Raw genomic sequence first — 144,179 nt, 5'->3', positions numbered from 1 at the left:
ACCTCCAACTGAGAAAATGTCTCCATAAGCTCTGCCTGCAGACAATCCTGTAAGGCATTTTCTTAGTTATTAATGAGGGAGGGCCCAGCCTGTTGTGGGTGGTTCTAACCATGGACTGGTGACCCTGAGATCTAGAAGAAAGCAGGCTGAACAAGTCATGGGAAGTAAGCCAATAAGTAGCACCCCTCCATGTTCCATGGCCTCTGCATCAGATCCTGACTCAAGTTCCTGCTCTGTTTGAGTTTCTATCCTGACTTCTTTGATGATAAACAGCAACATGGAAGTGTAAGCTAAATAAATCCTTTTCTCCCCAACTATCTTTTTGGTTATGATGTCTTGTCACAGCAATAGAAACCCTAAAACACCAGAGAAGCAATTGCTAAAAATGTTAGTTGAGTAGTGGAGCCATGAATTCATCCTTGGATGTAATAAAGAAGAGTTTCTCTGCTATAGGCCTGGCAGCAGAGGGGAAGAATGGAAGGATTCTATAGTGGTTTATCTCTGTTATTTAAATTTGAAAAAGACTGTAGTTAACTGAAGTGTTGCTAATGAGTTTTCTATTAGTGTTTGAGTGCTGTAAATAGAAAGCAATGATCATCATGTTCTTTTAAAGATTAAAAATGTCATTTGAAAAGATTCAGAAATTTATTTGAATTTTTTAAATATTCAAATCAAATTATACAAACCTAAGAAAAACTGAAATCAGTCTACATAGTAGTAAATTTTAAATCCATCTTATACACCTAATCCAGTGATTCTTACGTATTTGAAAGTAATTACTATGTTCTATATAATTTAATTTTTCATTCTTATGAATTATGTCATGCTTATGAAACAGACTCATAAAATTTTATTTAACTGAAATTAGTAATTTCTGCCAAACAAATTTGTCATTAAGTAATTGGGCTTGTTTGTGGATTAAATCTGTCATTATGGTCTATACAGAAGTATAAATTTTTTTTGCTTAAATGCAGTATAAAATATATAAATACCAAAAGGGTATATAAGAGAGAACAATTAGTGATTTATGTTCTGTGCATGAACTCAAAAGGCTGAATAATATTAAAAGATAAAAATAGTAGTGGGAAGCAATTAAGTGTATGTGACATTGTAAGTTATGCCTCATAAGCTAGATGAGAGATTCTCAGGAAGACCAGTGTAAAGGAGGACAGTCCGCATAAAGGGGATATCATGAACAAGGTGTGAGATAACATGAGCATTCAAGGAATGTGATATAACAAACACACTGTGAAATAAATCGAACACTTGAAGAGGTAATTCATGGAACATGCATGGAATTCAGATATATCTAGAAAATAAGATATGTGGAAAGAATAGTAAGTTCATGAGAAGGGAATCTGGGAAGTTAGGAACTATTCTGGTTGTAAAAACTCTTGCACCATGTAAGACATTTTAATTTGAATAGGCAAGTGAGAAAGTATAGTTGAAGACAGAGTATGAGAAATATGTGAAGTGGGGTTAACAGGTCACTAGATATGGTGTCATCTCATAAAGATAGTTTATATGTCATGTTATTTAGCTAATATGATCGAAAGGCCTATGTTTAATCTCTTTAATAAGAATGATTATCATTTGCTGTCTCATAATTTTTAAGTAAGAAATCGATCTTCCATTCTTTCTTTCCATGTATATGTTGATTCTACATATAGATAAATAGTGGTAGAAAAATACAAAGGCAACATATTGGTTGGAAATAACAACAATTGCTTCTGCTGTTGTCATAATAAAAATATTAAGAGAAACAAGACTTCTAAATAATGTTTACCTTCAGTCTTTTCAAGCCTAGAGTAAGGAAGTGTTAAATAGGGCTTGAGAAAGTTCAGGATATGTCCATCTTTCTGATAACAATGGATTCACCAATATTATCCCTGGATAAAGTACCTCTAGTGTTTTGTCAAATGATTCAAAGCTAACTAAAAGAAAATGGCTATTAGAAGAGCAATACAGCTTATAGACTCAGCAATGATCTACTCCACCATTTCTCAGAAATGTCAACAAAGAAAAGATTGAATATCTTCTAAAAGTGGGAGGATGCTAAGGGCTCATCTTGTAAATATATCTCAACCACTGAATTGAAGTTTTTAAATTTACTTTCGATAATTCCCGGCTTGTATACATACTGTATGCTGTGATCATAGTCAACCCTCAGTACTTTTTCTCATCCCCCTTCCACTTCTGCCACCGCCCCCATTTGTCCTAAATAGTCTTCACTCCACACTCATGTCCCTCCTTCCCCTCCTGCTCCTTCTTATATGTATATAGGTCGTCTCAGTTGTGCTGTCGAGAAGACAACATTTCACTCCTCTCTAGTTTCTCAGGCCCATACCCTTTCACCTTCTTTATGCAATGTTACTTGGAATGTGGGAATGATGAAGGTGTTCACTTGTGGGCCAACCACTCAGTTGTCACTGATTTGCAGAACTGTGGCCAGTTATGAGTCTTCAATTTTACCATTTTCTGATGTCTGAGACTTCTGTGATCAGGTGACAACTACACTTATCTATTTATATAAAAATAAATATTTGCAAGCTATTGAGATGGTTCATCATGTAAAGACACTTGTTGTCCAGCTAGATGATATAAATTAAATACCAAAAATCCACATGGTAGACATAGGGAACCATGTCCTGCAAGTTGCCCTTCTGACCATTACATGGGTGCTGAGGCATGTTCATGCGTGTACATGTGTGTGCATGCACAGTCATTCACTCACACACACACACACACACACAGAGAGAGAGAGAGAGAGAGAGAGAGAGAGAGAGAACATAAATAAATGGAAAAAGAAGTAAATACAATATAAATAAAACAAGTATTTTAAAGATTGTTTAATTGCAATGATTATCTAGCAAAACATTGGTAGTAGATTTCTCCATAAGATATGAAACCAGTTTCTTCTTCTAGAAAACAACAAATAGCTGTTGACACCGGTGTAGTGGGAGGGCCCAGAGTACCCAGGGGCCCAGGATTAGGAGGCCTTGGTGGCTTCCGTGGAGGATTCGGCAGCGGTCTTAGGGGCCATGGCCGAGGGGGGAGGTAAAGCTGAAGACAAGGAGTGGATTCCGTCACCAAGCTGGGCTGCCTGGTTAAGGACATGAAAATCAAGTCCCTAGAGGAGATCTACCTGTTCTCCCTGCCCATTAAGGAATCCAAGATTACTTATTTTTTTTCCTGGGAGCATCCCTAAAGGATCAGGTTCTGAAGATCATGCCAGTGCAGAAGCAGACTAGGGCAGGCCAGCAGACCAGGTTCAAGGCTTTCATCGCTATTGGGGACTACAATGGTCACGTAGGTCTCATTGTTAAGTTCTCCAAGGAGGTAACCACTCCCAACTGAGGGGCCATCATCTTGGTCAAGCTTTTCATTGTCTCTCTGTGGAGAGGCTACTAGGGGAACAAGATTGGCAAGCCCCACACTGTTCCATGCAAAGTGACAGGCCGCTGTGGTTCTATGTTGGTGCATCTCATCCCTGCCCCCAGAGGCACTGGCATAGTCTCTGCTCCTGTGCCCAAGAAGCTACTGATGATGGCTGGTATTGATGACTGCTACACAGCCACCCTGGGAAACTTTGCCAAGGCCACCTTTGATGTCATCTCTAAGACCTATAACTACCTGACCCCCGACCTCTGGAAAGAGACTGTGTTCACCAAGTCTCCTTACCAGGAATTCACTGACCATCTTGTAAAAACCCACACCAGAGTCTCTGTTCAGAGAACTCTGGCTCCAGCTGTGGCCACCACATAAGGGTTTTTATACAAGAAAAATAAAAGTGAATTAAGTCTGTTTAAAAAAAAGATATGAAACCAAACATAACTAAAAGAGTGTGGGGTGTACTTAGGGAAATATCATTTTCGTGGGATAAAAGAGCAAGTACAAAAGGCCCTATTTGAGAAAAGGCATAACAATGCAGTCAGGGACTTAAATTGAAGCCTTCTAGATGAACCATAGACAAGAAGAGAAAGCATAAGAGCTGGGAATGGAAATCCAGGTGGAAACAACCATATCTCATTATGTTTAGATTGTTCTCGGGACTTAGGCTGAACCACAGCAGCATTCACAAATCACTAGAGAAGTTTAAATCAGGGACACAACTGAACAATGTTGTCTTTCCAAAATGCCACCCTGTGCAAAGACATGAGGAATGGATGCTCTGTGACAGATTTGGGAAGGCCAACCTGCACTATCTCCACTTTACAGATGAGGAAAACAGAGGCTATATTTTGTGACAGTGTAACAAGAAAAATTTTATGGGCTCATTTAATATAATTCCTTGCTCATGTATTCATTCAATATCATTAAACACTATTTGAAAGAATAAAACTCCTATGGTTACTTTCATTATGAAACTTAGGTGCTAATAAAAGACAATGACATTAAACTAAAGCTTGTAATTACTTCCTCACAAGTGCAGCTACTGTGGACTAAAAGAACAGAGTTTTATTAGACTTGGTAACTGAGGAAGCAAGGAATGCACTTCTTGGAGGAGGAGACAATGAAGTTGAGACATTAAAGATAAAATGTAATGAATTTTAGAAGATATTTCCAAACAAAAGGAACACCATGTGCAAAGTCCTTGAGAAGGGAAAGGATCCAGTGATTCTGTAGCTGAAGCATGGTTAGTGTGGCCAGATGTAGTGGAGGGGAGGTGTTTAGCACAGCACAGCACTTGACTCGCTGTGGGTTACTCAAATATATTTATCTAATGTACAACTAAGAAAGGCATTGTGAAGTAAAGAGGCACATTGGAGAAGAATGAAATCTCAAAGCACAGGAGTAGCACAGATGTATTTGTAGTCAAAGATAAAAAACCACCAGAAAGGAAAAAGCTAATGGCATAAGAGGGAATACTTAGAAGCAATGCATCTTGAAAGAAGCAGGAGGATAGTGGGAGATAGATAGGCTTGGAAACAAAGAACACTTCCTTCATTGAAAGAACACCTTGAACAAAGATACATTGAAGACAGAGATATGCTAGAGTGAGCCCCCCCATTTGTGAGTGCACATTGTTTTTTCATAACCTCAAATTCAGTATCAATTTGGTTTTTTTAAAATTGATAGTGTTGGAAGTATTCACATGGCAGATCACCATGCATACTATATAAATAAGGCATTTAAAATTACTATTAATTATTAAATGTTTATTGTGCAGACTTCATAAAAGTTATTCAATAATCTCATTTATACCTGTTTTATAGATGAGGAAAGTGAGCTAATATGCTTCTAAGTCACAGAATGTGGAATTAATACTAGTTTGAGTCAAAGCCACTCCTCTTTTAATCCCATCAGTCTCTATAGTAGCATCACAGATGATAATTTGCTAAAGGAGAACTCTGTGAAGGATGCAACTAGGGCAGCAAAGGGGATTTGTAAGAGAAATGGGATGGAAAGAAACAGAAGTATCTGTGGAGCGCCAGGAGTTTTGAAATCACAGTGAATTACTAGAGAAAGTTTCCTGGCAGAGGTGCTATGGAGACTGAATCAGTATGCAAGAACTCATCAAAGTAAAGGAAACAGGAGGGAATTTGAGGCAAAGAAAGAGGGAAATTGGGCAGGAGCCCCCAAAGAGTTTAAGATCATTGGAGTATAAGGCTGAGGAGGGAGGAAGGGACTCGGTTATAAAAGCCTATAAGCAACATGAAACAGTTCCTATTTTATTACAGTCATTCAAAAATTTCTGAACAATTATGTCCAGTGACTAAATTTGAGGGTCACATCAAAATGTATGACACTGATTGCTGTGTTAAGTCAAATGGATCCTACTCCATTTGTATTTAGACTAAAGCTCTATATTCATTTAATAAGTACTAAGTGCCTAATTTCTGGGGACCCAAGAAGAGTGAAACTACTGTGGTGCATGTCTTCATGGAACTGATGGTAAGGTAAGAGGAAACTTAGAAGATCAAATAGGTTTATAATTTTAAGTGTTAGTACTAGCACATGGTTCCCATAGATTTAACAAAGGCTGCTGCCTGATTTTTTTCTCTTTACTGTGTAGGCATATCAAAGAGTTCCACGATAGCCCAGAATGATGTATAACAAAGGTTTATTTATTTGGGGATCACAGTCAGGGTAGCAATCCACAGTCCTCTGTGTGCACTGGAAACTGGGAACTGAATTCAGCAGAAAAGGGGGATGCACCTGAGACCATACCCAAACTGGACTGGTATCTAAAAGGCTATTGGCTGAAGGAGTTCCCACTACATTGCCATGACAGAGTAGCTGTTAAAGGCAATTTAAATATGGGAAAATTTTATTTTGGCTTACGGTTCTACATAATGTTCCATCAAGATGGGAAAACAATGGCAACAGGAGTATAAAGACAGACGAATGCTGGTGCTCAGCTCTTTCTCCTTTTCACTCAGTGTACAACTCCAGCCCATGGGATGGAGTCATAAACAGTTAAGGTGTGTCTTTTCACCTTAAATTAATCTAGAAAATTCTTCACATGTAAGCACAGAGTTCCATATTTGTAGTGATTCTAAATCCCATCAAGTTGACAAATGAGATTTGTCATCAATGCTACAGATTCTGAAGTCTGGGAAGACAAACTCAAGGGAAAAAAAGTGATATTAAATAATTATATGTTGACCGTAGACAGAAAGAAAACCATATGTGAAAGCTTTGGGGCAAAGCAAATCATCATCCATTTGTTATAGTTTGGGGCCAGAGGGTTCCCCTATGGTTTACTTGGTTCCAGCCTATGGCATTACTGAAAGGTAACAGTTGAACCATTAAGACTTGGAGTTTTAGGGAGAGGCAGGTGGATCTCTGTGAGTTCGAGACCAGCCTGGTCTACAGCTCCAGGTCAGGCTCTAAAGCTGCAGAGAAACCCTGTCTCGAAAAACCAAAAAAAAAAAAAAAAAAAAAAAAAAAAAACTTGGAGTTTTGAAGTAAATTTTCAGGACAATGAGAGTGTGCTCTTGAACTACATAGTAGGGCCTAGCCCCCTCTTCCTCTTTTTACTTTCTGAACATGAAACAAATGACTTTTTCTGCTTTATGTCTTTTTCCAGAGTAGGTCAACTCACCACAAGTGAAATAGCCAAAGAAACAACCAATCATAGATTGAAACCTTGAAAGTCATGAGCCAAATAAATCTTTACCTGGAAGGTAAAGGTGATTGGGTAGTTCTTAGGAAGTTAACAGGTATTTGGTAAAGTTATGAACATAAAAAAAAAACTTGATGGTAAGACCATATTCCTGAAGATGCTACTTATTTGAGTCATAGAACATAAAGAAATGAACCTGGTATCCACCCAAAGGCTTCATACACAATGATTAGATTTTGTAATGCTGAAAATTGCTATATAGGCAGCTGGTAGACAAAAATCATCAATTGCCTTTCACAGTTATCAACCTAATGACTTACAAGATACAAGAAGGTCAGGCCTTGGCAAGATGTACCCATTGCTGCAACAATGTAATGAATGCTATGGGGGTAACCAGTTGCTTTCTGGTTGTATATAATGCCCACCCCATAAGAAAGAACTCATGGCTATCATTAGAAACCTGCCTGTAAACCTGCCTGGGGAGCTTACAGAAGGCCCTCATGCAGAAAATGAACACACTACCAAACTGAGTTGTAAACACTTATTTTTACTGAAGCTCCCATTCCTCATCAGAGAAGCTCATTTTGCAAGGGATGACAGTACAGTCAGAACATTGGTTCATAACTGATCAAAGTGGAAAAAAAGTGATAGTGAAATGTTTGACCCTGATCATCTATATCGTATCACCTTCTTACATGGCTCAGGAATGTTGGGGAAGGGGTAAAAAGATTGTAAGAGCTATAGGTTAGGGAGAGTGGGTTTGGAACTGTCTTCTGTGTATGACAAGGCCAATGCATTCATGAATTCATAAAAGCTGTGATTAGCTGCACAAAGCTGGCACAAAGTCAAGTGAGCTAACATTTCAGTATGGATGGGGGAGGGCATGTGAAGTTCTACCACCAGGTCAGGAACTGTTGGGAGTTGACATAGTTGGTGGAGAGTCAGACTTAGCATCCTTGTATACCTGTTCCTACCCCTTGAGGGCCTTACAGAGTGTGTCACCCCTGTGTCACGCCTGAGTGCAGGGCAGGCAGTATCCTGTCCCTTTAAAAGGTAAAACTGCTAACTTCTACCTCTTCTTCCTCTCCCCTCTTCTCTTCTGCCACTCCTGTCCCCAGAGATCTGTCTCTCCCCCTCCGCGTTTTCATTTCTTTGCTCTTTTTTCATTGTTTTTATTGAGCTGTTTATTTTTCTTTGCTCCCATCCTTTCCTCCCCCTCCACTTCTATCCTTTCCCATGATCCCCATGCTCCCATTTTACTCAGGAGATCTTGTCTTTTTCCACTTCCCATGTAGATTAGATCCATGTATGTCTCTCTTAGTGTCATCTTTGTTGTCCAAGTTCTACGGGATTGTGAATTGTAGCCTGGTTATTCTTTGCTTTATGTCTAGAATTTACTTATGAATGAGTACATATTATATTTGTCTTTCTGGGTCTGGGTCATATCACTCAATATAAAACTTCCCATGTAAGCTCTATCTTCCTGGCATGTCTTCTCTTACCCACTGTGTGGGCTCTTACCTGACAAAGTTTCTCATGCACAGAACCAAATCAGTTTGTTGCAGGGATACGGCCCCTAATAGGTTTACCATGCTCCAGTGGATGGCCCTGTACTCGTGGGCATACAGCCAATACTAATGGGCACAGTAGGTTAAAAAAGGATAAAAAGAAGTATGATAATGGCACAAAAACTTTGATTTGAATACTAATGATATAAAACACCCACACACGATCACACATAACTACAGATATTTCATATTTAACAAAGATACCAGAAATAGACAATAGAAAAATACAGACAGCATCTTCAACAAATGGTGCTATGAAAACTGTATGTTCATATGTAGAAGAATGAAATTATACTCTTATATGTCATTTTGCACAAATATTACCTCAAAATGGATAAAAGACTTTAATGTGAAACCTGAAAAACTTTAACTGCCTGAAGAAAAAAGGCACCACCCTACAGTAGATATATTAGGCATACATGTTCTAAATAATAGGATCCTTTTGCTCAAGAATTAGACCAACAACTGAAAAGTGGGACCTCAAAAAAATGAGCTATGGATCTGAACAAAGTTTTTTCAAAAGGAAAAATAAAAGTGACTAAAAAATCTAAAAATGGCTTCCTTAATTAAGATATCTTCTTCCTTGCTCCCATATCTGCCCGCCCTCCATCTCAACCATCCCATTCCCCAAGCTCTCCCCAATCCTCCCCTTCTCTCTTCTCTCTCCCCCTATCCCCTTCCCCCCACCCCATCCCCACCCCCATGCTCCCAAATTTGCCTGGAAATTTTGTCTGCTTCCAATTTCCAGGAGGATCTATATATGTTTTTCTTTGGGTTCACCTTCTGTTTAGTTAAGGATTAGGAAGTGTGCCCTTGTTGGAGGTATGTCACTAGGATGGGAAGTGAGGTTTCAAAAGCCCATGCTAAGTCCAGAGTCTCTGTCTGCCAATAGCTATGGATCATATGTAAGCTCTCAGCTAGTGCTCCATACCTGAACTGGCCTTATCCCATAGCCACACTGATGAATATCTTGAATATCACCTTAGAAACTTCATCCGGTGATGGATGGAGATAGAGATAGAGACCCATATTGGAGCACTGGACTGAGCTACCAAGGTCCAGTTGAAGAGCAGAAAGAGGGAGAAGATGAGCAAGGAAGTCAGGACTGCAAGGGGTGCGTCCACCCACTGAGATGATGTGACTGATCTAAGGGGAGCTCATTAAGGCAAGCTGGACTGGGACTGAATGAGCATGTGATCAAACCGGACTCTCTGAATGTGACAGATAATGGGGGCTGACTGAGAAGCCAATGATAATGGCACTGGGATTTGATTCTACTGCATGTACTGGCTTTTTGGGATCCTAGTCTGTTTGGATATACACCTTCCTAGGCCTGGATGGAGGGGAGAGGGTCTTAGACTTCCCACAGGTCAGGGTACCCTGCCTTCTCTTAGGAGTGGAGGGGAAGGGGAAGGGGGAGGGAGAGGGAAATGGGAGGAGGGAAAGAGGTTAAAATTTTGAATGGTATTATTTATAAAGCAAAAAGTTAAATAAAATGTTTGAAAAAAGAAATATCTAAAAATTTAATCATCCTAAACAATTAGGGAAATGCAAATCAAAGCATTTTGAGATTTTTTTATCTTACTCCAGACAGAATAGCTAAAATTAATAAACAATGAAAAAATATTTTGAAATTGTAGGGAAAGTGAGGGGTGAGGGGACATTATTCACTGATGGTGGGATTACAAACTGGTCCAGCCACTCTGGAAGTAAGTGTGGAGAACTCTCAAAGAGATAAAAATAAATCTTACCATATGAATCATCTATACAGCTCCTTGGCATATGCCCAAAGTACTTGACCTCCTAGTTCACACATACTTGCTCAGCTATGGTCATTGCTGTTTTATTCACAATAACAAAGAAATAGAAGCATTGTACATGTTTTTCAACTGAGAAATGAATAATGGGGTGTGGTACATATGCATTATAGAATTCTATTCATTTATAAAGAAAAAGTGAAATTATGAAATTTGCAGGTAAATGAAAGAAACTAGGTAATATTATATTGTGAGGTAACCCAGACCCATAAAGATAAACACTGCATGCTTTCTATCATCTGTGGTTTCTATCTCTAAATCTTCTGTTGCGAATGTGTTACCTGGAGCAATTGTAGAAACCAGGAAAGTAAAAACGTACCATGGATGAAGTACTAGAAAGAGGACTAGTGGGATACAAGCTATGTGGAGGATGAAATGGGAAAATCAGGGGAGATTTTAACTAGGGATAAAGAAGAAGGTCAAGAAAGAAGTACAGGGAAAGAAAAAATGAAAATAGCACTAACAATTTTTTAAAGCCATAAGTCATGCAATAGCAATTTAAAAAGAGGCCTGAAATTGAAAAAGAGTAAGAAGAGGTATTTGGGAAGGTTTGAAAAGATGAAAGGGAAGGGAGAAATGTAATTGTGATCTCAAAATAAAAAAGTAATAAAAAGTTATAAGTAATCCAATTATTTTTTATTTGCCAAAAGTGATGATTATATATATATATATATATATACATATATATATATACTACATATATATATATTATCATCACTTTTATATATGTGTGTGTGTGTATTCATACATAAACATATAGTTGAAATGAAATTATGTCAATTGTGCTCCCAGTGCTTCCCCCAAGAATTATAGATTATCTCAAAAAATGCCCATATTAGCCATGAAAAATTCCCATTTGAATTGTTGGTTAGGGGAGTCCAAAAGACTCAAAAATTAATATAAGCTATTGCTGTTACCCTTGGATGCTTCCCAGAAGTTGAAGGGAAGTTAAGCCCCTATTGCCCCTATTGCTGAAGACAATATACATTTTAGACACAAACTTGGAGGACCTGAGCTGGAACTGACCAGAAAGTCTCCTTCCTGAGGCCTAGCTTTCACAATCACCATTCAATCTTGCAAAAAAAGAAAAACAAAAATCCTACCCAGTAATGATGCCTATTAACTGCAACAGTTACCAGAATGTCATAATAACTTATGATATAATGGTGGCATTCACTTCCTGGTGGTAACCAACAGCTGTCTAATTGGACCCACACAACAGGGGGGATATTATGTCTTGTACTGGAAACCTAGCCAACTATACAGGGTTACTAAGATCCTAGCTCTTAGAGAAGAGCCTGTTACCTAGCATAATTCCTAACTGTATACTACTAAACAGTTATCCTTATATCTACAGATGCAGATAGTTCTCACTCCTCATCAAAGAAAGTATTTCTTGAAATAGACAGATGTCATTACACAAAGTTGTTACAGTTGCTAAAAGTAGAATATCTGACCATGTGCTATCCAGTTCCAGTGAATATATCTCCAACACCTATGACCCAGCGGTGTAGGAGGTCTGTCTGTTTGTGTTGCTTTCAATGGTTAATCAATAAAAGAACTGCTTGGCCTGATAGGGCAGACTTAGGTAGGCGGAGAAGAAAGAACTGAATGCTGGGAAGAAGGTCAGGGTGGGATCTCCTGCCTGAGACAGACGGTGGTTAGAATCTTGCCGGTAAGCCACAGTCACATGGCGATACACAGATTAACAGAAATGGGTTAAATTAAGATGTAAGAATTAGCCAAAACGAAGTTAGAGCTAATGGCCAAGCAGTGTTTTAATTAATATACTTTCTGTGTAGTTATTTCAGGTGTAAGCTAGCCAGATGGCTGGGACAAAGAAAGGTTCCCTTTCCTTGCAACACTTGGCAGCCCAAAGTGGCCAACTAACTCCACATAAAACCTAAGAGAGGCCGGGCAGTGGTGGCGCACTCCTTTAATCCCAGCACTCGGGAGGCAGAGGCAGGCAGATCTCTGAGTTCGAGGCCAGCCTGGTCTACAAGAGCTAGTTCCAGGACAGGCTCTAGAAACTACAGGGAAACCCTGTCTCAAAAAACCAAAAAAAAAAAAAAAAAAAACCTAAGAGGGCTTAAAAAGAAATTCAAAAAAAAAAAAAAAAAAGAAAAAGTTTAGCATAGCTTTTTGCTGTATGCTGGTGGCGTACTACAAAGAAATTTTCCTGACTCAGCAGCCACAGCAGGAAAAAATGTGGCAGTTTTGAAATGCCAGATTTCTGGGCTATGCTGCCATGCAACCTCTGGCTCTTTCGGGAGACCAAGCTCTTGGATGGGGGTTGTGAGCATTGTGCTGCATGCGGCTTGCTTGATGGCAACTTGGACCAGCTGTGTGCCTGGAAGTTGGTCAGTGTGAGAGGCTCAGAGACACAAGCAGCTCCAAGATGCTGGACTGTGCATAGCTAGCAAGAATTACCATATTTACCATAATAACAGCACAGCTTAAGTTTTAGGCTAGACAATAAACAGGTTACCATAATACCCCTACTAATGGTGCCACTAAAGATTTTAAGAAGCACTTAGCATTTTAAAAAGTGCTCCTGGACAATAAAGAATTACAGATACACAATAGGACAGATTCAGACATAAAAGACCTCTAAATGGGTCAAAGTGTTGGATAAATGTACATAGGCTTGGGAGAGAGAAGAAAAAGTATAGATAGTCATAAAATAAAGTTAATGCTTTAAAAAGGGGGGGTAAAGTCTTTAAAGAGACAGAGTACAAACAGTCATAGGTTAAAAGATGTAAAGAAAAATAAGCCACGTAAAAATGAAAAATTCACAGAGAGTCTGGATTCTGTATATTATTGTGTTTTCTCTAGCATGGATGCAAACACTATTTTCTGACCCAGAAAATATTTCCCTCTAGTGTGGAATTTCAAGCTGTCTCAACCTTGATGACATTTTACAGCCAAAGGCACATCTGGACGCTGTCATCTGGCAACTGGGGAAGAAAAAATTCTTTCTTAGAAATAGGATAAGACACCGTTTTGGAGGAAGAGAACAAGCAAGTACATGTGATTGACTTGTTGGTGTTAAAATGAAGATTATGGAGGGGGGAATGCACACTTAATCCATTTTACCATCCAAGCATCAACTGCTGGGTGTAGATGCCTACATCTGTACCTCTAAATCTCATTTGGTAGAAATTCACAATGTCAGAAATCTAAAGCGCACTGAAAATGCTTTATTCTGTTGATTTACCCTGAAATGCCTATTTGTATTGATTCTGCTAAGAGTTTAAAAGTATGGAATATAAGACACAGCTGTGCTAAAGTTTTCAGGACATAAACAGAAGACACTGCTTCGTGGCATTGAGAGAGATGTCATTGCTCAGGCACTGGGGATACTAATTGCGGAGTGTTCCAATTTTAACAGAGAACACAGGGCTTTATGCTCAATGAGTACTTTCAGGAAAATGTCGCAGTGGGTCAAAAGGAATTTGAGGCACCAACTGGGAACCTAATCTATTCAGAGATTTTAATTACTTGAATGCTTGAAAAAGCTGAGGGTTTTTTCTTCTCACCATTCCTAGAAAGGTTTACTTATTCACATAGTACTTTGGAGGTGTTATGATAAAAGAAAAAGAGGCAACTTCTCTCTTGAGAAGTTCTGTTCCCATCTATATATTCACTCAGGAGATTCTCTTACTGAAATGAATCCTCTAAATTGTCAGAAATACAAGTGGTAAGGAGAAAGCCTAAAGAAGGACTAACAATCATAATACAACTCCACTCCTATGTTATTGCTAAGAACTCATTATTGAATCCAGCCTGTAAAAAGCATCATGTGTGTTTATACATTAGTATTCAGGTCTCAGTATCACTTTTAGAACTCAAAAGCACAGAAATCCTGCTGTGGAACTGACAAGTCACAGGCCCTGTGCTTTAGAATGCTTCCCTTTAAATTATTAAAATGCTTTCTCATTTTTAGCTTCTGTAACATATTATCATAAAGTGAGTAGCTTAAACAACAAATACTAATTTCTCATTATTATGGATCCTGGGAAGTCCAAATTCAAGGTGTTAGAAGACATCATGTCCGACGAGGGCTTACCTTTAGGTTTTCAAATAATGTCTTGTCTTGGTATCATTACAGTGAAGAAAGAGGCAGGAGGTAGTATCCCCATCTTGTGAAAGCATTATTCCTGTATGAGACGACTGCTGTCATGAATCAATTACTTACGAAAGAATTGATCTCCAAACACCACCACATTGGGCATTTGTTTTGTTTTTTTCCCCTCTTTTCTTATGAAGATTAACTTACATAACCAATTTTCAACTATAAATTATTTTTATTATAAGCACTAGGATGTATCAATTGGTGGGATCATAAACCGTCTAATGGCAAATACCTAGGCATCAAGGAAGCAGTAATGTCATCAAAAAGAGTGTCCAAAAGTCAGGCTGATCATACACACACACACACACACACACACACACACACACACACACACACCCTAGGACCTAAGAATACTATCTTGAAAATTTTCTAATCCATTTCTAATGGCTGAGTGAAAGCAGATAGATTGCTGTTGTCATTGAGGCAGTCATCCAAAGCTAGATCAAGACTTTCAGACCCTGATCATCTTTTCAAAATACTCTGTGATACCATGCTGCTCCACACATGGCATTGTACAGGTACTCAAAAGGTTCCCAGAATTCTGGTCCTGAGATGTGTACTTATGGGGTTCCTTGATCCCAGGATTACTCCAAAGTTCAGAGTGAATGTCTGGTGAGTTCACACTCTAGCAAGGACAGTATTTCTTTTATGGGATCCAGTAACATTAGGACAACATAAAGGCAATAACGCTGATTCTGAGATGGTTACTCATATCAGAAATAAGACAAACTTTAACCAGATGTAAGAATATTACATTATTCTGTGTTGCTCCCAAATTTCAGCAGTCTGAATAGTTACTTCAGCCCCTCTCTATGTCCTATATCATATGGTAGGGGATGTTCCAAGACTATTTGCTCCTAAACAAGAATAAGGTTTGCCTGCTGCTATCCCACTATTAAGTGAGGGATAGACATTTCTTGTACAAATAACACTGCTTTCCTTGTTTTGCTTATGCAATCCTTGCTAATTCTTCCTACTAGCGGCCATGTGTGGCAGGTAGCATTGTGGGCCAACAAACAAAAAGTCTCATTTTAGAAATATGATATCTGAAGCAGTCAAGAAATTACAGTTAGTAAACATGATGTTCTACATCTGTATCATAAAATTTCAAATTTTAGCATTTGTTGAGACTACAGTAACAAATGATCAGTATATGAAAATATTATTACAGTTATTTAGAAAAGTGATAAACAAAACTGACTAAGCAAACAAAAGATTAATGTAGTCGGAAGTTCGTGTCCTGCCTGGTCCCACAGCCGTTCAGTCCCGACAAAACACACAGAGGCTTATATTAATTATAAACTGGTTGGCTTATTAGCTCAGGCTTATTATTAAGTGGCTCTTACAACTTAAATTTACCCATAATTCTTATCTATGTTTAGCCACCTGGCTTGGTATCTTTAACATTTTCATCTTGCTTCCTCTGCATCTGGGTAGCGACTGTAGACTGAGCTGTTCCTCTTCCCAGAATTCTTCTAGTCTGGTTGCCCCATCTATAGTTACTTCCTGGCTACTGGCTAAACAGTATTTTATTAGACCATTATGAATGACAAATTGTTACAGGATACAAGAGCTTTATCCCACAGCTGATTAATATTTATATGCTAAAATATTATGCATTATGGAAATAGCTTAAATGATGCTTTAAATACTTAAACGTAATTTTAATAAAAGGAAGAGAATCAAAAAATAAAGTATTAACTCAATATAAATGAGATATACTGAGAAAAGGGACTAAAATAATTATCTAAGGGGTTAATACATATGGCTTGTGGAATTATTATTGAAATTTACATTCTTTTAAATTCTGTATATTTTATGTTTTAGTAATACAAACTGTATTCTCTTGAGAAAAATTATAAGACTGACCTTGCTCCTTCTAAAACTATAAAATTTCATCAAATCCTTGCAATTAAAATTTGCGAAGGAACGTTGGTTTATTCTATATTCCTACACTTATTACCTGTTTAGGCTTGAACAAACTATGTACCCGTACTATTAGGGACCTTAGTTTCTTTGGTGATTAATGAGTTCTGAATTGTTATCCATTGGTGTACTAACCTGAAATGTGAAAGAGAAGTCATTTGGAGAGAGAACATAATTAAATAAAATCTAAATGAGGTCCTTAACTTTGGCCCTTGAGACATCTGTACACAGACAGAAGTGCTTGTTTTCGTTTTCTCCCTCCATCATGTAAGAGCATAAGAGGGAGGCAGCAGTTTAGAAGTCATAAAAAGGCTATCACCAGAATCCTGGTGTTGGCAGCCTGGCCACAGACTTTCAACCTTCAGAACTATGAGAAATACATGTCTGTTGTTTAAGTCAGTCTGTGATATTTTGCTATGGCAATTTGTAAAAGTGTAAATATTAGCCTTGTAAGATAGTTATATGATTAACATTTATAAACCGCCTATGATAAATTTGGTATATACATATATATATATATATATATATAGTGTGTCATGGAAAGGTATCAAAATGAGAAATATGAAAAATAAATTAAATAAACATGAGAGAGTAAAGTGTCTACCATAAGGCTGATAGATGCTGAATTGAAAGTGAAATTGGCAGGCAATATTCAATTAGTTAGTGGTTATTAATGTGCATTGCTAAAGGCAGCCAAAAAGTCTCTCATTCTAGAATTGTAATTTCTAATAGTAATAGATGAAATAAAATAGAATATGGGATCATAATAATGAAGTTACAGATTTCCAATGGCAAAAGGCAAACATAAGCAATCAAATGATAAAAATGATTGTAAAGGTGCAGAAAGAATAAGACAGATACTTCATTTAAAATAAAATCTGTATATTAATCTTTCCATCTGCCCAGAAGTTGAACTAAAATCCCTGTACAATATACATAAAACACCTCTTAAGACTTAGTTGATGGGTAAAACATATTGGGAAGAACTTGAAACTCGAAGACAAACTTGGTGCTAACTTTCATATTCTGGTTTGGTTTTCCTCCATTATTTCCCAGTTTAGAATTAAAGTAGCTTAAATCCTGAAAATGTTGTCACATATGTACAAATTATATGGCCAAAGCCATAGAATGTCCTATATAGCTTTAATGATTTACAATTATTGATTTGAACCTTAAAGTATTATTCTTGTTTTATTCTGGAGTGCTGGAAACAGAAGCCAAGGTCTTGGGTAACCTAGGCAATCCTCTCTTCCACCTACTGCTAAAGGTAGCTAAAAGATCTATTTTTTCATGAAATTTGTTTTTACTGATTTTTTAAAACTAAATCAGTTTATTTATCATTGGATTTCAGTGTTTAAGTTTAAGTATAACATTGCTTTCTTTTCGCCTTGCTATTTTTATGGTTTCTTTCTCTCCATGGCTAAAGGAATTCACTTTTATGTTTGGGATAGTAATAACTGCGTTTTCTAAATATACTTTTAAAACATTAAAGAAATCTTTGTTCCATGTTGATTGAGTCCTCAAAGTCTGAAGATTAATCAGTTAGTATCAAAATATTTTTCATGGATTTTAAAGTAAAAAATGCATGAATTACATGCAAACGAGGCAGCTGGAAACTGGCTTTCCAACGTTTATCTCCATATCCCACCTCTATCGTATACAATAGTTGGTCAAGAGAGATCGATGAATAATTTCTTTGAACAAAGTTGTGCCTATGGGATTTTTTGATCATCGTTTCATCTTTCAAAGTAGGCCTCATAACAGTACATTAAGAAAATTATTCTAAGCATTTGATGTATGTTCCCTTGGGCATGGAGGAAACAGAAACTAGTGCTGATTAACACTTGGAAATTCAATAGAGTGAAAAGCTCCCCCAAGAAACCAGTGTCATTGATGTAAGAGCCTATAAAGGTAGTCAAATATTTTGTTGCATGTAATCAGAAAAAATAAGAGTTTTGATTATTTTTTAGCATATATATAGACCCTAAAAATGAGGGTTGATCTGAGTTATTTTGGAAAGCAGTCCATAAAGTAGTACTTCAAGGGGCATCACTAACATACCAGTGAAAGCACTTGATCTCTGACATCTATACATGCATGTACACATGAACATGTATACAAACACATGAAAACTAAAAATTAAAGCATTTCTCTAGAGACTGGGGTAGATGTCATAGTTTCTTTTCCTATGGCTGTGCTAAGATACCCTGACAAAAGCAACTTCAGGGAGAAAGGGTTGATTCTGGCTGCCAGTTTCAGAGGGATCCAGTCCATCATGACAAAGAACTCAAGGCAGCAGGAGCTTGAAGTGCCTGCTCATAGGACATCCACAACCAGGAAGTGGAGACGGATTAATAATTGTACTCAGTTTATGTCTTACCCCCTTTTCTTCAGTCCAGGACCCAACCCAGAAAAAGGTACTATTCACAGAAGAGAGAGCTTTACAGTTTAATTAATCAAGGTAATCCCCCACAGACCTCCTAGAAGTTAATCTTTATCTAGAGAATGTCACAGGCATGCCCAGATGGAGGCCTGTTCCAAAGGTGATTTTAAATACCATCAGGAATTAACACCAACAATCACAACAGATTTAAATTCCGTACAATCCCAGAAAAAAATACCAAATGCCACAATTCAATATTCTAATAATCAAGCTTCAATTCTGACATAGTTTAAAATTTGTATGAAAAAAAATATATAGTTTAAACTATTCCAAAGACTGGAGTATTTAAAAGACTAAAATGATGAAGATTACAAATATGATTTTCAGTTAGACACATGTATTTTTTTAGTTATCTATGGATAACTGAAAAAGTTCTAGTTAAAATTTCATCCAGAGAACCATCTCTCACTCCCAGGGCTGGCAAAGTGGAGTCAGCTCTTTTTTTTCTCCTTTAAATCAAATCAAACATATTTCCAGCAAATGAAATTTAGGAAGAGCACAAAGGAAGTGAAGACTTGTGAAGGATCCCATGCATGTGCACACAGAGGATAAACTCCTAAGGCTCCCCACATATAGCAAGAGTGTAGGTGAACAGTATGAACGACGCAGAATTGGTTTGTTCTTGCTTCTGACCCAGGCAATAAATAAATAATACATAAATGCAAAAAAATCATCCAGAGTCAAAAAAAGGTGAACCATAGAGGAGATTTCAAGGAATAGTAGAAGATTAAAAATAATACTGTTCCTTCAGCAGATACTATATAATTTCCTATTATTTCTTTTTGTTTCAGATATTTTTCATAATAAATTACATTTTCCCTTTTATTGAAAATAGTTATCATACAGTATTTCCTAATTACAGTTCTTCCTCCCTCTCAGTTCCTCCTCACTTCTCTTTCCCTCCGAATCCACTGTCTTTCTTTCTTTCATTAGGAAAGAACAGGCTTCTAAGAGATAACAACCAAATGTGACAAAATACAATACAGTAAGATAAAACAAAATCTGTCACTTTCCTGCTGCCTAACTCAAAAGCACAGATTTTATTTTCCATTCCTCCCTCAAGCTTACAGTACATATTCAGGAACTGTCTCCAGTAACAGGCTTCGTATTCATATTTTTGAGTGAAAATTTTGTGAACAAAAATTTGAAAAAAATATAAATTATAGAAAAATCTCATTTCTCGATGATAGTAAATTTCTTTGGGAAACAACTGCTTGAAGAGTTAACCAGGGGTTTTTCCTATCTTTCCTTTTGTTTGGAAACAGCTGAAGCCTGACTTCCCACATCATTTGATGCATAAGCAAACTGGTATTGGCAGCAACATTTGAACAGAGGCATTTTTTTTGAAAAAAAAAAAAAAAAACCTCCTTTACAGCAATAGTAACTAGCATAAAATAGTATCTACTGGGAATGGGTATTCATCTAAACAAAAAATGACTCTGATCTTTCTGTCTTCAATTCATAATATTATAAAAATGAAGAGTTGTGGACTCTATTCAGTATAAAATGTGATACAATTAATAGGAACAATTGTTCATTTACATAAGTAGTTGAACCTTATTCAACACTATAATAGAAAAATCAATTTTACCTAGTTCCTGGAAAGTAGAAATAGGCAACATGAGAGATCAATCAACCTTTGATTTATCTATGCTGATAAAAGTTTAAATCAGATTGTAGACGGCTCTGACATCTATAGAAAAACTTAAGGTTTACAAAGGAATTTATAAATAAATACTCTCTATCATATAGCATGATGATTTGTAGGCAACTTCATTTTGAATTAGACATTCTTTAACCAAGTTTATTTTCTTCTTACAGGGTGACAAAATGTTACTGCTGATTTGAGTCATGCAGCTAAAATGTTCTTTGCTATTGTCTATAGAGGGAAAACTGAAGTGGGAGATGTATGCTGTGAGGATATCTCTGGAGTTCCTTCTAATGGAATAATGTTAAGAAACTTGCCACTTCTCAGACAATTGCATTTTAACAAATATGCTTCTTGTTGCTAACAGTAGGAAGTTCCCCTTTATCCCAACATCATCCAATCTCAGACACTTCCTGAAGAGTAAGATGCAGACTGAAAGAATGAGGGAAAAATCCTATGCTCAATAGGAATGCCAGTGCAACTTCCATTGGAAACTAGACATTGTCCTACTAGCTTTACAGGACAATTTTGCCCTGTGAGTGAACAAGGGAACTTTTGTGCTGCTGCTTTCTTAGCCAACCTGAAATCCTAACACCTCTTCTTAGGTACCAGGTGTCTAGCACCCTTTTATTTCCAACTAAATGAAGCACACTGGCCCTGAATCCAAGGGGCTTCGCCAAACTGCCTTACCTTTCATCTTCGCCTTTTAACTGTAAATAGGACATGAGTTATTTATGTTCCTTTCTTACAAAATAATTTATTGTGATGTAATTGGTATAAAAATTACACATACTCAATGTGTACAACTTGTTGTGTACAAGGGAAGTTCCCATGAGATAATCACCACAATCAAGGTAATAATCACATCTAACATATACTCATAGGTTCCTTTTGTGTCTCTTTTCATTATTGTGGGGCTTTTGTTAATTTAAGTAACATTTAATATGATAACCAATTTTAACTGCTCATAATACTATATTTCTAACAACAAACATTGTTATATAGCAAATCTCAAGATTTCATTTATATATTTAAAGTTTTGTAATTACTAAATAAGTATTCCTTTTCCCATCTACCAGTCTCTGGCAGTCATTCTGTTCTCAGTTTTTGTATAAGTATGACAATTATATTGTTTTTATTGAGCTATATATTTTTCTCCACTCTCCCTTCCTCTCCCCTCCCCTTCTACCCTCTCCCATAGTCTCCATTTTCCCAATTTACTCAGAAGATTCTGTCTTTTTCTGCTTTCTATGTAGATTAGATCCATGTATGTCTCTCTTAGGGTCCTCTTTGTTGTCTAAGCTCTCTGGGATTGTGAATTGTAGGCTGGTTTTCTTTGCTTTATGTCTAAAAGCCACTTATAAGTGAGTACATGTGATAATTGTCTTTCTGGAGACAGTTCATAGAAGTAGGAGCACATCAGATTTGTTTATGAGCAGATTATTTAACTTTGCACCATCTTCTCAAGGTGCATCAACTCATAAATGAGAGGAATTTCTTCATAAAGCTAAGTAACATACCATCACATTTCTATACATAATGTATTTATGAATTTGTTGATAGCCATGTACATGGTGGTATAGCTTGCCTATTATAGATAATGCTACAGTAGACATGGCAGTGTACATAACTCTTCGAGACCTTCATGTCAGCTGGTTTAAATATGTAGTGAATGTGCTCTGATGAGTCGCAGGAAAGCTCTAGTTTTCAGTTTTTGCTAACTGCATTCTCTTTTTCCATAGCTGTTGTTCTCTTTTACATTCCCCACCAACACTGCTCAAGTGGTTCACTCACTATATATCATTGCCAAGACTTTTTTTTTAAATTTCGTTTGCTTTGAAACATTATCAGCACTAGTTAGCCTGAAACTCACTAAGTAGAACAGGCTGGCTTTACAATTTAAGATCTTGTCTTAGCCTTTTGAGTCCTGGGGTTACAGGTATTTGCCACCATGACTAATATTTGCTTAATTTTTAATATTTGCCTTGATAGTAAGGAAGTCCTTATGTTTTTTTTAAAATTGACCCCTTATTTGGATGTGTGGCCCTGATAGGTATTATTCCATTACATGGGGTACCTTTTTTTTTGGTTGTTTTGCTGTGTGAAAACCCTGTTTTTAAATTTTTATGTAACACACTAACACAACATTTGTTGTCAGCACTTCATGAGTCACACTCAAGCAGCCACTGCTGAAGCCAATAACAAGTAAATTCTCCCCCCCCTTTTTTTCCTTACAGGTGTTTTGCTGTTTCAAGTTTTATGATCAAGTTTTTAAACCATTTTGAGTTAATTTCCACAGATGTTATAAGGTAAGAATAATTTTTTCTTCCTTTTATTTTTTCCCCTTGTGGAGGTATGTGCAAGTTTTACTAACACTACAAGTCCATGTTGTCCTGGTAATGATAATTAATTGACAGCAAGAAAAAAAACCAAGGGCTGTTGGGATGGCTTTGTGTAAAGGTGCTTTCTGCCACACTTGACTATCTCAGCTGGATTCTGGGACCCACTCAGAGGAGAGAACTGATTCCCATAAGTTGTACTATGCTATTCAGCCCCTCCTCTCCACACGTACACACACTAAAAAATAGGTAAATAAATGCAACAAACATTTTGAAAGAAAGAAAATCTGTACCATTGCTAGAGAGAATACAGTGTGGGGCACTAATCCTGTGTCACTAATTGTAAGATTGCAACAGGCCATTCACTATAAAAATCAGCTTGAAGATTTTTTTTTTTGGTTTTTCGAGACAGGGTTTCCCTGTAGTTTCTAGAGCCTGTCCTGCAACTAGCTCTTGTAGACCAGGCTGGCCTCGAACTCAGAGATCCGCCTGCCTCTGCCTCCTGAGTGCTGGGATTAAAGGCGTGTGCCACAACCGCCCGGCTAGCTTGAAGATTCTTTACGAAAGGAAGGAAGGAAGGAAGGAAGGAAGGGAGGGAGGGAGGGAGGGAGGGAGAGAGGGAAGGAGGGAGGGAGGGAGGGAGGGAGGGAAGAAAAAAGAAAGGGAAGAAAGAAGGAAGGAAGGATATGCAGATGGCTTAGGCCTGTCCTATGCAGGCTCCCTAGCCATCAGTCCATAGTCTGAGTGCCTATGAGATGAGCAGGCCAGTTGCTTCTGTGGATCCCCTTGTGATGAACCTGACTCCCTATCTTCAGCAGGATTCCCTAAAATCGGCCTAATGTTTGGCTGTGGGTTTCTGCACATTTCAATCAGTTATTGAATGAAGGCTGTCTCTCTGATGACAATTGGGGTAGTCACCAATCTGATTACAGTAGATGGCAAGTTCAGGCCACTATTGCTAGGAGTCTTAGCTGGGGTCATCTTTGTAAATTCGTGGGAGTTTCCCTTGCATCAGGTTTCTGCCTGACCTTGAAATGTCCCTTTTACCAAGACATCTCATTCAGCACTCTCCTACTCCATCCACCCTTCAACCATATCCTTCATGTTCTCATCCCCACCTGCCCCCAGGCTACCAAGGCAATTTCTTGGATAACCATGCTACAGTCCACATCCACACATCCACAGAGAGAGTATGTAATAAGGAGGTCCCAAAAGGGGATACATGGATTTCTCTGGGAAGAGAAAATAGAAGAAAAAGCACTCTTATCAACTGTATGGAAAGTATTCTTAAAGATCAATAACATAGAAACAATTAAATTTTTTAAGTAAATAAAAGAGGTGATAAGATGCCTCACCAAACAAGATGTACACATGAACAATGAGCATATTAAAAGATACTCAAGTTCATAAAGCACTAGGGAATTTTAAGTTAAATGAAAAAGAATATCACTATGTTATATACACCCATTAGAATTGCAAAAATCCACATACAATAATCAACTACAGGGGATGTAAAGCAAAAAGAACTCACAATTCATTGCTAGTGGAAATAAAAAAATTCAGCTACTTTTGTTATTGTAAATTCCTTTAGAAATAAACAAATACTTACCATACTGCCTAGAAATCATATTTTTAGTATTTCCTCAAATGAATAGGAAATGCATGTCCCACAAAAAACTCTATGGGGATGTTTAGAGCAGTTTTATTCAAAACTGTCCAAATTTGGATGAAATCATGATGACCTATTGGTGAGGAAATAGATAATCTGTAGTACATTCAGTCAAAGAAATATTCTTCACTGAAAAACAATTAGTTTTACCAAGTTATGAAAAATCATGGAAGAAACAACAAATTACTCATTGAAAGAAGCCAAACTGAAAAGCTGTGTAATGAATTATTCCCACTACATGAAATTCTGGAAAAGAAAAACTATGGAGATAGTAAAATAATAATTGCCAGAGGTTAGAAGGGAAACAGGAATGAATAGGTAGGTTTCCCTTCCCCCAGGGTATTTGGAGTTTTCTGCATTATATTATAATGATGGATACATACCATTTTACATTTGTCAAAATCCATAAATTACACAGTAAGAACCCAATATGATCTATGGACTTCAAGTAGCAATGAGTTGCCAATGTAGACTTATTGAATCTGAACAAACTGATTATTCTGGTGTGTCATACTGATAGGGGATACTGAACGTAGGAATATATAAGAAATCTGTGCTTTCTTCCTGAATTTGCTGTAATCTAAAATGTCTGTGAAAAATGAAGCCTTATTCTAGAAGTGTCACACAGTTGGCTCTTCTTACTAATAACCGTTTTTCTCCTAACAATGTTTGAGAGTTTTGAAGTCATTAATTCTAATTATGTACACAGTCCCCCGTTGCCAGTTATTCCAATAATTTACTTTTTGAAACCCCTTACTTCACCATATTCACTGACTTGACTTTGGCTATTTCACAGGATCTCTGGTTAATATTTTGATATAATGATACAATACAAACCGAGAGATGAGAAATCACATCAAATTGTCAAACACAATCTTCTGAGTTAACAGAGCAATAGAGTCAACATTTTCCCTGTGGGCTTTTCCCAACAGGTTTGCTTAAAGTTATTTCATGTAGACACTAAAGGCTTTGATAGAAACCACTTCTCTAGAAATAATAACCTTGGGGTGATTGTTCAAAGAATGTATCTTTCCAGAGCAAGAGTTGTTCAGGCGAGTTTCAGATAACCTTCAAAATGTACCCAGATATGAGAGCTCTGTAAGTTACCCTCCCATAAAACCACAAATTTCCCTCATTTTCTTTTAAATTTTCTATAATGCTAATTAAAATTGTCAGTTCGGCCACTGTTAGCTCTATCATAGTGTCCAGAAAAGTGGTTTTATTAAAACATTTTGACTTTAAGATAAGTCATTTTTCAAATATTTATCTGTATTCAGTCTTTGAAATTGGAAAAATGATTTTCTCCATGAATGTACTTATTATACCTGCCATATTTATGTATCCTTAGAAGAGCTGATGTGGGAGTAATACGTTAATACCACAGAGCTGAAAGAAGTGTGGGATCCATTTTACTGATATATGTATAATCTAAAGGAAATTAGGCTTTCCATTTTGTTCATGTCATTGAAATTATAAATTTGGTGTTTTACTGTTTCTATAGAAATTAATTAAGAGTTCAGAGATGAAGATTGTATAATGATACAGGTTAAAGAGCTATAATAAAGCAACCAGAAAGGCATACATGTATGTTTAACGGTATCTAATGTTTGGAATGATTAGAAATATTGCACTAACTCTGAATAATTTTATGTCTTTACATATAACTTTACTGGTAAAAATTTAAAATGTCTGAAATCTATTTAAATTTTAACATAAAACAAAAGGTAACCTTCAATCATATACTAGATAATTTTACATAATCTTGCTAAGAACCCAATTTACTTGGTGAGGTATGACAATGTATCTGAATATGTACATGTATGTTTACAAATGCACATATGTATATATACATGTATATATTACATAATATACATGTGTGTGCTTTTATTTAAATGTTGTAAATAATGTAGAAAGAATCCAAGAATAGCAGTTATTTAGTATAATGAGAAATTAGATTTTATGTAAATAATTTAATGGCACCATTGTCAGGTTTCATAAGTTGATGAATCTGACTTCTATTAATGCTAAATAATGAAACAGTGACACTATGTTTGATGAAATATATAAGTATGATGCATTTTTATATACCAGGCATAACTTAACTAGAAGGTCATCAGCAAAATATTATAGAACAAATATATTAGGAATATATTAGAATTTATTACTAAATTTAAAGAGGTCTATTTTTGTAAGTATGGAAACTAGGATTCTTGCGTAATTTTAAGGATTACGTAAGCCAGAACTTATCCTTGTTTATTAAAAGATTTAAAAGTGAGTCATTTTGCCTTTTTCTTTCAATCATTTATTGATTTGAAAACTTAGTCACCTAGTAATTTACATTATGAAGAGAAAACACTCTATTTTCATTAAAGTTACTTACTGCTTCTTTTTAGCCATAATTTAAATCCCTAGAAAGTGGCTAAACAGTTGCTGTGCCTACTTAAACCTCAAGCAAACTACAATGAGTGCCTTTTTTTCTTTATTAAGTTTTTGTTTATTTTACATACCAAACACAGTTCTCCCCTTCCCATTCCCTCCTGCCCACCTCCATTTTACACCCCAATCCACTCATCCTTTGTCTCCATTCAGAAAGGGGCAGGCCTCTCATGGGAGTCAACACAGTAGGGCACATCAGGTTGAGGCAGGACAAAGTTCCTCCCCCTGCATCACGGTTGGGCAAGGCAACCCAGCTTGGGGATTGAGTTCCCAAAAGTCAGCTCAAGTGCCAGGGACAGGTCCTGATCCCACTGCTAGAAGCTCCACAAAGAGACCAAGCTACATAACTGTCACATATGCAGAGGGCCTAAGTCAACCCCATGCAGGCTCCCTAGCTGTTGGTTCAGAGTCCCTGAGCTTCCTCAGGATGATGTCAGCTGTCTCTGTAGATTCCCATCATGACCTTGACCCCCTTCCTCTGTCTCTTCAACAGAACTCCCAGAGTTTGGGACAGTGCTTGCCTGTGGATCACTGCATCTGCTTCCATCAGTTACTGGATGAAGGTTCTATGATGACAGTTAGGGTAGTCACCAATCTGATTAGAGGGGAAGGCCAGTTCAGGCACCCTCTCTACTATTGCTAGCAATCTTAGCTGGGGTCATCCTTGTGGATTACTGGGAGTTTCCCTGGCACCAGGTTTATGGTACAGCTGTTTTTTCCCTTATTCACATTATTTTTTAACCAGTTTTCATTATTTCAATGATGGCTTTATTCAAAACCATTTTTCATTCTTTAGTCACTTATCCAAAATACAAAGTTCTGCTAAAGGTATGATGTATGTGTGTAGGGGTATAGACTCAGTATCTCTTATATTATTGTGGCACATTTCTCTAAATGATTATGGTATTTAATTTCATTTTCTGTCAATTATGGTCTCACTCAATGCATTATAGGTAATTAATTTGAATGGGAGAAGATAGTAAATAAGGTTTACCAATGAAGCAGTCAAATGATGCTAAGGGAAGTAAATGAATACAAACGATTTATGTACTTAGGTTTTGTGGATAGTATTTTGTATTGGATAGTGTTAATCAGTTAATTTTTCACAAATGATGAATATAGTTACTGATACAAAGCTATAATATACTTAAGGCCAGTAGCTTCTTGTGTTCTATATTTGCCACCTTTAATGAAAGCTGTGATTCTATACAAACCGTATGGGAAAATCTCCAGGTAATTCTTTTAAAAAGATGTGGTTGCGCTTGAAATAATAGGCATTTACCCATTTTGCAGCTGGTGACCTGCTGCATGTTCCATGATCGTTTTATTTCAAAACTTATTTTGGTCTAATAACAATATCTTCACTAAAATTTACACCAACTTTACAAACACACAAAGCAAATGATACAAGTATAAGAGCTATATGGTGAACAACAAAGCATACATTTATACTATTATCAGAATCAAAAATAGTTTCCACAAAAGATACTTCACTCTTCATATATTAATTTTTTGTCAAACAGCAAAATACATTTTCCAAAAAAGTAATACAAGTCTTCAAATTGTATAACAATGTAAAAACTATTCTTGTTTAACATTACTAACATTATATTAAACATTAAAGCAAATATGCATGATTCAACAAAATTTGGACATTTCAGACATCTGTTTAAATATACCACTCCTGAAATAGTCCTGAAAACTTTATTGACAGAATTATGGTAAGTTATTACAGCACTTCAAAATGTTTGCACTAAGAGATTAAAAGTGGTGATATGAAATATAAAAATAGAAAAGGCACCTTAAACATTGTAAAGCTATATTTATATTGCCCGCTTTTCTAAAACAAAACACAAAAAATTCAGTGTTTAAAAGATCATTCTTTTTAATATAGTAAAGAATACTATTAGCAACCAACTTCATGTGGACCTGGGCAACTGCAGTTAAATGTTTGTATTTCTTTTCCCAGTCTGACCATTGTTTGTGTCACTGACATTTTCTTTCATGTTAAAAGATTAGGTTTAAGTCAACTGAATGCTGAAACATATCTTGTACAGACATACTAATGGATACAGCTTGCCTAGTTTTGAAGTGAGATGCTAACTTTACTTTTTAATCAGATGAATATACTGAAATCATATAGTAAGATTTTTATTGTATTCAGTAGTCATTTTGGATCCTGAATAAGAAAGTAACTCAGATTAGTCTTTCATCATTCATTATTTGTTGACATATTTATGGTCTGGATTATCTGAGCATTTGCCTTTCTTTGTTTTGCAGGCTAAGACATTCTCTTAACATCAAGAAGGGCTTTAAAGAAAAGTGTTTTGTACTTGCTAATGCTTTTTGAACCAGAAGGAAAAGTTACTGACATTCAGTTCATGTCATCTAAATAGGGCTACGTGAAGTTTAACAAGTCACAAGTTGCCAAAGAGAACACTCCTCAGTTAAATCTAATGGCAGTGTGTAGATGTGAGGTGGCAGTAGTATTCAAGGTATATGTGACCTGCTTTAAAATAGCAAGAGGTCTTAATTTAAAGAGGAAGTCAGATTTCCACAGTCACGTTTAAATGGCAAACATAGCCAGAAGACAACATTCTCTAACAGCAGTGGGTTGATTTCAGAACATTTCAGCTAATGAAATGGGTTATTTCTAATCTTATTGGGATAGTTAACTTACTGAATGAAATACATAATATGTCCTGAAACAAATTATTCATTGAATGTGATATTGCGATATAACTTATGAATGCAAATTGCCTATAATTACCCTTTAATGTAATGTGCTATAGGAATTTTTATGTAATTTGTAGCCTTATGCTTCTATATAGTGCCTTTTGATCTTAAACTTTTAGTGTTTTGACTATTAATTTTAATTCAACTACTTAAAAATTCTGCAGAAGAGGTCAAGATCACAAAATATTGTGCACAATGTCTCTAAATGTGTCCTACTAAAAAAGCAGTTAGCTTATAAATTATACCCATCTGGGCATCAAATGACAGAAAAAGTCCAGTGATATCTTTGTCTATTGTCTAGAATTCAAGGATTCTTCAAGAATCAAAAAGTTAACATTTATTCTCAGAATCACAGCCTCTGATTTAAGATTGTTAACATGCCCTAGGCATGAAAAATATTGAAAACCAGAGAGCCTAAATTTGGGTTCTCTACAATGCACACATGGAAGTTACTTTTCTAGAATTGAACATCTATGATACCAGTCTCATTAAATTAACAGTTCCAGATACCCTCCTTACTAGGAATTAATCTTTTGTAAAAATAAATACTAAAAAATAACCCCTAGTTTTAACTTTTCTATCCTGCCACTGAGAAAAATAGAAGTGCCGTTGTAGTAATGAGGGAAATATGGAAGAGAAACAGGATGAATTAAAACCTTGCTCTTCAGCAGGATTACTAGATAACACTAATGGACTGTAAATTTCTAAAAGCAAGAAGACATTCCAAGTTTTCACCAAAAAGAATAGACAAGTCTTTGAGGAAATACTTATACTAATCAGATTTAAGCATCAACAATGTCCACATGAATCAAAACACTACATGATTACTCTATTAATAAGTACACTGTCCATGTTTTATTATGTATGTTAAACACATTTTAAGTAAAGATAACATCAAAACCTTCCTCCAGCAAAATGTATAAATGCTTTTTTTGAAACTGTCAAGATTACCAGGAGCTGTATATTTTTTCTACAAGTATTCCCCTTGTTTTAGTAAACAGCAACTGAAATTAATATAGTTCTATGGCTAGAATGTTTAAAATACAGTCCTCGACATGACTAAATCTTTGAGCTCATGTATATAATTTCCGTTTTGGTACCCAGATGCGGTATTTTATAGAAGGATATCTTGCTTTTGACTTTAAAGATTTATTTGAGTGTTTTTCAAAGAAGACAATTTTACTCTTAAAACCAGCTTGACTTAAATTCCTAACTTCCAGGGTGAATCTGAAAGAATTGTACTTGATAGTAAAAATACAACTTCAATAGTTAGTGAACAACAGGTATTGGAGTTTACTGCCTGAAAAAGTATTGTGTTTTGAAGTCAGGGTACGAAAAGTATTTTTAAAGTCTTAAATCTGTAAAGAAGAGAAGTATGGAGAAATATGCATGCTCAAGAAAGGCACCCACATGACTTAAAAAAATCACTATTCACAGTTTCTTTGTTCAAATACCTGCTAATAATGGTTGTATTGACTCTAATATTATTGGCAGGAGGCATTAAAATTGTAAAACCTTTTAAAAGTAGAAAATGTACATATCAATGATTTACTAATATTACCTTCTATTTTCAAAGAATTTGGAAGAGACTAAATATATAAGAATTCCCTTTAAATTCTGATTTTACAATAAGAATTTGATAATATCTTTACCTTTTTGTTTTGGAACTAAGCTTTAATTTTATATAAAAAACTTTAAAGTTATTCTACTATAGTAAAAATAAATGTCTAGTAGTATATTAGTTTGTATCCTCATACTGCTCTATAATGTCATTTTCACAAAGACTAGTATCCCCTACTCATTTCCTCAAGTTCTTTATAAACCCTAAAACAAGAATCCAATCCCAGGCTTCTGGTTTCCAAAGTTCAGCCTAAGTAATATACATAAATGGGTCATATGTATAATGTGTAATAGATTAATTAGAATTTTAGAGGGAATAATTTATATTTCTTCATTAGTCTAGAATTATGTAAGAAATCACCAAATTAATTGGATTGACATTTAACCCATCATTTTAATTTGGCATAATTTGGAGAAGTAGCTACTCAATACACTATCTCTCTTAAGAAGGCCATTTATTCATTTACAAGGCTTAATGGTTTTATTCTGAGGCATTAAAAGGTGTGTCTATGTGGCACTCGTTTTATAGGACAAGGAGCTCTGCCTGTTGGAGGGGACATATAAAACACATGCATTAAAATCATCTATAAAACATCTTTTGTTCTTTAACGGTGTCCATTTATAAAATGAATTTTCTATTCACTCATTCAAATAATCTTACATCCTTCCATAACAAGGCAAAGTAAAAGAAAATGGCTTATGTTCAAATATTAGTGACTTAAAATTGGTTTCTAAGTAGTGTACACTCCACATAGTATGAAATCACCCCAAACAAGATAATCATTCTCTTAAAGCAGTAGATGAGTTACTATCAGAAGACTATTTCTGAATTTAAAAGTTTTACATACCCTTTTAGATCTTTTGTGGATATTTGGACACTGAATATTCTAGTTTAAAAGAATGTGTGTGTGGCTGAAACCCAATTAATTTAACTAATAGAAATGCTAGAACTAAATTTTCTTTTTTTTTTTTTTTGGTTTAGGTTAGATTACTGAGGTGAAAAATGAAAACAACTTCCAGAATAAAACTTACTATTGGATTTTACTATGGGTTAAAACAGTTAAAGGGCAATCTAGTGTGCGTCTGGTAATGGGATGATATATGCTGGAATATGGTTTTAAAATAACTGAGTAACTTCAGGTAAAAAAGGCTGGCATCTGTTTACTTATTTTAACAAATCCCATGTATTAAACTAAGGAACAGAAGGAATTAGTACTGCTTCTTTTAAGGCAGTTACACTAGTCCTAGAGAGATGCTGACATGCCATTGAATACACAGTATTTTTCTGGTTAGTAGGCAATAAGGGAAGGCTTAGAGAAACAAAACCATAAGGATCAGGCTAAAGCTTTTTCTTCTGTGGTATCACTCCCATTCAGCATGTTTGGATTCTCTAACCTGAGAAAATATTAGGCATTTATGTTGAGCTTCTTCTCAAGAGAACGTGAGCATGATCATTTTAGTTCATTCTCTCTACACTGCAGTTTAAAGCTTTATGATAATAATATGGAAAAGTTGCTTCTTAGGAAATAAAAACTTTGGAGTAAATACCAGTAAGAAGCAATGGGATTGCAGATGTTATAAAATACTCCAAACACCTTCACAATTCTATTACTGAACTTCTGTGGGAAATACTGAAACTTTAGCAATGACATCACTAACACAATCGTTTTAAGTCTCAAGTAATTTCCCTGTATTTTTTAGAATTACTTTTTCCTGATAAATAAGTTCAGTTTTATGTATATGTAGTCCTACCTTCTGAAAACTAAAGTGTATATATTAAGACACAAAGAAGGATCACTATGATTTAGTCAATAGCCAATACAAGATGTAGAAAGATTCAGTGATACAATTTCTTAGTACAGTATTCAATACTTTTTTATTTGTTCTCCTCCCAAAGGGGTAAATCCAAATATTTTAAAGTCTTAGGATTCTGTCATACAAATGTAATTATTTAAATACATCAATGGTCAGTGATGTATGGGTACAAAAATGTCAGAAATATTGGCTATTTGAAAATCCTACAGAAGCTGTATTTTTATATTCAATACTATAATGCCAAGAAGAGACTTTAACTACATTCTATAGGTAGCACATTCTCAGATTTTGATTGCTGGTTCTTATTGTGATGGAAAAAAGTAGTTAAGTTTTCTGATGGCCTCATTGACATTCGTTGAGAGCAGCTTGTTGTTATCATCCCAGATAAGAGATCAATGGCTCTTTTCATCATATGAGAGAAATTCACTTTAAATCCCATTATTTACTAGTGGACATCTGATGTTACTAAATAAATATTCAGAATAATGGTAGATATAGACAATTACTGAAAAAATATGGTGTTAACTGAAATTTAACATCAAAGAACATACTACAAATCAGGCTTTGTGATAGGAAAAGTGAAAGTGCTTCATTTGTTGGTAAGTACTTTTAATTACTAATGATGAAAACTGCCCAGATGTGTTAGAATGTTAATCAAATAAGCCAAAAATCTGAAATGTCATGACAGAATTCTCTAACTTTTTGTAGTTGGTGGAGGTATTTCTCTTTTTTGTCCCCTTTAGTTTCTTCTTAGGAGATGATGATAAAATATTTTCACATTCAGAGTTGGTTATTTTTTTCTTAACAACTTATTTAAGTGCCAGAAACTTTGCATAATAAGTTCTCTTGCTGGTTGTTCAGATTAAAGGTTTCTTTTCAATCCACAGATCAGCTAAATTCTTACTATATGATGCATAATTACTGTTTTCCAGAGCATTTTTTCCAGTGGTCCTTCAAACTTAAGCAGTATTTTCAACCCAACACATTATATTGGGAAACACAGGTTTATAATCTATTGTTTTAACATCATTTAAATTTATTATCATTGCAATCAGTTATTTTCAATTTAAGTACTAAAAACTCATGTTATTTGCTAATGAAGAAAACAGTATAAAAAGAAACTAACTGGACATAAAGATGTTGCAACATGTCTTCACTATTCATCTCCATTTTAAAACATGAGAAGTGTTCTTTTATCTTTAGCCAAAGATGCAGGCATCTTTAACATACTGGTCGCAGCACATTTTGTCTTAAGTGTCAGTAAGATTAGAAAGATCATTGAAAGTATTTGTTCCACAACATTTGAAAGTTTTTACTAGTCCCAACATTTGAAGATCACTTAAAATGAGTTTAGAGATGATACCTTATCTACTATGATAATTTAAGCTGCATTTGGCGAAAAATAGTAGGCAACTACACAAAAATGATCTTAACTTTTACAGAATTTGGAAAATTACTTTTCACGTGTACTTAAGTAATGCTTCTGGTATGCATACTTCTTACATCATATCATTTGGTACTGGAAACTGCACTGTAGGACATGGCTGGAAGTAAACAAGTGGCGGCCCAGATGCTACATAATAACTTGGGTACCCTCCCTCAAAAACTAGGTATGGAGCAGGTTGGTAAAAGCAAGTTACATTGTCTGTACTGGGTAGTATATTCTGTTCTCCAAGTACTTTCAAAGCCAAAAGGGTGATCATATTAAGAGTCTGCCTTCTTTCATAACCCATGAGGCAGACAGTACTTTGGTTCACAACACCATGCAAGGTCATAAGGTACTCATACTTGCTTTTATCTTCACCTATGAAATGGTTGTGGAGGTATGATTCAATTTTCTTTTGCTGTTCTGCTACATCAGGAAAATCAATGAAAAATCTAGAACACATATAACGTTCCAGAGTCTTAATTTCTGTTTGACAAGCTGGTTTGAAGTCACGGACCAATAAATTACTGTATTTCAAAAGGCCACCACCTCTGATCTCTTCAGGTTTTCTGGTAGATATAAGCTTGTATTTCAAGTGTATCATTGCTTCCTGGAAGTCTCCATACATACTTTCAGCCACCACAACAGGACAGGATTCTTTGGTCAGCTTAGCATTTGGGACACTATAGAAATCTAACATGGAATCCAAAAAAATTTGAAAAGAATCTACACTAAATTCAAATTGTCGTCTCAGTGAATTTACAAATTTTAGTTCTACATTCTTCCCAGTATTATTTGAAAGAGAGATGAGACTCCAACGATCATGGTTATCGCAGATTTTGACCATTTTCTGCACATATGCATCTTTCATTGTCTTTATGGTAATCTTTTCTTTTTTAACACCTTTTGGTAAAAAGTCAAGTAGACAGCCTAAAACTGCATCCTTAACAACCTGAAATTCTTGATCACTTGGCAAATCAACACCAAAAATAATATCCAGATCTTTATAGCTGATTCCATTATGGCTTGCGAGTATGTAACTTGCTGTAGAGCCATTCAATCTGGTATCTTTAACAATAATACCCTGCTTTATTAGTTCATCTTTCACAACATGAACAATATCTTTCGGTTTTACCTCCAGCGTGGGGAAATTGCCCCTTCCATGGATTGGGATTACTTCATCTAACACGCGATCCAGTGTTATGATGTGATCCCAAGTGAGATTGCTGAATCTGATCTCTGACATTGTGAAGTCAATAGATTAACTACGGGGCAAGAAGAATATTAGGAAATGTCAGCATCTTAAAACTAAGGTTATACCTAAAGCAAATGAAAAAATTCAAAACAGATTTATCCTCTATAAGAAACAAAGTGAATACTAGGATGTTATTAATAGATATAATCATTCTTAAATATGGAAAAATAAAAGTCACAAAGATATCAAATCATTGGATCATTAGTAAGTTCAAACAGGTTTCTCAGAGATTAACTACAATTATATAGTTCATAAGATAAAAATGGTCTTCTTTTCTAATCTTTCCTCATATAAACATGATAATGATGGTGTGTGGTCATATAAATACCACTTATAGGATAATCATAGTACAACACTGAGGCAAACTGTTAATAACTTAAATTGAGATGAGATAGCATGAACAAAGTGCAACTACTATACAATAAAGTAACTTTAATTCTATAATTATAAAATCATTTACAAAGTCCATATTGAGTTTAAAGAAGCATAGGATTCCTGAGTCTTAAAAACATCTAGGGTGTCTGATAGCTAGTATCTGATATAATATGCTCAGAAAATTTCACAAACAAGGAGCATCAAAAATTTAACTTTTTATAAAAACATGATGAGTGCAACTATATATAATTTTGTAACTAGGTCATCTAAAGTCATTATACGAATCTTCCAATACACTATTAAGCTGCTCAAACAAATGAATCTAGGAAAGTAAATGAAGTCCATCATGGATATGGTCTTTGAGCTATGTATTATTTCCTGAATTTCAGGAATAAGAAAACTATATCATGCTTAAAGCAGATTTATGTAGATATCACTCATATCTTGCATATTTACGAAGCTATCAGAATAATAAAAATATTTAGAATTCAATATTACATATACCTAATACTAGATCAATAGAATGATCTTATCTGGCATTTGTAGAACAGCCTTTGGCAATTCAATCATTAAGTAACAGCAGATCTGTGCTAGTGAGAAAACTAGCACTATCACGGTCCTCTATATATTATCCTCATAAATATGAATTAAAAAATCAGTGTGTTTTTATTATGCAATATTATGGTTTATATAGTGGGTTGCTTGTTTCCTTTTAAACCACTTTAATTGTGAATATTTCTACAGTTTGACCAACTATGTGAGTATGCAAATCAAACCTTAAGCATGGGTAGGGTGAATTGACTTACTTTAGGTATTTGGATTTAAGTAATACTCTAGTGAGCAAAATTAACAATCTAAGGAGCAAGAATACAAGTCAACCGGTTGCTAGAACATTCAATAATCAATTGTAAGACTAATTTAAAATATATTCTTCTCAAATTATCACTGAATTAGTTTTTTTTCTCATGGTTTATTTTTTCCAGTTTATTTATTTTTTATTAAATTAGTTTAAGCTAATGATTGTTATGTTCTAGTTATCAGTCTAGAAAATAGAGTTCATCACAGTATATGGACATTTGTAAATATTTTAGGGTTCTACAACTTATCTAATATGTATTTTAGAAGTATAAACTAACTTATATACCTGTCATAAATTTAAAATTCTTCCTTAATATTCAAATTATTTTTGAAAATGTAAATTTCTATTTCATCAAAGGAAAATTTTCTTTCTGAATATTAGTAAAAAAATAAAAAATTAAATGGCTTAATACTAGTCTTACAATCTGTGAGAAGAGATTGTTAATACTGATATACATACATTCTTCAACATTAAGAAATATTTTCTGTATAGAAGTCCATGGGAACTTTATATGGAAATAGTCAACCAAATCAAGATTAAATGAACTAAATGCCAGAATAAATGAGCAACTGATCAAAAGGGTGTCTTTCACATAAAACAAATTATGATGAGATACTTAATATCCTAGATCTACACATAGATACTATAGGAGAAAGGGAGGGAAAAGCACTTTGTTTCCCAGGCAAAAGCATACTAAGATATTCCAAAGAAAACAAAGATTAACATTTCTTTTCACTTTATGCTAGAAATGTGGTATTGAGAAACTGCTCATCAGTGTACAGCATTCTGTTTTTCACTTGACACCTATGCTAATGATTCTGCCTTCTAGTACCTAGACTAGCCTGGAGATGTAAGAATGTATGTGTTTATACATATGTATATTTATGTATATATATATGTGTGTGTGTATGCATAATAATTTATTATTAGCATTTGTTAAATATAAACACATGAAGACAATTTGCTAGGATGTGAGGAAATGCTGTCATTGGTCAATATATGTTTCAACTATCTAAATGATATTTTTTAACTGGTTCATATTTTTATTTTAGTATTTTCTTGCTACAACTAAATAAACTATTTTACATAAACTCTTTTTATTAAATTAGCTTATTATTATTGAATGAAGAATTTTTATTTTATTTTATTTAAAATAGAAAACAAACTATCTTTTTTTCATTTTACACACTAATCCCAGTTCCTACTCCCTCCCCTCCTCCCATTACCTCCACCTAACTCCCCACCCCACTCCCACCCACTCTTCAGAAAGGATAAGGCACATTGCTTTGAGGAAGGTCCAAAGCACTCCCCACTATATCTAGGCTGAGCAAGGTATCCATCCAAAGGAAATAGGTTCCAAAAAAGCCAGTACAAGCAGTAGGGTTAAATTCTGGGGCCAATTTTGCTCCAGCCATACAACTGTCACCCACATTCTAACTGAAGAATTTTTTAAATTACCATTTTCTTGCCATCGGTAGTTAAATTATATGCTCAAGAAATGAATCACAAAATTTTAAAACATCATAATTACAATAACATATATGTGTAATATACATAAACACGCATATATGCACACATACACAATATATATATATATACATACTTACAGTCACAGTAATATACATATACACGCATATATGCACACATACACAATATATATATACATACTTACAGTCACACACTGAATTCAATAATCATTCTTAAAATGTGAGATTCCTATTAGTTCATTCCTGAAGATCTGGAGTCTCTGACTTCCAATTTATTTATTCTTTAAGCTAACACATTTCCTATCTTAATATTGGTATGTCTATAATAAATATGATATAATAATATATATAAAAACTAAGTTTTTCCATTATTTACTTGGTTGAATTAATCTGAAGTGCAAATAAGGCAAGTGAATTGTCGTTATCTCACAAAGGGTCAGAAATGGTCATTTGTATAATAAATTACAATGTGTTTTCCTTACCACACATTTATTATGCTTCTGACCACAAAAATAAAAGCAAAAACTCACTAATAATTTTCCAGCTCTACTAATATTAGAAGTTATCTTCAAGGAGACAGAAGAATGACTTACAATTTACGTTGTAAAGATAACCTTCAAAAACTCTATAGGTCAATGTGACAATTGAGTGGATATTTCAGAGAAGATATGAATTTTCATCTTACAGAGTAAAGTCATGAGGCAACCAATCTGAAGAAGAAGAAAAAACAAGAGCATTTTGATACATGTTACACATGAACTGATATTCTAATCGCAATGTACAAGCTCTATGTATACTGTATAGACATACACACTAAAAAATGATGGTAAAACACTTGCTCTGAAATAGAAATTCTTACTTTCATGATGCATTGTCACGTACAGGTTTTGTGAAATACTTCTTGGTCCCATTTCCAGAGTTTCTGAATAAGCATTTAAAAGGGGAATCTGAATTCATGCATTTAAACAACTTCCCAGATGGTGCTGATGCAGCTATAATTTAAGAATCCTATTACTAAAGGAAACTTAGAAGAAATGACCAAGGACCATTACTATCAACAGGAATATCTCATGTCGTGACTTGGCTACTTCCATTTCATTAAAAAACCAAAACCTACCCTAAAAGCTGGACTATGGCTCATTGGGTAAAGTACTGTGTAAACATGAGAATCTGTGTTTTATGTACAGCACCAATATAAGAAGCAGGCATGGCAGTGCATGTTTATAACCACAGAGCTGGGAAGATGGCGACACATGAATTCTCAAAGCCTCACTAACCAGCCAGTAGAGCTGAAATGGCAAGCTCTAGATTCAGTGAGAAGACATATTTCAAAAGATTAGATAGAGAAAGTGAGAAAGACACTCCATACTGACCTCTTATCACCACAAAATAAATTTTAAAAATTGCAGTGAATAAAACAGAGAATTCCAATCCAATCAAATTTTAAAATTAGGGTTTTATAAGCATCCTTATAGTCCAATATTAGTTTTCAACTAGATGTAAAGTCTAACAAAGTCTAAAATTTGTTTAATAATTCTAAGACAAATGTTACTAGTTACCTTAGTTACAGAAAATGCTTATATGTAGAAATAGATGTCTCCTATTTTGGATACCTTCAAGACTGGTATCCACGTGGAGTTAAATAAGGAAATGGGCATTAGTTACACTATGCACAATATTTCATAGATTCAAAGATGTATGAAGTATTATTTAATTACTAGAAAGAGATATTGCAATTTTATTTGATATACTACATCTGTTTCTATAGAGAAGATTAAGGCCTGTGAGAAATGAAACTGGTGTATTTAATTAAAGTATAGTTTACAACAATTTAATATTATCTCTTTAAAAAATGAAATAAAAACTGAAAGTACTAACTTCAAGAAGATAGTCATATTTATATCATGATGAAAACACTGAATGATTAGGTATTGTCATGGTGTACTCAGTAAAGCAGTAAATAGAATACCCTGGCTAACATTAATAGTAAAGAGCATCACAAACATCATGAAAATGATAATTATCTCATGGAAATCCATTTCAATGTTTCTGCTCTGCTCAAAGTAAAGGCTGACATATAACTTTAACACAATAAACACCAAGGGACTAAGTATATACTCAAAGGTAGAATGCTTGCTTGACATATGCAAGGTGCTAGGTGCAATCCCCAGCCAGCACTGGAAAAATAAAAGAGAAAACTCCAATTTATATTTGACTACAGGTTTAAAAGAATACTTAATATAATATTAATTGTGAATACCTGAAGTTACTAAGCTAAACAAAAGTCATAAAAACATGCTATACGGTTAGGGTTCTACTTTTGTCTGAATCAATGATGAAAATATAAAATGTGTACTGTTTTGTCATTTTCCCCTCCAAAACTATTTGCAATGGCAAATACATGATTTCTCAAAAAACATATTCTTTTGATATAATAATTGTCATGGCATGAGCAAACAGTGTAAGAGCTTATCAAATTATCTTAACCATCAGACTTGACTTTGTCTTTATCTTTAACACTGCAAACAAGGATACTGAAATTAGTATAAGTAATACATATCAAAACAATTGAGTTGTTTTAAATATGGTAAAAGTGATTCCTGTCATAGCAGAGAACAATGGTACTTCTTTAGTTGCTTGATTATAGAGCCAAATAAATTAAAGAAGTAGTCTCTATAATACTAATATGCAGGAAATCAACAAAAATAAACATAAACCTAATTTGCCTTGTAAAAGTCATTGTTATTTGAAGTCACTTTCAACACACCAAAGGTTTCTCTAGTAGTCCAGCTGAGCTAAATCCAAAGTAATTATCCATATTTTATTTTCTGGATAGCTACTATATGACCTATATAATATCAAAATAATGCTTATAATTCCAACAAATCATAATGTAAGTCTTTTCAAAGGCTATGTCAGATTATAATTAGATCCCTCCTTAAAATAAGATCCAGTCTGGATAAAAAAAAAAATTAAAAAAAAAGATCCAGTCTGGAGCAATGGTTTATCAGTTAAGAGCAGTGGTTGCTCTTCCAGAGGACCAGTGCCATTCCCAGCATCCAGATGGTGCCTCATAACTATCTGTAATTTCAGTCTCAGGAGATCTGACACACTTCTAGATTCTGTGGGCACCAGACATGAATGTGATGCACAGAAAACACAGACAGGCAGAACACTCATACACATAAAAATAAATAAAATTTAAATAAGGAATCTTAGTTGGGACAACACGAAAAAGACTGATTTTCTGTGGTTATTGTGGCTGTTATAATAAGTTATGAAAGAGTCTAAAATACACACACACACGGAATTAAGATAACTAAATAACTAATTCTTATTTTAAATTAAATTCATTATCTCTTTGCTTCACTAATTTCAAAGCAGGTTTTGCTTACAAAGGAAACAGAAATCATTTTGTGTGTGTAGTTTAACTATAGAAGCGTTATATTTTAAGGATCTATTATCAAATAATGCCCTGTTGACAGTCTATACAGATGTCTATAAAAGTCATAATAACAAAGTGTTTACCATTTTTTACACAGATGGATATTTATTTAGACATATAATATTTAGATATTTATTTAGACATATAATAACACAGTAATGTATTTTCCATTCTAATATTATTTATGTATTTGTCTGTACTTCATTTGTGAACACGTCTTTTCAAATATTATGCTTAAGTTCACTTCTTGCTAAAAGAATCAAAGTATTATCACTGGGTATACTTATACAAATAAACAATGTCCTCTTACTAATGTACAGAGAAGAAACTTCTCAAAATTTTTTTATGTAGGTGGAATCACGCTGCAAGAAGGCCTTTGAGTGGAAAGGCTTGGGTAAAATGTGTATAATAAGAATTAAGAAACATGCCAGGCACCTATTCACCTAAGAAAAGAACACCTTTGGATTTAAAGGCATGGTGCTCATAAAGGAATGCCTTTACATCAGGTTAAACCTATGCCATTAATTCTAGAAAACAAAAACCTTATAACTTATTTTCATGCCTAACACACATGCATGCGTTTCTTCTGCTTCTTTTTTTTTTTTATTGCTTTAGTTGCTATCTGTTGCTTTAAAATGTTGAAAGTGTGCACTCTACTGAGTAAATCACCTGTGCTTCCTTTCAGCTTTAGCACGGACCCTTTACAGTGAAAACTATAAGGAGGTGACATTATAGCATCTTTTTTCCTCTTCCTCTTCTTGTATTACCTGGTAGAGGGTGGTCACTATGAAAATTCAATAGCTACTTTTGGGATACTTTTGCTTCTGATATTACCCATTAGAGTTGTTGCCTCTGGAAACTGCTGTAAAATTTACAGAGATGAACTGATCAGACAAAACTCCCATTTGCTTTCAATGGAATTCATGACTATAGCACTAGTGACAAGTCTCTAAAGTGCAAAGAGCTTCCTGGACGGAAGTCAAGGCTACATAATGAGACAATATATCATGCTCTCTGTACTAAATGCTTTTTAACTAACACGACACTCGTAATAAATTCAGAAGCCCAAGAAGCAGTTACCAAATCATTTAAGATCTCTAATTCCTCTTCTGTATATGCCTGTCAGTACTCAGGGATTAAAGACTGTATGAAGACGGACGAGGACTCCAGAATTATAGTTAACACCGCATACATGCTCCACATGATGCACAAATACTATCTAAAGAAGTAGGAAAGTAGGAACTCACCATAGTAGTCCAAGAAAACAAAACAAAAAACCTCTTAAGCACGTAACAAAACAGTCTTTTCATGACTCTCCCCAGCCCCTCTCCATACCCTCTCAGCCCTTCAAACTCACTTCACCACCTGCTGACCTCTTCACAGCGACCAGTCAAGGAACAACCTGAGGGAGGGTGGGAGGCTAGAGTCAGGCTTTTGAAGAAGCCTGCTGGGAAGCCCAAAAAAGAAAACGGGGCGGGTGTTAAAGAAAAAAACTAAAAGAAATAAAAAAAAATGTTGCAAAAGACACAGAGGAATAAGGGAAGAAGGAAGGAAGAAAGAATGAGCTTCAGGAAAGAGCATAGAAAGCAAGCTCCTGCAAACAGCTGGCAGGGCTGCTAACTGCTGCTGTCCAAGAGCTACTAGGTGCTGAAATGACTTGCCCAACATGCCCCTCTAGTACCACTCACCCACTCCACAGACTTCCCTTCCTCCCGGGCTCCCCCTCAACCCCAGTAGCGTAAAACCATTTCCATGGCAACCTGTCGTCATACAATTTAAGGTGGTCTATACTTTCGAGTTATGTGACTTTTTCATAGCTTAGGCAGGGCGATCTATTACTTCCAGTCTCCTTTAGCACTGAACTTTCTCTGGTATGATAATATTGCCCTTTCTCCCTCCCCAACCTGAAAATCAATTCTCCCCTTTTCCCTTGCAAATGCTACCTAGCTTCATGGCCTTTCTATCCCCCCTCATAACCCCCCCCCACACACACACAAGCACACACGGTCGGGTTGGGGGGGAGGCAGGAATGGAGAAGAGACTGATTTTTAGCTTCCCAGTGTTTCTTCAATCCTTACTAACACAAAACAATGAAAGTTCTGCCCACAGGCAGTTTTGCTGATACAATTGCCTTGTTTTGTTTACAGCAGATTTCTGCATAACTTGCATTACCACGGGAAATCTCCTCCCGCACTCAACACTTTTTGCTCTCAGTTTGGCTAAAAACATTCAGGGCTTCCCTGTTTTTTTCCTACATCTGTAGATGCAAAACAGTAGCACAAACATTCTTAAAAACAACAACAACAACAACAAAACTTAAAATCCAATCACTGAAAGCTTAAAATAAAGTTGCTTTAATGAAAGCCACTAAATTTACTATTAATTTGATTCTTGTCTCTAATAATTAATTGCATTAAATTTTTCTGCTACAAGAAAAAATTTAACTCACTGTTAAGGTACTTAAAGACTATACTAAAGGGATGACTCATGAATGCTTATTTAGAAGAAAAAATTCTAGGAAGGAAATTGAAAAATCTATAAAAAATGTAAATATGCATACTTGCCTATCTTAACTTTCATTCAATGAAATCTGTAGATAGACTTATTGCTATCAAAAAAGAGAGCTAATAATACATTGCTACTTTTATATGCTTCAGGTAAGAAATATCTTAAGATGATTTTGATAAATTATTCACTATCAGTCTATGTACCCAATTATTTTAAGGAAGTTTCGATAACTCTTTTAACCTAAAATTACAAATAAAGGAAGTTCTGGGTAATGCCAACAAATTAGTGATATATATCATATATCTTCTTCATGAGCTCAGGAAATATATGCAAATAATTGCTGATGGATTTTTCAGTTAATTAATGTCTCAGTTTTTATTACAGTTTTGATTATCAGCATAATTATTCATAAACATTTCCCATAATATTCAATATAGAATTTCATTTCAGCTAAATAAAACACATTTTTTAATAAACCAAAAGTTAAACATCAATTTTAGTGTCTACTCACAGTAGAAATTCAAAATCAGAGGAATGAAATTTCCTTTGTATAGAATCTTACCACAGTTTTGACAATGTACTTTGTTGAGTTTGGATTTAACAACACTCCATCTCTGAAAACTAATTTCCTTCTCTAGAGTTCCCTATTAACCTATCTCCCCAGTTTCTGCACCCCATTTTTCACAACACTATGGGTATTGTTGCTAGGAGGCGAAGGATATTACTATTGCATCAATAATGCTCATAGCTAAAAGAAATGGATAGGCTATATTAAAGAATATTATAATATAATTTATTCTTTAACAGTTTCATAAACCCATTATTACTACCACCATTTCTCCACTTTCACCAAGTCCCCATTCCACTGTCATGTCTTTTAGTCTTTTTTTCTTAGACATAAAATAATAAAGCTAAATGAAATCATATAAGTACTCACGGGTTTTCAGATATTAGTGTTCTATATTTTATAATGGCTACTGTGACTTAAGAATTATAAGTTTTGAAATACAAACATTGAAAGAGTAATGTCCACGTATTTTTTATTAAACTTCACAAATGAACACTGTTTAAAATATTCTTAGTCAAAATGAATTCTAATTTACAGTTACAATTTATTTTGAGTTCCAAAATGAAAAATAATGAAATAGCTAAAGACTAACTTCCAAAGGCAAAGTTCCAATAGAATGTCCTATTACCCTAATTTCATAAATATTCTAATAGGACTATAAAAATTAAAGATAGGCTACTAAGTAATAATATGAAGTAAATTATTTGGAAATGTAAATGATACATTTTGGATAACTCATTTAAAACACTTTTTCAGTAAAATAGGTAAGGGACTGAGTATATTTTGGAATGACTGAAGATGAGTACAGATACTGCTTATTTTTTCCTGGAACTGTAGCATACATGCCAAACAGAACAAAGCAATTGTGAATAATTTATAAGACAATAAACCCTATATATAAGGAAAGACAATATTAATAGGAAAGTTGTTAAGAAAAATGTTTCTAAGTAAAAATATGGGAAACAGTAAAAATATGGGGAATACATTTTATTTGTAATATTGAGTAAAGATTTTTCAATTTTACATATTTTTAGCATATGTTTAAATAATAACTAATTTTGTTACATATATTCAATACTATAATTCATGTTATTCTCACTCAAAAGAATATAATCAGAAGAATTCCTAAACCAGGTAGAAAAAATAAAATATATAAAGCAATCCATAAATAGAATACATAAAACAACTAAAAATGAGCTGAGTTAAATAGATAGTCATAGAGTGAAGGAGAAATTTTAAGTAGAATAAAACATCAGGTATTTTGAGTTGTCGTTTAATATACAAGGAAATTTGTGCAAAAATCCTAAATTATTACAAAAAGATTTCATTGGTCAGTAATAACCAATTCAGGAAACTAATATAAAATAAAACAATAAAATATATATCAGGTGTTGCTCAGACATTAATCTATTTTGTTAAAATGGTTTTAATTTTTTCAGTGTATGAATGTGAAAACAACATATTAGCATAATATAGTGTAATGTCATTAAAATCTCAGTAGGAAACTTGGTAGAAGACAAAACAAGTAAACAACAGTTATCACTAAATAGATGCTTAGCAATCTAAATATTTGGCCTCACATCCATCCATTCCAATTTTACTTAATTATTAGTACTGCAAGTCTTTGGATTAAGTACATACATGCACATTAATGTGTTTGTTATTGGCACTCAACCCCAAACACCATACACTCTATAAAATATCTTATTACTGATCTATATCTTCATCTCTCTTTTAACTAAGTTATGATCTACTCTAAAATACAATTTAAGATCATTCTTCAAACAAGAATCATATTAAATTCACTGAGCAACCTCTCACATCTTAGGAAAGAACACTGAATTCCTCTGAGTTGTTGTGAGAAAACACAGTTCTCTGGAGAGTCAGAAAGGTAGAAATCAGGCCAATCAATTTCAAATTTAACGTACAAAATGGGAAAGCTCGCTAAATGAGTTTCTGATGCTACCAGTAGAGAAAGAGTTAAATATTTGCATTACAGATTGGATATATACTTGACCAGTAACATCTACTAAACATGACTTGCATTCTCAACTATCTCTTTATAGTAGTGTTTATTGTTTCACTTGCATAAAAAAGCTAAAACAAATAGTAGCAACTGTTTGTCATTACATATTGCTTCATGTAACGAGTCATAACATACATTTACTGATGGGATAAGTGGAGTGAAGAAAGTGGTGTGTGTGAAAGAAAACATGGTGATAGATAAAAGATAGATAGATACAAACACAAATATGTAGAAGGCAGTTTATATCCATAGACGTGTGCTGCTCTAATCCTTGCTCAGAGAAGCTTCTTGTGGCAGAGAGTAGTGGTTAAGAAAGACTCATAATTGTTCATAATGCTGAGAATAAACAGCTGTGAGTGCTCAGCCAGAGTTGGAATATCAATATAAACCTGCCCTCACAATTAGGGCTTTGTGGACCATCTCTGAAGGAGCAGTAGGAAAAATATAACAGCTAGAGGTAGAAAGGAGTGCTACAGAGCCGCTGTCTTCCATACGTGACATAGCACACATGAACTCACAACAGTCGTACTTGTCTGCATGAGACCAGCACAAGATCAAGTTCCTCAGCATTACAGCATGAAGGGGGAGGGGCTCAACAGCATCTGCCTCTGAGGAGCCACTGACAGTTGGTTCTCCTAGGGGAGAGGGATTCAATTTTATTTAAGGGAGTGGCCCCTGGGAGCTCAACTACTATGTTCCATTTGCTGGCCCCACACCCACCAATATATGGACAGCATAAAAATATAAAAGAAGATACAAAGTTTTGGGGTTGCACGGGCAGGGAGTGGATCTGGAAGTGAGTGGTGAATGCGATCAAAATAACATTGTAAGCATGTATAGGATTCTCAAAAAATAAAACTACTAAATGAGGAGGGATTACTAAGTCTCCATCCTTGAAGGCGTAAGCCACAAACAATCCCACACCAGTTTGTAATTATGATTAATAGAATGGTTACTTATTTGAAGGGGAAAAACTTACAGATCACCATCCCAGACAACAGCCCTCTGCGCAATCAGGAAGGGAGCCTAGTCACCGGAAGTGGAGCCGGAAGTCAGAGCATGAGTGGAGGGAAGTGGCCGCATTTTTAAAGAGAGAGACAACACCCCAATGGGCTGGTATCTCAGGGGCTATTGGCTGAAGGAGCAGAAGGAGCTCCTGCAACACATCCTTAGCTGAGGAGCTATTGACAGTTGATGGCTGCTGGTTGCATGACAGTTGTTTTCCTTAACATGAAGGAGGTGGTCAATATTATACTGAGCATGCACCAGTAGATGATCCCACACCCATTTGCAAATGGGTAGTACTAATTAGACTAAGGGATAGTCATTAGAAACAAAAGAAAAGGAAGGAAATGAAAATGGGAGAGAGGCAGGGTACAGAGGGGAGTTGGAAGAAGGGTATGATGAATGGACCTGACAAAAATATATTTTATATATGTATGACATTTTCAATGAACAAATAAAATGTTAGAAAAATAATTTTCTAAAAGCAGTAAATATCAAATCATAGTTGTAAAAACTCAAACAACACAAAATACGAAACACATGTCTAGACATATCATGTTCCACCAATTAATTGGATGTTGAATTATTTACAAAGAATCAAAATATTTCTCTTGAATACTTGCCTTCTTGACTGAGTTTCTTATGGAGTTAGTTACAGATTATCATATTTAATGAATCCCTTTAAAAACATTCATGCAACTGTAGGAAGCAGAATACAAATTTGGTTTGATGAAGGATAATAAGACAAGTTTTATGTCACCTAAATGATGTGCACCACTGAAATTTTAATTATACTGCAGGGTAGAGAAAGAAGCTTTATGATGGGAGCAGTTGCTGAGACCCACAGTCAAACGTTAGGTGGAAAGAGAGCCCAAATTAAAGATCTCCACCAGATCTGTCCCTCAGATTCCTCCCCCTTGGAGCTCAAGGAACTGTGGCAGAGGAGAACTGCAGGAGCCAGAGGGTTGAGAACCTAGGAGAATGTGGCCCACAGAATCAACTAAGCAGGACTCAGAGGCTCACAGAAACTGAAGCAACAAACACAGACCCTGTATGTATGGGTCTGAACTAGGCCTTTGCATATATTCTGTATTTGGGTACCTTGGTGATTTTGTGGGACTTCTAACAGTAGGAGTAGACTGACTCTGACTCTTTTTTCTGCTCTTGGGATCCTGCTGGGTTGCCTCTCCTAGCTTTGATAAGAAAGTTTGTGCATAGTTTTATTGTATCTTGAGAGCCATGTTCAGTGGATATCCCTAGGAGGCCTTCTCTTTCCTGAAGGGAAATGAAGGAAGAATGGATCTTGGGGAGAAGGGAGGTGGGGGTACTGGAGAAAAGAGGAGGGAGGGGAAACTGCAATTGGAATACAAGTTGCAAACACAGATATATAAAATAAGCTAATACAAGTGAATTCCACTGAAAAACAATAAGGCTGTAGGAAATATATTTAATGGAGGAAACTAACTGAAATGCAAAAAGGAGACTGAAGGTTACCGAGAAGCATCAAAAGGAAATGAAAACAGTGTTTTAACTTAAATAACAGAGCTGCTTTATATTAATTTTAGTAAGAAACAAAAATAGTTATTCTGTAAATTTGATAGATAAATCCTCTAAGAATTTAAAGAACATCCAAATATTTCTTTGAAATTATTTCTATATGTTTCATATAAGATGAAGTATATAATTGATTTTAATTATCTCCTCTTGGAAACCGAGATTAGTGAACCAGATAGCATCTTCCTCAATTACATTTAAGAAATATATTACTCCTCATAGCTGTTTCCAGGTAATATTTCTTCATATACTTATTCCTTTCTTAAAAATTACCTTCAGGTTTTGATAAGAATAACATTAGCAAAAATAACTCTTTGCAATTTAGATAGGTTTGGAAAAATTGTATCTTGTGGAAGCTAATAATGGTTTGACTTTGTCAACTCTTTTTTACTTACCTTTCACTCTATTAATTATGGTCAGTTACTAAAGTACAAATTTGGAGCTATTCATTTCCTATGAATATTTCTGCTTTCTTCTGAAAATTTCTTTATTATCCCACACTGTCGAGACTGGAAGTCCCACAGAAACAGACTCTGAATGTTTCCTGACTACTATATTCTAAAACACTGAATACATGTCTAGTATGTTTTAAATGCTTAGAAAAACATTTGGAGCTGGAGAAATGACTTAGCTGTTAAGAGTATTGGATATATACTTCCCTGCTCCCATATCCACCCTTCCTTTATCCCAACCATCCCATTCCCCCAAGCTCTCCCCATCCTACCATTCACACTTTCTCTCCCCATCTCCCCTTAGCCCCATCCCACCCCACCCCCATGTTCCCCAATTTTTGCCCGGCACTCTTGTCCACTTCCAATATCCAGGAGGATAACTATGTTTTTCTTTGGGTTCACCTTCTTATTTAGCTTCTCTAGGATCACGAATTATAGGCTCAATGTCCTTTATTTATGGCTAGAAACCAATTATGAGTGAGTACATACCAAACTCATCTTTTTGGGTCTGGGTTACCTCACTCAGGAGTGTTTCCTATTTCCATCCATTTGCATGCAAAATTCAAGATGTCATTGTTTTTACCGCTGAGTAGTACTCTATATGTCTATAGTCCACACTTTTTTCATCCATTCTTCCATTTAAGGGCATCTAGGTTGTTTCCAGGTTCTGGCTATTACAAATAATGCTGCTATGAACATAGTTGAGCAGATGCTTTTGTAGTATGATTGGGCATCTCTTGGATATATTGCCAAGAGTAGTATTGCTGGGTCCTGGGGTAGGTTGATCCTGAATTTCCTGAAGGGAGCCATTTTAGGGTTGGCAAGAGATTTGACTCTAGAGGGGTTCCCAGGTGTCCAGGGAGATGTCCCCAGCTAGTTCCTTGGGCAGCTGAGGAGAGGGAGCCTGAAATGGCCCAATCATATAGCCATACTGATGAATATCTTGCGTATCACCATAGAACCTTCATCTGGCGATGGATGGAGATAGGGACAGAGCCCCACATTGGAGCACTGGACTGAGCTCCCAAGGTCCAAATGAGGAACAGGAGGAGGGAGAAAATGAGCAAGGAAGTCAGGACAGTGAGGAGTGCACCCACCCACTGAGATGGTGGGGCTGATCTAATGGGAGCTCACCAAGGCCAGCTCGACTGGGACTGAATAAGCATGGATAAAACTGGACTGCCTGAACATGGCGGACAATGGGGGCTGCTGAGAAGCCAAGGACAATGGCATTGGGTTTTGATCCTACTGCATGTACTGGCTTTGGGGGGGGGGGCTAGCCTGTTTGGATGCTCACCTTCCTAGACCTGGATGGATGGGGAAGGACTTCGGACTTCCCACAGGACAGGGAACCCTTACTGCTCTTCAGATTGGAGAGGGAGAGGGAGAGGGAGGGGAATGAGGGAGGGGGAGGGAAATGGGAGGTGAGGAGGAGGCAGAAATTTTTAATAAATAAATAAATAAATGAAAAAAATCAAAAAAGAGTATTGGATTGTACTCTAGAGCACCCAAGTTCAATTCCCAACACCCATAAGGAGGTTTTTACCACTATCTGTAACTTTAGATACAGGTTAGCCACTTCTGGCCTCCATAAACATCAGGAATGCAGGTTAGGTACATAGGCATATATGTATTCCTATGGAAAAACACCCATAACATAAGATAAAATAAAAACAAATTTAATTTTAAAAATGCTCCAGGAGCTGAAGGGATGCCTTTGATGATAAGAACACTTGTTGCTCTTGAAGTGGAGATAGATTTGTTTCCCAGTATAGACATGGAGGCTAAGAATTCTTACTCAGGTTGCAAATGATCCACTGCCGTCTTCTGACCTCTGTGGGCACTGCATGGATATGGTGCCCAAGGACACATACAGGTAAAGCACCCATACATATAAATTAAAATAAGTAAATCTTATTAAAACACTCAAAAATTTTGGTGCATGAGGAAATGAATAAATTCTAGGACATTAAACTGAATATTTTAATTCAAAATCATTTTCCTTCAGATTAGGTGTCTTGTGAAGAAAAAACAACTCTCCTTTTAAAATTAATAAGGACTAATTGCAAGTAAAATTGTATTACAGCCACATGATCTTATTAAAGCTTCTCAGTTTATTCACACTCCCACATTCCCAAACAACTGCCTATAGTGTCTCTTTCTTCCTTGACCCTTCAATACCTGTCCCCTAGTCCTTACTCTTGAGCACCGTGTTTCCCACCTTAGTAAGAAAACAGTTATTCTATAAGTAACTTTAACTTATTTATATTCCTGTGTATGTGTGATTACATAGGTTTACGTATCCTCTTCTAGTAATGACTGAATTATCCACATTCAAGCAAAATAAATTCCCTGTCTCTGGGTCATAATCTATTCTTTTAAATACACAAGATACTATCTCAGTAGTCCCCCATCTCCATTTGATTTTACTAGGTCTTTTTCATTAAATCAGCATTTCATATTGTTTCTTTTAAATTAAACAATTCTACTGATTTAATTTCCCTATTTAATCTTTTGTCTTATTTTTAAAACAACCTTTTCTCATTTTACAAGCCAATACCTGTTCCCTCTCCCTCCCTTCCTCCTACTCTCCCCACCTTCCTTCCACCCCACTCCTCAGAGAAGGTGAGGCCTGTCCTGGGGAGTCAAAGTCTGTCACATCACTTTAGGCAGGACCAAGGTTGTCCCCCCTGTATCTAGACTGAGAAAGGTGTAGCCATATTGATGGAGAGGGAGGGGGAGGGGAGTGGGGAAAGGGGGAGGGAAATGGGAAGCGGGGAAGTGGGGGAAATTTTTAATAAAAAATATAATAATAAAAAATACAAATTAAAAAAGAATAAAAAAGCGATATTTTATGTCTTAAGGTCTACAATTGTTTACACAAAAGTCTAAAAGCACTTCTTGATAAATCCATAGTAACTGGCTGAGATGCAGTCAAACCAGAAAAATGTCTGTGGCTGTTGTTACTGTTCATTCTAGGAGATAAATTTAGGATCACATATAAGATGGAAAAAAAAAAGAAAACAGAGGGAAAGAATTTATGAATATAACTAGCCAGCTTTCAGAATTCTCAAACATTCTTTTTTCTTTAAAGATGATATTGTAGTTATCTTAATATTATGTGAAAAAATGAACTTTGAATAATAAATTAATATAAGACATTATAAGAAGAGAAAAATATGTATTTTTAGCTTTTTTGGATATAGTATATATGTCCATGTGGATGCCTGTGGAGGTCAAGGGTTGTAATTATATGTGGAATAAACATTATTACATTTGTTATTTGTGTACGTGTGCCTGTGCATATGTTCTCATATGCCTTGGGACACATATGGAAGTCAGAGGACAACCCACAGGAGATGATTCTGTTTCCACCTTGCAGGTCCTGGTGATCTTACTCAGGTCCTCAGTCTTGTTAGCAAGCACCTTTACCAAGCAAGCCAACTTGCCAATCCTATGTGGATTTTCCCCCAGGGTATTTTACTTTGTTTTGCATGGTTAATTTTTTTCAATGGTTAATGTGCTGGCAAATTTTTATGCCAGGTTGACAAAGACTAGGATCATCTGGGAGAGTGGAAGTTCAGTTGAGAAACTACTCTTACCAAACTGGCCTCTGTGCAAGACTATGGGGCATTTTCTTGATTAATGACAGATCTGGGTTGGCTACTAGGTGGGTGGTCTTCAAAGTTATGAGAAAGGAGGCTGAAAAAGCCATGTGGAGCAAGTCAGTAAACCTTGCTCCTCCATGGCTTCTGGTAAGCCCTGCCTACTTCTGTTAAGTTCTTGTGTTGTGTTTCTGTTCTGACCTCTCTCAATGGTGGACTGTAATTCGTGCGGTGAAACAAACCCATTTCTCCCCAAGTTGTTTTTCGTCAAGATGTTTCTCACAGCAATAGAAACCCTAGCTAAAACAACTTCTAAAGTTTATATCAAAGTTATCAATTTCAGAAAATATGCCATATCAAATCATAAACAGTGTATATATGAACATTTACATTTATTTTATAATAAGGAAAAGATTTATCTTGTATTAATCAAACATTTCCTATTAAAAATACTGAATTTGTCCTGTGTGAAAAAGCTGCTTTATTGACAGATATGTAAAATAAAATCCTATACTAAGCAAATTATACATGATAATCCATATAGATATGATTTAAGCATGACTCAAGGAAGCAGTCCTGTCCTTAGAGTATGCTCAGGTTATACAGAGTAATACTTCAAAATGATGTTGGTGACAGCAGTCACCTCATTTGTGTTTATGTATGTGCATGTGTGTGTGTGCATGTACATACTCATCTTTGGTGTGTGGGCACACAGTCACATGTGCATGAGACATGCAGGCATGTCCAAGAATGCCAGAAGTGTAATTCTTCAGGATCCAGGAAAAGTTAACAATAAAACATCTTCCCAAATGAAACTGATGTCTGGATGACATAAAAATATTCTGAAATTGGCTAGCTCTAGAGGTTCTCAGATGACTGCACACTTTAGTCAATGGGGAGAACCACTATTCTATATCTAGGACTATCATGTTCTAGGACCAATGGTTTGTGAGAAAAACCTGACCATTCCGTTTCTTCATAAAATATGCCAGAACACATTCAATTAAACTAAAAATAAAACCAATATTATAATGTTTTTCATCAATATAAGCCAAATGCTATGTGTAGAACTTCACAAAATATAATATGAATCAATATAATCTATATCTTCCTTATCGACCAAATGTTGACAAAGCAAGTGAATTACTATGTGGTATACTATAAAATGATTATCTAATCAGTTTCTTTAGTTACTTCCCCTGTGAACATAAAGTAAATTTAACTGTTTTCTCTACATTTGTTAAAGTGAAATATATGAACTGAAAATGAGGTAAAAATTACACCTGGCAATGATAAAAATGCAATTTAAAAACAACAGAAATAAAACAAGCAATAAAGCAGTAAAACAATATATGAATAAATCATGTAGTATTTAGAATAAGGAGGTATTGATATGGGAATAGTTCCTAGAAAATGAGAATTTTGAGGTGATGCTTTATGAAATAAATGGTACAAAACAAATGAGAGGCAGGGAATGGTATTAAAGATACATAAGAAAAGAAAATGCAAGTCCTGTTAAAGTGGGTTGTAAGAAGAGTAAGAGGAGTTTAAAATGGGAGGGAGAATTACACAGCAGATTTAAGCAATAGATGAAAAATTAACAATCATTGAAGAAGTAATAACCCTGGAGCACAAGTGAATTTTCTTCCAGTTTCTAGTACATGCCACTTGTCTGGCCTTAAAATATTTATTCTGAATTTATCAAGTAAATTAAACACACAAAATGTAGAGCATATTATCTCCATTCCTAGTATTATTGTGAAAACATATGATTATATTTAAGTTTGTTGGACAGTCCATCAAATATACAAGTGTTTTATAAGTTACTAGCTGTATTATATGTACACATGTTTAAGAAGATGTGTATATATGTAAAAACTTTGCAATATTTTCAATTCATGTTAGAAAATTAGGTTCAAACTTGAAAATTACTTGAAATCAAATAGCTGGGGTAGATTATGCAGCAAAAGGAATTGGGATACATTTTCAAAATTTATTTGGCATGAGTATGGATATGATTGCCTGGAGAAAAACAAACTGATGCAGAAAATGTTTTATGGTATTTAGAGATGAAGATAATATAATTGCGAAGAAAGTCAAGAAATCTACTAAATCAAATGTGAAACAAAGTAATTGACAATTTTCTGCTTCTGATGAACATTCATTCTGTGTCTTTGGAGACCTAAGCTGTTTCTTTTTCACATATTTGTTATTCTTGGAACATTTGGTAAAATATGCAAACAAGCCTGGAAGGACAAACAGATTTTTATCATTACTGACAGTACCCTGTCCCTGGCTGAGTTGTCTGTTATATTCTTAACATACCTTGAATTTTCTACTTTAATTATTTATTATTTATGATCACCTGCTGTTGCTCAAGATCAATAAATTATGCAAAGATAGAGATTATTCAAAGTAATTGATAAATCCAAACTGTTTAATCTTAACATGCATTGCAGATTTTTGAAGAAAATTCATGTTTATATGCATTTTTCTGATTAGGAGAAATAGTAAGATTAGATTATATATTTTGCATGTACATATATTGACTACTTAGAAAACCTAAACAACAACAACAAAAACCTATATAATAACATAATGACAGAAGGGAAAAGCCTAAAGTCCAGAAAGGATTTTATTCACAAAACAGTAAGAACAGAACATAAAAAACTGATAACCTAACATAATATTTACCTAAATTCAAAAGAGAAGTTGAAAAATCATGTGTACCTAATATGCATTCCATTCCATTTGAAAAGAACGTTTGGGTAAACAATAGACTTGACAGGAATAAATGAAAGGAGAAAATGACCAAAGGATAAATTTGAGCCACCAGTTTGAATAAGTGACTCTCTGATTCTACCTAATCCTAGAACATACATTTGTTTACAATCATGGTAAAGAAAAATTAACAATATTTTTAAAATATAAGAAATGCTTTGGTGCTTTATTGACTTTATAAATAGACATTACCATTATAAAAATTAGAACTTAGTATCTAAATTATTACTTGTCCTTTCGAGGGAGGAAAATTAAAACCAGAAGAAATATACAATTAAAGCATATACTTTAATCATTTACAAGCAGCAAAATATTTAACTATCTCAAAGATTTATCATATAATATTTCAAAAGAACCAGCCTTTACATTTCCCATCTAGCCCAAACAGAGTGAACATATTATGTTATTTATCATGAAAGATAAAAAAAAATCTCTACCTACCAATTGGGCACCTGATGTTTATTGGCTTATTCAATACAATCAGGTATTCAATTTGACTATAAATAAGAGGAAATACAAAATTAACCAGAGCTGTCCTCAGTCTGACTTTTTATGATTTATAGTAAATTTATGGAAGAAGTCTCCATTTCTTTCTCCTTCTCACCAACCCCTACTAACCTCTAAGTTCACTTTACTTAATGGGTATTTTTAATAGGCATAACATAGTGCACATAGATATTTAGATTACTATGCATAACTAATTGAGCAACACTGGAAGTTGTTGAGACATTTACAATTAGTCAGGTTTGGTGGCATATACCTGACAACCCAGTATTAGGAGAAATGAGGCAGAAGGACTGGCATGAGTTTGAAGCAAGACTTTGCTACACAATGACTGTTTTAATAAACACTGAGAGGTGAGATAGGAGGACAATTATAAATTCAAGACTAGCCTCAGATACAAAGTAATTATAACGCAAGCCTTTGTTAGAGTAAGACCCTATGTTCAAAATACAAACCAAATCATATCGAACCAAAACAACAGTTACAAGCAAATGTGGTATCTCACATCTATAACCTCAGAATTTGGTCAGCTAAGGTAGGAAGAAAACAGGAGTTTGAGGCCAGTGTAGGCTTCAGAATGACATTCTATCTCAAAAACCAAGAAAAACAAAGCAAAGAGAAAAAGAAAGCAATTATCTTTCATATCCACTGTCAAAGAATAACCCTGAAATCCTTACAAGAAATTATAGCAAAAGCCATATTTTTTTAACTTTAGTGGAATGTTTTCCAATTTTAAGTATATTTCCATAAAACAACATAATCCTGATTGTATTTCATACAATAAATGATATTCTGATCTATATTAGAGTCAAGGTAACTAGGGAAATAAAACACTTCATTATTTTCTCAGTAATAACATTTAATTATTGGACTTACAGGCAAATTAAAGATTTCTGATGAATTTGCAAAATGAGTTCCAGAATAAATATACATACATATGTCACTCAGTCAGCACTGTGTCAATCTGTTTAGTGACACAATAACTTCAACTTCTTTTGGGTTGTAATACAAATCTATTAAATACAACAAATGAGATTTATACCAATCAAAGTAACTAAAAGCTGTAAACGCTGACATGCTATGGCATAAGAAAGTATAGCCACAATATACTACTATTATAATTATTCTACTACCATTTTGCTGCTCTTATGTAAAATAGTCACTCCCAATAGTTAGTAAAATTAGTTGTTTTCTTGTAGTCTTCTAAATATATTAAATAGATCATCTCATATAATACTTATGAGGTCTTTATGGAAAGGGTATTTCTGTCATCTTATAGTTGTATTTCTGTCATTTTATAGCTCAGACAACTGATTTTTCCCAATGTCATAGGTGGCAGAGTCAGGATATAAAATTCAGGCAGGTGGGTGTCTGTGTGTTCCAGGCCATCCAGGGCTAAGCAGTAAGACCCAGTCTCAAAACAATTCACAGGTATCAGGAGCATGACTTAGTACTAGACCATTTGACTAGTATGTACAAAGCCCTGGGTTCCAATCTCCACACTACACACACACACACACACACACACACACACACACACACACACACACACACACACACATTTATTTAATTCTAAAATAATATTTGATCTTTGTTTGCTGATATTAATATATAGTGATATTTTATCTCCTAGAGAAAAATTGTCCCTGTCTTTTCTAGATGGAGAATTACATTTTGAAGTTCATGGCAAAGTCCTTAGTGCTCTATGCTACACTTCCTTGTGAGAAAGGGAGAGCACAAAGTACTTCCTCCAGTCTTTCAAATTATACCATCTATACATATATTAATTCTCTTTTTGGGGGAAATAACATTTAATACTTTTCTTTAAAATGAGATAGAATATTACATATACAAAATATGTAAATATGTAAATATATATAATATATGTTAAATTGAGAATTCAAAACCTTGAATACATTATTCTGTGTTAAGCCCTATACAGTGTTGAGTCATATTTACTTCTACTGCATAAAATGTGAACTATAAATTACACATTTCTATATAGAGAATCTCGTTCTTTTTCTCTATAATTGCTGACACCCAGTCTGTCCCAAACAAGGCAGTTTTTGGTCTTTGTTTGCCTTTATCAAAAATGTGAAGGGAAGCAGAGCTACTGTTTTATATTGTCTCTGAAACTGCTATTAAATGCAGCGTATCATCGTTCTGCCATATCACAAATACCTAACAAGCTGAAACATTCCAGTGACTTCTTCATTCCAGGAGCTTAAGAAAAACACTACTATAACTTACTCAAGACTAGTTTCTAGTTCTAATTTAGGGTAAATCCAAAATTAATTAAAATTACTTTTGTTTATGTCATAAATCTTTAACAGTTAACCTGTTTTACCAAAACTATTTCTACTAGTCTCTAAGATGAATGACTCAAATTATAAGAATACTCCAAAAACCAAGAGTTATCTGAAATATATCTCAAGTAATTTGATTCAACACAGGTATCCCTTGGCTCTCTTAGTAAGAATATATACAGAAAACTTTTCTACAAATGAAATTGAACCTGTAAGTCAGATACAGGTATCTATGTGAACTACTGAGTGTAATCAAAATCTGTGCATTTCCCAATGTATGTGATCTCATTTTCTTATGACTGGAAACTTCAAAATAGTTTTCCATATTCCACATAGAAATGACACAATTTTTTAAGTCCTTCCTGTATTTCTATAGGTAAAAGAGCTTCATACAGATAAAACAATAAAAAATAGAACTTGCTTTCTATAGCACCAACATGAAAGAGTGAGAAATTTTTGGCTACTCATAACACAAAGGCTCTTTTGTGTCTGGGTATGGTGCTCTTAAAGAGCAACTGATCAGAAAAGTATTCTAGTAGAAACTTAATAACTGGGAAATTATAGGTTCATTAATCAAATAACAATATTAACTCATTCTTAATTATATTTTCATGAAATTATAAACAATTTTGCTAGCATCAAATTTATATTTTTTCATTATTGGAGAAGACAACTAAAATTCATGAAAGTATCTTATATTGTTAATTATGTTGGAAGCAATCAAAAGTATATCTTAAATAGAAAGAATCTGCTATCTGGGCCAGTGAGATGGTTCCATAGGTAAAGAAATTTTCTGCCAAGTCTGATGTCCTAAATTCTATCACCAGGAAGACATATAATTAGTGCCTACAATTGTTCTTTGACATTCACAAGTACAACTTCCTCATGCATGGGCAAGCACATATATGCACACATATACACACAAAATAAAATATAATTTTCATCTAAAAATAATTTGCTATCTATCTTACACTAGTAATCCTCAACTGGATATATTCACTTCAGTAAAATGATTCAAGAGGGCCTTATTAGCCATTGAAAATAGATTAAACTTTTTAAATGATCGAATTTATTTATCTCTTATTTCTTGGGTATTTACACACTTTTTTCCAGTTATGAAATGAAATGAGATATGAAGACAGATCTCTGAATAAAAAAGATAGCTCTAATTGATGATAGCTCTAATTAAATTATGTTAATACCTTATAAATATTAAAACCTATTAAGTTTTGATTATTGGTAAGGAATTATGTTGGTTTGACTGTTCAAAAGCACATGAAAAACAAAATGACTTTGTCCTTAAGACAAATATAAACTAACTAAAGAGAAAGGGTACACATAAAAGTATAAATATAATGTATGTAATAACTAATGTTGCTTTTTAGAAGATGTTACAATGATTGAACTATTCTGAATGTTTGGTTTCAAATTTCTAGACAGCACATTGTCAGAAGTTTTAAAGGATCTCAATATATAATAGAAAATATGTACAATTCTAATTCTGAGGTGACCCAATCTCAGGGAAAAAACATACACGTATTCTAGCCCATAACAGATACATATGCACATATGTAAACAGGCATAAATATGTGTATATCATTTAGAAAGGGGACCAAAAATGGTAATTAATATAAAGTGGTAAGGAAAGACTGAATATAAGCAAAAAGACACATGAATAATAAAAGAATGTAAAGGTAATTGTTTTTTACACAGACTACAGAAAGTCCATAGCCGCAGCTATCCTCTGCACAGACTACAAAAAGACACTGAAATTCACTGATTCAGAGAGTTTGGGTACAGGCAAATGTTTTGAGGGATTACCTTGATGTAGCTGCATGGTACTTTTGTTTGTGAGTTCATTAAAATAAAATTATTTTTATATAAAATAAATTGTAAAAAAATAAGAAGAAATGTGGAGTATCTGAACCTCAAAGTACCGTGTACTTGGTTTGAACCTCTTTTTCACACTGTAACATTGACTAAATTTTCAAGCTAAATGTATTCCTCCCCAAAATTCCAATAAACCATAATTTGGATCTAAAGTATGGAAAATACATTCAACTTGAGTTGCCATTTGTCTAGTTTGCTTTTAAAGTACCTAAAAGGTGTATAAAACAGAGGATAATTATGGCAGATGATAATAATAATATGGAAAAATTAGACTCATAAGAACGGAGAAAAGAATAGTGTGCTTGTTAGTTTTTGTCAACTTGACACAAACTAGGTGCACTTAGAAAAAGGGAACCTCCATTGAAGAATTGCCTCCATCAGCTTGGCTGTGGGCAAGGCTGTGGGAACACTTTTCTTAATGACTGATATGGAAGGTTTCAGACCATTGTGAGCTGTGGTATCCCTTGGTTCTGGGTAGTATTAGAAAGCAAGCCTAGCAAGCCACGGGAAGCAAATCACTAAGAGGCATTCCACTGTCGTCTCTGCTTTGAGTCCTGGCCAGTCTTCCTCCCATGACTTGGAAGTTTAAGATGCAATAAACCCTTTCCTCTCCAGGTAGACTTCGGTCAGTGTTATCACCACAACAGAAACCAACCTTGAATAAATTTCAATGTTTTTCAAAATACATGCTCATAATTTTTACAGCTACTTCTCAAAGTTGAACATTCATTTCTTAATGCATCTGTCAGAGTTTTCTTAAGATGATCTTTCTATACTGTCCGTAAGTACATCTTTTTCTGATGGCTAACATTTAAAAATTAAAGACTTAATTCATATCAGCATGGCATATGTTCTTGTACAAGTAAAATAACCTGCAATTTTTAAACTTGTCTTACTAAACTTTATATCTTACCTCCACTTAATGAAATTTCAGTGAGATGGACTTGAATCACGGAACAATTTTTCACGAAGAACTCTGAAAATGAGATAAAACACATGGCTATTATTGTCTCCCTTCCCCTTTCCTTCCCTCTTTCTCTTTCTTCTCTTTATCCCTCTACCCATTCCCTCCATCTGGTGCTGGTGCTGGAATTCAGAGGTTATGAATTCCAAGTTAGATAAGCATTATACCACTGAACTATCCCTAGGACCTAAGATTATTATTTTTCATATAATATGAATCATTGTCTAATTATTACTAAGTTTTAATTAAGGACTTGCTTTAAAAATACTGTGGAGTAAGGGGTACACTCATCCATTGCTGGTGGGAATGCAAACTTGTGCAACCACTTTGGAAAGCAGTGTGGCAGTTTCTCAGGAAATTCGGGATCAACCTACCCCAGGACCCAGCAATTCCACTCTTAGGAATATACCCAAGAGATGCCCTATCATACTATAAAAGCATTTGTTCAACTATGTTCATAGCAGCATTATTTATAATAGCCAGAACCTGGAAACAACCTAGATGCCCTTCTGTGGAAGAATGGATGAAGAAAGTGTGGAATATATACATATTAGAGTACTACTCAGCAGAAAAAAAAAATGACATCTTGAATTTTGCATGCAAATGGATGGAAATAGAAAACACCATCCTGAGCGAGGTAACCCAGGCCCAAAAAGATGAACATGGGATGTATTCACTCTATTCACTCATAATTGGTTTCTAGCCATAAATAAAGGACATCCAGCCTATAATTCGTGATCCTAGAGAAGCTAAATAAAAAGGTGAACCCAAAGAAAAACATATAGTTATCCTCCTGGATATTGGAAGTAGACAAGATTGCCAGGCAAAAATTGGGAACTTGGGGGTGGGGTGGGATGGGGGTAAGGGGGGATGGGGAGAGAAAAGTGTGAAGGGGAGGATGGGGAGAGCTTGGGGGAATGGGATGGTTGGGATATAGGAAGGGTGGATGTGGGAACAGGTAAATATATATCTTAATTAAGGGAGCCATTCTAGGGTTGGCAGAGACTTGACTCTAGAGGAGTTCCCAGGTGTCCAGGAAGATGCCCCCAGCTAGTTCCTTGGGCAGCTGAGGAGAGCGAGCCAGAAAGGGCCAGATCCTATTGCCATACTCATGAATATCTTGCATATCACCATAGAACCTTCATCTGGAGATGGATGGAGATGGAGACAGAGCCCCACAATGGAGCACCGGACTGAGCTCCAAAGGTCCAAATGAGGAGCAAAAGGAGGGAGATCATGAGATAGGACCACGAGGGGTGCACCCACCCACCGAGATGATGGGGCTGATCTAATCGGAGCTCACCAAGGCCAGCTGGACTGGGAATAAAAAAGCATGGGATAAAACCAGACTTCCTGAACATGGCGGACATTGAGGGCAGCTGAGACGCCAAGGACAATGGCACTGAATTTTGATCCTACTACATATACTGGCTTTGGGGAGGCCTAGCCTGTTTGGATGCTCACCTTCCTAGACCCGGATGGAGGGGGGAGGACATTGGACTTCCCACAGGGCAAGGAACCCTTACTACTCTTCAGACAGGAGAGGGAGGGGGAGTAGAGGTGGGGAGGGGGAGGTAAATGGGAGGCAGGGAGGAGGCAGAAATTTAAAAATAAATAAATAAATAAAAATTTAAAAAAAGTTATATAAAGACGGCATCCTCTCAGACAATAAAATACTTTTGCAAATGCACAGAAGTTAATAAAAATTGGTGGAAAATATATATACCCTAAAATGTGAAAATAAAACAAAACTTTTCATGGAAAACAAATAAAAATACACAGTTGAATTTAGTTATATCAACTCACATTTTTGTTTGCTTTCAGACAATATAAATACACAATCACCTGTGAAATATGACTGTGAATCTCTGTTGACTAATTATAGAATTTGGGACATTGTATTGCAAAAATGATTATCTCAAAATCACTTCTATAGGAAACAAATACTATTCAAAGAAATAGCTGCTATTTCTGAAAAGGAATACCCATAGCTTGGCTTCTCATACTTCTATATTTTTCCTAAATTCCTATATTCAAGTTATCTTTTAATTGAAAGTCTTTTATTTTAATACTATGGCAATGATATTTAACATTAATATTTTACCCCTATACCTATTATAGAATATAATGGTGTACATGGAAACATTAACTTGCAGTAAACCTGTGAAAGTTACCAACATGATTTTAAAATTGTGTGATTTAAAGAAGATGAAAAAATATGACAAACTTTTTATATCAGGGCTATTTAAATGAAATAGACAATTGGCCTGATAAGCTTACACATTACAAACCTTTCTCTAATACACTAATGAATGAACCAGATCAGAAAAGCCATTATAAAATTAATGTGAGGTTAACTATTTCCTGAATCTTAATTTTTCAGTCAAGAAAACCTTTTATCATATTAATAAGTATTTGTTTTAGTTTTCTTAAAGTAGTTGTTTTTACCCTATGTCTCAATATTCTAGAATATACTTCATAGAAGTCTTGCAAATACATAGTGAAGGGCATGCCTCAGTGGGTAACTGCAGCAGTGCTTGTAACTGATAAAAAGGAAAGCAAGCTACATGATCACAAAAAGGTAAACAGATAAATACAAATTTCAATATTTAGGGTAGGTTATACATAAATGTTAATAAATTATATAAGTAGATCTCAAAATAATTTTTAAAAATGGTTTGGAAACTAGACATTCAGGTTGTTTCCATGTTCTGGCTATTATAAATAATGCTGCTATGAACATAGTTGAAGAAATGCTTTTGTAGTATGATAGGGCATCTCTTGAGTATATTCCCAAGAATGGTATTGCTGGATCCTGGGGTATGTTGATCCCGAATTTCCTGAGAAACCGCCACACTGCTTTCCAAAGTGGTTGCACAAGTTTGCATTCCCACCAGCAATGGATGAGTGTACCCCTTATTCCACATCCTCTCCAGCAAAGGTTATCATTGGTGTTTTTTATTTCAGCCATTCTGACAGGTGTAAGATGGTATCTCAATGTTGTTTTGATTTGCATTTCCCTGATCACTAAGGAGGTTGAGCATGATCTTAAGTGTCTGAAAGAATGGATAAAGAAAGTATGGAATATATACATATTAGAGTACTACTCAGTGGTAAAAAAAAAAAAAAACAATGACATCTTGAACTTTGCATGCAAATGGATGGAAATAGAAAACACTATTCTGAGTGAGGTAAGCCAGACCTAAAAAGACGAATTTGGTATGTACTCACTCATAAGTGGATTGTAGACATAAATAATGGTCAGTGAGCCTATAATTCGTGATCCTAGAGAAGCTAAATAAGAAGGTGAACCCAAAGAAAAACATATAGTTATCCTCCTGGATATTGGAAGTAGACTAGATTGCCAGGCAAAAATTGGGATCTTTGGGGTGGGGGTAGGGTGGGAGTGGGGTGGTGGTAAGGGGTGATGGGGAGATGGGGAGAGAAAAGTGAGGAGTGGAGGATGGGGAGTCCCTGGAGGAATGGGATGGTTGGGATGGAGGAAGGGTAGATAGGGGAGCAGGGAAGAAGATATCTTAATTAAGGGAGCCATTTTAAAATTGGCAAGAGACTTGACTCTAGAGGGGTTCCCAGGTATCCATGGAGATGTCCCCAGCTGGTTCCTTGGGAAGCTGAAAAGGGGGAGCCTGAAATGGCCCTTTCCTATAGCCATACTGATGAATATCTTGTATATCACCATAGAAGCTTCATCTGGAGATGGATGGAGATAGAGACAGAGACCCACATTGGAGCACTGGAATGAGCTCCCAAGGCCCAAATGTGGAGCTGAAGGAGGGAGAACATGAGCAAGGAAGTCAGGACCACGAGGGGTGCGACCACCCACTGAGATGGTGGGGCTGATCTAATGGGACCTCACCAAGGCCAGCTAGACTGGGACTGAAAAAGCATGGGATCAAACCGAACTCTCTGAACGTGGTGGACAATGAGGGCTGACTGAGAAGCCAAGGACAGTGGTACTGGGTTTTGATCCTACTGCATGTACTGGCTTTGAGGGAGCCTAGTCTGTTTACATGCTCACCTTCCTGGACCTGGCTGGAGGGGGGAGGACCTTGAACTTCCCACGGGGCAGGGAACCCTGACTGCTCTTTGGACTGGAGAGGGATGGGGAGGGAATTGGGGGAACGTGGAGGGAAATGGGATGTGGGGAAGAGGTGGAAATTTTTGATAAAAAAAGAAAACTAGACATTCAAGTAAAATATCCATATGTTTTAAGTCACAAAGTGTATTGCTTCAAAATACATGCTTGTATAAAGAAAATAATATATAACACTTTATGCAAAAAAACTGTTGCAGGAGGGAGAGCTAAAATATTCATGAGTGCAGTCAAACAAAATTTTAACCTCATTATGGTACTTCATTTTTTAAAGGAAAGTAAATGAAATAAAAAATGTTTAATCTCTTGGAAATAATTAAAATGCTTACAAATAATTCTTTATATATTCTATATTTAAAAGTTTTTCCAGACTGGAGAGATGGCTTGGCAATTAAAAGCATTTACTGCTCTCATTGAAGAGAACGCCATTTTGGTTTCCAGTACCCACATCAAATGCTATGGGACAATGGTCTTGTAGTTTGTAAAGATTTGTCACTTATATTTTAATAAAACACTGATTGGCCGGTATCCAGGCAGGAGATAGAGGTGGAGCGACCAGGCAGGAAATACAGGCAGGGCAAGGAGAATAGGAAAATTCTGCAAAGAGGAAAGCCTCAGTATGCAGCCTTCACCCAGATGCAGAGGAAGCAAGATGAGAATGCCTTGCTGATAAAGGTACCAAGCCACGTGGCTAACACAGACAAGAATGATGGGTTAAGATGTAGAAATTAGTTAATAAGAAGCCTGAGCTAATAGGCCAACCAGTTATTTATTAAAATACAAGTGATAAAAAGTACAAGACCATTGTCCCACAGCAATCAAGTGGCTCAAAATCTCCTGTAATTTCAGCACAGGGGAATTCAATATCATTTGGCCTCACAGGAACTTGCACACACGGTAAATATATACTTTTGTATACAGAAATAATATGCTATAAAATGGACTATGTACCCTTATTTGTAGAGATTGCATGAATATAAATTAAAATATGATCTACAAGGCTTACTAATTTTATTCACCTTAATTCATTAAATTTATATACATTATTTCTCTCCATATATATATATATATATAATTAATAGTCTATTATATCTAATTAATGCCCTTATCGTACTTCTTTAACTGGCCTTCTCTAGGTACTTTCTAAGTACTAATTACTAAGTACCATGTGTTTATATAATATATCTTTTACTTTTATTTACAAGTACCATTATTAATGATGGATAACTTTTAGATTATGAGCTACAAAGATTATTATGATTTCTCAGATTTTCTAATTTAATAATTTTAATACTGTAGCATCTAATCCTAAAAATAAAACTATCAAAATCAAAATTTTCCATACTTTAGCAATCAAAATCCATACCAATTAAATAAAGTGTTTAAGATGATTAACTATGTATTAAGTGAAACCTAGCTCTGAATTAATGACTCCAAATGTCTTGTTCTTTCTTCAGCCTTCAAAGGGAACATAAGTTAGGAGGACTTCAAAATCTCCTTTCTAGTTTGGGGAGTTGGCTCTATCGATCATCTAGAGTTGGATCCCCAGAATCCAACTAAAAGCTGGACAGACATGGTAGCTACCTGTAATCCTAGCAAACAGTAAACAAAAACAGAAGATCTGGGGGGGAAGCCAGCTAGCTAGACTAGCAGAAATTCATGAGCACTGCTGGGTTAGCAAGAAATTCTGCTTCAATAAATAGTGATGAGGAAGAAACCTGAGGCCAAATTTGAGTCTCCATAGTACACATCTACACACAGGTGCATGCATACCCAGACACACTCACAAACACACTTGTGTGGACTCTAATTTTACCAAATATATATATCCATATATATATATATATATATATATTATATATATAATATATATATATATATATATAGTATTTCAAAAGTTAGAGATAATAATATTGCTTGCTTAGCTTTCACTGTGGTATGACTGAGAAAAACCAGGATAAAATCTATTTTTGTTGCTATTACTGTTGTCAATCTTGATGGCTTAATATAGAGGTAATGTTAAAAAATTCTAAAGTGAGATTAAGTTACTCTTAACCAGGACTGATTTTCGTCCCAGGGAGAATATTTGGTGATATCTCAAGACATATTTGGCTATATCACTGGTTTGCAGACTGAGGACAGAAATGATACTGAGCATCTTATGCTGCCTATGACAGCCCCATTTCCAAAAGAACTGTCCCACCTCAAATGCTTTGGCCAGAGAAAAAATTTGTGATCACACTGTAGAATAATATCCCCAAACCACTGGATATAATTATCGAATAAAATATATATATTCCAAAATTATTTAATGCAATAAAATACAGAAGACTCAAATTTTTAAAACCATTTTAGGTGTTTATCTAATTTTACTATATAAACTAATAAGAGCCATGTTAATGACTTTGATGGAGTTCTGACTTGAAAATCAGTATAGAGTGAAGAGCTGTATGGTCATAACAAAGTAGTAAAGAAATTTATTATCTACAGGTAAATGTGCAGGTTCAGTGGCCAGTAAAATGGAATGTAAGAATACATGACAGTTTTTTTAAGAACTATATTTTCTTACTTTGTCTTCATTTGCACTTCTCAAAAAATCTCTTTTTACTTCTCCACTCAACAATTTTCTTCAAACAGTATCTGCATGATAAAATAATAAAGAAAAGGTTTATTTAATAATGGGTTTTCAGCATATTTATGTCTATATTAAACAATTTGTCAATCATGCAATTTCTAAATTAATGTGGAACCATTCTCAAGTATAAAGTATCTCTAATGACAGCAAATGCTTTATGCTTTCTTATCATACCATCTTTTAAGAATCAATCACATCTTTTAGTGATAAAGTGTAATTTTATTTTGATTATTCAAGTATTCAAAAGGTTTCCTGACAGAGAGAAAAATTTAAGTCTTGATTGCTCTGTGAAAATCAGACGTTACTGAAAAACTATTCTTCTGATATGTGGACACTGTAATCATCAAATATCACCCTTTATTATTTAAATAAGAATATAACCTAGAGAATAAATATCTACATATTGTTTATTCATTTATTTTATTGAGACAAGTTTCTCTGTATAAGAGCCCTGGCTATCCTGGAACTCCTTTGTAGACAAGGCTGGCCTCAAACTCAGAGATATGCCTGCCTTTGCCTCCTGAGTGCTGGGACTACAGACTTGCACCATCACGCCTACCTTTATTTTTATCTCTTTATATATCTTATCTCATAAATTCATTTATCATTTTCTAATCATAAACTGAATGATTTTTAGGTCACCTATGTCAATCAATCAGACCTATTCCTTTTGTTTGTATTAGTTTTGTTAGTGTTATTTATTTATTTGGGGAGAATAATTTTTTTGAAATCATCTTGCTATGTCGCCCTGGCTAACCTAGACCTCACTATGTAGACCAGGCTGACCTCAACCTTTCAGCAATTCTCTTGCCTCTGATTCCTAAGTGCTAGGTTTCTAGGCCTGTCTCTGACACCATACCTGACCATATTGCTGAGTGCTAGGTTCCTAGGCCTGTCTGTGACACCATGCCTGACCATATTGCTGAGTGCTAGGTTTCTAGGCCTGTGACACCACACCTGACCATATTGCTTGTGTTTAAACTATGTTTTCATCTGGTCTTCTATTTGCTAGCGCAAATAGAGCTTTATCTCTTCAGTAGCTCTAATCTCTTTCATCAGTTACTTTAATAGTTTTTTTTTTTGCTGGTACAATTTGCAAATGAGATCTGAAATGGCATAACAAAAAGGTTTTCTGTTCTAAACAGGAAAACTTCTCAGTTTATACTTCTCCAGCATTTTTACAACTAAACTTCTTTCCTGAGAGAGCATCTGGAAAGACCTGCAACTTTAACAGGACAGGAAAATCTGAAAAATAGTGTATAAAACTACACTAGTCTCATTCCTGAAGCATTCCTTTCCTTCCAGTTCAATAGTGCTTAGCTGTAATGAACCATGACACTTTCTAGTCACTTCAAAATCATTAGCTAAAAAGTCACAAAAGCCATTGTCACAAAGCAGTCACATTAAATATTGAAATTTTAGTAAGTATGTTATGATTATTTTATAAATATTTTCATTTAAAATGCTTATTCATGTAACTAACTCAATTATAAAACTAACCATGATTAATCATGAAAAGCACTCAATTTCCTGAGGAATTATTATAATTTCCCACATTAGCTTTGTTTAGGCCAAGTTTTTACACATGCAATAGCTACCGAATCATCTTAAGACAAGGCATTCACTCTTTCTTTAGATCATCATCATTTCTGCAGAAAGCCATAGAAATTACAGTTCATCCTTCCAAGTACAAGCAGATGAAAATAATCATATTTTACTAGCCCACATGGGACTTAGACTGCTGTATTTAAATCTTCATAGTTATCTTGACCCCCAAAAGAAGCTATGGATAACCATAGTAAAAAGGAAGCAACCTATTTGATGAGACAAGGTCGTAGGTAAAAAGGCATAGGCAAAAAACAAGATTATCCAAAACAAAAAGGAAATATGATTATAATAAAAATGAGTAAATAAAATTGCCTAAGTTTACAAAATTGAGTTACTCTTCATCAAAATATATGTTAAGCACATATATTTGTAGAGGGTACATCAACCTAGAAAGAATCCGAATACTATCATTAGGAAAATGGATAAATTAATGATAAATTCATACAGTGGAATACTTTAGAGCAGCACAATAAATCCATCACCACTGTATATTTTAACATAGTTTAGCAACCATATGGTGAGCTACAAAAGCAGGACAGGAGCACAAAGCAGTATGATTTTATTTCAAAAGCTGGCTACTCTAATATATTGATTTGAAATGCAAACACTACAGCAAAACTATTTTTTAAAAGTGGGGAGATTCTACATGAACTCACACAAGAGGCTGCCTCTGAAAAGAGGCCTGGAGTGAGGGAAGTGCTGCTAAGTGAACACAGGTGAATTCAGAGAAAATAGGCTTATTTCCTGAAATTGGGTGACAGGTTGCAAATGAATTACTTTGTATGCCATACACAGAAAACTGTGGTGCATATATTTTAGAAATACTGTTGAAATGTATCAATCACTTACTACATAACTCAAGCTGCAGTCTGTTTTCTGTACTTTTCTAATCTGCTTTGTAATCTTAACAGGGAGCCACTTCTTTCCACAGCAGCCATTCTAATGAAACACACACACACAGTTTAAGCAGTTTCAATTTTTCTAGCTAAATTAAGTTTTTCATAAAACTCTCTTTAAAACTCAGATATTCAAGGAAAGTATGAGGATAACTTTGGGATTCAAAACATTAAAGACTTCATTAAAAAATAAAAAACTATTAAATTTAGTGCAGGCTATACAACAGGTTTTTTTTAACTTAAGACGGACAGCAAGAGCAAATACTCTCTTTAAACAAGTATCTTATTTTTTTTTTTTTAAAAAAGGTCTTATTCCAAGAAGATGCCTCTTGGGAAATTCTATAATTTGAAAAACAATTAAGATTTAATATTTATTTTTATACATTATATACATGTAACTCTAACAACCTCACAGCTTTTAAAGCCTACAAGTGTTTAAGTTTTGGTAGATTGTCCTATGGTTTTACTGACAGAATGATGTTAAAAATAGTAAATGCTAAGGGAAAAATCTTTTAAAACATACCTTTAGCTTTATCCCCAAACTTAGTTTTCCAGCAGTGAATACAATTGTGGAACTCACACCGAAAAACTGATGAAACTTCAAAAGTTTTACTTTTTAATAACTTAAGTTTTGTTCTACAACTATAAAGTGAGACACAAAACTAAAAATAATCTTTACACTGTTCCGTCTATTGAAATGATTTCTAGATTGCACTTCCTCAGAGCCTTGTCTTGAGAAAGGATTTTCCCCCTTTTTTCTTTTAAAGAAGCACCGACAGTTCAGAATTAATTCCTAGTTAGAAGACAGTCTGAAACTTATGACCAACCACCATCAGCACAAAACAATAAAATATTCCCTTTTAGAGCCAGTTTTTTTTTAAAGAAATAATCCTAAGGATAAAGAGTGTATGCCATTTCCACAGGTTGAATTTAAAGATGCAATAAATGATGAACTTCTGAGACTCATCAATAATTACAATAATTATACCAACTTTCAAAGTTATATCTTAGTACATGTAATTTCTATCATAACAAAATTGAAACGTCACAATAATGCTTAAGATTCCCTTTTTTCCTAAGTCCAGAGAGGACATCGAATACATTCACCTCTGGACATTTTCGTAAGTCACATGTAAAAAATGCCAAGCACTATCTACTGCTTATAATAACCCACTCCCACCCATTATAAAGATTTTATATTAATTTTACATCACACATCATCTATTCTAAAGAAAAATAAAATAACCCACCTAGTATGAAAGGGTATTTCGTAGCAACATTACCTTGTAAGCAGAGCCTCACTTTCCCACTTCAAACTCGAAGGCTCAGAGCCTTTAGAAAACCTCAACATTACCAGCCGCACTAACCCCTCAAGCCCTTATTTTACACTGTTAGAATTTTTTTAAAAGTACTTTAAAAGTCCTATACCTTTGTCTTCATCCTTTAAGACTTAAGTTCTGAGAAAAAGGGATGGGGGACGCCAAAGACAGTGTGAAATCTGAGGGTCGAGGTGGGGCAGGACGTTATGCGGAGTCCGGGTTGACAAAAGAAAGAACTAGAAGGCTGGTGGGATGCCGGACCAGGTTGAGCGCAGAGTTATCCTGAGCGCACGTGAAGCTGCGGAGGGGGAGGGACCTCGGGCGGCCGCGGCTCTTGGATCTCTACCGCCCCCAAGCGACGGAGCCCGTCCTAACCAAGGCGACTCACTTCAGCCATTTTGGCGTCGTCCCAGACCCGCCTCTGTGGCTCGCGGGACTCCACCCACCGCGGCTTCCCGAACCGAAACGGGAAGTGGGCTCGGAACCCCAGAAGCCGGGAGCAGAGCCTGCCTCCGCGCGCCCTAGCGACCCGCCACTGGCCCTGTCCCTGTCCCGAGTGTTAGAGCCCCCTCCCCCCCTCCGAGCCCCGCGAACTCGTGAGATCATGTCGAACATGGAGAGTATCCTTTCCAATGGTGGGGGTGCTACGGGGCCCTGGGGGCCGAACAAGGGCGAAGGCAGGGGCGGGAGACACGCCCAGGGGTTTGACCTTTTTGGTCCGGGGGTGGCGTGCGGGCGCTCGAGCGCGGACCGGGAGCGGCGGGGGTTTGACTTTTTTTCCCCTCCTCCCTGCTGCTGCAGCCGCCGCCATTCTAGAATGTGGGGAGGGTCAGGGAAGCCTGTGGACAGATGGAGATAATTGAGCCCGTCCCGCTTCTTGTTGAGCACTTCTGTCACCTGCCTTATCAGTGAATTTTGTCATCTTTGAAATTGACAGGGAATGGTGCCAGAACAGAGGGGAGGCGGCTGGAGTTTGCCTTTGCTTGCTGTGATGCTGAGATGTTGTTGGGTTTGAGTGCATTGCGTGGACGAATAGCTTCTGGCGAGCTGCCCTTTTCCGACTGCAGGTGACTGAGGTGATAAGGTTCAGCAATTGCCAGGAGCCCTCCACACTCTTGATTGCTTTCTGAACCTGCTTCATGCTAATTTAACACTCGAGGAAACTGAGGTCATTCCTGAAGCCTTGAAATCTCATCAGCCATACCTGTGTGGGCACTTAGGGGCTAAGAATAAAGCTGCCTGGTGACGTCATGAGTATGAATGTTTTTTTCACTACTAAAATTCCATCACAGCAACTCCATGTTGCTGTAATTCTTACTTCTTCCAGAAGTTGGCATTAGAGAAAGTAGAATAATTGGCTTTTTTCCCCAGGCCCTTTTTTTCCCCCCAGGCCAAAGTGGCAAGAAGATAAAATGTAGCTAACTGTTCAGTTGCTCATTTTAGAAGGTGTTTTGGCTTCATTAGTTTATAAGCCTGAAATACAGGCAAACTTTTGATGAATTAAATTTTATGTCACACATAAAATTTTGCTAACATAACTTGTGTAGCACTAGCCAAAATATGTCGAAAATTAAAATGTTATCCATTGAGGAAGGATGCAGATAGGTCATTTCATTGAAAAGAATAGATTATTAAGAAAGGCCCAGTTTCTACTGCACTTTAGAACAAAGTAATGAATGTACTGTACTTTTAATAATACCGTAAAATGAAGGGCTCTGAATTATGAGTCGGAAGATAAGTTTTCTTTCCCCCAGGTCCAAAGGGGAAAAACCTGAGGTAAGGCATGGCATCCATCCTCTGTCACCCACTTGACTCATTCGGAAAGCGTATTAACTGACCTTTCAACCCGAGGAAGATATTCTTAAGGTAAAAGGAAATGGTACTGCCTACCAAATTGTATTTTTGAACAAACACTGATGTGTGATTTATTTGAATAGCTTAAAATTGCTAATTCTTTTCCTAGAAATTTTGAAAGGATCAGAGCTAGTTGACTAAACCATATACCTATATAGTGGATACATGATAGTAAATGTACATACTACTTCCAACTTTTAGCAGCTTTTGATCTGAGGGCCAGAGGTCACAAATATATGAACATAAATACTAATGCAAAGTAACTCCTACTAAATCACATGAGTGATGATGTGTGGCGTTATACTAAATGGTTTAAAATTGTGTGCACAGTTTTGAATATTACTGTGTGCTTTTTTTGGAGGGATACCGTCTGTAGCCATGATTTTTTTCTCTGCATTCTAATTGAAGGAGGTTATGAACCAATGATGTTGATGATAATAAATACTGGACTTACTCTGAGTTCAAAAAGGGAATTCTGGACAGCTATCACCCAGGGCTGTGTGTACACAAAAATAGCTAGCTCCTTAAAAATAGCTGTTAGTCATCGCAGATCTTATGAATCACTTTAAATCCTAAAACAGAACAAGTTACATACTGGTACCAGACTTGCGAGACTTGATAAAATACACTATGATGTGTTTTTTATCAAGGTACTGTCAACATAAATAACCACTCTCACTTGAAAGGGGTGGTGTAGTTAAATATGAGTTAAATATGAGTAATCATGGCCAAAGGACATAGATTCAGGATTCCCCAAACTCCATATTCCAATGTGGTGATAGTTTAATGCATTTTGACAGTAATAGAATAAAGTTGTAATTTGAGGCTCTTTCCTAACATATCAGCAAGATGGGTCACAGCAAAGAGGGAAAATCCCAGGTTCATATATATCTGAGAACACTCAGCCTTTTGCTTGGTGGAAGCTGCTGATCTGTTAATATATTTCAGAAGGTTTTATCTGTTAGTCACAGGATGTTAGGTCAGCCAGGTGGCCAAAGAATGGCTGTTAAGGAGGCTAAAGATAGCCCAAGAGAAATTGTAAAGCAGGGCCTGGACCTGCAAAATTCCAAGCTCTCCACAGTCAAGGAAACTCTAATCAGTTAAGTCAACCTTTCTGAAGGGTCAGTGGGAGGCGTAGTCTCTTTACTGGAATTAGTTCCAGTGTTTACAGTATCATTAAATTGGTTCCTTTCCAATACGTATGTAATTTATGGCTTGTGGGATCAACAGAATGCTGTCTTTTACAAGAAGTATTAAACATTATTTTGGGTCTTCCTTTCCATACCATTTAAAGGGCAATTTGAACAATTCCCTGTAATTGTTAAAATACAATGTGTGACCTAAGAGATAAGCTGCTTTTGAGTTCCTCTGTTTCTATATTCATTAGTTACTCCATGCTTAGCCATCTGTAAGTTTATGTTTTCAAATTAGTAAAATTATCTCTAAAGATGCTTTTAGTTCAGATGACCTCACCTGATTCTTTGATTCCAAATTTACCTCCCTAAAACATACATAGAAGTACTCAGGTGCTTAAAATGCCAGAAAGGTAAAAGGATAATGCCACTTATCAAATAAATGGCCTGTGATATTGGTGCCACTATTTTTATCCTAGGACAGCTATTTGTGGAACACCTAAATAAAGATTCATTTCTAATTATTCTAATGTGCGTTTATGTGTCTGTCTGGGTATGAGCACATGAGTGCAGAGGCCAAAGGAGTGTCAGATACTGTCAGAGCTGTAGCTAGAGATGATTTTGACATACCTGGCATGGGTACTGGGAAACTCTGGTCCTCTGCAGGATTGGCAAATGCTAACCATAACAGCCATCTCTCATGAGAGCCCAGCACTCTCCTGCATTTTTTACCTCTCACCTGCATTTTTTTTCAACCTCTACTTCTGTTCATCAGGAATCATATAATCTAGTTGGTGGCATTTGTAATAAAATAGCTTCTGAACTACTGTATTTAGAGATCTTACTATCAGCTTATAGTGAACTGTTACAGATTTTCTATAGTAAGGAAATGAATGCTATTTTAAACTAAGTCTTCTTTATACAATGAATTCTTGGAATCCTAATGATTTTTGAAAAGCTGTAATGCAGGAAAACAATGTAATAGTGCATACTAGTTTTATATAATGCTCTAAAGACAAACTTGAACTTTTGATATACTTTCTAAATAAATTTCTTTATTAAAATTGATGACATAGTAAATGATAATATAACTTACTGAATGCATACTCTGTGCCAAACAAACACTAACTTTTTATTCTAAATTGCTTTTTAAAAACGTGTAACGTTAATCCTTCCCTCTTAAGAAAGTTAAGAAAAAGAGTAAAACGTTCCTGAGAGCCTTCTATTTGACCTAAGATAATATAAAACTGTTAGTTAAATTCCTCTTTTCTTTTACTGCAGATGCCACTATCTAAAAGTTGACATTAATGATTTCAGGTCATTCTTTATATATTATATCATACATGTATACTCTTAAGGTATATTGATATATTTCATGTTTTTAAATGGTATATATGCAGTATCATTGCTATTTTTCAAAATATTGATTATGATTCATCAATATATTTAAAAAGCATTTTCATTCTTATGTAGCTTTCCAGTGTATTATTTAATCACAATTTACTTATTTACTTTTTTAGTGATGGGCTTTGAGATTAGCTTCCCTTTCATTACAAGAAATACCATGATCATCTTTTGAACATATATTCTGTGTAGACTGGCAAAAATTGGGATATATATATATATAGGATTACTGTTGTGCTTGAGAATATATGCACTTTAAATGTTCTTTGGATACATATATATTATCTGAAAATAATGGTTTGATTATTTCTTTTATAACCAGTACTTTTCATTCCTTTATTTTATATGCATGGAAATACTCCAGAATACTGTTATAATTTAAGAAAAATTAGAGTAAGATTATTTTTTTATTTTAAGAAAAATTCTAACTAGTCATGATTAGTCTGATGATTGTAATAGATTTTTGGTTAGATACGCATTCATTTTTAAAGTTTCACCATGAATAGCCTATCTCTGTGTATATTTGATTATTAGTTGAATGTTTGGTCTTTATGGTCCTTCTTTGTGTACTGAGATTTTTACTTATGTTTTCCTTAACTGAATGAATAAAATGCATGGATAGTTTTAGGTTTCTAAAATGTTAAACTGTCTTTGGAGTCTTAAGGTAAACTCATCACAATTATGAAGCATCTATAATATATTGCTCATCTATAATGATTGCCAATATTGTGTTTAATATTTTTTAAACTTTGCTGACTCCAGCCTTTAATTAAAGTCTGGTTTCAAGATTCAAAAGTGTTCTTTCCTTTTGTTAGTTCTTTGAGAAGTCTGTGCATGTTAAGAATTGCCATTTTCTTAAAAAATTGAAAACTCTACCAATAATACATACCATCACCTCTGTTCTTATGTTTCTTATTTAAATGTGAAAATATTTTAAAGTACTGCATCAGAAATTTTGAATTATTGAGACTTTTTTTAGTTCATTTCTTTCATTGATCTAGTATTATCCATTTTCCAGTATTTTACAAACAGCTTCCAAGTGTTTTGGCTTAATGCCCTAATGTATTATTTTAAAGTATTTTTATCTATAGTTACATTCCTTTCCTTATTCTATTTATGTCTCCTCTTTTTGCTTGATTAGTTACTACACAGCAAACAAAATGTCAGATTTTACAAGAATCTCAGTTTTGGACTTTTTCATCATCTTGGTTATTGTGTTTTTGTTTTCCCCTCTTAATTTTTGTTTTTTTCCTTCTTGTTGTCTTTAGGAGCCTATTATATCTTATTCCTGATTCTACATGGTAAATGTTTACATCATTAATTTTCAGTCTTCCTTTGTGTCAGAGAGTCCTAATTAACTATATTTCATAAGTCACAATTCATTCATTTGTTGTTATTCAATACTACAGAAGACATTTTTTTCTTTTTAGTTATATATACATAAATTTGTAAGATTTCAAACAAAAGTTTTTAAATTATTTTTATTTTAGCTGGAGGTTCATATAGAAATCAGATATATTAACTACTAAGTTATGTTCAGATGAAAGATTTTTGGTATTTATTTCAGTTTTTCTTTATGGCCCAATGAATAAGTTTCTATATCTAATATGCTTGAAGCATGTGTTCTCAAACTATTGGGGCAAGGTTATTAGATGATGTCATTTTTTTCTTTCAAGTTTTTTATTTGATTGGTCTGCAAAATAATGCATTTCATTCTATCATATCAATACATATATATAATTATATATTATTCATATGCTTCTCCACTAGCCTCTCTTCTCCTTCCTCCTCCTGCTGCCTTCCTTTCTTCCCCTGAATAGTCCTTCTGTTTTCATATGTTATTTTTATACAGTTAAAACCAAATTACATCTCTTATTTACTTATGAGTGAGTCCTTACAGTGCTTGTCTTTCTCGGTCTAGGTTCCACCCTCAATATTTTTTTTTCTGGTTTCATCCATTTGCCTGCAAATTTCAAGATGTCATTTTTTTACTGCTGAGTAGTACTCTATTGTGTAAATGGGCCACATTTTCATTATCCATTCTTCATTCGAGGGGCATCTAGGTTATTTCCAGGTTCTGGCTATTATGAATAATGCTGCTATGAACATAGTTGAGCAAATGTCCTTGTGGTATGATTGAGCATACTTTGGGTATATGCCCTAGAGCGGGATTGCTCAGCCTACATATAGTGGATTGCGGGGCGGGGGGACCTTGGTTCTACCTCAAAGTAATATATTATATTTGGTGACTTCCCATGAGAAGCCTTACTCTTTCTGAGGAGTATATTGGGGGTGAAGAGGAGTAAGGTAGCAGGTGTAGGAGGAGGGGAGGGAATGGGAACTGGGATTGGTATGTAAGATGAGAAAAGACTGTTTTTTATTTTCTTACTTATTAAAAATTTCCATCTCCTTCCATTTCCTTCCCCATTCTCCCACTCCCCTTCCCCCCCCTCTCTCTCCAGTCCTAAGAGAAGTCAGGGTGCCCCGCCCTGTGGGAAGTCCAAGGCCTTCCCCCCTCCATCCAGGTCTAGGAAGGTGTGCATCCAAACAGACTAGGCTCCCAAAAAGCCAGTACATGCAATAGAATCAAAACCCAGTGCCCTTATCATTGGCTTCTCAGTCAGCCCTCATTGTCAGCCACATTCAGAGTCCGGTTTGATCACATGCTTGTTCAGTCCCAGTCCAGCTGGCCTTGGTGAGCTCCCATTAGATCAGTTCCACCGTCTCCGTGGGTGGACGCACCCCTCGTGGTCCTGACTTCCTTGCTCATCTTCTCCCTCCTTCTTCTCTTCATCTGGACCTTGGGAGCTCAGTCCAGTGCTCCAATGTGGGTCACTGTCACATGAGTGAAAATACGCAATGTTTACCTGTTTCCCATTACTTTTTCGTTCTAGTTTTTAGTTCCCTTCTGACTTTTATGTACTATATGTATACATGTGTAGGCATGTCTATGTGTAGAAAAGGAGAAAGTCCACAGAACATAAAATTTGTAATATTCATCGTAATCTGGCTTGTTATATTAACAAGCTGTGATTGATTTTTTTCATTTTATTTTATATGTATATATATTTTGCCTGTATTATGTCCATGTACCAAATATGTGCAGCACCTGCAGAAGCCAGAATGGGACATTGGATCTTCTAGAACTATTGATAACAACAGTTATCAACATTTATAAAAATGGTTTTGACCTTTCATGTGGATGCTGGGAATTTAACCCATTTCCTCTGGAAGAGCAGACTGTTCAGTTAAACACTGAGCCATCTCTTTAGCCTCTTAAACCTAGTTTTTAATTGATGTCTTTCATAACTTCTTTGTCCCTACTTTGTCTTGTTAGTTGAGTTTTGTTAATATTGGCCAAGGTTTTTCTGTTTGTCAGTTTGTGAGCACACACATAGTTTGCAGCTATGCTATAGGTGTATTTCCTATAGCTTTGATTATTAGGTCAGCTTGTGATTTTTTCTTTGGTTTTTCAAGACAGGGTTGCTCTGTGGCTTTGGAGCCTGTCCTGGAACTAGCTCTTGTAGACCAGGCTGGTCTCGAACTCACAGAGATCCGCCTGCCTCTGCCTCCCGAGTGCTGGGATTAAAGGCGTGCGCCACCATCGCCCGGCTCAGCTTGTGATTTTTATGATGAGCCCTCTTTCTTAATTCCAGATACTTTTCTGACTTTTTTGTATTGTTTTAATTGATACTAATAAACTCGTGGCTTCTTATTTTAGAATATTGTTCGATTATTTTTTCTGTGTTTTGCTATCTTATCATTCAATGTCCTTGCATTTCAAAGTCCTGAATATCATTTGGTTCATTATTTTTAATCCATCATAATATTTTGAATGTTTCTTTTTGTTCAGTTTTGTTTATTTTCACTCATTTGTGTGCGCACTACAGTACACATGTACAGGTCAGCCTTTGGGACTCAGTTCTCTTCTTCTACCTTATACAAACAAAGTCTTTCTTAATGTTTCTGCTGCACTGTGTATTCCTGCCTAGCTGCCCAAGGTCTCTAGTCTTCTCTTCCTATTTCTCAGTAAGAGTTTTGAGATTACAGATGCATGCATACCACCCTGTGAAGCTTTTTAAAGTATGTTCTGGGAATGGAACTCCTTTTTTATATGGGTTCTGGGTATAAAACTCAGGTCATCAGGCCTGTTAAGCAAGCACTTTCCCCACTAGGCTATTTGGCCAGCCCACATTTGAAGGACGTTTCTACTTGATATATAATTTCTGTTTGGCCTTTTATCTCTAGATTTGTTACTCTTTTGTTGCTTTCTTTTGAGTCTGTAACTGGTTCACATGATTTTTTTCCTTTATTACTTTGGAAGTTACATACTATTTTTTAGTGGTACCCTTGAAATTTTAACATGCATAGTTAATGTTAAATTTAATGAATGACAATTTACTTGTGAATGACACGAATGTTTTAACATACTCAACCTCTCCTTTCTTTTGTCTTAGGTATTTTTCTCTGCTTGTCTTCTTCATTTTTAATCTTAAAATTGGACATCGTGATTCTCTAATGTAAACAGCATTTCCTGGATAAAATTCTGTGCTCATTAAGCCTTTTGTTATATCTAGTTTAGTTTCTTGAGAAGCTAAGTTTATTATTATTGAAATATTCTGTATTTGCAAATTTGCTTATGTGGCAAAACTTATAGAAAACTAGCACAAATAATGTTTCTAACTTGCCTAGATTAGTAAACATTGGAATCATCCAATGTTCCTACACATAAAATACATCAATTGGTGAAAATGTAACACATAAGAACCAAACCATAGATTTTCTTTAGAAGCAATACTTCAGTGATTGCTACTGGTATTTATGGCAGTAGACTATTACTACTTTGAATAGTGTACAACCATAAATCCTTTGTTACTTAGGAGTTTTATTTGGAAATTCTACTCTGTTTGGCTATATCATTTATAAATTGTCTAAACTTTGACTGTGGTTCTTTCAAAGTTATTTTAGTCTTTGATGTTTGTAGGTTTACTATGATGCATCTAGAGATGAGTTATGTTTATTTGACCTGTTTTATTATATCTTATTATGCTCATTAGTTATAGAATAGTCACACATTCTTATTTTAAGTATCATCATTCACACACTGTTATCTTTTCCCCTAGAATTCCAGATTTTTAAATTTTTTATTCTTAATTTATTGTTATATGTGTAGGAGTGTTTTACCTGCATGGGTATCTGTGTCCTACATACATGCGTGTTGTCTGTGGAAGCCAAAGAAGAACACTGAATCTCATGAAACTGGAGTTATAGGCAGTTGGAGCTCCTTTATAAGTGCTAGCAATTGAACTCTGGTCTTCTAGAAGAGCAAGCAGTGCTTTTACCCACAGATCCAGTCCTCTAGCCCAAGTACTCCAGATATTATAAAACCATCTTAGTCTACTTCTGTTGCTCTTCGTCTTCTCCCTGTAATTCAGATCTGTGTTCCAGATAGCTCATCTTCTCAGCTTTCTTCAGTTTTATATTTTACTTGTAGTGGGTTGGTTTTATTGTTCAACTTGACACAAGCTAGTCATCTGGGAAGAGAGAACACCCGTAGGCAGCTCCCTGAGGCATTTTCTTGATTAATGATTGATGTGTGAGGGCCCAGCCCACTGTTTGCTGTGCTGTCCCTGGGCACATTGCCTTAGGTGATAATAAGAAAGCAAGGCAAGCGGAGCAAGCTAGTAAGCAGTGTTACTCCATGCTCTCTGCTTTAGTTCTGCCTCCACATTCTTGCTTTGGCTTCATATTGGTAAAGTTTCTCAGAGCCTTCCAGTAGAGTTTTATTTAGTCAACCACCTTGTCTCTGTAGTCTTCAATTTGTGACACTTATTCAGTTGTTCCTTGCTCTTCATGAATTTGACTCTTGAAAATGTTACAATAAATGAGGTTGTTTATAGCAACAGTACCATGACGATGATGCCTTCCTCTCTTTCAGAAAGTTAATAATATGGACATGCTTTCTTACTGATGAGACTAAATGCAGTCTACCCAGTTTCTTTAGAATACTTATTTTCCTTTGTAATTAATATTTTATTTTCTTGATTTTGGATGAAAGGAAGTTTAAAAGAAATAGTTTGATCTCTTTCTGAAGTTTTATGATTAGTTAATTATAATACTATCTGATCATTTTTGATGATTTTTAATGTCAAGTTTATGGATCTTTATGCTGGAAAAATGATTTTTTGACTAGCTGGCCTTAACCTATATTTTCAGAACACTTATTTAGCTTGAAGTTTGCTGCAAAAGAACTTAATAGGAATGCCAAGAAATGTGATAAAGAAGAAAAAGCTGAAAAGGCCAAGATAAAAAAGGTAGACTGCTTTTAATATTTTTACTTTTTTGATTTAAATATTTTACCATAACAATGTACATTGATATTACTTATTTACTCTATTAAGAGATATAACCAATATGGTCTCTATTGAAATAAATAACTCTGATTAAACAATTATTTTGCTTTAACTTCTAAAATGCTGTCTCTTACATATAATCAAAATAGTTCCATGTGTATCTTAGTGGAGGTTTAAGGATCATGAATTAAAATTTCAATAAATTGAAAGTTTCAGTAACACCGGGCAGTGGTGGCGCACGCCTTTAATCCCAGCACTCGGGAGGCAGAGGCAGGCATCTTTGTGAGTTCGAGGCCAGCCTGGTCTACCAGAGCTAGTACTAGGATAGGCTCCAAAGCTGCGGAGAAACCCTGTCTCAAAAATCAAAAAAAAAAAAAAAAAAAAAAAAAAAAAAGAAGAAGAAAAAAGAAAAGAAGAAAAAGAAAAAAAAGTTTCAGTAACTTTTCTCAGCATTTCTTCTTTGTCTAAAATAGTCTGTTTTAAGCTCAAAATAGCATCTTGAAATTCAGGATTGAGGTCTAGTGCCTTCTTGAAATCTTCCAAATCTTTGTCAAAATATACCAGCCTAAAGAATATCAAGACCCTGTTGTAATGTGGAACTTCAGAGTTGGGCAGGGTTTCTACAGCAGATGTGTAGTTGTCCATGGCTTTATAAAAATCAACGCTGAAGTACTTGGTTTGTCCCCTGTTGTTATACGTGATGACCAAATCCTCGGGGCTGCATTTGCTCCTGCGACTCTTGCTCTGGCCAGTAAATGCCGAGTACAGTGCCTGCACCTAGGAAAACTTGCCCCTGGCTAAGCGAGGCTGGGCCAGCACCAGAGTGGCTGGTCTCTCAGCTCTCTCAGTCCAGCAGCTTGGCCATGACTGCCTTGCTCAGGTCGAAGCAGAACCACCAATATTGTTACTTTTTAATTCACAAGAGAAGTACAAATAGATATGGAAGGAGTAGTTAATTGTATAATGTCTCTTTAGATAATTCATCCTACATAGTTGATAATGCCTTCTTTACTTAAATGTTTTTGTTATGCATATATAGATCACAAAATTTTGTAATTCTTGTGTTAATAAAAGCTGTCCTTAGCTAATTTTATTTTTCTTGAGAAGCTGGTATATAAAATAATATTTCTTCTTTCGGTTGATCTTAGTGTCTATACTTTCTAAGATGTTTATCTAAACATTACACATATTTAATGTATATAGTGTTTTCATATTTACTAGCAGGAGTCACAGGGCACTGCAGGTATTTTCCTTAGGGATCTAGTAAAAGGATTCAAAGCAGACTCAGCAAATAGGAAAATAGGCTTGCACTGAGTCTGACTTATTTCACTTACTATTATGGTCTTCAATCCCATACATTTTGTTGTTGTTTTGTGAGACAGGGTTTCTCTGTGTAGCCTTAGCTGTCCTGGAACACACTCTGTAGACCATTGTTGCCTCAAACTCACAGATATCTGCCTGCATCTGTCTCCTCAGTGCTGAGATTAAAGGTGTACACCCCTGTCCCACTGCCTCGATGCACAATTTCATTCTCCTCTGTGACTAAATAAACTCCATTTTGTGTGTGTAGAAAATAGTTTTTGTCATCTGTTAGTGGATACCTAACCTGATTCAGTAACTTGGTGATTGTGTATACTGCTGAGGTAAATATGGGTATGCACACTACTGTGTTATATGTTGATTTAGAGCCATTTGAGTATATCACCAGGGCTAGAGTGGCTGGCTCCTATGTGAGATGCTTCCATGTTCATGTCCATAGTGACTCCATTTATATTCCTACCAGCAGTAGTATATGAGGGTTCCATTTTCTCCACATCCTATTATTAATGATGTTTGGTTAATGATAGCAATTCTGAGCAGCTAAGGTGGAAATCTCAGTTTTGTTTTAATTTTTATTTCCCTAGTGACTAAGGATGTTGAACATTTTTTTCTTAATGATCTGCACGTTTTTAATTTATCTTTTGAAACCTGTTTTTTCATTTTATTATGCCATTTATTGCTTGGACTATAAGCCATTTTTAGAATTTCTGGATATTATCCCTAAATCCAAGTTACTAAGGCAAGTACCAGATTTAGAATTAAAACTTTTGGAGGATAATATTTTAAGCATGCTGTGTTAATTAGGTTGTGTGCATATGTATTACATGATATTCTTTTTATTGTTTGAGAATTTCATACATACATATAATGTCTTTGGTTAAATCCACTCCCATTTCTTCCCCCTCAGTTCTTCCCATATCGCCTCCACTATTCCCTCTGAATTTCTTCTGCTTTCTCTTTAAACCCACAAAATCTACTCGGTGATGCCCATATGTGCATTAAGTATAGGGCTGTCTACTGGTACATCGTGGGCCACATCCCTGAAGAAATCTGCCTCTTCTTTACCAGAAGCCATCAGTGTTGTATAGCTGCTCAACTAGAGGTGGGAGATTTTCTTCCTTGATCTTGTGCAGGTGTTGCGCATGCAGTCAGTAGCATCTGTGAGTTCATGTGGCCCTGTCATATCAAGATAGTTCTGTTTCACTGTACTCACTTGCTACCTCTGGCTCTTAGTCTTTTTGCCCACTCTTTCACGATGATCCTGGAGCCTTGGAGTGTGGGTATGTGATACATATAAATCTATCATTTAGGGCTGAGCACACCATGGTCTCTCATCTTCATACTGATTAGTTGTGTCCTTATATTAATCACTATTGTAGAATATTACTTTAACTGTATAAAAGTGTGTTACAGTTGTTTATGCTGCATTTGTTTAACTAGGCAAAGATGTGTTGCTGTTTTACCTTGCCAGCCAAAGGCACCTAATTGGTCCAATAGGAAGCTGAATGGCCAATAGCTGGGAAGTAGAGGGATAGGTCGGGTTGGCAGGCAGAGAGAATAAGTAAGTAGAGGAGGAATCTAGGCTCCAGAGAGAATGATGGAGAAAGCCAGGGAGACACCTGGAGCCAGTCAGCCAGTCAGCTGCCAGCCAGTCAGTCATGGAGGAGAACAGGCAGGATGAATGAAAGGCAAAAAGCCTCTCAAGGCAAAACATAGATGAAGAAAAACAGGCTAATTTAAGGTATAAGAACTAGTGGAACAAGCATACGTTAAAACTGAGCATTCATAGCTAACAATTCTCTGTGTTGTGATTTGGGGGCTGACAGTTTGAGAAAGCCTGCTATATACTATCTTCTGAGAAAAAAAGTTTCCCTGAAGAAAGTTGACAGTTGCACTGATCACTGATTATAAGGAAAAGTATCATTAGAATAAGTGTAATACTGTATCCATTTAGCAGAGTAATAGTAGTAGTTTCTCCACTTGGGACTTTTGGTTTACCCAGCTATAGGCTCCTGGCCCCATTAAAGGTGCCAGGTGAAAGGCATGAGTTCCACCTAGTAGAACAACCTTAAATCTAATCACAAACTGATTGCTTACTCCCATATCGTTCATACCACTATTGCACTGGTGGGCATCTCTTGCCAGGCCACTCACTGACAGCTTGAAGGGCTCACAACTGGCTTAGACTATTAATTACTTAATTCCCTCCATAGCATGCATAGTACCTTTCTACAGTGAAAGCTAACCAGTAGGAATGAAACTTCTTCATGCGACTCAAGTGTGTGGTATCTTCAGCAATAAGGTCTTAGCATCAAGGTCAAGAGCAGTGACTATAGCTTCTAATTTTGCAGTGGTGGGGGTGGGGGAGGAGAGTATCTATATCCTAAGCTCCTTTTGAATATTTTGTCCTTTATTGAGAGAATTATAATGGAATAAAATGGAGAAAGAGATGGAAACACTTGTGTGTACTTTGAATTTAAAGTAAAGAGTGAGGATAAAGGAAAATGTGGGACATGAATATGATCAAAATACATGATATACGTGTTTGAAAATACCTTGAGACCAGTCATTATATGTAATGACTATATGCCAATTACTGTCCCTGAACTCTGTGCAAACAATGGTATTTTGTGTCAAATTTTATTATAGGTTCAACCTTTCCTAAAATTTATGTTCAACTCTAATAAGTAAACCCCCATAGATTTTTGATCAAGTATTTTTGTATGCTGAGGATTTCAATAAGAATAAATCATGATTTTCTTAAGGTATCAAGTCCCAAGCAAGCACAATCATATTAATTGTATAAATATTCTACCTTATACCATTCTTCGGTTTACCTTTTATTTTCATGGACTTTCTTGTCCTATACTCCATCCTTAGTTTTCTGTTCCTTATCCTTCCTTGTTTATGTTCCAACTCATTGTTTATATTTTTACAATTAAAATGTGTCAAAATAATTTTCCATGGACATTTAAACATAGTTTATACAAACCTATAGTCCAAAAACATTTTGTGTATATTAAAAATCAAACTCTTTCCATTTTTGTATGTGGTGTGCATATACATAGGCAAATATATATATATATATATATATATATATATATATATATATATATATATATATATTTGCTTGTGTGTGTATGTGTGTGTGCGCGCACACACACTTGCATACATGTATGTTCAGGTATGCATGTATGTGGAAGTGTAAAATTGATGTCAGGAATCATCCTAGATCTCTCTTCCACTTTATTCAATAAAGTAGAGTCTTTCAGTCAAATATTGACATGAATGTGTTATAGCAGAAGTCAACAAGCATATTGTGTAGTCTTCACTTTTGATTCATTTTGCACTCTTTTATAAAAGAAGTTTTATAAGAAAAGTTAGAGAAAGGAAAAAGAACACTGTAGTTGTTGATTTATCAAAGAGGCTGACACATAATTGCCATCGGGAATTAGTTTTAGAGTGCGGACCTTGGAGCTGTGATCAGACCTCAAGGGAAGAAAACATGGAAAAGGAACAGTACATTGCATTAAAAACAAGGCCTTAGGGCTGGAGAGATGGCTCAGAGGTTAAGAGCACTGGCTGCTCTTCCAGAGGTCCTGAGTTCAATTCCCAGCAACCACATGGTGGCTCACAACCATCTATTAGAGCTGGTGCCCTCTTCTGGCGGGCATGCATGCATGCAGGCAGAACCTTGTATATATAATAAATAAATAATTAAAAAAAACAAAAACAAAAAACAAGGCCTTAAAGAAAAAGAAAGCTTTCCTTTAAAACCAATAGAGAAATTTCCTTTAAAAGTATGGTTGAAAGCAGAAGAGAGGGTGCCTTCGTGGACAGGATGATACATGAGGGGATGTTCAGAAAAGAGAGCTTTCAGAGAATTCCCCCAAACAAATGGAGATGTCTAAGTTCTACAATAATAACATTGGATTTAGCATTATTGTGGGATAGCCTACATGGTAAGAATATTGGCGGAGCCAGGTCCTAGGGGTAGGGGGACTATAAATTTGGTGTAAAGCAACTCAACACAACCACAGAGGAACTACTTAACTCTCTGTCCCCAGGAGAGAGAGAGAGATTAATGGCCCGCTTTCTTTAGACTATGAAAACTGGCCTCTTATGTGACCAATATCATAAAGGGCCAGGGCATATGACCTAGCAAGAACATGCAATATTAATTCCTGCATATATTTTGTGCTGCAGTTAAGAGTTGAGTAGTTGCTGGCAAGGTCATATTACTGTAGAACTGGGAAGTCCCCTGAGTTTTTGAATAAAGCAGTCTAAGTTTAGGGACTCATATATTCCCACACAAAAACTAGAATCAGCAAGAAAGGTGAAGAGAATTTTTTTTTAACAAAACCAGAAGTCAGAGAAAGGATTGTTTAAAAGGGAGCAAATTTGGTAAACTAACTGAGAAAGGAATGGAAAACCAATTACCCTGAGTCTTTGTTAATGCTTTTATTAAAATGGGCATGAATCTTGTGTCTTGCCTAGGTTGACATGAGGGTTAGGTGTGAAAACTGCTTACTCCTTGGGCCATCTGAGGAAGAAATAACTACATCCCATTACACTTGATTTTAACATTGTACTCAATCACTTATCTTTCATTGTCTAAAACTCATAATAGATGTTTGAGATAGGAAATAGCTAACCAGATGGAATACTGTGAGTTTGCCTTTTAGTTTTCATTGGCTTTATGCAGAAATGAATACATAGTACCATCTGTTGCTCTCATTTTTTTTCTTTTAGTTTTGTGGTCAGGATTTGGCCCTAAGCAGCTCTTCGGGTCATTTTTTTTTTCTCATGGTTTATTTTTTTTATATTTAAAAATTTCCATCTCCTTCCCTCCTCCTCCCCCTTCGGGTCATTTTTAACAAAACAGTGATGAATAGGTTTTCTTTTTTTAATTATTTATTTTTTAAATTTTTTGAAAAAGAAAAACTATCTTTTTTCATTTACATACCAATCCAAGATCCTACTCCCGCCCCTCCTTCTATTCCCTCTATCTTCCTCCCCCCACACCACCTCCCATTTTTCAGAGAGGGTAAGGCACATTGCTTTGGGGAAGGTCTAAGGCTCTCCCTACTTTATCTAGGTTGAGCTACATATACATCCAAAGAGAATAGTTTCCCAAAAAGCCAGTACAAGCAGTAGAGATAAATCCTGGTGCCACTGCCGGTGGCCCCTCAGTCTTCCCCAGCTGTGCAACTATCACCCACATTCAGAGAGACTAGTTTGGTCCTATGCTTGTTCTTTCCCAGTCCGGCTGTAGTTGGTGAGCTCCCATTAGCTCAGGTAAACTGTTTCAGTGAGTGTACCTATCATTGTCTTGACCTCTTTGCTCATATTCTCATTCCTTCCACTTTTCTTTGGACTTTGGGGGCTCAGTCCAGTGCTCTGATGTAGGTCTTTGCCTCTGTTTCCATCAGTTGCTGGATGAAGGTTCTATGGTGGTATTTAAGATATTCATCAATCTAACTACAGGGCAAGGCCAGATCAGGCACCCTCTTCTCTCTTGCTTAGGATCTTAACTGGGATCATCCTTGTGGATTCTTAGGGATTTCTCTGGAGCCAGGTTTCTTGCTAACCCCATAATGACTCCCTCAGTCAAGATATATATCTCTTTCCTTGCTCTCATCTCTGTCCTTCTACCACCTCAAATATCCCATTCCCTCAAGTTTTCCCCCCTCCCCTTTCCCCTTCCTCTTCCTGTTCCACCTTCCCTTCTCCCCCCATGTTGCAGGAGGACCTTCCGCTCCTTCAGCCAATAGCTGCTGAAATACCATCCCACTGGGGCGTGGTCTATTTATCTTTAAAAAAAGAGAGGCAAGCCTCAGCCCGCTCTCTTGGTTCTGGCGCTTTGTTCCAGCTCCTGCTCCTTCCTGATGGTTGGTGTTTCGTGAGTTTTACCCCCCAAAATAAATACCCCTTTAAATACTAACTGGTGTGGGATTGTTTTTTGCGCATTACCCCCACCCCTATATTCCCAATTTTGTCACATGATCTAGTCTATTTCGACATTCCACATAGATGTATATATGTTTTTCTTAGGGTTCACCTTGTTACTTAGCTTCTCTAGGAACAATATCCTTTGTTTATGGCTAGTATTCACTTATGAGTGAGTACATATCATACTAATGTTTTGGGTTCTGGGTTACCTCACTCAGGGTGGTGTTTTCTGGTTCCATCCATTTGCATGCAAAATTCAAGATGTCGTTGTTTTTTACCACAGAATAGTACTCTACTGTCTAAATGTGCCATATTTTCTTTATCCGTTCTTTGGTTGAGGGGCATCTAGTTTGTTTCCAGGTTCTGGCTATTATAAATAATGCTGCTATGAACATAGTTGAACAAATGTCTTTATAGTATGATTGAGCATCTTTTGGTTATATGCCAAAGATGGGTCCTGAGGTAGGTTGATTCCCAATTTTCTGAGAAGCTGCCATACTGATTTCCAAAGTGGTTGTACTAGTTTGCATTCCTACCAGCAATGGATGAGTGTTCTCCTTAGTCCATATCCTCTCCAGCATTGCTGTTTTTGATCTTACCCATTCTGACTGCTGTAAGATTATATCTCATTAGTTTTGATTTGCATTTCCCTGGTGGCAAAGGATATTGAACATTTCCTTAAGTGTCTTTCAGCCATTTGAGATTCTTCTGTTAAGTATTCTCTGTTTAGTTCTGAACCCCATTTTTAATTGGGTTATTTAGAATTTTGATGTCTAATTTCTTGAGTTCTTTATATTTTGGAGATCAGTCCTCTGTCTGATGTGGGGTTGGTAAAGATCCTTTACCATTCAATAGGCTGCCTCTTTGTCTAATTGACTGTTACAGAAGCTTCTCAGTTTTAGGATGTCTCATATATTTATTGTTGCCCTCAGTGTCAGTGCTATTTAGGAAATGGTCTCCTATGCCCATGCATTGAAGGCTACTTCCCACTTTCTCTTCTATCAGGTTCAGTGTGGTCAGACTTATATTGAGTTCTTTAATCCATTTGGACTTGAGTTTTGGACATGGGGATAGATATAGATCTATTTTCATTCTTCTACATGTTGACATCCAGTTATGCCAGCACCATTTGTTGAAGATGCTTTCTTTTTTTCCATTGTATAATTTTAGCTTCTTTATAAAAAATCAGGTGTTCATAGGTGTATGGATTAATATTCGGTCTTCAATTCGATTCCTTTGGTCAACCTCTGTTGTTTATGCCAGTACCAAGCTGTTTTCATTACTCTAGCTTGTAATAGAACTTGATGTCAGGAATGGTGAGGCCTCCATAAGTTCCTTTATTAGAGGATTGTTTTGGCTATCCTGGGCTTTTTTTTTGTTGTTTTTCCACATGAGGTTGATCATTGTTCTTTCAAAGTCTGTGAAGAACTGTGTTGGGATTTTCATGGGGATTGCACTGAATCTATAGATTGCATTTGGTAGGATTGCCATTTTTATTATGTTGATGCTACCTATCCAAGAGCGTGGGAGATCTTTCCATTTCCTGGTATCTTCTTCAATTTCTTTCTTCAAAGACTTAAAGTTCTTGTCAGATAGGTCTTTCACTTCTTTGGTTAGTGTTACCCGAAGATATTTTATGTTATTTGTGGCTAATGTGAAAGGTGATGTTTCTCTGATTTCTTCGCAAGCTTCTTTATCATATGTATATAGGAGGGCTACTGGATTTTTTTGAGTTGATCTTGTATCCTGCCACATTACTAAAGGTATTATTCAGCTGTAGAAGTTCCCTGGTAGAGTTTTTGGGGTCACTTGTATGTACTGTCATATCATCTGCAAATAATAAAAGTTTGACTTCTTCCTTTCCAATTTGAGTTCCCTTGATCTCCTTTTGTTGCCTTATTGCCATAGCCAGAACTTCAAGAACTGTGTTGAAGAGAGATATGGAGAGAGTGGACAGCCTTGTCCTGTTCCTGATTTTAGTGGAATTGCTTTGAGTTTCTCTCCACTTAATTTGATGTTGGCTGTTGGCTTGCTGTATATTGCTTTTATTATGTTTAGATATGTTCTTTGTATCTCTGGTCTCTCCTTTATCATGAAAGGGTTTTGGATTTTGTCAAATCTTTTTCAATGTCTAATGAGATGATCATATGGTTTGTTTTTTTCAGTTTATTTATATGATGGATTACATAGATAGATTTTCCTATGTTGAACGATCCCTGCATCTCTGGGATGAAGCCAACTTGATCATAGTGGATGATTTTTTGATGTGTTCTTGGATTCAGTTTGCCAGTATTTTATTGAATATTTTTGCATCCATGTTCATGAGGGATATTGGTCTGTAATTCTCTTTCTTGGTTGAGTCTTTATGTGGTTTTGGTATCATGGTAACTGCAACTTCATAAAAAAGAATTCCTTCTGTTTCTGTTATGTGGAACACTTTGAGGAGTATAGGTATTAGCTCTTCTTGGAAGTTTTGGTAGAATTCTGCACTGAATCCATTTGGCTGGCCCTAGGCTTTTTTTGTTTGTTTGTTTGTTTTTTTTTGTTTTATTTTGTTTTTGTTTGGGAGCCTTCTATTTCCTTGCAGGTTATATGTCTATTTAAATTGTTCACCTGGTCTTGATTTAATTTTGGTATACGGTATATATCTAGAAAATTGCCCATTTCTTTTACATTTTCCAGTTTTGCGGTGTACAGGTTTTTGTATTATGACCTAATGATTCTCTTGTGGAGTACAGGCTTTTTTATTATGACCTAATGATTCTCTGAATTTCCTCAGTTTCTGTTATGTCCTCCTTTTCATTTTTGATTTTGTTAATTTTGATTTTCTGTCTTTGCCTTTTGGTTAGTTTGGATAAGGTTTGTCTATCTTTTTGATTTTTTTCAAAGAACCAGCTCTTTTGTCTCCTTGATTCTTTGTATTGTTTTCTTTGAATCTATTTTGTTGAGTTCAGCCCTCAATTTGATTATTTCCTGTCATCTACTCTCCTGGACCTGTCTGCTTCTTTTTGTTCTAGAGCTTTTACATGTGCTGTTAAGTCAGTCACTAATGTGAGCGTTCTGTTTTCTTTATGTGGGCACTTAGTGTTATGATCTTTCATCTTAGCCCTGCTTTCATAGTGTCCCATAGGTTTGGGTACATTGTGCATTCATTTTTTTTGTTGAATTCTAGGAACTCTTTAATTTCTTTATTTCATCCTTGATCCAGTGGTGGTTCAATAGTTCACTCTTCACTTTCCATGCACTTGTAGACTTTCTGAGAGTAATACTGTTGTTAAATTCTTTTTTTAAGTTTTTTTAATTAAATTGTATAATTTTTACAAATTTTCACCTCCTCCCCTCCTCCCATTTCCCTTTCCTTCCCCCCATGTCCCCTCTCCCTCCCTCTCCAGTCCAAGGAGCAGTCAGGGTTCCCTGCCCTGTGGGAAGTCCAAGGTCCACCCACTTTCATCCAGGTCTAGGAAGGTGAGGATCCAAACAGACTAGGCTCCCGCAAAGCCAGTACATGCAGTAGAATCAAAACCCAGTGCCATTGTCCTTGGCTTCTCAGTCAGCCCTTCTTGTCAGCCACGTTCAGAGAGTCCAGTTTGATCACATGCTCCATCAATCCCAGTCAAGTTGGCCTTGGTGAGCTCCCATTAGATCAGTCCCATTGTCTCAGTGAGTGGACGCACCCGTCACGGTCCTGACTTCCTTGCTCATGTTCTCCCTCCTTCTGCTCCTCATTTGGACCTTGGGGGCTCAGTCCAGTGCTCCAATATGGGTCTCTGTCTCTATCTCCATCCATCGCCAGATGAAGGTTCTATGGTGATATGCAAGATATTCATCAGTGTGGCTATAGGAAAGGGCCATTTCCGGCTCCCTCTCCTCAGCTGCGCAAGGAGCAAGCTGGGGACATCTCCTTGGACACCTGGGAACACCTCTAGAGTCCAGTCTCTTGCCAACCCTCAAATGGTTCCCTTAATTAAGATATATACTTCCCTGCTCCCATATCCACTCTTCCTCCATCCCAACTGTCCCATTCCCCCAAGCTCTCCCCATCCTCCCCTTCTCACTTCTCTCTCCCCCTCTCCCCTTAACCCCATCCTACCCCTACCCCAAGCTCTCAATTTTGCCTGGCAATCTTGTCTGTTATTAAATTCTAACTTTAAACCATGGTGATCTGATAAGATATAGGGGTTACTCCAATTTTTTTGATCCTGTGGAGGTTTACTTCATTACCGAGTATGTGGTCAGTTTTAGAGAAGGTTCCATAAGGTGCTGAGAAGGAGGTATATTCTTTTCTGTTTGGGTGCAATGTTCTATAGATGTCTGTTATGTCCATTTGATTCATTACATCTGTTAGTTCTCTTATTTCTCTGTTAAGTTTCTGTCTTGTTGACCTGTCAATTGGCAAGAGTGGAGTGTTGAAGTCTCTTCCTATTAGTGTGTTGGGGTTTGATGTGCGATTTAATCTTTAGTAATGTTTCTTTTATATGTGTGCATACACTTGTATTAGGGACATAGATATTCAGGATTGAGACTTCATCTTGATGGATTGTTCCTGTTATGAGTACAAAGTGTTCTTCTCCATCTCTTCCGATTCTGATTGAATTTAGTTTGAAGTCTATTTTGTTAGATATTAGGATAGCTATACCCACTTGTTTCTTGGGGCCATTTGATGGGAAACCCTTTTCCCAACCCTTTACTTTGAGGTAATGTGTCTGTCTTTGAGGTTGAGGTATGTTTCATATATACAACAGAATGTTGAATCCTGTTTTTGTATCCATTCTCTTAGCCTGTGTCTTTTTATAGGTGAATTGAGTCATTTGATATTAAGAGATATTAATGACCAGATTTTGTTAATTCCTGTTATTTTTCGATAGTAGTCTTTGTGTGTTTCCTTTCTTTGGGTTTTGTTGGTGGGGGATTATCTGTCGCCTGAGTTTTTGTGAGTGTAGTTAGCTTCCTTGGGTTGGGGTTTTCCTTCTAGTATTTTCTGTAGGCTGGGTTTGTGGATTTGTATTGTTTAAATCTGGTTTTGTCATGGAATATCTTGTTTTTGTCATCAATGGTATTTGAAAGCTTTGCTGGGTATAGTAGTCTGGGCTTGCATCTGTGGTCTCTTAGTGTCTGCATTACATCTATCCAGGATCTTCTGGCTTTCATGGTTTCCATTGAGAAGTTAGGTATACTTCTGATAGGTCTATCTTTATATGTTACTTGACCTTTTTTTTTCTTTGTAACTCTTAATATTCTTTCTTTATTCTGTATGTTTTGTGTTTTGATTATTATATGGCAAGGGGATTTTTTTTATCCAGTCTAGTTGGTGTTCTTTAAGCTTTTTGTACCGTCATAGGGGTGTCATTTTTTAGGTTAGGAAAGTTTTCCTCTATGATTTTGTTGAATATATTTTCTGTGCCTTTGAGCTGGAGTTCTCCTTCTATTCCTATTATTTTTAGGTTTGGTCTTTTCATGGTGTCCCAGATTTCCTGGATGTTTTTGTTATGAATTTCTTGGATTTAATGCTTTCTATGACCAATGAATCTATTTCCTCTATAGTATCTTCAACACCTGAAATTCTTTCTTTTATACTTGTCTCTGTAGCTTCTGTTCATTTACCCATATTTTTCATATTCAGAATTCCCTTGATTTGTGTTTTCTTTATTGCCTTTATTTCAGTCTTCAAGTCTTGAACTATTTGCTTCGTCTGTTTGATTCTTTTTTTTCTTGGTTTTCCTTGAGGGATTTATTAATTTCTTCCAACTTTTTGTTTGTCTTTTTTCTCCATTTCTTTAAGGAAGGTTTCATTTCCTCTTTAAATGTCACCATCATCTTCATAAAGTTACATTTAAAGTCATTTTCTTATGTTTCTTCTGGGTTAGGATGATCAGGTCTTCCTGTAGTGTGACCACTGGGTTCTGGTGCTACCATGTTGCTTTTTAGGTTGTTGGATGAATTCTTGCATTGGCGCCTATCCATCTCTTCCTTCACATGAGACCAGCAGTGTCTTTGTGTCTTGGCCCAGTCCTTGCAGTGGCTGTCTGAGTCTTTGGTAATTGTTCTTGGTCTTTTCAGTACTGTCAGTATCTGTGTCTCAGGGAGTCACTGAGGTCTCTCTAAGCCTGCTCTCTTGATCTTCTCACCTGGTTCACACTCTTGGTCTTCTTACTTGGTCTCCTCAGTGTTGCAGTAAGCTCTTGGTCCCCTCAGTATTGTAGCAAGCTGTGTTTTAGAGTTCCACTGAGGTTGCAGCAATGAATAGGTTTTAAAACTTGCTTGAATGAGAGTGTTTTTGTTTGGTTATTTATTAATTTATTATTAACTTAAAATGAAATGTTTCCTTATAGTATTTTCATATGTTTTAGTTTCGATTGTGTTTCTTCCCCCTGTTCTTTCATCGTCTCTCATTCCATGATGGACTCTCTTCTTACCCACGTCTCTCTAGCCTCTTGTTATCTCCTTTATGGACACCTTTCTGGTTTCCTGGTCTCTACCCATACTTAACCCAACCTAAAGACACATACTTAACTATTAGAAGCTAAAACGATATAAGGTGTTTATCTGTCTCAGCTTTAATATATTTTCCTGTTCTAATCACACTTTGCAGCATTTGAATGTTTTAAGTTGTCTGAGAGGAAATGAGGAGGGCACAGGAGTAGCTGAATGAAGGGAGAAGGTTCTAATATAGTATACATGTATAAAAATTTAAAGTAAATTTCAAAAAGCTTTCAGAAACAAAATAATAGAGACAGATGAAGGGGAAATTTTGAGCTAACATTTTCTCATCTTGCTCAAAATATGGATGGTGATTGCTAAAACAACAAACAATGAGCTGCCTTTGCTAGGGAAGTAGTGATGGAAACAGATACAGCGCAGAATTGAGGGACTGAGATACAGCTCAGTTGTTGAGTATTTGCCTAGTATATATGTAAGACCCTAGGTTCAATCCCCAGTACTTCAAACAAACAGAATACTCGAAGAGCCATTAATTAGATATCCAAACTTAGCAGAATAATGGAACAAATTTTAATATATCCAATTGACAGAATAGTGTTTTATAAATAGCAAAAGACTGCAGATAACCAACTAATGGCACGGGCAGGCAAGCTCACAATTTAATAACAGTAGGAATACATAAGCCATTTTTAAAAATCTCTTCCTAGTACTAACTGCTGAGTGGATATTGTGAATCAGGTACTAATGCTAAAATATTTAGCAAGAAATATTCCCCTATTATAGGTATAAGGAAACAAAAGAGTAAGTGAAACATATACCAAGCATAATAAGTGCCTTAATGAAAATAAAATGGTGATCTAATGGGGTAACAGGGTGGACTAAAGTACTTTCAGCTCAGTAGTTAAGGACAATCCCTTGAAAATAAATGCCATTTAAAGTGAATGACTAAGAGGAACTAGCCCTGCAAAGCCATGGGAGAAAACTATGTCCAGTGAAAGGACATAGTTAAACCTGAAGGTAAGGGTGAGCTATTTATGCTGAGAAACTCACAGTGTTCTGGACCACAGTAAGGAGATGAAGCTGGATGTAGGCAGAATCCATCAGATAGGGGCCTTCTAGGACTCCAGGTGGGCATTATGCACTTACATTAGGTGTGCTGTAGGGCGCTTGGAAACTTTAAACCAAAGGACACAATCATATTATACTGTTTAAAATGACCGCTATGGTTAGATATCCAGGGAGAAATGACTGAAAAGTACAATGGTAGATACAAATAAATTAGCTGAGAAGTAGGACAAGAGGGACAGCAGCTGAGAAGGCAGAAAAAAATGATGTGGTCTGATTTAGGGTATGAGTGACAGAATTGGTAAGACCTAGTCGAGTTCAGGATATATTTTGCATGTATACCAGTTGTGGACAACAAGTGAGCTGAAACATTAACAGTGACTCTGGCTTCTGGCTTGTACAAGAGCATCAGTTCTTTAGTGAAATAAAAGAATAATGGATCAGAACCAGGTAATGCTTTGTGTATACAAAAAGCTAAAATCAAGTATTTAACTAGGGAGAATTGAGAAGTGGGTTAAGTAGAAACAATACGTTCATAAGCAAATACACAAGTGTGGAGCAGAGGGCAGAACTTTAGTCAAGAGGACACATATCTTCATATTCTTTCTTACTCATAGCTCAACTTGATGTAACCAGGACTTCATTTCTACTCCACTAAAATTGTTCTTACTAAAATTATTATTTTCTTCCTGCTGGTCATATTCAGCAGATAGTTTTGAATTCTATATTTTGCCTTGGGTTGTTTTCTATTTTTTGGTTTTTTTTTATTTTTTGTTTTTGTTTTTGTTTTGCCAAGTCAGGGTCTCTTTGTAACAGTCCTGGTTGTCCTAGAACTCGCTCTGTAGATCAGGCTGGCTTTGAACTCAGAGGTCCACCTGCCTCAGCCTGGCAAAGTTTTTTGTTTTGTTTTTGCTTTTGTTTGTTTGTTAATTTGAGTCATGGTTTCTCTGTATAACTTTGACTGTCCTGGAACTCGCTCTATTGACCAAGCTGGCTTTGAACTCACAGAGATCTTCCTGCTTTTGCCTCCTAAGTGCTGGGATTAAAAATACATGCCACCACTACCCAGCTCTTCTAACATCTTAAATACTCCATTATTGCATATAAACCTTTGTGGAGTTCTATCCTTAGGATAGATTTTAGCAGTAAAAATGCTACATAAAAATATGCTTGATTTTTCTTTACATCTTTCCAAATTATTAGATATGAAATGACTTAATTTACATCTTTCCAAATTATTAGATGTGAAGACTTAAGAGAATCACTATGATATATGACAGTGTATCATTTCTTTTAAATTCATTTTTTCTAACTTTCACTTCAGTGACATCATGCACTCTTTCTTTGTAAACTTCGATCCCCCTTTCTCATTCTCAAATTTGACTGATGCTCTTGCTTTCTAATTCATTAAGAAATATTTGATCACTATAGATAACTGCTTCTGTTGCCATAGTCTTTTTCCTCCTTTAAAAATAGATGAACCGACTATGATTCTGAGAATTAAGAGTCTTCTCCTCTTTTCTGCTAAGGCCTGTTCCAGGTATCATTACTCAGATAGCACTCTGTTTTACATTATCAGTTTTCTCCTGTGTGCAGAATACATTGTGTTAGCACACAACCATATTTATTAAAATCCTTTGAAGCTTTTGTGTGAGAGCCTCTTCTGTCTCTCGGTACTCTTGTGGTTTTTGCTGTTGTTTGCATGAGGATTTTTGGGGGGTGAGGGAGATGTTTTGTTTATTTATTTGGTTTTTCTACTAGGAAAACAATTGGCAACCAGTTTCTGTCACCAATACTTTTCTTGCTTTTTTTCATTATTTGCAAAACCCTTTCAAATAACCCCCTAATTTTGTTAACTCTAATTCTTTCCACTTCAATTTTTATTGTTTTTTGTTTTGTTGTTCATTTACACTTAGACCTCTACCTCAATAGAAACTGAAGATGTTTATACTGCTCAGTCCAATCAGTTCTGAATCCACATTTTATTAGAACCATCAGTAGTATTTGTCAGTGTTCAGTACTCCTTCCTTCAAACACTTCTGTGCTTTGGCTTTTAGGAAACCACACTCACCACAGCCCATCCAAGTGCATTTTACAACTGTTGTTTTCTTTTGTGATTTCCAACCTATACTGACTCCAGAAGTGAGTTAATCTAGTCTTCTAGCTTTATTTGCATGGTGATAGATAATTCTAGCTTAGCCTGTATATCTGACCTGAACACTCCTGTTTTCAACTGCTTTATTCTTTCTACTTGGATGGTCAAACTTGAAACAGGGTTCCTTATTGGACATCCTTCAGTACATCATTCCTGGTGTACCTGTAATTCCTGGTGTGCCTTTCAGACAAAGCAAATAGTCTTAGACTGGCATTATGTTTAACCTCTTGTTTCATACACTACATCTGAGCCTTGCAAAATCTTTCAAAGGTATTTAAAATCTGATCACTTCTTACCAAGTCCAGTGTGCCCATCCCCACCCAGGCCATATCCCCACCCAGGTTATCTTAACCTCACTTATTGCAAACAAGCTTCCAATTAGCCTCTTTGTTTTGGTCTCCTTGTTTTGACCCTGTTCCCATAATGCTTTTGTTTTAGAGGTGTTTTTTTCCCCAGTGCTAGGAATCAAGCCCAATAAACATTACTCCTGTTAGATAAGGACTCTACCATTGAACTACAAAGCTCCACCCCTCTACCCCATAAAAGTAATCTTAACCCAGCAGCTGGAGGAAGTGTTTTAAGAGAAGTCATAGCATGTCAGTGCTCTGCTCAGAACTATGTCTTTATCTTTTCCCTCTAAGTAAAAAGTCAGGGTTTTAAAATGGCTCCAAAGCCATATCCGATTTATTAATGAATTTTTAATTTCTGATTTCTCCTTTTGTAGTCTTCAGTGTATTGACGCTCCTGGTGTGTTAGTAGTAACCTGTTTATACAGAGTCTTCTCACTGCTGGTTTCCCACCTTCTGTGGTTTATATCCACATGACTGGTTTCTTTTTCTCTAGCTAAGATAGGAACCCTTTTTATATTTTACATGTTCACTCATGTCTCTCTCACTATGGTAAATGTCCCTATTGGGGTCTGAAAATTTAAGAACCAGATTCCTAACAGCCCACCCTCCCTTAAGAGTGTTTTTCTTTCCCCAATGAGATTCCCTTGGAGAATACTAATTTTTATTTGCGAGTGTATATCAATTGGCACTAAGTTCTGATTGGACCTGGTGGAGAGCTGTCTACTTCTGTCTGCTCTAGGACCCCATCTGGTACAGACCCATGCAGACCTTGTATTTGCTGCCACAGTCTCTGTGAGTTCATATGTAAGTCAGTCCTATTGTGTTTAGAAGGCCTTGTTTCTTTGGTGTCTGGCATTTCCTATGGCTCTTACACTCTTTCTACCTCCTCTTCTGTGGGAGTCTCTAAGTGCTAGAGAGATTTGATGGAGACATCGTGTTTAGGGCCAAGTATTCCAAAATCTGTCACGCTGAATAATCTCTGGCTGTGGGTCTTTGTATTTGTTCCCATCTGCAGCAGGAAGAAGCTTCTCTGATGATGGCTGGGCAAGGCACTGATCAGTGAGTATAGCAGAATATTATTGGCAGACATTTTATTGTTACATTTCTCTAGTAGAACAGTAGTATTTGGTTTTCCCCTAGGTCATTGGCCTATCTATTCTCAGGTTCTTGGTTACCCAAGCAATGTGAAGTATGGGTTCCATCTCATGGAGAGGTACTACATTTTACTTCTTAGATCATAATGGACTACAATAATAATATCCTATGTTGATTACCTGTGAATAAAGCAATAGCACTATTCTGGAAGGTGAAACTTGTTATAAGCATCATAGGGAGTATAATTAAATTTAAATATACATCTGCATACAGTAATCAGTATCCAGGTATTTGTCTTATAGAAAGATTTGGAAAGTGTGTAAAGCTATATATACTAGGAGAGTTTTAAAATTGCTGTTTATTTTATTGAAAAATTAGGATCTCACTCTTGAATTTCTGTAATTTCTATAATGTTTCACTTTATTGTGTTTTCTGAACTATTTATTTAATGCTTTTTTCTTTAAATTAATTTTATTTTCTTTTAGCTGTATACCTGATCTGATTGTTACACCAGGAAAAGGCTGGATTCCTGTTACACAGTACTTTCATATGCCTCTTCAGTAAAATCATATAGAAACTACCTAATGTCTGTGTAACATCTAGAATCATTTTATGTATGACCAATAATTCTTTTACTACAGTGACCTTTGTATGATGCAACCCTTAGAAACAATGATCTAGATAAGTATGCTTTTAATTTAAAGTAATAATTTAAGCATGAAAGAAAACAAGATTTGAAACTATATTCTATGTGTTTGATTTTGTTACAAACTATATAGTAATAAATATATTTATATATTAAGATCATTTGTACTAAAATAATAACAATGAAAATAGCATGATAATATAACTAGGAACAATTTTACCTTTTAGTTTCTTTCTATTGTATTTTTTAGGCAAAGTCTCACTGTGTAGCCCTGGCTTGCCTGGAACTTGCCATGTAGACAAGGCTGGTCTCAAACTCAGAATTAGCTTACCTCTGCATCCCAAATGCTAGGATTAAAAGCATATGCCATGTCCAGCATATTCTAATTTCTTAAACTGTTAATACATGTGTATTTTCTAATCATGAGATTAAAAGAGAATAGGATTGTAAATTATTATTTAGCTACTATAATAATTACCTGCCAAAAGGCTAATTAAAACCTCTTGTAGACTATAGTTAATTTAGTAGCATTTAATTTTTTAAAATAACTGTACTTTTGCTCTTTGCCTTCACCAGTGTCTTGGTTTGCTATTTTTCTTTTTTTTTTTTTTTTTTTCTCATGGTTTATTTTTTTTTATATTTAAAAAATTTCCATCTCCTTCCCTCCTCCTCCCCCCTCCCTCCCCTCCTTCTCCCCTTTCTCTCCCCTCCTTCTCCCCCTTCCCTCCCCTCCCCTCCACCCATACCTCCCCTCCCTCCCTCTCAAGGCCAAGGAGCCATCAGGGTTCCCCACTCTATGCTAAGACCAAGGTCCTCCCAACTCCCCCCAGGTCCAGGAAGGTGATCAACCAAGCTGAGAAGGCTCCCACAGAGCCCGTCCATGAAGAACAATCAGAGCCCAGAGCCATTGTCCTTTGCTTCTCAGTCAGCCCCCGCTGTTGGCCACACTCAGAGAGACGGGTTTGGTCGCATGATCCATCAGTCCCATTCCAACTGGAGTTGGTGATCTCCCATTAGTTCTGTCCCACCGTCTCCATGAGTGAACGCACCCCTCTCGTTCCTGACTTTCTCCCTCATGTTCTCGCTCCTTCTGCTCCTCATCGGGACCTTGGGAGCTCAGTCCAGTGCTCCAATGTGGGGCTCAGTCACCTTCCCCATCTGTCGCCAGCTGGAGGTTCCCTCACGGTCCTGACTTTCTTTCTCAGCTATTTTTCTTCAACACTATTTTACTTCTGCTTAAAACAGGCCATTCAGAAAGGCAATACAGAAGTTGCAAGAATTCATGCTGAAAATGCAATCCGTCAGAAAAACCAGGCAATCAATTTCTTGAGAATGAGTGCTAGGGTTGATGCTGTGGCAGCCAGAGTTCAAACTGCAGTAACGATGGGCAAGGTAAGACTTGACTGGCATTTAATGACAGTAGGAAGACTTACAAAAATAGCAAATTTGAGTATTGCAAGGTATTATATGGTGTTAATAAAGAACTTCGTGGAAAATTAGACTTAGTAAGGAAAAAGGTTTTGGCAGTAGACTTTTTAACTTTTATTTGCTGTCTACTAAGAAGTATCAATAATCTAAAATCTAGGTATCTAGACCTAGACACAGAATGTGATTTTACTGTTAAAGACAGTAGTAGACAAGTTTCCTAAGTTGACATATAGATAATATATTTAAAAGTTTATAAAATTTTCATGTTACTAAATCAGTTTTATTTTCTAAATAGGTGACAAAATCCATGGCAGGTGTAGTTAAATCTATGGATGCTACATTGAGGAGTATGAACCTTGAAAAGGTAAAAACAAACAATTGTCATCATAACTTGATGTTCAGATAGCATCTTTTCAGGGTACGTTTTTCTTACGACCATATCTTTATAGATTTCTGCCTTAATGGACAAATTTGAACATCAGTTTGAAACATTGGATGTTCAAACACAACAAATGGAAGATACAATGAGTAGCACTACAACCCTAACAACACCACAGGTAAGAATCATTTTTTTACTTAACATGGTTTCTTAACATGACTTGATCTGGCCATAGTGACACATGGTTTTAATCCAAGCACTCAGCTTCCTAGTGCTTGGGAGCTGCAACAAGATTTCTATGAAGTCAAGACTAACCTGTCTATGGAGTAAATTCCAGGTCAGCCTTAGTTACATAGTGGGAACCTGCCTCAAAGCAACAAATGACTTGCTTTCAAAATGTAATGGCCTTATGAATATAAATCTCTTACCTTATATGAGTATACTGTGTCTCAGACTGAGGAAAGGAGGGAAGTAGGTAGGAAGCTTCCTACTGCTCTGCCCTCAGATTCTGGGGAATGTTTTAGAGGATAATGTTACCTAGCACCTAGCGTACTTTGGAATTCTGGTTATTTTATTGGATCACACATATAGAATCTAGAGCCTGTTTCTACATGTTTGTTAATGCTCTTATCTTATTAATAACATTAAACTTTAAAAGTACATAATATTTGGATAATATGATATTGCTACATGAATTATTTAATGTTTAAATCAATGTCCACATATATACTCAAACAAAATTGGAAAACCCTTTCTTTTAGTGTTTAGAAGTAAACAATACATTACTGTTACTATAGTTACTCCTTTGTGCTATAGCACACCAGAAATTCTTGCTCCAGCCTTACTGTTATTTAATACTAATTTATCAACCTTTTCTTTAGCCCAATCTTATTCAGCCTCTGATAACCATTTTCTATCCTCAATTTGCATATACAATTGATATTATACAGTACCTGACTTTCTCTGTCTAGCTTATTTCACTTATTATTTTCTATTCCACCCACCTTGTGACAAACAATAGAATTTTATTCTTTGGGTGGAATAAATAGTATTTTGTATGTAGTACATGGTCTTCTTCTGATCATTGGTTAATAAACAGGTCTTCCCTGTTCATTGGCTGATAGATACCAAATTTGTTTCTATTTCATGGCTCTCCTGAATCTTCAATCAGTGTGAGAGTACCTATGTCTCTTTAAAATTCTATTTTCATTTCCTTGGAATGTATAACTCATAATGAAATTACTCAGTTAAATAGTAGTTTAAGATTTTGAGGAACCATTATTCTGTTTTCTAAGATGGCCATGCAATCTATATTCCACCAATAGTATATACAAGTCTCATTTTTTTCTACATTTCCTTATGAAGGTACGTTATGTCACTTTGAGCTGATTTTATCACTAGTCCGATTTTAGAAACACAATTAATTGGAAAGATGACTTGGATTAAATAAAGATATTTAAATTTCCATTCCTGTTCTGCTGCTACTTAACTTTGAGAGCTGGATTAAAATACTACCCCGAGGTTCTAAAGTTGTAGCTCAGTAGGCAGAATGCATGTGTAGCATACATGCATTATCCACATTACTCTTTCATGGCTACTTTTCTGTTATGAACAGTGTTTCTTATTTATGACTTTTAAAACCTAAATTCTTCCTGAGAAAAATGTGTCTTTTTGATTCTAGTGTATTTCACCTAACACGGAGATCTCCATTCCTATTAATTTTCCTGAAAATTACTATAACTGTGGTTTTTTGTGTTTGAATATTCTGTATTGTGTATATTTACACTAAATTTTCTTTGTTCATGCTTCTGTTATTGGAAATAGAGGCTAATTCTATGACATAGCTATTGTGGATGGTACTGAAATAAAATGATGTGCTAGTATTTATGTTGTGTGTTAACATAAATTCCTTGTGGTATATACCCAGGAGTAATATAACTGTATTATATGCTAGTTATAACTTTAGGGTTTTTAAAGAACATCCATAATGGATGCAATAAGGACTATAACTAATTTATAGCCTTACCAATGATGAATAATTTTTTTCTCAAAAGTTCTGGCTATCATTTGTTGTTGTTTGATTTTCTCTTTTCTGAAAATAGATTTTTTTCATGCAATATATTTTGATCATGGTTTCCCTTTCCTCATCTCTTCCCAGTTCCCTCCCACTTCCCCACCCATCAAATTCCATGCCTCCATCTTTCTTTCTCCCTCCCCCTCTCCTCTTAAAAAAACAGACAGGCAAATAAAAAAGGGAAAAAATCATAATAGAATAAAACAAGCAAATGAACAGAGAGAAACAAAAAAGACACACAAGAAGCACATATACACAGAGAGTTACATGCACACACACAGAGAGAGAGAAAGAGAGAGAGAGAGAGAGAGAGAGAGAGAGAGAGAGAGAGAGAGACAACTCCCCAAGCCCACAAAATCGGAAACCATAATATATAATCAAAAAATGTCTAGGCAAAGCATTATGAGACAAAAACAATCTTCAGAAGTACAAGTAAGTTCATTTAGTGTTGGGGATGTTTCTGTCCTGGCCAGTCCTATAATGAACACACAGAAACTATATTATTTGCATTACTGTTTGGCAAATAGCTTAAGCGTATTTCTGCCTAACTCTTATATCTTAAATTAACCCATTTCTATTAATCTTTGTATCTTCATGTGACTGTGGCTTACTGGCAAGGTTCCAGTGTGCCTGTCTCCTGCGGATGGTTATATGGTGTCTCACTTATTCTGTCTACTCTCTCTCTCTCTCTCTCTCTAAAAAAAATATATATATGTATATATATATATATATATATATATATATATATATAGAAAATCTTCCAGCCTGGCTATATTCTGTTAATCCAATGGCCCAAAGCAGCTTCTTTATTAACCAATGGCAATAAAACATATTCACAACATACATCGCCTCTCTTTTTCTGTCTAAATAAAAAGGAAGATTTTAACTTTAACATAGAAAACTTACAAATAGCAGGCTTGGCTAGGACCAAATCCTTGGCACTGCTTGTTGGCTCTGCCCAGTCCAACATGGCAAAGGCATGCTCACTGCCTCTGAAGCCATTCTCTCTGCCCCAGATCCAGGATCAGGTCACAGTAGTTCTCTGTTGCCATTAAGCAAGTTATAGTACTCTGCTCACAAACCCCATTTAAATTCTCTGTAGCTGGCTCTCCCAAAAGAGTCAGAGCTTTTCTTGCAAGTAACCAAAACCAGGAAGCCTTCTTAAAGAAGCCTCAGCTTGCTTCTAGCAAACAGAGTCCACCCAAGGAAATGCTACTACCAAAATGCCATGGTTAACTCTATTTTGTGTCTAGAATTCCTTTTAAGCTTTCTCAGGTCTTATGTGGATATAGTCGACCATGTTGGCATGCCTATTTGTTGAGGGAGGCTGTTCATTCATTCCCTGCAGCTCAGACCCGAAATAATCATACAGAAACCATACTATTTGCAATAGTGTTTGGTCAATAGCTTAAGCATATTTCTAGCTAACTCTTATATCTTAAATTAACCCATTTCTATTAATCTGTGTATCGCCACATGACTGTGGCTTACCAGCAAGGTTCCAGTGTGGTGTCTGTCTCCTATGGGTGGCTACATGGTGTCTCAATGACTCTGCCTTCTCTCTCTCTCTCTCTCTCTCTCTCTCTCTCTCTCTCTCTCTCTGCCTGGCTATATTCTGTTAAGCCATTGGCCAAAAGTAGCTTCTTTATTAACCAATAAGAGCAACACATAAACAGAAGGACTTCCCACACCAATTTAGTGTTGGCTGTCTACTGCTGGGCAAGGGGCCTGTCCTCAAACATGGTCTATATACCCAATGAGACACTATTGGAGAAAATTAATTTTTCCGTTGCAAGCTGTTGGTCAGCTGGAGATAGTTTCTTGGTTAGGGATCGGAGATCATATCCACTTTGTCCTCTCAGTGATGGATTCTTATCTGACTGGGACTTTGTATAGGTCCTGTCCATGCTGCCACAGCCTCTGTGAGATCATATGTGTGTCAGTTGTTGTATCTTGAAGTCACTGTTTTCCTTAGTGTCCTCCCTCCCCTGTGGCTCTCACAATCTTTCTGCCTCCTCTTCAACATATTCCTTGATCCCTGAGTGGAAAGGTTTGATAAAGACATCCCTTTTAGGACTGTGTATCCCAAGGCTTCTTAATCTGTGTACAGTTGTGAGTTCTTTATTTGTTCCCATCCACTGCAAATAGAAGTTTCTCTGATGATGACTAAGACAGATATATATGTATAGCAGAATGTCATTAGCTGTTGCAAGGGGCCGCTTATTTGTCCCAGCTGCCCAGAGCCAAAATAACCACACAGAACCTGTATTAATTAAATCACTGCTTGACCCATTATCTCTAAGTTCTTATTGGCTAACTTCTACATCTTAATTTAACCCATCTCAATTAATCTGTGCATCACCACAAGGTAGTAGCCTACCAGCAAAGTTTCAGCACATCTATCTCTGGTGGTGGCAGCTCCCTGGTGTCTTTCAGATTTCACCCTTCTTCCTCCCAGCATTCAGTTCTGTCTTCCCTGCCTACCTAAGTTCTTCCCTATCAAAAGGCCAAGGCAGTTTCTTTATTCATTAATGGTAATCTCAGCACACAGAGGGGACTCATAGTTCACCTCCCCTTTTCTGTTTGAATAAAAAGGAAGGCTTTAACTTTAACATAGTAAAATTACATATAACAAAACAGGTATCACGCAAGGATTACAGTTACAATATTTATATCTACTTTATCTTTTATCCTAACTAAGGGAAACTATAACTATCTATTCAACTCCATCAAAGACTCCAGAAGGATATAATATTACCTAAGTAAACAGAAAGTGCATTGTAAGCAACTTCCAAAACTCTAGAAATGATAGAGATATCTCACTGCCTGGACAGTCATCCAAAGTTCTTCTGTACCGTTGGGGCATCCATCTTCAGCCTACAGGCCCATAGTATCCAGCAGACTTTTCCATGAAGCAGGAAATTTCAAAGGCAGTTCAGTCACTTTGTTCTGTATCCTGCAGAATGTCTGGTAGACTTTCATGAAGCACCCCGAAGGATCATCTCACCTTTAGGCAAGTTCAGTAGTCATTTCTCTGTGGGTTCTGCATGTCCAGTTATGCAGTCCAGGCAAGAGCAGTTTCTTGCCCAAATGGCTAAGAAGCCTCTTCAATGCCCATCTTCCTCTTGAAGTAACTGGTGCTGCCAGGAGAAGACGTGTCTCACTGTCATGAAAAGTCCTAAGTTCTTAAACATTTTTAAATGCCATATTCTGAAGGTCTCTGAAAGAGTTGAAGAATACCTATTTAATTAAAATATATCTTTATACATCCAGAAAATCTAACTAACATGACTACAATCTTGACTATTATAGATGACTGTCTATTAACCTATATTTCTTAATTATACATTACATTTTTAAATGAACTACACAAACACAATACCTTAATCAAGGGTAGAAATATACATACACCGTATAACAAAATTTACCTTAAATTTGTATCAATAATCCAAGATCCATACCAAAGCAAATTATTCATAGCTATATCATATCCACCTTTAAATGTAAACAATCATTTATAAATAATATTTGGGAATATGGGCACAAATTTGTCCATACTGCTTCCTGCTGTTTGGAGGCACTGTTAATCAGGTCTTTCATGGTGTATCCTCTGTGATATGTTCATCTCACTCAGCAGTTGGGAGAAATAATTTTTTGAGGGTGTTCATGGCGACCTTTTGGGGGATGTGGTCTATCAAACCATATTGGTCTAGAAGCAATCTACAGGTTCTCATCCTCTGTGGAAATAAAAGGAGAACCTCTTTATCAAAGCAACTTATTCTTAGCCCCAAATTCTGAAGTCAAGATACCTTTATAATATACATGTTGGTTTAGCTTTGCAGCCCATACAATGAAATGTCTCTCCGTACTTAGCTCCTTCACAGTCAACAATTCAAAGAAAACACAATAATATACATAATCCAGACTCTCTGTGAATTTTCATCTTTACGTGGCTTACTTTTTACTCCTTTTAATCTATGACTGTCTGTACACTGTCTTTTTAAAGTCTTTGTTTTTTTTACTTTTTTCAACTCTATACTCTTTTTCTTCTCTCTTCAAGCCTATGTACATTTATCTAACACTATGACTCATTTAGAGTTCTTTTATGTCTGAATCTGTCCTTATTGCATTACCTGTAATTCTCTACTATCTGGAAGAACTTTTAAAATGGTAAGCAGCTTGGTTGCAGCTGCTCTGGATGCTGGCTCTGCCTCTCTCCACTTTCAACATGGTGGAGATACCATTAATGCCAGGTCTTGTAGGAGCCACGCTCAGCACTTTTAACTCTGAGAATGAACATGCAACACATAAACACTTTTTTATCTGAGTAATAGCTAAATATGTCCTGCAGTGCAGTGCACGGACTGGAATTATCTCTGTATGGTGGCAGGAATCCACCATGCTCTCTTGCCTGTGCAAGCCTAGTAGACCTGGTCTTGCCACCTGCGCAGGCAGGGAACAACAAGCCATGGGCTTGGTCTCAGCTACTTTCCTCCTGACCCCAACACAAATACCCAGGCTCACAAATGCCATCGAAATGCTTCATAGGTGGCAGCACAGCCCAGGAAACCTCTTTTTAAAACCATGCAGCATATTGCTATGTTCCTTTAGAAGAATAATAGTATTTCATTTTCCCCTATATCCACAGCCTATCTAGTCCCAAGTTCTTGGCCACCTGAGTAGTGTCAGACATAGGTTCCAGCAAGAGTGGGCCTTAAATCCAATAAGATAATGGTTGGTTGCTACCACAACTTTTGTGACACTATTATGCCAGCATATCATGTAGGTAGAATGTCATTGTAGATAAAGAGTTTATAGCTGGGTTGGTGTTTACCTTTCTCCTCTGGTAGCATGCAGAGAATCTTTCAGTAATGTACCATGAACACTAGTCAGTAAGGATGAATGTACTATGTAAGCACCAGCTCAACTTTTACATGTTCCATGAGTTATATAGGCATTGTCTTCAGCAATAATTCCTTACCATAACTTCATAAATGGCAGTTCATAGCCATGGCAGCAGCCTGAAATGTTGGGGGTTTCTATGTGGGCCTTTGGGCCAATCACTCATATATATGTGACCCATTCCTGTCATTAGAAGTTTTATTTGATGGTGATAGATGTCTTGTTGGTTCTTTCGCTCCCTTTTTATTTTGGTGATTCCATTTAGATTTCTTCCATATATTTATATATAAGAAACTTCTACTGTAGTAGATTTATGTATGACCCCTGAAATGGTCCTTATTGTCATTTGAAACTCCCCATGTTCCTTCTCTTAACCCTCTCTTCTCTGCCCTTGTCCATTTGATCCTCCCACTCCAGTCCTTCTTACCCATTCCATTTGTAACTATTCTATGTCCCGCTTGCTAATGATATCCTTCCATCCCACCTAGTTCCTTACTCTATACCTAACTTCTGTGCTTATATGGATTGTTTGTCTGCTTATCAAAGACTTAACAATCAACGTCCACTTACAAATGAATATGTACTATATTTGCCTTTTTGTGTCTGTATAGCCTCACTCAGAAGGACTTTCTCTGGCTTCATCTATTTGCTAGAGTATTTTTTTTGGTTTTTTACAAGACAGGGTTTCTATGTAGCTTTGGAACCTGTCCTGGAACTAGCTCTTGTAGACTAGGCTGGCCTCGAACTCACAGAGATCTGCCTGTCTCTGCCTCCCGAGTGCTGGGATTAAAGGTGTGCATCACCGCTGCTCGGCTTATTTGCTATGGTTTTTTAACAGCAGAGTAACATCTGATTGTATAAATACACCACATTTTCATTCTCCAGTCATCTGTTAATGGTCATCCAGGTATTTTCCAAGTTCTGGCTATCATGAATTAAGCAACAGTGAACAAGGATGAACAAGTGTGTCCATTGTAGGTTGAAGCATCTTGTGGGTATATGCCAAGAGTGTTATACCTCAATCTTATGGTAACTCTATTCCCAACTTCCTGACGAACTGTAATGCTGTTTTCCATAATTGCTATACCAATTTGCATTTCCACAGCAATAGCATTGTGTTCCCCTTACTCCAATGTTTGATAACATAAGCTGTCAATTGTTTTACTGATTTTGGCCATTCTAACAGATGTAAGATGAAATCTCAAGGTAGTTTTGGTTTGCATGTCCCTGATGACTAAGGATGTTGAACATTTCTTTCAGCTTTTTGTGTTTTATCTTTTGAGAACTCTCTGTTTAGATATATACCTCTTTTTAAAATTTGATTATTTTCTTGATGTAGAGTTTTCTATATGTTTTAGTTATTAGTCCCCTATCAGATATGTGATTGACAGTGATCATTTCCTTTCCTGTATGCTGATAATTTTATGACAGTGTACTTTGCCATTTAGAAGCTTCTCAGTTTCAAGAAGTCCCATTTATTGTTTGTCTTACTGCCTATGCTAATGGATCCTATTCAGAAAGACTTTTCATGGGCCAGTGAATTCAACATGATTACACATTCTATATTACCAGATTTGGGTCATTAGACCTTTTGTGAAGATGCTTTTGGATTTTAGTTTTGTGCAGGATTATAAGTATGGCTCTATTTACATTCTTCTACATGTAGCTATCCAGTTTGACCAGCACCATTTATTAAAGATGATGTCTTTTTTCCAGTACATATATCTGGCTTCTTTATCAAAGATCAGAGGTCCATAGCTGTGTAGACTTAAGTCTGGGTCTTTAATTCAATTTCATTCATCAACATGTCCGTTTTTTGTTAATACTGTGCTGTATTATTATTATAGTTGTGTAGGAAATTTTGAGTTCTGTGATACTTCCAGTATTTTTATTATTTAGGATTATTTTAGCTATCCTGGGTTTTCTGTGTTTTCACATGAACTGAAAATTGTCCTTTCAAGTTTCTTGAAGAATTATGTTGGAATTTTGATTGAGATTTCATTGAATATGTAAATTGCTTTTTAAATTTATTTTTAATTAAAAATTTCCACCTCCCCTCCTCTCATTTCCCTGCCCCTCCCCTCTCCCCCTCCCCGTCCCTTTCCAGTCCAAAGAGCAGTCAAGGTTCCCTGTCCTGTGGGAAGTCCAAGGTCCTCCCCCCTCCAACCAGATCTAGGAAGGTGAGCATCCAAACAGACTAGGCTCCCACAAAGCCAGTACATACAGTAGGATCAAAACCCAGTGCCATTGTCCTTGGCTTCTCAGTCAGTCCTCCTTGTATGCCACGTTCAGAGAGTCTGGTTTGATCACATGCTGTATCAGTTCCAGTTCAGCTGGCCTTGGTGAGTTTCCAGTAGATCAGCCCCACTATCTCAGTGGGTGAGCATATCCCTCGCTGTCCTGCTTCCTTGCTCATGTTCTCTCTCCTTCTGCTCCTCATTTGGACTTTGGGAGTTCAGTCCAGTGCTTCAATGTGGGTCTCTGTCTCTGGCTTCATCCATCACCAGATGAAGGTTCTATGGTGATATGCAAGATATTCATACCCCAGGATCCAGCAATACCACTCTTGGAAATATACCCAAGAGATGTTCTATAATACTACAAAAGCATTTGTTCAACTATGTTCATTGCAGCATTGTTTGTAATAGCCAGAGCCTGGAAACAACCTAGATGCCCCTCAATGGAAGAATGGATAAAGAAAGTGTGGAATATGAATGAATTAGAGTACTACTCATTGGTAAAAATCAATGACATCTTGAATTTTGCATGCAAATGGATGGAAATAGAAAATACTATCCTGAGTGAGGTAACTCAGACCCAAAAAGATGAATATGGTATCTACTCACTCATAACTGGATTCTAGCCATAAATAAAGGATATTGAGCTTATAATACGTGACCCCAGAGAAGCTAAATAAGAAGGTGAACCAAAAGAAAAACATATAGTTATCCTCCTGGATATTGGAAGGAGACAAGATTGCCAGGCAAAAATTGGAAACTGGGGGGTGGGGGTGTGGTGGGGGTAAGAGGAGATGGGGAGAAAAAAGTGAGAAGGGGAGAATGGGGAGAACTTGGGGAAATGGGACAGTTGGGATGGAGGAAGGGTGGATATGGGAGCAGGGAGGTATATATCTTAATTAAGGGAGCCATTTTAGGGTTGGCAAGAGTCTTGACTCTAGAGGTGTTCCCAGGTGTCCATGGAGATGTCCCCAGCTAGATCCTTGGGCAGCAGAGGAGAGGGAGCCTGAAATGGCCCTATCCTATAGCTATACTGTAAATTGCTTTTAATAGGATGGTCATTTTGTCTATTTACTCCTGCCAATCCATGAGCATAGGAGATCTTTCCATCTTTTGTTATCTTTTTTGGTTTCTTTCTTCATTGTCTTAAAAAGTTTTTATCATTTAAGTCTTTCACTTGCTTATTTAGGGTTGCCCTATGAAATATATAAATAGGCTATTGTGATAGTTGTTGTTTCTTTCCCTGATTGCTTTTTCAGTCCATTTGTCATTTTTATATAGGAGAGCTACTGAATTTTGTGTATCAATCTTTGTGTATTTAATTTTGCATCTTTCTACTTTGCTCAAAGTGTCTATCCACTGTAGTTTTCTGATGAAGTTTCTGGTGTCACTTATGTATATAATCACACCATCTGCAAATAAGGAGACTTTAAATTCTTTCTTTTCTAGTTATAGCCCTGATGGAGGAGTGTCTATGTGTTACTTTCATTATTAATAAAGAAAACTGCCTTGGCCCTTTAAGAGAACAGAAAATTAGGTAGGCGGAGTAGACAGAACAGAATGCTGGGTAGCAGGAGTGGGGCGATGCTTCAGTCGCCATAGGGAGTCTCCATGCTGCTGCTCTCCGAGATGGACGCAGGTTAAGATCTCTCCTGGTAAGCCACAACTCGTGGTGCTACCCAGATTACTAAATATGGGTTAAAGCAAGATGTGAGAATTAGCCAATAAGAGGCTACAGATAATGGGCCAGGCAGTGTTTTAAAAGAATACAGTTTCCGTGTAATTATTTCGGGTGTAAAGCTAGCCCACGGCCGGGTGGCTGGACGCAGCCCTGCCGCTTCCTTCTACAATAGCCCCATGATCTTTAGTTGTCCTATTGCCCTAGCTAAGACTTCAGGTACTATATTAAATAGATATGGAGAGATTATATATAAGTTTCTCTCCACTTAGGTTGATATTGGGTGTTTGCTTACTATATATGATCGTTATTGTGTTTTAGTATGTCCCTTGTATCCCCAGTGTCTTCAGTACTTTTATCATGAAGAGGTGTTGAATTCTGTCAGAAGCCTTTTCTTCATCTAATGAGATGACCATGTGGTTTTTGTATTTTAGTCTATTTATGTGGTGGATTACATTTATCGATTAATGTATGTTGAGCCATCCCTCATCTCTGGAATGAAGCCTACTTGATCATGGTGAATAATCTTTTTGATGTGTTTTTATATTCACTGAGAGCATTTGCTTGAGAAATTTTGCATTTACATTCATAAGGGGAATTGTTCTACAGTTTTCTGTCTTTGTTGGATTTTTGTGTGGTTTAAGTATCAGGATAATTGTGGTCTCATAAACAGAATTAGGCAGTGTTCTTTCATTATAATTTGAGAAGTATTGGTGTTAATTTTTTGAATTTCAGTCTGGCAAAATGTGCTCTTAAGCCATCTGGCCCTGAGCTTTTTTTTTTTTTTTTTTTTTGGTTGAAAGATTTTAATTGATACTTCTATGTCTCTGGGGTTCGTGGGTCTGTTTAGGTTGATTGTATGATCTATATTTAGCTATAGTAGATTTTTATCTATATTTCCCTGGGTATAGTAGTCTGGGCTGGCATCTGTGATCACTTAGAGCTTTTTGAACATCTGTCCAGGCCCGTTCTGGCTTTTAGAGTCTCCATTGATAAGTCAGTTGTTATTCTAATGAGTCTGCCTTTATTGTTGACTTGCTCATTTTCCCTTGCAGCTTTTCATATTCTTTCTTTGTTCTGTACTTTCAGTGTTTTAATTATTGTGTGTTGTGGGGAGTTTCTTTTCTGCTTTAGTCTGTTTGGTGTTTTGTGTGCTTCTTGTACCTTTATGAGCACAACTTCCTAATTTTTTATTTTAAATTTATTTTTGCATCCCTACCACAGTTTCCCCTCCCTCCTTTCCTCCCAGTTACTCTCCCCCCACCTCCCTTCTATCCCACGCCAGTCTACTCCTCTTCCATTTCTATTTAGAAAAAGTCATGCTCCCCATGGATATCAACAAAATGTGGCATATCAAGTTGCAGTAAGACTAAGTTCCTCCCATTGTAATTAATGCTGACAAGGCAACCCAGTATGAGGAATAGATGCCCAACCAACAACAAAAGAGTTAGAGTCAGGCCCTGCTCCCACTGTTAGCATTCCCACAAGAATATTAATACTTAAAGGATTTTTACATAAAGTTCTAGTCTGTTAAAAGCTGTTAACTTATTGTAGACAATTTAAAAATACAAGTTAATAATCAGATATCCTCAAGGTACTGATGTAATTAATTAAAGGGATAAGCCTTGGTTCCTTGTATAGGTTTTTAAAGTCAAGCTTAAAACAAGTAATTAGTAACAAACTTTGGCTAATCAGATATATTTAGGCAGCCCTAAGTACTTCAGAGATCTGCAGAATATGGCATTTATGACAATTAAAAGTTTATAACAGAGACTTACAGATCTTAGCAGCAACCCAAGGTCTCCATAGTGTATTTTCCACTTTCTCTTCTATAAGATTCAGTGTGGCTGGCTTTATGTTGAGGTCTTTGATCCATTTGGACTTGAGTTTTGTGCATGGTGATAGATATGGGTCTATTTTAATTCTTCTGCATGTTGATATCCAGTTATGCCATCTTATTTAAATATGCTTTATTTTTTCAATTTGATATTTTTGCTTCTTTGTCAAAAATCAGTTGTTCGTAGATGTGTGAATTGATATCCAGGTCTTCTATTTGGTTCCATTGGTCCCCCTGTCTGTTTTTATGCCAATACCAGCCTGTTTTCAGCACTGTAGCTCTGTAGTAGAGTTTGAAGGCAGGGATTTTGATGCCTCCAGAAGTTCTTTTATTGTACAGGATTGTTTTGGCTATCCTGGATTTTTTGCTTTTCCATATAAAGTTGAGTACCATTCTTTCCAGGTCTGTGAAGAATTTTGCTGGGATTTTGATGGGGTATTGTGTTGAATCTGTAGATTGCTTTTGGTAAGATTAGTATGTTAATTCTGCCTACCCAAGAGCATGGGAGATCTTTCCACTTTCTGATGTCTTCTTCAATTTCTTTCTTCAAAGATTTAAAGTTCTTGTCATACAAGTCTTCCACCTGTTTGAATAGAGTTGCTCCGAGATATTTTATGCTATTTGTGGCTATTATAAAGAGTGTTGATTCTCTGATTTCTTCCCCAGCCCTTTTATCATCTGTATACAGGAGGGCTACTGATTTTTTTGAGTTAATCTTGTATCCTGCCACATTACTGAAAGTGTTTATGAGTTTTAGAAGTTCCTTGGTAGAATTTTTGGTGTTGCTTATGTAAACTATCATAATATTATCAACTAACAGTGAAGTTTGACCTCTTCTTTTCCAATTTGTATCCTCTTGATCTCCTTTTGTTTTCTGATTGCTCTAGCTAGGACCTCAAGAACAATATTGAATAGATATGGAGAGAGTGGACAACCTTGTCTTGTTCCTGATTTCAGTGGAATCACTGGGAGTTTCTCTCCATTTAGTTTGATGTTGGTTGTTGGCTTGCTGTATATTGACTTTATTATGTTTAGGTATGTTCCTTGTATCCATGTTCTCTCCAAAAAGAGATGTTGTATTTTGTCAAAAGCTCTTTCAGCAACTAATGAGATGATCATGTGGTTTTATTTTCCAGTTTGTTTATATGATGGATTACGTTGAAAGATTTTTGTATGTTGAACTATCCCTGCATCTCTGGGATGAAACCCATTTGATCATGGTAGATGATGGCTCTGATGTGTTCTTGGATTTGATTTGCCAAAATTTTATTTAGTATTTTTGCATCAATGTTCATGAGTGAGAGTGGTCTGTATTTTCTTTCTTAGTAATGTCTTTCTGTGGCTTGGGTATCAGGGTAATTGTAGCCTCATAAAAAGAGTTTGGCAATGTTCCTTCTGTTTCTATTGTGTGGAATAATTTGAGAAGTATTGGTATTAGTTCTTCTTTGAAAGTCTGTAAAATTTTGAGCTGAAACCATCTGGTCCTGGGCTTCTTTTTGGTTGGGAGACTTTTGATGACTGGTTTCTATTTCTTCAGCAGTTTTAGGTTTGTTTAATTTGATTATCTGGTCTTGATTTAATTTTGGTAAGTGATATTTATCCAGAAAGTTGGTCCATTTCCTTTAAGTTTTCCAATTTTGAGGAGTACAGGTTTTCAAAATATGACCTGATGATTCTCTGTATTTCTTTCGTGTCTGTTGTTATGTCCCTCTTTTCATTTCTGATTTTGTTAATTTGGATATTCTCTCTCTGTCTTTTGGTTAGTTTAGATAAAGATTTGCCTATTTTGTTGATTTTCTGGAAGAATCAACTCTTTGTCTCATTGATTCTTTGTATTGTTTACTTTGTTTCTATTTTGTTGATTTCAGCTCTCAATTATTTCCTGCCATCTTTTTCTCTTAGGTGAGTTTGCTTCTTTTTGTTCTAAAATTTTCAAATGTTCTGTTAATTCACTAATGTGGGATTTTTCCAGCTTCTTTATGTAGGCATTTAGTGCTATGAACTTTCTTTTGACCACTGCTTTTATTGTGTCCCATAAATTTGGATATGTTGCATTGTCATTTTCATTGAATTTTAGGATTTGTTTAATTTCTCTCTTTATTTCTTCCTTGACCCATTGATTATTCTGGTGAGCATTGTTTAATTTCCATGGTTTTATGGGCTTTCTGGAATTAGTATTGCTCTTGACTTCTAGTTTTAAACCATGGTGATCTGATAAGATACATAGCGTTATTCCAACTTTTTTGTATTTATTGAGGTTTGTTTTGTTACCGAGTATGTGGTCAATTTTTGAGGTTCCATGGGGTGCTGAGAAGAAGGTATATTCTTTTCTGTTTGGATGGAAATGTTAAGTCCATTTGAGTGATAACATCTGTTAGTTCTCTTATTTCTCTGTTCATTATTTTTTTCTCTGACTGACCTGTCCAGTGGTGAGAGGGGAGTATTGAAGTCTCCCACTATAAGTGTGTGGGGTTAAATGTATGATTTAAGCTTTATAAGTGTTTCTTTTACATATGAGGGTGCCCTTGTATTTTAGGGCATAGATGTTCAGTATTGAGATTTCCTCTTGATGGATTTTTCCTGTGACTGATATAAAATGACCTTCTTTGTCTCTTTTGACTGATTTTAGCTTGTAGTCTATTTTGTTAGCTATTAGGATAGCTACACCTGCTTGTTTCTTAGGTCCATTTGATTGGAATATTTTTTCCCAACCCTTTACTCTGAGGTGATGTCTGTCTTTGAGGTTGAGGTGTGTTTCTTGTGTGCAAAAGAAGGATGGATTCTGCTTTTGTATCCAATCTGTTAGCCTATGCCTTTTTATATAGGTAAGTTGAGTCCATTTATATTAAGGAATATTAATGACCAGTGATTGCTATCTCCTGTTAATTTAGTTTTTATTGTGGATGATGTTAATTTGTATTTTTTTTTCCTTTGGGATTTGCTACTATGAGACCATCAGTTGTCTGTGTTTTTGTTGATGTAGCCAACTTCCTTTGGTTGGAGTTTTCCTTCTAGTATTTGAGTAGGGCTGGGTTTGTGGCTAGGTATTGGTTAAAGCTGGTTTTTACATGGAATATCTTGTTTTGTCCTTTTATGGTGATTGTAAGTTTTGCTGGGTATTGTAATCTGGGCTGGCATCCGTGGTCTCTTAATGTCTGCATAACGCTTTGACCACGACCTTCTGCCTTTCATTGTTTCCAATGAAATGTCAGGTGTAATTCTGGTAGGTCTGCCTTTATATGTTACTTGGCCTTTCCTATGTAGCTCCTAATATTCTTCCTTTATTCTGTATCTTTAGTGTTTTGATTATTATGTAGAGAGGGGACATTTTATTTTGAACCAGTCTATTTGTTGTTCTGTAAGCTTCTTGTATCTTCATAGGCATATCTTTTATTAGGTTGGGAACATTTTCTTCTATGATTTTGTTAAATATATTTTCTGTGCTTTTGAGTTGAACTTCTTTTCCTTCTTCTATACCTGTTATTCTTAGGTTTGGCCTTTTCATTGTGTCCCATATTTCCTGGATATTTTGGGTTAAGCTTTTATTAGATTTGATGTTTTCTTTGACTGATGAGTCTATTTCATCTATTGTTATCTTCAGCGCTTGAGATTCTTTCTTCCATCTCTTGTATTTTGCTGTTTATGTGGTTCTTGATCATTTTCTCATGATTTCTGCTTCTATAATTCCCTCAGTTTGTGTTTTCTTTATTGTCTCTATTTCAGTTTTCAAGTCTTGAATAGTTTGTTTCATATGTTTAATTTCTTTTTTTTTCTTTTAAAACACTGCCTGGCCCATAGTTTCAGCCTCTTATTGGCTAATTCTCACATCTTCCTTTAACCCATATTTAGTAATCTGTGTAGCACCACGAGGTGTGGCTTACCAGGAGAGATCTTAACCTGCATCCATCTCGGAGAGGAGAAGCATGGAGACTCACTATGGTGACTGCCTGAAGCGTCTCCCCCTCTTTCCCAGAATTCTGTTCTGTCTACTCCGCCTACCTAATTTTCTGTTCTCTTAAAGGGCCAAGGCAGTTTTCTTTATTAATTAACCAATGAAAGTAACATAGACAGATAACTCTCCTCCATCATTTCCCCTTTTTCTGTTTAAACAAAAAAGAAAGGCTTCAACTTTAACATAGCAAAATTACATATAACAAAACAGTTATCATGCAAGAAGCATGGAGACTCACTATGGCGACTGCCTGAAGTGTCTCCCCAACTCTACTTCCTTGTTCCCACAATTCTGTTCTGTCTACTCCACCTACCTAATTTTCTGTCTCTTAAAGGGCCAAGGCAGTTTTCTTTATTAATTAACCAATGAAAGTAACATAGACAGATAACTCTCCTCCATCTTGGAGATCAGTCTTCTTTCTGATGAGGGGTTGGTGAAGATCTTGTCCCATTCAGTAGGCTGCCTTTTTGTTTTATTGACTGTATTCTTTGCTTTACAGAAGCTTCTCAGATTCAGGAGGTCCCATTTATTTATTATTGCTCTCAGTGTCTGTACTACTGGGGTAATATTTAGGAAGTGATCTCCTTTGCCCATACATTGAAGGCTACTTCCTACTTTCTCTTCTATCAGGTTCAGTGTAGTAGGATATATATTGAGGTCTTTAATTCATTTGGACTTGAGTTTTGTGCTTGGGGATAGATATGGATCTATTTGCATTCTTCTACATGTTGATATCCAGTTATGCCAGCACCATTTGTTGAAGATGCTTTCTTTTTTCCATTGTATAATTTTAGGTTCTTTGTCAAAAACCAGGTGTTCACAGGTATGGATTAATATCCAGGTCTTTGATTCAATTCCATTGGTCAACCTGTTTGTTTTTATGTCAATACCAAGCTGTTTTCATTACTGTAGCTCTGTAACAGAGCTTGATGTCAGGGATGGTGATGCCTTTGAAAATTCCTTTTTTGTACAGGATTGTTTTGGCTATCCTGGGTTTTTCATTTTTCCATATGAAGTTGAATATTGGGTTTTTTTGTGGTCTGTGAAGAAAAGAGCCTTCATCTAGCAACTGATGGAAACAGAGGCAGAGACCAGCAGCCTAGCACTTAGCTAGTTGAAGAGTGGGATGAGTGAGAAAATGAGCAAAGAGGTTAAGACCATGATGGGGACACCCACTGAAATAGTTTATCTGAGCTAATAGGAGCTCACCAACTCCAGCTGGACAGGGAATGAACCAGCGTAGGATCAAACTAGTCTCTCTGAATGTGGTGACAATTGTATGGCTGGGGCAGACTGTGGGGTCACTGGCAGTAGCACCAGGATTTATCCTTACTGCTTGTATTGGCTTTTTGGGAACCCATTCTCTTTGGGTGGATACATTGCTCAGCCTAGATATAGTAGGGAGGGCCTTGGACCTTCCCCCAAGTAATGTGCCTTACCCACTTTGAGGAGGGGATGGAGGGGTGGAGTGGAGGGGAAGGTGGGGGGACTGGGAAGAGGAGAGGAAGTGGGAACTGGGATTGGTATGTAAAATGAAAAATGATAGTTTGTTTTTTTAAAAAAAAAATAAAAAAAGAGGGAAAAACTTACCCTTATCAAGACAGTGAAGCCCTAGAGGGAGGATCAATGCAACACCACATATCACAGAGAAACCAAAAGTGAATTCTTTGTTTATATAAGATTACTACATAATTTCCATTAATTAAATTTCATTATGGCGCTTTCACACATATGTATCATTGTACTTTGCTCATATCCATGATGGCCAATTACTTTAAACAGTGGTTCTAAATCAATTTTTCCCCAGAAATGAAGCTCCAATCCTAAATGCTCAATCCTAAACACATGCAAATAAAAACAACACTAACTGAACTCAGGAGTGTGTGTGTATGTTATAGAGATCATTAATAAGAGAAGGGTGGTTTCAAGGGATGTGGAGAAACTGGAAGTGGAAAGGATACGAATACAGTGTGTATGAAATTCCCAAATTAAAAAAATGGTTCTAAAGCAATTTAAATGTACCATATAATAAAATTGTACCATATATGAAAATTAACCTAGAATCAGTAATGCAAATATAAAAATTAAACATTTAAAACTTTGAAAAATAAAACTTCTAAAATGATTTTGAAGTGAAGGTAAAAACATTTTAGAATACAGGTTGCTAGTCAATTAAAGATAAATTGCATGTTTAAAGATAAAACAAAATAAATTGCATTTTATCAAAATGTATAATATATGCCATGAGAAAAATGTATCAAGAACCTGAAAAGGTTATTAGCTGCACAGTGAAGAAGGAAACATAGCATGCTTCTATGAAAAATAAAAAAATGCATCTAGAATATACAAAGAACACATAAATTCAATTTAAACTAGACTACAGATCTGAACAAACATTCCAATGAGAACATATGAGAAAATGTACTGTAATATTTACCCAAAATATGTTTATTCTTCATCAGAGAAATAGGCTAGAGCCCTAGCATCTTTCCACTGTATGTTACGAATGGCTGAGACTCAAAACTGATTAACCTAACTCCAGATGGGATGTAGATGAGCTGGGACTTGTTAATGCAGATGTACAATTAGATATCGCTTTGCAGCATAAGCGCAGTCTAAGAAATGCATCATGGGACAATTTCTTTTTCTTGGTTTTCTTTAATTGATTTGCTGATGTCTTCCAATTTTTTGTTTTTCTTTTCCTCCATTTCTTTGAGGGAATTTCTCATTTCCTCTTTAAGCATTTCAAACATTCTCCTGAAGTTATTTTTTATGTCATTTTCTTCTGTTTCATCTATATTTGGTTGTTCAAGTCTTGCTGCTGTAGAGTTTTTAGGTTTTACTGGTGGTGTTGCATGTGTTCTTACCTTTCCTACTCATCTTTTCCTCTAGTAGGTGTGGTTGGAGCTGTCAGTGATTCTGTTGATTAATGTTCTAAGTGCCAAAGCTCAGATGGTTGCTCCTTGTGGTACAGTCAGTGCCATGGTTATAGTTCCCATAGTGGTCACTCTGTGTTCTTGGAGGTCGCTCAGCACTCCAGGGTTTGCTCAACTCCCTTGGGGTTTTCTGTCTCAGACCTGCTCTAGCCTAGATTGCTGGCTCAGACCTGTTTCTGTAAATGTCCCTGGTCTGGATCCATTCTTGCAGAGGTCCCTGGCTTAGGTTTGGTTCTGTAAAGGACTCTGGCTCTGATCTACCCCCTCCGTGTTTCCAAGATCAGGTGTACCCATACCTGCATAGGACCTGGCTCAGGCTTTCTCCCTCAGAGGTCCTAGACTCACACTCAGACCCGCAGAGATTTCTGGTTCCTGCCTATTCCCTTTGATGTCCCAGACTAGTGCCCGGACCCACAGAAGTCTTGACTCAGGCCTACAACTTCTGAAGTCCCAGACTTATGCCTGGACCCACAGAGATCTCTAGTTCCTGCCTACTCCCTTGGAGATCCCACATTCACACCCAGACCCGCAGGGGTCCTGGCTTAGACCTAGTTCCTCTGATGTCCTAAACTCATGTTCAGATCCACAGTCCTGGCTTAGGTCTACTCCCTTGAAGGTCCCAGATTTACATCTAGACCTACAGTGGTCTCTCGCTCTGGCTTACTCACTTAGCAGTTGCTCTCCAGTACCTGCTCCTGTGGAGTTCGCTGTCTCAGGACTGCTCTGGCCCAGGGTGGTGGTTCAGTCTTGCGTTGGCAAATGTCCCTGGACTGGATCTGCTCCTGCTCCCATGAATCTCACTTTCTGAGGCCCACTCCAGCCTAGGGCCTACATAGCTGGTTCAGTATTGCTTTCCATGGAGCTCACTGCCTCAGGCCTGCTCTGGCCTAGGTTGCTGTCCCAGTCCTGTTTCTGCAAATGACACTGGTCTGGATCTGCTCCTGCTCTCATGGTTCACTGTCCAAGGCCTGCATTGGCCCAGGTGACTGGTTCAGTCCCATTCCTCTGTTTGGATTTTCTTTAATGCTTCTCTTTCTACTTTCATGTATTGAACTCTATTATTTCAGTTGACTTTTTGTTTGTGTTTTCACAGACTTCATTAAAGGCTTCATTTATATCTTCTTTAAGGACCTTGAACGTATTCATAATAGCTATTTTGAAGTCCTTGTCTTCTGTTTCCATTTCTCAGGGCCTGCTGTAGTGATGTGCTAATTATTATGTTTTTATGTAAGTACCTATGCATCTGCAATTGGAATGATTGGGATTCTAGGTTTGATATTTGGTCCCAGTTGGGTAGGTGTTTCATTCTTTGGTTTCTCTTTCTGTCTCTGGATCTTAGGGAAGTGTGCTGGCTCTCTGTTGCCTGGAGGGGAGTGCTTCTGCATGTTGGTGGGTTTTAGAGAGGAATAGATGTGGGCCAGGAGAAAAGGCTGAGAGAGGCTTCAAAAAAGACCTAAGGGGATCCGACTCACACCTAGTGATGTGCTTCAGAGGGACTTGGAGGTGTGGTGGGAAGAGGGTTACAGTAAGGCTTAGAATTATCTAGAGAGGTAGGGATGGAAGGGAAGGAGTGCCCTGGGTCTGAACCAGGTGTTGCAGTCTACAGTGAATTAAGCTGAAGTAGGAGAGTCACATGGAATCAAGCTGTTTGTTACAGGACTGAGGGTGGGAATGGAGAGATCATAATGGAAGACAGGAAGGGTAGTGTGGTTTACCTACCTGAGTTCTTGCTAGGTGTGGCCACTGGGGATTCTGTGTAGAAAGTATTTTTAGGATTGGGGGCCTGAGAGGAAAGAAAGGGGCTGGACTACAAGTGGGCTTGAGAGAGTCAACAGGAAGAAAGAAAGATGGGTCTGCCGCAAGGTTAGGTGGAGTCTCCAGGGAAGGAAGACAGGGAGGACAAGACCCTGTGAGCAGTCTGTTACAGGGCTGGAGATGTGCCTGGGGAAATTGCAATGTTGGACAGGAAGAAAAGTGAAGATGGCCCGCCTGTATTTGTTTTCTTTATGATAGTCATTCTCATGCAGTCAGTGCTAGGGTGTCTTTTCACACATTTTTGGCTATTTTTACTTCTTTTCAAAACTCTGTGTTCACTTTATTTATTTTGACTGCTTAAGGTTTTAAGTTTATATTAATTACCTGTTTGAAACACAGCTGACAAAAATTCCCTCCCATCTTCAGGTTATCTTTACGATTTCCTCCTTCAGAAACGTCATGTCTATTCCTATTACTGGGATTTCTTTATATTTTCTTTAACTTTTTCAGTTTCAAGATTCACATTAAGGTGGTTAATTCATTCTGATTTTATTTTTATGTAGGATGAGAAATAGAAGTCTAGTTTCATTCTTTTAAATGTGGATATCCAGTTTTCCCAGATTTCTCAGCAAAATTTATTGAAATATCTCTTTCAATTTATGGTTTTGGAACTCTAGACAATCAGATGACTTAAGTGGTGACATAAGTGGTGTTTTTTTTTTTCATGTCTCCTCTTCTCCAACTTTTCATTCTTCTTCAACCTCCTTTCAGGAGTCCCTCCTCCCACCCCACCTCCATTCCCTGAAGGGAGGCTTTTGGTATATGCCCTTCTATCCCTTTCTCCTCAGACTTACCCTTAGTCCTGTTGCCTCCCACCCCACCTCCATTCCCTTGGGACTCCACCACTTGCTGCAGGACCCAGGATCCCCTTAGCTCTTTCCCACTGTCCCTTCCAGCCTTACCTTCTATCCCATTTCCATTTCTTAATGTCACCTGCCAAGCCACAGGCACACTTTCTACTCAGGCACACAGGGCTGAAACACGGGCAATTTGTATTATCCTCTTCTGGTTTCTTTAGAATTATTGTTCATCATAAAGCAGCCTGCAGAAACCCTGCCCACCTGGCTTCACTCCCTGAGAACAGCACTTCTTCATGAGGACCCTGATTCCCCTAGCTCTTTCCAGCTACTCTTCTCAGCCTTTTCTCCTAGCCTGCCTTCATTCCTTTGACTTACCTTCTGACCCATAAAACTGTTCTTTTCTATCAGGAACCCCAAATCTACCGCATATGCCTAGGATCTAGAGTAGGCAATAGCAACCAAATAACAGAACATCCACACAACAAAGAGGAGACCACTTAGCTACTCCAACATACACAGATATCATAACTCTAAATGCCTAGATCCTACTGCATATCACAAATATGAACATTTAGACAATATTTATCTACCAGAAGCCAGCAACCCTATTGCAATATGCCCTGAGAAAAGCTATTTAGTTGAAGCACAGGCAAGGACTTCAAAATCACAACAATGAATATGTTCAAGGATCTTAGAGTTTGAATAAATGCCTTTATGAAAACACAAATAGTTGAATGAAAAAAATTAAGACATGAAAGTACAATTTAACAAAGAAAGAGAAACACTAAAGAAACCAGACTCTAAATAAAACCCAGAGTGGAAATTTAAAAATGTAGACTGTAAAACAAAAATCTCAGCAGAAAGCCTCACCAACATATATATTACAAGACATATCAGAGAGAATTTCGGTTATTGAAGACTGTAAACAGGCACAACAAAAAACTATTGAACAAAGCTACTCCATGGAAAGAAAAGCAGTTTATTGGGACAGACTGCCAGGCTGTATCAAGTAGCACAGTACAGCACCCAGCCACAAAAGCTTATTAGGTTTTAATATGGGTAGATAACAGAGGAAACAATTTGGGGGCCAGAACAGCCAGGTGGTGAGCATAGGAACTGTTTTAGAAAGATGAGGCCCTAACAATTGCAGTTAGGAAAGATCAGTCAACTTTTAAAGGCTTCTGAGATATATTTAAGGTTTCTGTTTCCCAGCAAAATCTAGGCCACATGATGGTCCAGCCTCCATCTTAAAACATTATCCTCAGGACTGCCATCTGGGGCCAGTTTTGTGACCTAACAAAGATAAAAAGTAGAAGAAATTGATAGTTCAGTTAAAGTGGTAAATCATTTCTGTTGGTCTGTGTGCTATGCTGTTTTGTTAATACAGATATTTGATACACTTTGAAATCAGTTGCTTTTTCTAGTCAGGGTCTTGTGTACATCTAAATCCCCCATTTAGTATATACTGACATAGATTAATATAGCCTTTGCTGCATTGGTATATATTCCTTTTATTCCCAGTATCCGTAGAATTTTTGTCATAAAGTGATGTTGAACTTTGTCAAGGCATTTTCTGCATCTGTTTAGGTTATCATGTGATTTCTAGTCCTTAATTTGTGTGCTATGTTATGTTTGTTGATTTGTTGTATATGTTGAGCTATTCTTGGTATCTCTAGAATGAAACTTACTTAATAAGGTATATAGTCTTTTTAATATATCACTTAATTTCAGAAGCCATTGGTGGCCAACCACATTTAGCTTTCTGAGTATGTGTCCTTAATAGGTTCGTATTCACCCAAGAGATTCCTTGAGACTTTTCATCCTGGGGTAGCTAATGTGTAGGCTATCAGTTGGTCCCCAAGTCCACAGAAAGTGGGATAAGCAAACAGCACAGAAATTTATACTGGATGGGAAGATCTCAGGGAACCTGGTACTTTACTTGAATGTCTTGGTGTTTCATATCCCACTCAGGGACTAACTATCCTGTGAAAGATGAAAGGAAATACAGGAATTCACTGGACTTGCCCTTAGAGCTCTGGCGCCTGTTTGTCAGCAAATAACACAGTGGGGAAGCAGCTCCCAAGTCCCTCCACCATGGACTCAGGCCTATCAGTGTCTACTGTGACCTTAACTTGAAGGAATTTACACCAGTAAAGGTGGCTCTGAAGCCACCATAGGCCATATCTTCTACTGCCTAAATGTGATGCACAGAGTGATTGTAGGATTCATGAATTGTGATTGTCCTTAGTTTTCAGGTCTCCCTAGAATAGTTCAGTCTCAAACAATAGCCCTTTATATAATTTTTGGAGAGGCCTCCTTACTGTTTTTTACAGTACCTGTGCTAATTTACATTCTCACTAACAGTTGTTCAAGGCATCCATTTCTTGCCTGGTTCTATGAATGCAGCTATTACAGTTTTGATGAGGATTGCTTTACAACAAATGTTTATACAACATCATTTGAATTCTTTTTTGATATGAGCCATTCTTACTGGGTTGTGATGATACCTCATTCTGATTTTGATTTGCTTTTACCCTGGTTGGTGACATTGAGCATTTTTCAAATGTTTATTAGAGATTTGTATGTCTTCTATTGGGGCATGCCTATTTAGATCTATTGCCCATTTTATTTGGTCTATTTAGGATTATTTGTTGTGGGGTTTTTTTGTAGCTCCTGGTATATTCTAGTATGGATAAGCATCTAACAAATGTTTTCTCCTAGTCTCCTGTTTCTTCACTCTGCCGTTGTTTCCTGTACAGATGTTTCGGTATGATGGGAAGTATTTCTCCTGTGTTTTCAAATACTCTCAGAGCGTCATGTCTTATATTTATGTTTTTTTTCCACTTTGAATTGACTTTAATATAGCGTGAAAGGAGGTCAAGTTTCTGTATTTTGAATGCAGCTTTCTTAGCATCATGTTTTGAAGTGACTGATATTTCTCCAGTGTATAATTCCAGTGCCTTTGTCAAAAAATATTTTTAATGTAGTAGTTGCTTGTAACATGAGGTTCTGCTTATTGGGGTTTCTGTCTTGCCCAGTTCCCACAGCCAGTAAATCCCAAAGAAAATACACAGAAGTCTACATTAATCATAAACTGATTGGCCCATTAGTTCAGGCTTTGTATTAGCTCTTGTCACTTATATTAACCCATTATTCTTATCTATGTTAGCCACATGGCTCGGTACCTTTCTCAGCGGGGCAGGTCACATCTTGCTTCTTCAGTGGATGGGCCAGGACTGCTCAAAGAGCTTCCTTCTTCCCAGAATACTCCTGTTCTCATTGCCCCACCTCTACTTCCTGTCTGGTTTTCTCGCCTATACTTCCTGCCTGTCTACTGTCCAAACAGCGTTAATTTAAAATATAATTGACAGAACGTAGAATTGTCCTGCACCAGTTGCTTAAGTTTAATTCTATATGCCTATTCAGTTCCATTGGTCTTGGTGTCTTTTTTTTTTTTTTTGGTCAGTACCTTTATGCTACTTTAGCTACTAGGTTTCAGATGTATGTCTTGGAAGATGCTATTATCCTTCCAGCTTTGATCTTTTATGTCTCATTTCCTTGACTATATGTATTGTTTTGCATATTCATATAGATTTCAGGATCCTTTGCCTGGTTCTATGAATGTAGCCATTAAAATTTTGATGAGGATTGCTATACAATGCCTGTACCTCCTCCTCTATGTAAAATCCCTTCCCATCTTTTTTTAGCTATTTTAAATAAAATATTTATAGCATTGCAAATAAATCATCCAGCAATGTTTTTTTTTAAGTTTCCCTGGGCCTAGGAAGATGGCTCTGTGGGTAAAAGCCCCTGTCATGCAAGCATGAGGACTTGAATTCAAGTCTCCTCAACCAGTGTAAAAAGTTAGATATGGTGGGAGCATTGTGTAACCCCAGTGTTGAAGTAGACAGAGACAGGAAAGATGCCTAGGGCTTACTGACCTCCAGTCTAAGTTCAGGTTCAATGAGAAGCCCTGTGTCCAGTGAAGAAGGTAGAGAGACATACCACAGGGCACCTGATGGCCTCCTCTGCCCTCTCACTTGTATGCGACTACACATGCCCCCCATGTGTCCTCACAAAGCATAGGTACATGTTTACACAGGCAACACAAATGCTTTTATTTTATTTCCTCCCTACCCTCTCCTATACCTAATATGTTTCTTATCAACAGCTCAATAGTGTATACAATAATATGAGCAGGTGTTAACTTCTTGGACAGAGTGTTACACGTAGCCTATTAGGTGCCTTGAGGAAGTAGAGAGACAACACCTATGGGAACCAAGATTTTATTGAATCACCACATAAGTGGGTCACTGATCAATCAGGGCTGCAGGATAAGGACTCAGGAGCTTTGTTTCTCCTGACAGCCCCAAGCTGGGGCAAAAGTGGGGTTTATAAACACAAAAATCACAAACATTTGGTGCCAGGCTATGGTTACAATTTCCACCAATCTGGAATTAGAGACAAGGGGCTTCCTTGAGTGTCCCATCATTGTCAACCAATATACAATGTAAGTCTTTAAGTTCAACCAATCAGATTCATTTGTTCCTTTGGTGTTAGGAACAACCTTAAAGAATTAAAGATGCATAATGATTTCTGTGGTTTAGGAAAGAGGTTGATCAGTCATTGGAAAGTTCTTTGCTCCCCTAGGGCTTGGAAACCTTAACTTTACTTCACCCTACAGGTAAAATGTAATCTGAAGTAAAATGGCAGTACTCAGATCAAGGTGCTTTTGCCTGTTCCCTTCAATAGCTGGGTAAATGGAAATATACATACCCTATAATCCAGGAGTTCACATTCAAGTTCATGCACCCAGAATTTCCTGGCCTGTGAACAAAGATGCGCACACACACACACACACACACGAATATCTAACCATTGCCTGTGATAGAAATTAATAAAAAAGTAAATGTCCAGAAATTGAGCATATTTGCTAAATTTAATATATTTAGATATTACAAGTGTCCAGCAAAGAGTTATATTGAATGAACTAAATATATAGATATTAAAAATTTAAATCTTACAAGAATATGGAAGGTAAGCTATAGAATAATACAATATAATATTTAAATTTCATGACAAAGTAATACTTTAAATATGGAGTTTTAAAAAAGACAGGGCTTGTTTTTTATTATTTTTTGAAACTTTTCTACATTTGGAAACATTCTGAAGTAGTTGAAAGAACAAGAGAAAGGAAGGTCCCAACAGGAATATTTATCATTTGCTTTAAACTGTGACCACATTTTAGAATTTCTTCTTGCATGTTCAAAATATTTTTAATAACTGTGTTAAAATGAGAAGAGGTTTCTGATTAAGCATACTGTATTTCTTGAGAACTCCTCAACCACAGTAAATGTTTTACAGTAGGACTAGTTTTGATGGTGTGTGCTTGGAAGCTGGAAGCCAGTGAGCTTCAAGTTTCAGGAATTACAGACCACCCTAAGTTACATAGCGAAATCCCTATCTCACAAAAGCAACAGCAGCAACAAAATAACCAGAATTCCGTATGTGATTACCTCCACTATCTCTATTAGACATCAAAACGCAATGATGCTCAGTTTCCCTGTTTAGAGTTCTGTTGTCTATATATAGCATACATAGATCTCATATCATTTAAATCGCCTCTTGATTACATATAATGTCTAGCACAATGTAAGGGCTAAGTAAACAGCTTTCTGGGTTGTAGGAATGATAACAAGGTGAAAAGTCAGTTTCTACTCAGAATGTTTATGTTCTACAATTAATTAAGCCCGTAATTGAACCCTCATAGGGTTCTGTGCCATAGGTACAGTCTTTAGGTATATTTTGTCTACTGATATTTCTTTCTGAAAAGTCATTTTAATGTCTTATTTGTGGTTTTGCAGAATAATATATCTAAGCTAAATTTAAAACTGTTGCACATAACTAAAATGGATTATTATGGGGATTTCTAAGTTCGATCACTCCCTTAGAGTGTTACATTACTCAGATGTGAATTATATGTGAATTTGTCTGCCAGTATTGTTCAGACAACTTAAGTTAAAATGCTTAACGTTCAGAGTGTGTGGCTCTCTGAAATGGTTCAGTGCCCTCTTGTGGCAGGAAAAGTATTTTTTAAAGGTTTGTTTTAAAAGTTTTGCAGAACAGTGAGTTGGGCTTTTTTCCAAAAGATTTGTTAATTTTACCTTTAATTATGTTGGGAGCTGTGTACTAGTGAATACGTGTGTCTGTGGAAGACAGAGGCGTTCTACCCCCCCCCCCCCATGTTTGGGAATTCAAGGCAGATGTGAGCCTCTGGACATGGCTACTAGCAACTGAACTGCTGAGCCATCTCTGTAGCCCATTTTAAAAATTGTAGATCAGTTTCCAAAGCCAAACCACACACACGCAAAACTCACTCAAAAGGTAATAATACAATAATATGAATTCATTTTTTTTTTATTTCAGAACCAAGTGGATATGCTGCTTCAGGAAATGGCAGATGAAGCTGGGTAAGGTGTTGTTAGTCTAGTGCTTTTGAATAATCTTGATTTAATAGAGGTTCTAAAATTTGATGAAACAGAGTGTGGCTAAGTGTTTTTGCCTAATATATGTGACGTCCTGAACTAGAGCATAGCACTACTAAGCACTACTATGGATTGAAAATTTTGTCTTTAAAATCTTCCTGTAGCAGTAAACAAACAAATCTCTTTCACTGGGGTGATGTGAACTTGGGCAGCTGCATTAAATTTTTAAACCTCAGCTGTGTAGTTGGTTGAAATTCTTGGTTCCTCGAGAACCTCTGAATCCACTGAACAGGGCCTGAACAACCTCAGAGACTGAAACAGCAAGGACACAGCCTACACGGGTCTCCAACAGGTCCTCTGTGTATATATTATGGCTCTCAGCTAAGTGTCTTTATGGGACTCCTGGGTGTGTGAAGGAGCGGGTCTCTGATCATTGCACCTTCTCTTAGGGCTCTTTTCCTTCTGTTGGAAGCCTGTTCTTTTCTAATGAGAGACAGAAAAGGAAGGGACACAGAGGAGAGGGGAGGTGGGAAGGAGAGAGGAAGTGGGAGGAGTGGACCATGGGGAAACTACAATCAAAGTATATTGTATGAGAAAATCTATTTTCAATAAGTGAATAGTTATACTTAACATTTAAAGCATAAAAAACTAAATCTAAAATAAAATGAAAAAAATCTTTAAAAATTTTAGTTCAAAGAAGAAGAAAGAAATTCCTTGTTCCTACTAAGAGAATTCAGGAACTGAATACTAAAATGGAAATAAAACAAAAATACTAAATCTGGGTGTTAAGGCTATATTTATCTTTGAATTTTTGACAGTTTATTAATTTGCCTTCACAGTAAAGGAGGCAAATAATATCCAGAAAATAGAGTACAACAGATGATGATTATTTTGCTCTTTTGTTTAGTGCATTAGATCATGTCTCAGTCTTCAGTCAGCTTTTCTATTCCAATATTATACCATCTGTATGGATCACTATTTGAACTCAAGAAAAATACTTTAAAATCATCAGTCAAGTATCCAAAATTGTTCTGAAGACATTCAAGTTCTATTTACATGTAAACACAATTTTTATTTAAAGTGATAAAAGGATATAGTAGTCAAGTTTGGAGTACCTATTTGATTATTATAAAATGTCTATATTAACATTCGTTTGATATGATTATTTGTAAATTCATCTTTAGCCTTGATCTCAATATGGAGCTTCCACAGGGGCAGACAGGCTCTGTTGGTGCAAGTGTTGCTTCTACGGAGCAGGTAGATGTTGAATTTTTTTATTCATATACTTATTCATATTTAAATTAAAAATTTGGGAAGTGTATGGTTTATAAGATATGTATATATTCATGTACAAGGAAATATATATTCACTTTTTATAAAGAGTATTTTTCTACTATGACACATCATTAAAATGAAGAAAACCTGAGCAGCCAGTAGCTGTGTAATAGTGGGCATTTTCAATTTGCATGAACATTTCATTTTTTAGATTGTTTTGGTAACCTTTATAGCCGATGTTCTAAGTTCTTAAGTTTCTTTTTAGCTGTTTAAGAAAACTAAATGCCTAATGTTTATATAAATTTTACAAACAAGATTTTAAATTGTATTTAAAATGTTAAGGGGGAGCCGGGCAGTGGTGGTGCACGCCTTTAATCCCAGCACTCGGGAGGCAGAGGCAGGCGGATCTCTGTGAGTTCGAGACCAGCCTGGTCTACAAGAGCTAGTTCCAGGACAGGCTCCAAAGCCACAGAGAAACCCTGTCTCGAAAAACCAAAAAAAATGTTAAGGGGGTTAAACATTTTGAAGATTCATATTTGTTACAGCCTTCGATGATTTGTAAATTTGGCTTTCTCTAGGATGAACTGTCACAGAGGCTTGCTCGTCTTCGTGATCAAGTGTAATTTAAATAACTGGTGCTTCTGTTTCCTCCACATGTGTCTGAAACAGCCTCTGTGTTCGTATATATAAAGTTGCACTCTAGTTAGAAAAACATTATACATGCCAGAATGTTTGAACATTATTTATATTTGATGCTTTATTTTGCCTTGTGTAATTTGCAGTGCATTAAGAAATTCCAGGGAATTTCCACATTGGCAGATTTTATAGTTCAGAATATTATGTGTAAAGGTGTAAGGGACATATTTTTGTAGATGTCTTTGACAAAGATAGCATTAATTTTCTTTATATTATACATCTTCCTCAAATAGAGAAAACATCTAGCACCAGAGTACTACTAACTAAAGTAATTTTGTCAGAATAAAGGCTTTGTTTTTTTTATTGAAAGGAATTTTCAATCATTGCGATGAAATGTGATTTTGTAAAAATAAAAACAGGGAAAGCATGTTTATTTAATATGTTTACATAGCCCCAAGTGTCACAAAATAGGCTGTATCATTTTCTATAGGACTTTTAAAAATTAATTTTATTTTGTATGTGTGGTTGTTTTGCCTGCATATATAACTGTAATACTTGTGTCCTTGGTGCCCACAGAGGCCAGAAGAGGACATTGAATCCCCTGGAACTGAAGTTACAGACAGTTGTGAGCCAACATGTGGAAACTGGGAACTGAACCCAGCCCTTCCAGAAGAATAGCCAGTGCTCTTAACTTTTGGGCCATATACCCAGCCCATTTTGTTTAGTTTTGTTGTAGGGTTGTTTTTTTAAAGTCAGCGTGGGAATATGTAATGCAGAGTAGTCTCAGACTCAGTGATCCTTCAGCCATGGTCTCTTGGCATATGCTATCACACCCAGCTCATTTGCCATGACTCATGGGTTTTTCACTATGTGCATTAGTTGTTTTTCTATTTCTTTGATAAAATACCATCTCCAAAAATGACTTACCAAAGAAAGGAGTTATTTTAGTTTATGATTCCAGAGGGATGCGGGTTCATCATAGTGGGGAAGCATGGCAGCAGGAACAGGACTCTGAGCTGTCACATCTTCACTGGTAAATACAAAGCAGAGCAAACAGACTGGAATCAGGACAGGGCTGTAAGCTCTCAAAACCCACCCCAGTGCCATATCTTGTTCAGCAAATTCTCAAATCGCATAACTTCCCCAAACCTCACCACTAACTGAGAAACTAGTATTCAGATGCATGGACCTGTGGACAAGATTTCTCATTCACACCACCAAAATCCTCTCCCTGGTTCCATAGGCCTATTGCCATATCATATTGTAAAGTGTGTTTATTTCAACTTTAAAGGTGACCATAGTCTTTCTCAGTATGAACACCGTTTCAAATTTCAAAGTCCAACATCTTTTGTGAGGCTCAAGGCAATCCCTTAACTGTAGCCACCTATACATCTAAAAGCAATTAGCAGACTTCTAAAATTCAATGGCACAAAATAAACATTATCATTTTAAAAGGGAGGAATGGGAGCATAGTGAGGAAGTACTGGACTGCAGAAAGACTGAAACCTAGCAGGGCAAACAAGCAAAACCTGTAGCTCCATGTCTGATGTCTAGATCTATAGGAAGTTAAGGCTTACCAGGCTAAAAGGAGCCAACCTAGAGTCTGCCTGGTGCTGTCAGAGGTCCTGATCGTGCTTGGCCAATTAGGGGCAGCCCCACATTGTCAATGGATCGGAATGCCTGGGTGCTTGGAGGGTATATAAGGTTCTCCCCATTGCTAAATAAACAAGTCTGCTGTGTCCCTTTCACCGGACTCTCAGAGTCTGTGTTGTTGACATTGAGCCTTCTCGCCCTCTCCCATGAGGAAGACATTAGGGCTCAGCTACATGGGACTTTACTTTCAAAGACTTAGATGGCTTAACCTCCGAGCTGTCCTGCCTAAAACAGCAGCACACTCTCTAGTACCAATTTCTATATTAGTTACTTTTCCTGATCTGTGATTAAGCACCACGGCCAGCAGCAATTTATAAAAAGCTTATTTTGTCTTACCGTTCCAGAGAGATAAGAAAGAGTCCATCAAGGCAGGGGGAGACTTGCAAGCAAGAGCAGGAAGCTGAGAGATCACATCTTCCATGACAAACATGGAGCAGACCCAGCAAAATGGAAGTAGGACTAGGCTATGCACTCCCAATGCCTGTCCCTGGTGACGTAATTCTTCCAGCAAAGTTGTACAGTGACCTGTACCATAACCTTTCCAAACAGCACCACCAACTGGTGATCATAGTTTCAAATATGGGGGACCTTTCTCATTCAAACCACCACATTATGTTAGGAGAAACACGGTAAATGTTTACTTTGTTTTTTGTCAGCTGCTAAGTTTAAATTTTTACAGTTTTATCCAGTAGTTTAATGATGACTATTGGTTAAACTGTTAGGTTTTTTTTTTTTTTTGAGACAAAGTTTTTCCGTAGCTTTTGGAGCCTGTTGTGGAACTAGCTCTTCAGACCAGGCTAGCCTAGAACTCACAGAGATCCGCCTACCTCTGCCTCCCAAGTGCTGGGATTAAAGGAATGTGCTTCCACCACCTGGCTATTCATTCAAGTTTTAAGACCTTTTCATTGACAATTTGTTACATTACTAGGAAAATTCTGCAAAACTAATTTGAAGAAATTAAGGCATGTTCCTTTTTAAATTTTCTGTTTGCAACATATTATTGTTCCAGTCCCCAAGAAGCTCTTTTTTTCTGGAAATTCCTAGGTAATTGGCCATGTCAAGGTGAAGTTGAATGTCTCCTTAGCCACCAGCTATCAGAAACTCATGGAAGTAGACAGTGACCACGGACATTGTACTTTTTATGAGAAGTACTTGGCCACAGATGTCGCTGTTGATGCTCTGGGTGAAGAGTGGAAAGGTTATGTAGTCTGGATCTGTGATGAGAAGGACAAACAAGGTTTTCCAGTGAAGCAAGCCAGAGTGCACCTGCTGTTGAGTAAAGGTTATTCTTGTAGCCAGGGTGAACTAGAGAAAGAAAGCACAAATCTGTTCAGGGATGCATTATACATTGTTGTAGGATATTTTGATCACACTCTTTACATTCCTGGGACTGACAATAATGTTTACCTTGAATTGGAGGGCAGATCTAGCTGCTAGCTGACCAAATTAGCCATAGAGATTTTGGAGGACACAAGACATATGGAGAAACACAGGAAGTAGTAGGGAGAGGCTTAGATTCAAAGATCCTTTTGGATTGAGGAAAGAGAGAGGGAAGTCACTGATCACTTCTCCATCAATTTTTGATCAATCAGACTTTTACTCCAATATCTGACTCCCAAGTTTTATTGATGAGATAATAATGTAGATAAACACTTCGTCTGGCACTCATTCAAATGAAATTCTTTAACATATTTAAGGGTTCACTTATTTATACCCAATTATTGCTGTGTTTTATTTTAAAAAGAGGTTAGTTTACATGATATTAATGTCACAGTTTTCCATGTGATTACTGATTTGTTTCCCAGAGCCATTCTTTTAAGGCAATAACCTTTAACAACAACAACAAAATGAATAGAAGTAGATAGGATAAAATGTTTTGTTAAAGTCCGTCATGCAAACATCTTCCATCCTAGTGGAAATTGGAAGAATAAGATAGAATTAAGGGCCACCAAAGGCAGGCTTATACATAGTACAGACACCAAGGCCCTTAGGAGAATGCCTTTGAACACCTGCTGGACTACTTGTAATATCCTCAGGAATATTTATATTCTACCAAGCAAAAGTAAACACTTTAACACTTATTTGCATTTTTTGATGTTCCAGTAACAACTGTGGAAAAGTAACAAAATTATATTTTAGCAAGTATAGCACTACTCTGGTTCAGCATATGCCTTCTCTTATTTACTGAAAGACCAATTCATGAAAAAAAGTTCTAGTATATCTTTTTTTTTTTTTTGGTTTTTCTAGACAGGGTTTCCCTGTAGTTTCTAGAGCCTGTCCTGGAACTAGCTCTTGTAGACCAGGCTGGCCTCGAACTCAGAGATCCGCCTGCCTCTGCCTCCGGAGTGCTGGGATTAAAGGCGTGCGCCACCACCGCCCGGCAGTTCTAGTATATCTTGAAAATCAGTTAAAGAATTAAGACCCTCTGTTCCATCCCCAGCACCAGCAAAATGTTGTCTCCCTCATAAGTCATAAAGATATTTAAAATGATACCATAGAGATAGTTTTTCACTAAGGTCTCATACGTGCCTTATCTTATGCACAAGAGCGTATGTAAGTGAAAATTATGTTTACTGGTTACCAGCTGAAGAACTTCTTTTATAATTTTTGTTAGACTTTTTAACTTCCATAGTGTTTGATTATATGATTGTAGCCATAATTTATATTTTCATTTTGTTTGTAATTGACTTGTCCGTTTTTTAGGTGAATAAAACATTTCTTTAATAAGACAATAATAATCCAAAAATAAGAACTGTATTATATATATATATATATATATATCACTATAGTATTATTACTATTTTATATTTTTATTTGGAAGCTCAGAAACAGTGATTAAATTTTATTACAAATCAAATATATATCACATGTTTTTAAAAATAATCTATCACATTACATAATGTAAGCTGACTATTTACATAATAATTTCTTTTTTTCTTAAAGACAGAATTTGTATTGGAACACAGTAGATCACCTTAGAAGATATTCTGATTGCCTAAAATATTTATGATATAAAGAACTTGGTTTCCACTGGTGTGAATTAAATAACTTCTGTTCTTTTAACTTGAATAACAATTTTAGATTTCTCACTACCACTTAGCTTCACAGCTAACCGCTCATTCTTTTATGCTGTAACTATGTCATATTTGCCTTTTAAAGGTATTGATATTGGGGCTGGAGAGTGAAGAGCTCATACTACTGTTATAAGTATACTGTTACTGTTATAGTAACCCAAGTTACTGCGTTCTGTCCCAGCAGCCACATCAGTAAGCTCACAGCCACCTGTAACTAGCTCCAGGGGATCTAGTGGCCTTTCTTGTTCCCCTGCTCTTATATGTACAGATGCATTACATACATATACACATTTTTTATCCCTGCACTCAGGAGACAGGCTGTGAGTTCCAGGCCTACCTGGTCAACATAGTGAACTCCAGGCCAGGCAGAGAATTGTGAGGCCACGTCTCAAAAAATATTTGGAAAATATTGGTTAGGCAGGTAAGATAGTTTAATAGGTATAGGCACTTGCTACCAAGCCTGATGACCTAAATTCGGTCCCTGTGACCCACACGGTGGACGTAGAGATGCAGCTCCTAACTGTCCTCTGACCTCCACACACATTCCATTGCATCCATGCATCCACTTATGTACACACAAATACACTTTTTAAAGTTAAAAAATACATTGGTAAGCACTTAGGTTTTCTTTTATTCATTTTTTTATTAATGTAATAAAAACACAACTCTTAGACTTTTTTCCTAAACCAATAACTTCAGAGACTCAAGTATAATTTTGCTTCTAATTTGATGACTTCAAAAATATATAAGTAACATAACAGACTCTACTTTCATGAAAAGTAGAATAGTGTTTTTTTGCATTTGCTTCCAGTTTTAATTCCCTGCCAATCTTATTTTCTTCTGATGTGTGTCCTAAGCATTTGATGATTATCATTTGGTTGAACATACATACTCAAGAGTTCAGAACATCCTGTTACCCTTTCACCCATTAGCTAAAGAGGCTAATGATAGTTCTCATTTGTTCATTTGTCTTAATGCTTAAAATTCATCTTCTTGCCTGTGAACCATTTTAGGTAGCATTATGGACTAGGTTATTTTACCTGGTTAGTTGATTTCTCAGGAGTACCACATGGAGAAGAAGGAATGGGAAATGGAAAAGGTAACTGAGAATAAGGGAGTTTGCTGTGGAGTTTAATTCTCAGGAATATGAATTATTGGAGAAAGCCAAAAAAAATGGCAGACTAACAGAAGCAATCTCGACAGCTTCCTGTGGATTAATGAGGCTTGTTGCTAATAATTTTAAGATAAACTGAAAAATGGTCCCCTTTTAAAATCCTAATGGGACCTGGAGAGATGGCTCAGCAGTAAAGAGCACTGGCAGCTCCTTCAGCGAACGTGGGTTTGGTTTTCAGCACCCACATAAACCTTCTGTAACTCCAGTCTCAGAGTAGCCGAGCCACTCTTAATGTCTGTGGGCTTCTGCACGCGTGGTGCATGAACATGCATGAACATGTACACTCAGAATAAATGTGAATAAATGTTTGTGAAGTTATATTAACGCATCCTATTTTTTCATGACAAGGATTTCTTGTGCTTATTTTTTCACCATCCTAATTATAATTCAGCTATTCAAAACTCAGATTTCTCAAACACTATCTGAGAGTGTACTTGCCATGTGCTGTGACTGTTTTTTTTTTTAAGCTGAAGAGAAAGGAGGGGCAAGATATTATTATTCTCATTTTCTAGATGACAGGACCAAGTCCAACTCACCTGTGGATTTTCACTGTCTGTTGCAGAGAATAATGACTCCCTTGCCCACATGCCTCCTAGAAATTTCCTAGTATTACTTAGACTATGTGGTAAACTATATAGTGCATCTTAGTTATTGTGACTAGATCCATGATTTTACATCACAAGAAACAGTAACGTTACTTGAGGCCAGTATCCCAGCACTTCAGAGGCAGAGCCAGATGTATCTCTGAGTTCAAAGCTGGCCTGGACAACATAGTGAGTTCCAGGCCAACCAGTCCACATAGCACAAAATTGTCTCATAAATAATTAATTAAAAATCACAGAAGTCAAGGTTACACCCTACACCAATTGCTACAAAAATTTCTGGAAGTTGGATACTGCTAACCTTTAAAAGTTCTTATGATTTCAGGCTCTGAACTGAAAATATTTGTTCTGTAGCTTGGTTACTCATTACATTTAGGAGGCTTAAAAACTCTGTTGGTGGTGGAGATTCCTAAAAATACAAGTACATATGTGTGTATGTATTCCTAAAAACACAAGCACAACGTATATGTGTCTGTAAATTCCTAAAATCGTAAGAATAGTGGGTATGTGTATATGCATTCCTAAATACGTAAGTCCAGATGCTGTGTCTGTATAATGTCACTTGCATGTATGTTTTCAGGGCTGACCATTTACTATTGGATAACTAATTGGTGTGTTCTTCCCTGGGGAAGACTATTAATCTTGTTCTTAGCATTCTTTTGTTAGTTAACAACAATTAATTAAAAACAGAGGCCATGAATTTGAAAGAGAGCAAGGAGGTGTATATGGGAGGGTTTGGAGGTAGGAAGGAGAAATTATGTGATTATAATATATAAAATAATTTAAAACAACATTCTCAATCAAAATTGCACCCATTAAATATAATTCCCAAGAGCGACACCTTTTAAATGTTCACCCCTGACCAGTAGGTGCTGGTCTGACTAGTAGGTTTCTGCTCCAGAAACTTCTTTTCTACCTCTTTGCATTGCAGAGAGTAGACCCTTTAGCAATAAGTCCAGCTTCATTGTTTTATTTGTGTGTGTGTGTGTGTGTGTGTGTGTGTGTGTGTGTGTGTGTGTGTGTGTGACTTAGTAGAGATGGAGATGCCAGGGGACAATGAAATTTATAACATATGTTCACAATATTGCCAAGTATGTGCCTTCCCAGAATATGTTGAGGTTTTCCTTAAACAAGATGCACTGGGGCAATGGTGATTCAGAGCTTGTGAGGGTGGCCAACCAATGACTTGTCTAACTTGAGGCCCAAGCCACCAGGGGGAGCTCATGCCTGACACAGCCAGGATGGATGGCCAGGATCTAGAAGCTGGAGTGGGGGGCTCCAAGGAGTAGGGTAGAACCAAACAAGACCAAGGCAGAAAAATCTGAGACACCTCCATTCCCACTGTAAGGAGTCCAACAAAAAATTCAACGCCCATAGCATATATACAGAGGGCCTAGTGCAGATATATGCAGGCTCCGTGGTTGCTAATTCAGTCTCTTGAGTCCCTTGTGAGCCATGCTCAGTTGATTCTATGGGCTGTGTTCCCCTGATGTCCTTGAACCATCTGGCTCCTACATTCCTTCCTCTTCGTCCACACAGTTCCCCAAGCTCCACCTAATATTTGGCTGTGGGTCTCTATCTGTTTCCATCAGTTGATGGAGGAAGCCTCTGATGACAACTGGGCTAGACACCAGTCTATATGAGTGTAGCAGAATATCATTAGGAATCATTTTTTTTATGTTCATTAAGAAAATGCCTCCTTATAACTGGGTACAGATTCCTCCTCTTCCTCGTCTTCCTCCCCCTCCTCCTATTCTTTTTACATCCCAACAGCAGTTTCCCCTCCTCTCCTCCCCTCACTTCCCCTTACCCCACCCCCACCCACTCTATTTCTCATTAGAAAAGGGCAGGCTTCCCATGGGTGTCAGCCAGCCTTGGTATACCAAGTTGCAGTGAGACTAGGCACCTCCTCTCCTATTAACACTGGACAAGATAACCCAGTATGAGTATAGGGTCCCAAACCCCAGCAAAAAAAGTCAGAGATAACCACTGCCCACACTGTTAGTAGTCCCACGGAAAGGCCACACTATACAACTGTCACATATATGCAGAGGGCCTAGGTCAGTTCCGTGCAGACTCCCTGGTTGTCAGTTCAGTCTCTGTGAGCCCCTGTGAGCCCAGGTTAGTTGATTCTGTGGGTTTTCTTGTGGTACCCTTGACCCCTCTGGCTACTACACTCCTTTCTCCCCCCTCTTCCCAAGGATTCCCCAAGCTCCACCTAATGTTTGGCTGTGGGTCTCTGCATCTGTTTCCATCAGTTTCTGGATGAAGGCTCTCTTATGACAGTTGAGCTAGGCACCAATCTATAGCTATAGCCAAATATAATTTGCATAATTTAGAATCATTTCATTGACTTTTTTGCCAGTTATGTTTGGTTCTGTCCCGCCTCTAGGTCCTGGCCCTCAGGCACCAGTTCCCTCTCAAGCATTTTCTTAACTAGTGCTTGATGGAGGAGGGCCCAGCCCATTGTGGCTGGTGTCATCCCTGGGCTGGTGGTCCTCGATAATATAAGAAAGCAGGCTGAGCAAGTCATGAAGAGTGAGCCGGTAAGCAGCACCCCTCCATGGCCTCCGCATCAGCTCCTGCCTCCAGGTTCCTGCCCCGTTTGAGTTCCTGTCCTGGTTTCCTTTGATAACAAATAGTGATGTCAAAGTGTAGCCAAATAAACCCTTCC

General features: G+C 36.5%; 2 protein-coding genes and 1 pseudogene across 2 annotated transcripts; 2 read left to right on the top strand and 1 right to left on the bottom strand.

Moving 5' to 3' along the window:
• Window positions 1-3,765, top strand: part of LOC119805105 — a 4,041-nt pseudogene extending 276 nt beyond the window's left edge.
• Window positions 3,766-34,720: 30,955 nt separating this feature from the next.
• Tent5d (terminal nucleotidyltransferase 5D) lies at window positions 34,721-35,893 on the bottom strand. The gene has a single exon (XM_038317435.1). It carries the CDS (start codon window positions 35,891-35,893, stop codon window positions 34,721-34,723), a length of 1,173 nt encoding a protein of 390 aa, XP_038173363.1.
• A 37,370-nt stretch (window positions 35,894-73,263) lies between these two features.
• Window positions 73,264-135,598, top strand: LOC119805517 (charged multivesicular body protein 1b-2). The gene is made up of 8 exons (XM_038317470.1): window positions 73,264-73,423; window positions 83,411-83,508; window positions 103,814-103,960; window positions 104,292-104,360; window positions 104,446-104,553; window positions 133,033-133,076; window positions 134,276-134,348; window positions 134,945-135,598. Exons 1-8 carry the CDS (start codon window positions 73,408-73,410, stop codon window positions 134,987-134,989), a joined length of 600 nt encoding a protein of 199 aa, XP_038173398.1. The 5' UTR covers window positions 73,264-73,407; the 3' UTR covers window positions 134,990-135,598.
• The last annotated feature ends 8,581 nt before the right edge of the window (window positions 135,599-144,179 follow it).

This window comes from Arvicola amphibius, chromosome X (genome assembly GCF_903992535.2).
Source record: "Arvicola amphibius chromosome X, mArvAmp1.2, whole genome shotgun sequence".
NCBI classification, from domain to species: domain Eukaryota; kingdom Metazoa; phylum Chordata; class Mammalia; order Rodentia; family Cricetidae; genus Arvicola; species Arvicola amphibius.
The sequence above is the reverse complement of the archived record's forward strand: the minus strand, read 5'-3'. Positions and strand labels throughout refer to the sequence as shown.

What these genes read in the sequence shown, in the direction of transcription:
- Tent5d (XM_038317435.1), bottom strand. Translation starts at nt 35,893, where the DNA reads ATGTCAGAGATCAGATTCAGCAATCTCACTTGGGATCACATCATAACA.
- LOC119805517 (XM_038317470.1), top strand. An exon ending in GGAGTATGAACCTTGAAAAG is followed by an intron (nt 104,361 to 104,445) that starts GTAAAAACAAAC and finishes ATATCTTTATAG; the next exon opens with ATTTCTGCCTTAATGGACAA. An exon ending in GAAATGGCAGATGAAGCTGG is followed by an intron (nt 133,077 to 134,275) that starts GTAAGGTGTTGT and finishes ATTCATCTTTAG; the next exon opens with CCTTGATCTCAATATGGAGC.